The sequence below is a fragment of the Pleurodeles waltl genome, chromosome 1_1 (genome assembly GCF_031143425.1).
Source record: "Pleurodeles waltl isolate 20211129_DDA chromosome 1_1, aPleWal1.hap1.20221129, whole genome shotgun sequence".
Taxonomy (NCBI): domain Eukaryota; kingdom Metazoa; phylum Chordata; class Amphibia; order Caudata; family Salamandridae; genus Pleurodeles; species Pleurodeles waltl.
In genome coordinates this window covers 862499955-862644133 of record NC_090436.1, presented here as the reverse complement: position 1 = coordinate 862644133, position 144179 = coordinate 862499955, and positions in this window count along the sequence as shown.

Genomic DNA, 144179 nt, shown 5'->3' with positions numbered 1-144179 from the left:
GCACACTTCACAGCAGTGGTAGTCATTAGTATTACTTGATATGGCCCCTTCCAACGTGGCTCCAGACACGACTTCCTCACATGTTTCTTGATGACAACCCAGTCACCAGCTTTCAGGTTGCGACCTGGATCACTTATCGGTGGCAGTGTGGTGGCTTCCACCTGGTGAGAGGAAGAGCGGACCACGTCAGCCAGATCTTTGCAGTAGTCCAACACCATATCATCCGTGATATTCACAAGAGCATTTGCAGGCACTGCGGGCAATCTCATAGCTCGGCCCATGAGAATTTCATGAGGAGACAATCGTGTTTCCTTGTTGGGCGTGTTTCTCATTGACATTAACACCAAAGGCAGTGCATCAGGCCATTTCAAATTTGTAGCTGCACACATTTTTGCCATTCTCGACTTCAGGGTACCATTCATCTGTTCCACTAATCCTGATGCTTCAGGGTGGTAACTACAATGCAACTTCTGCTCGATGTTTAATGCTGCACACAATAGCTTAACCACCTCGTTGTTGAAGTGACTTCCCCTATCTGATTCTAAAGAGATCGGAAACCCAAAACGTGGAATCAATTCCCTAAGCAGCAGTTTCGCTACTGTGAGACTGTCATTTCTGCGTGTACGGTAAGCTTCAATCCAGTGACTAAAGATGCGCACAATCACTAACACGTATCTCAGACCTCCACACACAGGCATCTCAATAAAGTCCAATTGCATTCTGCTAAATGGACCTCCTGCTCTCCCAATGTGGCTCAAATTCACCACTGTCCCTTTCCCCACATTAATCTGCTGACAGATGATACACCTGTGACAAATCACTTCTGCGACTTGTCTGAACTTTGGGTTAAGCTAATCAATTTTGAACAACCTGATCATGGCATCTCTCCCAATATGTGCTTGACCATGGTAAAACCTTGCGAACTTTGACAGAAGACTGTTTGGAAACACCATTTTCCCCTCGTCTGAAACCCACAAATCATCTGGTCTTTGTACACACTGCATCCTAACTCAAGAACGTTTCCCATCTCTGCTGACACGTCCCTGCAACAATTTCAATTCCTCCAACGTGTCAACTACCCTTAATGCGTAACCTGTGCATATCTCATTCTCTGTTTCAGGTAACAATTCCCACTGATCCTTGAACGATATACAGTTCACTGCGCAAAACCTTGCGACTTGATCTGCATATCCATTTCCCATGGAGACAAAGGGGGTCATTCTGACCCTGGCGGTCAGTGTTAAAGCGGCGGCCAACCCGCCAACAGGCTGGCGCCCAAAAAATATGAATTCTGACCCTGGAGGGAACCGCCAACACAGGCCGCCGCATTAACACTCCGACCGCCACGGCGGTACAAACAAACAGCGCGGCGGTCACCGCCAACAGGCAGGCGGCAGACAATGTACCGCCCACCCTATCACGACTCACCAATCCGCCACCTTTTCCGGGGCGGGAGCCCCGCCGATAAAAACACGGCGGAAACTGACATCTCCAATGGAAAACGCTTACCTCGACACACTCCACGCGGAATCGGAACAGCATGGAACCCGAACTCCACATCCTCCCAGCCATTGCCTTCCTGCTCTTCTTCCAGGATCACGAACCTCGCCGCAGACGACAACGGTGAGTACTGCACCTACGACACAGGGGAGGGGGGAGGAGGAAAGGTTACGGGCACACACATACGCCACACACACACCCCCACCCTCACCCCCACCGAAATACCTACACACCACACCTATGCAGATAAAAAAGTCAGAGTGACACCCCCAACGCCCCCCCCCAAAAAAAACAAAGACAAAAGGCAATGAATGTAAAAGTAGAACCATATTATTGCAACAATAAAGTATAGCGACCTTAGCAATATATGAAGAATGAATACACATCTAGAACTATATCCATACAAGTAGCAAAAGTCCGGCCCAGTCATTCAAAGTCCAAATGTCCGTGGGCCAATGTGCAGCAACACATGGGCAAAGCCCACACACGAGATCGAGTCCATTGGAGAGAACACTGCTGGGGCATCACTAAAATAAAAAGACAGGCACCTCAGGGGGAAGGGAAGGGGGGGCACCTCAGCCACATGAGTCCACGACGCCAGATCCACGAAGGGCCTCCATGCCCACTGTGCCATCCTGGGGAGTGCAAAGCCACAGTCTCACAAGTCTCTACAGTGGGTGGATTGCCCACTGTGCCATCCTGGGGAGTGCAAAGCCACAGTCTCACAAGTCTCTACAGTGGGTGGATTGCCCACTGTGCCATCCTGGGGAGTGCAAAGCCACAGTCTCACAAGTCTCTACAGTGGGTGGATTGCCCACTGTGCCATCCTGGGGAGTGCAAAGCCACAGTCTCACAAGTCTCTACAGTGGGTGGATTGCCCACTGTTACATCCTGGGGAGTGCAAAGCCACAGTCCATCAGGTGGATTACAGAGACCACTGGTCACGGAGGAGGCATGGTGGGCAGAGTGCGTCGTGAAGGCCTGCCCGACACAGAACCGTGACTGCCAATGGGCCAGCGGTGCTTGACAGGAAGGGCCCAGCGGAGCGGTGCTTGACAGGAAGGGCCCAGCACAGCGGTGCTTGAGATGAAGGGCCCAGCGGAGCGGTGCTTGAGATGAAGGGCCCAGTGCAGCGGTGCTTGAGACGGCGGTGCCCAGCGGAGCGGTGCTTGAGATGAAGGGCCCAGCGCAGCGGTGCTTGAGACGGTGGTGCCCAGCGGAGCGGTGCTTGAGATGAAGGGCCCAGCGCAGCGGTGCTTGACAGGAAGGGCCCAGCGGAGCGGCGCTTGACAGGAAGGGCCCAGCGGAGCGGTGCTTGACAGGAAGGGCCCAGCGGAGCCACAGGGCTTGGTCGGCCCACTCACTGCTGCCGCTCCTGCCTGCCTTTGCCGCCTCCTGCCTGCAGATTCCTTTGCTCGCTCGCTGCTCCTGGGATTCCCGCCGTTGCCTCCCTGCGGCCCCGCCCCCCTGTGATTCCATTCGCCGGACCGCTCCCGCCACCCAGCTGCTCCTCCCTCCCGGCTCCTTACTTAAGGGGACCGTAGGGGACCACAGAGTGTGACCGCTCAGCCCTCCACAGGGCTTGGTCGGCCCCCTCACTGCTGCCGCTCCTGCCTGCCTTTGCCGCCTCCTGCCTGCAGATTCCTTCGCTCGCTCGCTGCTCCTGGGATTCCCGCCGTTGCCTCCCTGCGGCCCGCCCCCCTGTGATTCCATTCGCCGGACCGCTCCCGCCACCCAGCTGCTCCTCCCTCCCGGCTCCTTACTTAAGGGGACCGTAGGGGACCACAGAGTGTGACCGCTCAGCCCTCCACAGGGCTTGGTCGGCCCACTCACTGCTGCCGCTCCTGCCTGCCTTTGCCGCCTCCTGCCTGCAGATTCCTTCGCTCGCTCGCTGCTCCTGGGATTCCCGCCGTTGCCTCCCTGCGGCCCCGCCCCCCTGTGATTCCATTCGCCGGACCGCTCCCGCCACCCAGCTGCTCCTCCCTCCCGGCTCCTTACTTATGACGCCCCCAGAGCGTCCGCGCAGCGGACGCGCGCAGCGGGAGCTCCGACTGAGCGCCGAAGGTGCGCCAAAGGTAAGCCCGTCTGCGCCCGTCCGCGCCTGGACCGCGCCCAGCGCCAGACCCCCTGGTCCTCGCCCTCGCCAGCACACCCTGCACAGCTACGATGCCAGAACCCTCCACGCACTCAACGCCGGCCGAAACACCGCCTGCTACCGAGCCACCCCGAGACGCACCCACGGACCCTTCACCTGCCTGACCTGCCGCTTCACCAGCCTACGACCCGACACTGCACCTACTAAACCGAGCCCCAGCAACAAACACCTGATGTGCATCCTGCTCAACACCCGCTCCGTTCACAGGCATGCCGTCGAACTCTGGAACCTCCTCGACTCGACAGCACCAGACATCGCCTTCCTGACAGAAACCTGGATGAACGCCTCCTCAGCACCCGACGTCGCCATCGCCGTCCCAGAAGGCTACAAAATCACCAGGAGGGACCGCGTCAACCAGACAGGAGGAGGCATCGCCATCATCCATAAGAACACCATCCGCATCACGACCAACTCTGATGACACCTTCACCTCCGCCGAACACCTCCACTTCCAGATACACACCAACCCCAAGACCACGCTCAGAGGCACCCTCATCTACAGACCACCGGGACCACGCACACAGTTCAGCGAAGACATCACAGACTTCGTCAGCCCCCACGCCATCAATTCCACCGACTACATCCTCCTGGGGGACCTCAACTTCCACCTGGAGGACGACAAGGACCGCAACACCACTGCTCTACTGGACAACCTGGCCAACCTCGGACTCAAGCAACTGGTAACCACCCCTACACACCACTCCGGCCACACGCTTGACCCAGTCTTCTCATCCAGCAAATATGTCACCTTCAGCCACTCCACCAATCTCCAGTGGACTGACCACAGCTGCGTCCACTTCAGCTTCAGTAAAACGACGACCCACCACCACCCTCAACAAACCCCCCGCAGGAGCTGGAACAAGATCACCGGCGACCAGCTCACCACCTTCCTCAGCCAGAACCCCCCCACCAGCTCAACGGACCCCAACGAAGCCGCCAACAACCTCACACAGTGGATCACCAACTGCGCAGACGCCCTCGCACCACTGAAGAAGAACCCCCCCAGCAGACGCAGCAGCAAAAAAGCCTCCTGGTTCACCGACGAGCTCATCACCTCCAAGAAGAACTGCCGCTCCCTGGAGAACACCTGGCGCACCAACCAGACCACAGACAACATGACGGCCCTCAAACACGCCACCCGCAAACACCACCAACTGATCCGCGCCACAAAGAAGACAGCCTTCAAGGAACGACTGGACAACAACACCCACAACAGCAAGGAACTCTTCAGCATCGTCAAAGAGCTCTCCAACCCCGACGCCGGAAACAATGACATCACTCCCTCGCAAGACCTCTGCGACTCCCTCGCAGCCTTCTTCCACGACAAGATCGCCAACATTCACAACAGCTTCGGCCCACCAACCACAAACCCCACCACCGAACCGATGCCCCCCACCGCCACCCTCCGCACCTGGACCCCAGTCAGCACCGAAGACACAACACGCACAATGAACACCATCCACTCCGGATCCCCTACGGACCCCTGCCCACACCACATCTTCAACACGGCTGACCACATCATCGCACCCCACCTCCGTGACATCGTCAACGCCTCCTTCAACACCGCCACCTTCCCGGAGTGCTGGAAACACGCCGAGATCAGTGCCCTGCTGAAGAAACCAACTGCAGACCCCTCCGACCTCAAGAACTACCGCCCCATCTCGCTCCTCCCGTTTCCTGCCAAAGTCATCGAGAAGACCGTCAACAGGCAGCTAGCTGCCTTCCTCGAGACCAACGGATCCCTCGACCACTCGCAATCCGGCTTCCGAGCCAACCACAGCACGGAGACCGCCCTCATCGCAGCCACAGACGACATCAGATCCCTAATGGACAATGGGGAAACTGCGGCCCTCATCCTCCTGGACCTCTCCGCAGCGTTCGACACTGTCTGCCACCGCACCCTGGTACAGCGCCTGAACAACACCGGCATCCAGGGGAAGGCCCTGGAGTGGATCGCCTCATTCCTCGCCGGAAGAACCCAGAGAGTCCGCCTCCCCCCGTTCCGGTCAGCGGCCACCGAAGTCATCTGCGGAGTTCCACAAGGGTCATCGCTCAGCCCCACCCTCTTCAACGTCTATATGAGCCCCCTCGCAACCATCGCACGTCAACACAACCTCAAGATCATCACCTACGCCGACGACACCCAGCTGATCCTCTCCCTCACCAGCGACCCGGACGCCGCCAGAGCAAGCCTACACGAAGGGATGAAAGACGTCGCCGAATGGATGAAGAACAGCCGCCTGAAACTGAACTCAGACAAGACGGAGGTCCTCATCCTGGGATCATCACCATCCGCCTGGGACGACTCCTGGTGGCCCCCCGCCCTGGGGGCCACCCCCAAGCCAACGGACCACGCTCGCAACCTAGGCTTCATCCTGGACTCCTCCCTCTCGATGACCAGACAAGTCAACGCCGTCTCATCTTCATGCTTCAACACCCTGCGCATGCTTCGAAAGATCTTCCGGTGGATCCCCACCGAGACCAGGAAGACGGTCACCCAGGCCCTCGACACCAGTCGGCTGGACTACGGGAACGCCCTCTACGCCGGCACCGCCGCCAAACTCCAGAAGAAACTCCAACGGATCCAGAACGCCTCAGCACGACTCATCCTGGACATCCCCCGACACAGCCACATCTCCGAACACCTGAGAGACCTGCACTGGCTCCCCGTCAACAAAAGAATCACGTTCCGACTCCTCACCCACGCACACAAGGCCCTCCACGACCTGGGCCCCAAGTTCCTCAACAGCCGCCTGACCTTCCACAAGCCCACCCGCCAGCTCCGCTCCGCCAGCCTCGCTCTCGCCACCGTCCCCCGCATCCGCAGAGCCACCGCCGGAGGAAGATCCTTCTCCTACCTGGCAGCCAAGACATGGAACTCCCTCCCCATCCACCTCCGGACAACGCAAGACCATCTCGCCTTCAGGAAGCAACTCAAGACCTGGCTGTTCGAGCAGTAGCGTTTCCCCCCCCCCCCAGCGCCTTGAGACCCTCCGGGTGAGCAGTGCGCTATACAAATGCCTTTGATTGATTGATTGATTGATTGGTGCTTGACAGGAAGGGCCCAGCGGAGCGGTGCTTGACAGGAAGGGCCCAGCGCAGCGGTGCTTGAGATGAAGGGCCCAGCGGAGCGGTGCTTGAGATGAAGGGCCCAGTGCAGCGGTGCTTGACAGGAAGGGCCCAGCGGAGCGGTGCTTGACAGGAAGGGCCCAGCGGAGCGGTGCTTGACAGGAAGGGCCCAGAGGAGCTGTGCTTGACAGGAAGGGCCCAGCGAAGCGGTGCTTGACAGGAAGGGCCCAGCGGAGCGGTGCTTGACAGGAAGGGCCCAGCACAGCGGTGCTTGAGATGAAGGGCCCAGCGGAGCGGTGCTTGAGATGAAGGGCCCAGTGCAGCGGTGCTTGAGACCGCGGTGCCCAGCGGAGCGGTGCTTGAGATGAAGGGCCCAGTGCAGCGGTGCTTGAGACGGCGGTGCCCAGCGGAGCGGTGCTTGAGATGAAGGGCCCAGCGCAGCGGTGCTTGAGATGGCGGTGGCCAGCGGAGCGGTGCTTGAGATGAAGGGCCCAGCGCAGTGGTGCTTCACAGGAAGGGCCCAGCGGAGCGGTGCTTGACAGGAAGGGCCCAGCGGAGCGGTGCCTGACAGGAAGGGCCCTGTTCAGCGGTGCTTCTCACGGCGGGGCCCTGTTCAGCGGTTCTGGTCACGGCGGGGCCCTGTTCAGCGGTGCTCCTCACGGCGGGGCCCTGTTCAGCGGTGCTTCTCACGGCGGGGCCCTGTTCAGCGGTTCTGGTCACGGCGGGCCCTGTTCAGCGGTGCTTCTCACGGCGGGGCCCTGTTCAGCAGTTCTGGTCACGGCGGGGCCCTGTCCAGCGGTGCTTCTCACGGCGGGGCCCTGTTCAGCGGTGCTTCTCATGGCGGGGCCCTGTTCAGTGGATCTGGTCACGGCGGGACCCTGTTCAGCGGTGCTCCTCACGGCGGGGCCCTGTTCAGCGGTGCTTCTCACGGCGGGGCCCTGTTCAGCAGTGCTTCTCACGGCGGGGCCCTGTTCAGCAGTGCTTCTCGCGGCGGGGCCCTGTTCAGCGGTGCTCCTCGCGGCGGGGCCCTGTTCAGCGGTGCTTGAGACAGCGGGGCCCTGTTCAGCGGTGCCTGTCTTGTGTTTCCAGTGAACCACACCTGGCCAATACTTGCAGCTCAGTCTGCATCGGACCTTTCCGTTGCGGGGCCCTCCTGTGATGGAGTCCTGGGGCCCTGGCTCTCCTCCGATAACCCCAGAATGGGGCTGATGCGGCCCTCATGGCCAGGTCGGCTGCTCCCTGCCTTTTGCTCCTTGCTGCCCTTGCCCTCCTTGGCAGACTGTCCGTGGCCCTTGGCTCCCTTACCCGATGTGGCAGGTGACGGTGCAAGGCTACCCTCCTTGGGGGCAGGCGTATCAGGCCTGTCGCGCCTGCCCTTCAGTTTTTTGCTCCTCTTCCCAGGGGGGGGGCTGGCTGTGCCTTTGCTGCTGGACGATGTCCCAGCCCAAGGAAAGGGCGGACTCCAAAAACCAGGCACGACGTTCTTGGGAGTTGCTGGGCTGGTGGTGGCTGAGGTGTTTGTGGAACTCTTACGGGATGGAGGGGATGGGTCAGGTGAGGAAAAGAGGTCCACTTTAGAGAGGAACATTTTCTTTGGAGCCATGGGAAGGGTAGTTGGAGTGGGTATGGGAGTGGAGGAAGAGGATGTGGTTGTAGGAGAGTCAAGTGTGCTGTCTTTGGGTGCAGGTGCATGGGCAGGAGGCTGACGTGAGGTGGATGGCTATTGTTTGGGTGCCTGCCTGCGTTTGTGTGTTTGGGAAGCGGGGGTGACAGACACACTGGGAGAGGACACAGGGGACGTGTACATGGCAGTGGGGGTGGTGACTGCACGTGTGCGGACTGGTCTGGAGGGTGTGCTGGTGATGGGTGCAATGGCTGATGGTGGTGTGCTTGCAGGTGTGTGTGGAGACGTCACAGGGAGGGAGGAGGGAGACGAGGAGGTGGGGGACACAGAGGAGGTAGTGACTGTTGGCATGTCTGCATCTGGATGTTGCTTGGGTGAATGCTTGTGTGTCCTGTGGTGCTTATGTCTGGATGAGCTGCCCTTGGGTGTTGAGGTGTGCAGGCTGGTCTGTAGGTGTGGATGGGATAGGCAGAGGAACAGGGGAGTGGGACTGGGTGGAGGGAGTCAGAAGAGGGAGGCTGGAGACAGGGACAATCGCTGCCGTCAGTGCTGAGGCCAGAGCGTTGAACGATCGTTGATCGTTGATGGGCAGCCTGACCCGAATGAAGGCCTTCCAGGTATGCATTGCTTTGATGCACATCCCTCTCCACACCCTTCAAAAGGGTAGACTGCCGAACAATGATGGTCCTCAGGAGGTCAATGACCTCCTCACTGAGGGCAGCAGGGGTGACTGGGGCAGGGCCTGAGGTGCCTGGGGCGAAGGAGATGGCCGGCTTCCTGGCCTTGCGGGCACGGGTTGAAGGCCGAGGGGCTGCTGGGAGGCCGGAGCTGGTGCGCTGGGTGGCGGCTGTACCTGTAGGATCGGTGGGCACGGATGTTGCCGCCACCGCAAGGGAGCTCCCTTCCGAGGACGTGTCGGTGTCGCTGAAGTCTCCACGGGTCCCCGTGGTGGAGCCCCCCTCGCCCTCCGTCTCACTGGTCATGTCGGAGTCCGTTGCATGGCCCTCCGGGGCCATGTGAGATGCAGCTCCCTCTTGCGCCGATGCCACTTCTCCTCCGCCTGATGATGCTAATGCACACATTCACAGAAAAACAAAGAAAATGGGGGGGTGGAAAACATAAAGACAAGTTGAGTGCATGCATTGGGGACACCGTTGGCGGAGAGGACAGACACAGAAGCCCCCTGCACTACGCTGCGCACTTGGGGTACACTACTCATTCACTGGGACATGCCCTACAAGCCTATGGGCGACAACTGCCCACACAGTATACACTGGTTCATGAATCGCGTTACTAGGCACCCTACAGAGGTGGAGGGCGGGGCACAGGACCATACCTCACGGACGGGCCTATCCTACAGAAATCGCCTTGGCCTAGGGATACCCACAGCCCTCCTCCCCCACCCAGGCACCTCCACTGCGCGCAAAATTGCTGAATGTGCTGGTACTCACCCCCTTGTGTCTGCTGTGATGTCCTCAAGCGCCCATCTAAATCGGGGTAGGCCACCGCCAGGATCCGGGACATCAGGGGGGTCAAGGTACGACTGGCACCCCTCCTAGGTTGGGAGGCCATCCCCAGCAGAGCCTCCGCGGTCTTCCTGCTCCCGCGGCGGATGTCCTCCCACCTCTTGCGGCAGTGGGTGCCCCTTCTGGTGTGGACCACCAGGGCCCGGACGTCCTTGGCGATGGCCCGCCAAATGTCAATCTTCTGATGGGCGCTGACCTATGTGACATGTACAGGGGGGAAGAGAAACATCATCACTTTTCTGCATGCTCGATGTGAGTGGCCCCCCCTCCCCAACCTTGCCATGTGGCACATGCTCTCATCTGTCGTGCCATGCATTTGTCATTCGCTGCCCTCCCCTCCATCGTACATCCTCCCCACTCAGCCCAGGCATTGGGCACTATGCATTGCCCCCCGTGTACTCACCTGTTGGTCTGGAGGCCCGTAGAGTAGCGCATACTGGGGGAGGACCCTGTCTACAAGCTTCTCCAACTCCTCGGAACTGAAGGCAGGGGCCCTTTCCCCAGTCGCAGCAGCCATTGTCACTTCCAGACCGAGGTCACAGCAGCACTTGCAGTATAGGTCCTCTCCTGTGGATGCTCAGGTCTCGTGTGATCAAGCAGAGAGAAAATGGCAGTTACGGCCGCGGCGGTGCGTACCGCGCCGGTGCGTACCGCGACCGCCGGCGCTCACCGCCATTGGCTCCTGAAACCCATAGGGTTCAATGTTGTCCAATGCGGCTTTGCGCCGCGGACTGCGACCGCCTACCGCCACGGTGTGCCACGCTTGCACAATGACCTCACTTCACATTGTCACACTTCACAGGTCAGGCAGCCGCCATTTCAAGGGCCCACATGGCTTCATTCCTACTGCGTCACACATGGCTAGGCCTTGCACCAACAATCATACTAGCCATTCAATCCCGAGAGATTTGTGTACTGTGCATGCTGTGGGCACTTACCTGTGGGTTGCTTGACTCTGTGCTCCATGTTGTCCTTCCTAGGCATCGTCCGCTGGGACTTGCGAGGAGACGGAGGAATCTTCCCGTGTACAGACCGCTGGTGGACCTGTCGACAATGGAAGAAAGACACGTCATACTCACCTACAGACTCAACCGTGCCACTATACATGAACTGTGTGCCCAGCTGGAGCCAGACCTGATGTCACCCATCCGCCAACCCACAAGGATTCCGCCTCTAGTGCAGGTGCTGTCAGTACTGCATTTTTTTGCCAGTGGATCATTTCAAACTACCGTGGCCATTTCATCTGGGATGTCTCAGCCTATGTTTTCAAAGGTGTTGTCCAGAGTGTTGTCTGCCCTGATGAAATACATGCGGAGCTACATCATTTTCCCTGAGGTGGGTGACTTGCCTACAGTGAAGGGTGATTTCTATGCCCTTGGACACATTCCCAATATCATTGGTGCCATTGATGGTACCCATGTGGCTTTGGTTCCCCCAAAAGACGATGAGCAGGTGTACAGGAACCGAAAAAATTATCATTCAATGAATGTCCAGGTGGTCTGTTTGGCTAACCAGTACATCTCCCATTTAAATGCCAAGTTCCCAGGGTCAGTGCATGACGCGTACATCATGCGAAATAGCAGCATCCCTTATGTGATGGAACTGCAACAGAGACACCGTGTGTGGCTAATTGGTGACTCTGGTTACCCAAACCTGCCTTGGCTATTGACCCCAGTGAGGAATCCCAGGACCAGGGCAGAGGAACGGTACAATGAGGCCCATGGGCGTACCAGGAGGGTGATTGAGCGGACCTTCGGCCTCCTGAAGGCCAGGTTTAGGTGCCTGCATATGACTGGTGGATCCCTAATGTACTCACAAGGAAGGTGTGTCATATCATCGTGGCCTGCTGCATGCTTCACAACCTGGCTTTGCGACGCCAGGTGCCTTTCCTGCAGGAGGATGGTCCAGATGGTGGTGTTGTGGCCGCTGTGAAGCCTGCGGAGAGTGAAGAGGAGGAAGACGAAGAGGACGACACAGACAACAGGGACAGAGTGATACTGCAGTATTTCCAGTGACACACAGGTAATAATCTACTCCTGCATTGTATTATATCTGTAACTGTAGTGGCTCTCTACTGTCTGACCTTTCATCCCAATGTATGGTAACTTAGTTGTGTATATCACTTCCTATTTCAGTGATCTGATCCCCACGGAGTGCCCTCTGTTTTTTTTCCCCATGGACTACCGCTGTGTGACACTGGTATGTTGTCATCACAATGTAACTAGAAATGTTTTGTTGGTTATATCGAATACATTTGGTTTAAATAAATAGATAGCAGAATCCAGTTGGTAATGTGCAATAATTGTGTTTATTGAAGTTTTCAAATAGGTGTATAGTTCAAAAAGGGTGATGGGTGATGGTGGAGGCATGTCCATGGCAGTGTCCAGACTGTCGTTCCTACAGGTCCATTGTCCATATGCCTGTGGAAGGTGGAGCAGGGGCAGTTCAAGGTTGGACAGGGTGAACAAGTGGGACAGTGGGATGACATCCGGGGGTTTCCGTGCATGGCGGGGGTCTTGACATCCTACTCTGTCTTCTTCCTCGATCTCAGGCCTTTCTTGCGGGGTGGTTCTTGTTCCTCAGGGGGTGGGGTCCGGGAGGGCCGTTGCTGTTGTGTCGGGGCCTCCTGACCACTAGCGCCGGCGGAGGTGGTGGGCTGTTCTTCCTCCATGCTAGTGGCAGGGGCCCTTTGGGGGGCCACATGGTCCCGCAATGTGGTGACAATCTGGTTGAGTGCCACCACGATTGTACCCATTGCGGAACTGATGCTGCGCAGTTCTTCCCGGAACCCCATGTACTGGCCCTCCTGCATGGCCTGGATCTCCTGGAACCTGGCCAGGACCGTCGCCATCGTCTCTTGGGAGTGGTGGTACGCTCCCATGATGGTGGTGAGGGCCTCTTGGACAGTGGGTTCCCTAGGCCTGTCCTCCCTCTGTCGCACAGCAGCCCTCCCAGTTCCTCTTTGTTCCTGGGCCTCTGTCCCCTGGACGGTGTGCCCACTACCAGTGCCCCCAGGTCCCTGTTGTTGTTGGGGTTGTGGGTTACCCTGGGTGCCCTGTACTGGTATACACACTGCTGCTTGACCTGTCCTGGAGACAGAAGCATGGGCCCGCTGGGTGGGTGCTGTGCTGGTGTTTCCTGAGGGGGGTAGGTCTGCTGTGGCCTGTGGCTGACTGAGGGTAACCGACTGTCCAGAGGTCCCCGATGGTCCGGGCTGGTCATCAGGTTCTAGGTCGACAGAGCTGCTGTCATCACTGGGGGCCTGTTCTGGGGGTGGGATGGACAAATCTGGACCCTCCTGGCCGGTGTGTTGGCGTTCGGGCCCTGCAGGGGTAAAAGAGTATGGTTATTGATTTTGTGTGTGCCATGGCGTGCGATTTGTGGGTGCCCTTGTCCCCCAGTGCTGGCAGTCCCATGTGGGAGGAGTTGTGAGGGTGGTTTGTGGGGGGGGATGGGTATGTGCAGTGGTCATGCTTAGGTGATGGGGGTCCATGGTTTGTGTTGGCATTCAGGGGTTGGGGTTGGGTTGGGTGGGTTGTGCTGGTGAGACATTAACAGAGAGTATGTGTGCTGGGGGGTTAGGGGTGAGGGTGGGGGTGTGGGTTGGCATGCTGGTGGTTGGGGGGGGTGAAGTAGTTGAGATTAGACTTACCAGAGTCCATTCCTTCGCCTACTCCAGTGAGGCCCTCAGGATGCAGGATGTTCAAGACCTCTTGCTCCCATGCTGTGAATTCGGGTGGAGTGGGTGGGGGTCCGCCGCCAGTCTTCTGCACAGCGATGTTGTATCTTGACACCATCGACCGCAACTTCCCCCGTAGGTCGTTCCAGCGCTTTCGGATGTCTTCCCGATTTCTGGGATGCTGTCCCACAGCGTTGACCCTGTCGACGATCCTTTGCCATAGCTCCACCTTCCTGGCTATTGTGGTGTGCTGCACCTGTGTGCCGAAGAGCTGGGGCTCTACCCTGATTATTTCCTCCACCATGACCCTGAGTTCTTGGTCCGAGAACCTGGGGTGTCTTTGGGGTGCCATGGGGTGGTGTGGATGAGGTGTGGGGTGGTGTTTGTGGTGATGAGTGTGGTGGTGTGTGGTGTTTTGTGCGTAGATGTGGTGTGGGTGATGATGTTGGGTTCCTGTGTGTGTTGTGCTTTGCGTTCCCTGTGCTCTCTCTCTGTGTATTGCGCCTTGTCTCTGAATTTCGATTTGTGGGGGTTTGTGGGTGATGTGGGTGTGTGTTTTATATGGTGATGGGTGTGTGGGTGTGGTGTGTGTATGTGTATCAGGTGTGTGTATTTCGAATTGACCAATGTGGCTGTGTTTTGTAAAGGTGTGTGTATTTTGAGCGCGGCGGTGTGTACCGCCAATGGAATACCGCGGATTCGTGGGTCGTAATGGCATGGGCGTGTTTGTGTTGGCGTGACGGTGGAGGTTTGGTCATCTCCAGTTTATCGCTGACCGCTGATGAGGCGGGCTTCAGTGGATGTCGGGTTTTTGGCGGTTTGGCAGTTGTGGGTCAGAATGACCATGGCGGTTTACCGCGGCCGCGGCGGTATGATGGCGGTCTTCTGACCGGCGGTAAGAGCCTTTTACCGCCAGGGTCAGAATGACCCCCAAAGTCTTGTGATTTCAAGTGAGCGCTGCATTTTACCACAGCAATTTCATGAGGTAACTGAATCGCATGCAACAACTCCTTAATTCTTTCACCATTTTTCACTGGAGAACCAGAAGAGGTCAGGAAACCCCTCTGTGACCATAGCTTGCCAAACTCATGGACAATTCCAAATCCGTATCTGCTATCGGTATAGATAGTTACTCTCAATTCGGCAGCGGCATGGCAAGCCCTAGTAAGAGCAACCAATTCAGCCACTTAAGCGGAATACACTCTCTGAAGCCAAGATGCTTCCAGGATACCAGTGATTGTAAATACAGTGTATCCGGCTCTCAGCACTCCTACTGAGTCTCTCAAGCATAAACTGTCAACAAAGATAATTTTGTCATTTTTATCCAATTGAGTATCTTTAATATCAGGCCTCGGTTTGGTGCACATTTCTGTTACCTCAAGACAATCATGTTCTACATCATCAGCATCCTCAACTTCTGTATTTTCATTTGGAAGCAAAATTGCCGGGTTCAGCACTGTACATCTTTTCAACGTTACATTTGGTGACCCCAATATAATCGTTTCATATTTCGTCAGTCTTGCATTTGTCATGTGTTGCGTTTTGGAACGGGTTAACAAGATCTCAACTGAGTGTGGGACCATAACTGTTAAAGTATGTCCCATCACTATGCCCTCACATTGTCCGAGGCTTTGACAAACTGCTGCTACTGCACTCAGACAACCTGGTAAGGCTGCTGCGACTGAGCCCAAAGTAGCTGAAAAATATGCTACCGGTCGGTTTACACCTCCATGGACCTGTGTCAGGACAGACAAAGAACATGCATCACGTTCATGACAAAACAGGACAAAAGGCTTTGTGTAATCAGGCATACCTAAAGCTGGAGCCCTACACATACACTCTCTCAACTCGATAAACGCCTTCATTTCTTTCTCTGTCAGTGTTAGGACATCCGGCCCATCCTTAACCGTCAGTCTCACCAATGGCTTGGAGATGACTGAGAAATTCGGGATCCACTGGCGACAGTAGTCCACCATTCCCAGAAACATTCTAATGTCTCTCCGTGTCGTTGGGGGATTCATCTGCAATACGGTGGTCACTCTCTCCCTGGATAACTTCCTCGACCCTTTCTCAATTATACGACCTAAGTATTTCACCTCTTTCTGACAATTCTGCAGCTTCTTGGGGTACACTTTATGCCCATTCTTTCCCGAGTGGTTTAGCAAGGCAATCGAATCGTACTTGCAATCGTCTCTCGTTTTGGATGCAATCCACAAGTCATCAATGTACTGTACAAGAGTCGATTGAAAAGGCAATTCCAATTACTCCAAATCTTTCTTCAGTATCTAATTGAAGATGGAAGGTGACTCTGAAAACCCTTGGGGAATTCGACACCAACTGTAGACTTTGTCCAAGAATTTGAAACTAAAAAGAAATTGGCTGTCCTCATGAAGAGGCACAGAAAAGAATGCTTGGGACAAATCAACTACTGTGAACCACTCTGCATCGCATGGAACCTGGAACATGATCACAGCTGGATTTGGCACTACTGGGCAACATTTCACCACTATGATGGTCATTACAACCCTGGCGGACGGTGTTAAACCTGCGGAAATACCGCAAACAGGCCGGCGGACAAAAAAACTGAATAATGACCCTGGCGGAAAACGCCAACAAAGACAGCCACTTTAACACTCCGACTGCCACGGCGGTAGAGACAAGCAGCGCGGCCGTTACCACCAACAGACAGGCGGGAGACAATGTACCACCCACACTATTACAACCCGCCAATCTGCCACCTTTTCCGGGGCAGATGTACCGCGGAAAAAAACACAGCAGAAACAGCTTTTGCTATGGGAAAACGCTCACCTCAACACATCCCACGAGGAAGGAGGACACCATGGAGCCCGAATTACAAATCCTACCTGCCCTTGTTTTTCTGCTCCTTTACGATCAACAGCTACGTAGGTGCAGAAGATACCAGTGAGTACTGCACCTACGACACGGGGGAGGGGGGAGGCAAAAGTTAGGGGGACACCCACCAAACACCCCCACCCTCGCATATCACAACATGCACACCAATGCAGTCACAAAAATCACAAGAACAACCCACAATCCCCCCGGAAGAATGCAAAGACAATGCGAAAATCGGGCAAACCTTGTAATGTGCCAATATACATGTCATACAAAAATATACAGATATACCTATCTCAAAATCACTCTTATTTACACATACAATCCGAGAAGTAGTGCAGATATGTACACAACAATGTCCGTGCACCAACAGTCCAAAAAAGCATGGGCGAGGCCCACAATAGATACCTGACCAAAATCGGAGAGAACACTGCCGGGGCATCAGATAGAAACACTACAGGCACCTCAGGGGGAAGGCAAGGGGGGGCACCTCAGACAGATGAATGCGAAGCCAGATCCACAACTGAGCTCCATGCCCATTGATGTATCCTGGGGAGTGCAAAGCCACAGTCTCTCAAGTCACTACAGTGGGTGGTTTGCCCACTGTGCCATCCTGGGGAGTGCAAAGCCACAGTCTCTCAAGTCACTACAGTGGGTGGTTTGCCCACTGTGCCATCCTGGGGAGTGCAAAGCCACAGACTCTCAAGTCACTACAGTGGGTGGTTTGCCCACTGTGCCATCCTGGGGAGTGCAAAGCCACAGTCTCTCAAGTCACTACAGTGGGTGGTTTGCCCACTGTGCCATCCTGGGGAGTGCAAAGCCACAGTCTCTCAAGTCACTACAGTGGGTGGTTTGCCCACTGTGCCATCCTGGGGAGTGCAAAGCCACAGTCTCTCAAGTAGATGCAGGCCTCCACTGGTTCTGGAGGGGGACTGGTGCCCAGACTGGATGAGTCTCCACGTGAAAGTACCTGTCCTGTCACTGTCCCAGCTGCACATGGGATAAGGATGCCTGATGTGGCGGTCCATTAATTCCGCCCTGTTCAGCGGTGCTTTGCCATGGCGGTCTTTGCCCTGTTCAGTGGTGCTTTGCCATGGCGGTCTTTGCCCTGTTCAGCAGTGCTTTGCCATGGCGGTCTATGCCCTGTTCAGCAGTGCTTTGCCATGGCGGTCTTTGCCCTGTTCAGCGGTGCTTTGCCATGGCGTTTCAGGACCGTTCAGCTGTGCTTTGCCATGGCGGTCTTTGCCCTGTTCAGCGGTGCTTTGCCATGGCAGTCTTTGTCCTGTTCAGTGGTGCTTTGCCATGGCGGTCTTTGCCCTGTTCAGCGGTGCTTTGCCATGGCGGTCTTTGCCCTGTTCAGCTGTGCTTTTCCATGGCGTTTCAGGACTGTTCAGCGGTGCTTTGCCATGGCGGTCTTTGCCCTGTTCAGCGGTGCTTTGCCATGGCGGTCTTTGCCCTGTTCAGCGGTGCTTTGCCATGGCGGTCTTTGCCCTGTTCAGCGGTGCTTTGCCATGGCGTTTCAGGACTGTTCAGCGGTGCTTTGCCATGGCGGTCTTTGCCCTGTTCAGCGGTGCTTTGCCATGGCGTTTCAGGACTGTTCAGCGGTGCTTTGCCATGGCGGTCTTTGCCCTGTTCAGCGATGCTTTGCCATGGCGGTCTTTGCCCTGTTCAGCAGTGCTTTGCCATGGCGGTCTTTGCCCTGTTCAGCGGTGCTTTGCCATGGCGGTCTTTGCCCTGTTCAGCGGTGCTTTGCCATGGCGGTTCTGATGCAGACATTGGTGTGTGGCATGACGTTCCATCATTGACCAGCGGGGCTGTGGCATCCTGGCCCCTCATGGGCTGTGACTCCGGCGGTGGTCTCCTGACCAGTGACGATACTTGTGCCCTCCTGGCCTGTGACTCTGGCGGTGGTCTCCTGACCAGTGACGATACTTGGGCCCTCCTGGCCTGTGACTCTGGCGGTGGTATCCGGACCAGTGAGGATACTTGGGCCCTCCTGGCCTGTGACTCTGGCGGTGGTCTCCTGACCAGTGACGATACTTGGGCCCCCCTGGCCTGTGACTCTGGCGGTGGTCTCTGGACCAGTGACGATACTTGGGCCCTCCTGGCCTGTGACTCTGGCGGTGGTCTCTGGACCAGTGACGATACTTGGGCCCTCCTGGCCTGTGACTCTGGCGGTGGTTTCTGGACCAGTGACGACGGTGCTGGCGGTTGTGTCTGGACCGCCGGATATGATGGCGCACTTCTCTGCCGTGACACTCACAACAGGCTGGGCAGACTTCCTCTGGACCTTCGCCACCTTTGTTGGAGTTACAGCTGACTCACCAATCGCCTTCGATCCCATGTCACTTGTTGTCCCACCAGGAGTCTTAAGACGTTTCCGTCGTCCACTCTCCATTTTCTGAGCCTTTACAGGGGGTGGGCTGCCACTGCCTTGGCTCCGGGTCCTACCGCCTAACCTGGTGGCCGGTGCACTCCAAAAACCTGGAACACGCACCAGTGGTACTGGAGGCTTTTTTGGCTGAGGCGCTACGACGGGACTGATGAATTGGAGGGGGGGCAAAAAGGCCAATTTGACAGAGGGACAGTTTTCTGACGAACACTGGGATGGGTAGCTGGAGGGGGTCTGGGAGTGGAGGAAGAGGAGGTGTCACTTTAGCTGTTTTGGGTGCAGGTGCAGGTACTGGAGGCTGTCGTGAGGTGGATGGATGTTGGGTGAGTGATTGGTGGCGTTTGGGTACTTTGGGAAGGGGCGTCACAGACACATTGGGAGAGGACACAAGGGACGTGTAAATGGCAGTGGAGGTGGTGAGTGCAGGTGAGCGGCTTGTGGTGCTGGGTGTCCTGGTGCGAGTCCTAGTGCCTGTAGATGTGGTGCATGCAGGTGTGTGTAGACGAGACTGGGAGGGAGGAGGGAGAAGAGGAGGAGGGGGACACAGTGGAGACAGTGGATGTTGCTGTGTCTGTAAGTGGGTGAGGCTTGCGTGAGTGCCTGTGGTGTGTGTGGTGCCTATGTTTGCTTGAGCGACTTGTGTGTGTTGACTTGTCTGCATGCTGGTCTGTAGGTGTGCTTGGGATGGGCTGGGGTACAGGAGATTGGGTCTGGGTGGAGGAAGTTGGAGGGGGGAGGCTAGATACAGGGACAATGGCTGCCATCAGTGCTGAGGCCAGAGATTGCAGGGTTTGCTGAAGGACAGCCTGACCAGAATGAATGCCCTCCAGGAATGCATTACCGTGTTGCAACTCCCTCTCTACACCCTGGATGGCATTCACAATGGTAGACTGCCCAACAGTGAGTGACCTGAGGAGGTCAATGGCCTCCTCACCGAGGGCAGCAGGGATGACAGGGGCAGGGCCTGAGGTGCCTGGGGCGAAGGTGATGCCCACCCTCCTGGGTGAGTGGGCACGGGGCGAAGGCTGAGGGGCTGCTGGGAGGGCGGTGCTGGTAGGGGGGGTGGCGGCTGTACCTGTAGAAGTGGGGCGCACAGGTGGTGCCGCCACCACAGGGGAGCTCCCATCGGCGGACGAGTCCGTGTCGCTGGTTGGTGATCCGGTGGCCGACGTGAAGCTCCCCTCGCCCTGTGTCCCACTGGTGCATTCAGAGTCTGTGGTGTGGCTCTCCATGGCCATGTGGGATGCAGCTCCCTCGTGCTCCGGTGCCACTGTACCTCCGCCTGATGATGCTGATGTACAAAAGGACAGGGAGAGCAGGAAAAGGGGGGGAGACAGAACAAAGAGAGTTTTAGTGCATGGCATGCCGCTACCGTTGGCGGACAAGACAGACGCAGCAGCCCCCTGCATTACGCCGTTCTCCTGACCTCTGCACATGCAATTTCTGGGACATGGCCTACATGGCAATGGTGGGAATCTGTGCACATGGATGCCACAGGGGCAACTATACCTCAACTTGGCACTCTGCTGAGGTGGGGTTGAGTGCCACATGGCCTACATAACGGAGGGGCCTTGCCTACCTAACTCGCCCTGGCCTAGGGACACCCACAGCCCACCTCCCCCACCCAGACCCCTCCACTGCACGCTAACTCCGCTGAATGAGGTTGTACTCACCCCCTTGTGTCTGCTGTGATGTCCTCAAGCGCCCATCTAAATCGGGGTTACCCCACAATCCCATTGTCCCAGTTGTGAGGTCAGGCAGCCGCCATTTCAGGGGCCCACATGCCTTCATTTACTACTGCTTCACGCATATCTAGGCCTATACTCAACACACATACAGGAAGGCTTTTTTGTCTGGTGTAGTCTTGTGTGTAACTGTGGGTACATACCTGGAGGAATATTGACAGGTTCTTCGCTGTTGTCCGTCTTAGGCACCGTCAGTTGGGACATATGAGAAGATGGCGGAATCCTCCGGTGTACCGACCGCTGGTGGACCTGTTGACAATGGAAGAAAGACATATCATCGTCACCTACCGGTTTGACCGTGCCACAATCCAGGAACTATGTACCCAGTTGGAGCCAGACCTGATATCACCAATCCGCCATCCAATTGGAATCCCCCCTGACGTGCAGTTGCTGTCAGTGCTCCATTTCCTTGCTAGTGGGTCATTTCAGACAACAGTGGCCATGGCATCAGGGATGTCCCAGCCTATGTTTTCCAACGTGCTGTCCAGAGTGTTGTCTGCCCTGCTGAAACACGTAAGGAGATACATAATTTTCCCTGAGGTTGAGGATTTGCCTACAGTGAAAGGTGACTTCTATGCCATTGGACATATCCCCAACATCATAGGTGCCATTGATGGGACCCATGTAGCTCTGGTCCCCCCCGCAGGAGTGAACAGGTGTACAGAAACCGGAAGAGTTTTCATTCCATGAATGTCCAGATGGTCTGTTTGGCAGACCAGTACATCTCCCAGGTAAATGCAATGTTCCCTGGCTCTGTGCATGATGCAAACATCCTGCGGAATAGCAGCATCCCTGATATGATGGGTCAACTCCAGAGGCACCGGGTATGGCTATTGGGGGACTCTGGTTACCCCAACCTTTCGTGGCTATTGACCCCAGTGAGGAATCCCAGGACCAGGGCAGAGGAACGGTACAATGATGCCCATGGGCGGACTAGGAGGGTAATCGAACGCACCTTCGGCCTTCTTAAGGCCAGGTTCAGGTGCCTCCATATGACAGGTGGATCCCTATACTACTCACCGAAGAAGGTGTGTGACATCATCATCGCCTGCTCCATGCTCCATAATTTGGCATTGCGACGCCAGGTGCCTTTTCTGCAGGAGGATGATCCAGATGACGGTGTTGTGGCAGCTGTGGAGCCTATGGATCCAGTGGACAGTGATGAGGATGAAGCTGAGGATGAAGGAAACGACAACAGGGAGTCAGTCATACAGCAATATTTCCAGTGACACACAGGTGAGAACATTTTCAGGTTTAACATTACATTGACTTTCACATGTCTACCTCGCTCCTGTATCTACATTTCACTCACTATTTGTTAATTGAGTTGTACCCTTCCATTTCAGTTTCACAAGTGTGGTAACCTACTTGTCAACTGCTTGCATCCATCAAGGGCTTGTGATGTGTGACATTGGTATGTTAGCCTTACAATGGGTAACCCATTATGACACTGTAATTGATAATACAAAGTTCCAAATCATAGACTGACTCAAGTTTTTTTGGCTTTCAAGGGTGTTTATTTAAGTGCTAAAAAAATCTAAGAAGGTTGTAAAATGGTGATGGGTGATAGTGTAGGAATGTCCATGGCAGACTCCAGTCTATTCGTCTCACAGATGCACTGCCCATCTGGGCATTGGAAGTGGAGCTGGGGCAGTTCCTATCTGGACAGGGTGACAAAGTGGGACAGTAGGGGGACAATCAGGGTGGTCTTATTTCCTGGCAGGGGTCTTGCCATCTTGCTCTGTCCTGTTCCTGGATCTCAGGGACCGCTTGCGTGGTGGTTGTCCGTCTGCAGGGGATGGCGTGCTGGTGTGTTGGTCCTGTGGCGGGGCATCCTGTCCACTAGCGCCGGCGGAGGTGGTGGGCAGTTCATCGTCCTGGCTAGTGTCAGGGGCCCCTTGGAGTGCCACGGTGTCCCTCAAGGTCTTTTGAATGTCCGTCAGCACCCCTACGATAGTGCCCAGGGCGGAGCTGATGGTCTTGAGCTCCTCCCTGAACCCCAAATACAGTTCGTCCTGCAGACGCAGGGTCTCCTGCAACTTGTCCAGGACCGTGGCCATCGTCTCCTGGGAGTGGTGGTATGCTCCCATGATGGAGGATAGGGCCTTGTGGAGAGTTGGTTCCCTTGGCCTGTCCTCCCTCTGTTGCACAGCAGCCCTCCCAGTTCCCCGGTGTTCCTGTGCCTCCGTCCCCTGGTCCGTGTGCCCACTACCACTGCCCCCAGGTCCCTGTTGTTGTTGGGGTGGTGGGTTTCCCTGGGTGCCCTGTAGTGGTGGACACACCGCTGATTGACCTGTCCTGGGTAGGGAGGTTTGGGCCCGCTGGGTGGGTGCTGTGCTGGTGTTACCAGAGGGTGGCAGCTCGGTGTTGGGCTGTGGCTGGGCAAGGGGAACCGACTGTCCTGAGGCCCACGATGGTCCGGGCTGGTCATCAGGATCCAGTGGGGCAGAGCTGCTGTCATCACTGTGGGCCTCTTCTGGCGGTGGAGTGGTGTTGTCTGGACCCTCTGGTGTGGTGATGTTCCTTCGGGTTCCTGCAGGAGTATAGGCACATGATTATTGCATCTGTGTGTGTAATGGTGTGCAATGGTTGGGTGTGCGTGATCCCCAGTGCAGGCATTCCTGTGTGGGGGCTTTTGTGGTGATGGTTGGGGGGGTGTTCTGGGTATGTGCAGTGGGCATGCTTTAGTGAGGGTTGCCCATGCTTAGTTGTGTCATGCAGGGCTTGGTGTTGGGATGGGTGCTCGGTGTCATGGGTAGATTGGAGAGGATTTGGGGTGATAGGGGAAGGTGTGAGGGTGGTGTGTGTGATAGCATGCAGGTAGGGTGGGGGATGTGATGGTTAAGATTTCACTTACCAGTGTCCCATCCTCCACCGACTCCTCCGAGGTCCTCAGGATGCAAGATGGTCAGGACTTGCTCTTCCCATGTTGTTAGTTGTGGGGGAGGAGGTGGTTGTCCAATGTGGTGGTGTTTTGGGGATGTGTGTGTATTTTGAGCGCGGCGGTGTGTACCGCCAATGGAATACCGCGGTTGAAAGACCGCCGCGTGGATTCGTGTGTCGTAATAGCATGGGCGTGTTTCTGTTGGCGTGGAGGTGGAGGATTTGTTACCGCCAGTTTATCGCTGACCTTTGGTTTGGCGGTGTTGTGTGGGTGTCTGAATTTCGGCGGATTCTGTGATGCGTGTCATAATAGCTGTGGCGGTCTACCGCGGTCGCGGCGGTGTATTGGCGGTCTTCTGCACGCCAGTAAGCGCCTTATACCGCCAATGTTGTAATGACCACCTATGTCATTAATTTTCCTCAAGTCTTGGACAACTCAAACTTTCCCACAAGGCTTTCTCAGTCCCATTATTGGTGAATTACATGGACTGCTCATCACTTCTTTCAAAACTCCTTGCTTCACAAAGTCCGCAATTATCTGTGTTACCTGTATAAGGACATCTTGCACCATGTGGTACTGCGGTACCTGAGGGAACACAGCATTTGGCTTCACACTGACTTTAACTGGTTCTACTCCTTTTATCAGTCCCACTTCCTTTCCTGTCAAGTCCCACACTTTCTCTCTGACTGTGCCCTGCAAGTCTGCTGGCAAATCAGTCACTGTGAACATTGGGAAGAAGTTAATCAGAGGATACTCCTTATCTGTCGTCTCCATTTCAGGATCTGATATTTGACCATCATCCCCTTCATCATCACTGTTTGTCTGCACTTCAATTTCCTCATTGGAACAGGTGATAGAACATCTTGTCTTGCACAGTAAGTCTCTTCCTAGTAGGGACACGGGATTCGAATCACAGACTACAAACCTGTGCAACCCCTGGAAAGTACCAATCCCTACCTGAACCGGATCTGTGATCGGGTTAGTCAAGAGTTGATTCGCCACTCCTACTACCTTGACTTTACGTCCCGAAAGAGGCAACTTCAGAACCTCTGCACTTCTAACTGTAGAGCGTGTAGCTCCTGTATCAACCAAGAATGAGACTTTGTGACCCATCACTCTCCCTTGCACGTAAGGTCCCCTCTGATCTACTTCTAGGGACACTGAAAGCCTACACTCCTCACTATCTGAACTCTCATCCGACCATTCATCGTTTATTCCATTCTCACCACGCAATGGGAACTGTTGTACTGCGTTATTTTGACTCATTCCTTGACTTGTGACCTGTTGAGGAAGCATCACCTGTTGCTGTCCCATTGGTGCTAAGGGCAACTGCATTTGCTGTCTAGGTACTACGGGAATCTGCTGTTGCACTTGCTACATCTGCACTGGTTGTACACGTGGCATCTGCACTTGTTGCATGGGTTGAAGACGCTGCATCTGAACCATGTTATTCTGGAAGTTCAGATTTGGACCCCTCATTCTTGGTCCTTTCACATTTTGGAATGCATTAACATCATTGCTTTGTTGAACAACACCTTCCTGCACCATCATCGGGCACCCCGCTTCCAGTGTCCAACGCCCCCGCAAGCATGATAAGGTAACACCTTCTTCATCCCCTGCACGTCATTTTGAACCACAACGGTATTCAGATCTGGACCACGGTTCACAAAACCTCCTCGACCTCTGCCTCTCACTTGCGCCTGAAACATCCTGTTTCCTTGCGGCTGTTGCACCATCTGATGTAAACCATTTCCCTGTATCCCTGCTTGGCCGCCTTAATTTGCATTACCATCACTTTCTCCTTTAACTTTCTCTGCTTCAACTCAATCTCATCACTACAGTATTTCGCATACTGCAACACCTCGTCAATCGGCTTCACTTGCCAACAGATCAAATGATTCTTAATCATCTGACTAATCTCGGGTCTCAACCCTTCAACAAATCTGAACACAAGGTGATTCATGTATTTCGCCTCTATGACCTCCATACCATTGTAGTGCTTGAACGCCTTCAACAACCTCTCATAGTAGGCATGTATCGACTCTTTGGCCTCTTGCGCCGTTCGATCAATCTTTTGCCAATCAATATTTTGCAGCAACACCTTCCGCTTCAAGAACTCAATCACCTTATAGTAGTACTTCATCACCTCAGGAGACGGTGCTCTTGTGGATCTGTCCCTTGCTGGCTCTGCTGTTGGCCAATCCACACTTCTCTTGCACTCAAGCCACAAGTCAGCTGGAACTAAAATCTCAAACAGGGTATTCAGGCCTTTCCATAGACACTTCGCAAGCTTCACAAACCTATCTGTCTGCTGGTACCACTCTATTGGTTTCTCCCTCAGCCTGGGAAAGTCATTTGTGAATGACAGACTGTCACCTCTCGACCATGGTACATGGACAAGAACACCTCCTGCCGTCTCTCTCATTGGTAACATCTTTATTGTACCGGTATCCGGTGCTGGTTTCGCCTGCTGCTGCTCCGAGCAGTCACATTTCCTTTTATCTCTTTTCTTTGCCCATCTGCCTTCCCACTTATCTAAGGCTCCCTAAACTTGTGCAGTCTGCAATATTTCTTTAAGGTGTGCCTTTATCCCAGTAGACCTCATGTGATCAAAATCCTTGTGATCAAAATCTAACCTGTAACTTCTCTTCAGATGTTTAGTATTGTCTAAGTCTATGCCGTATTTATCTGCCAGGTTTGCCAACTTCTGGTGTACCTTGCTCACTTCATTAGTTATCTTGGGGCACAGATATCTCAATTCTGCTTCAGAATATTATTCTAGCCTGTTCACTCCCATGCTCCCTTCTATTAGCTCAGCTGCTTCCATGCCCAGCCTCACAAAATTCAAGTATTCCTCTCTTTCCGACCGCTCTGCTGTCGCAGGAGTAGTCTGCAGTGAATTTAACTTGTCTAACCATTCATTCAGTTGTTGCGCTGTTAAGCCTTGCAATGAGATATTTCCAGCCTGCATTATCGGTGTTTGCGGTACATTCGTACTTGAGATCTGTGGAGCCAGCAGTCCCAAACCTGATTGTCTCATGGTATCTGGAGTGACCCGAATCGGACTGAAGTCTAACAGGGACCTAGATATCTCTATTGTCTGTTCCACTGGAGTCATTCCTTGAGGGCTCCCTATGAACCGTCCTCTTGTCACCTCTTGGGTCATTACTCCCTGATCGCATACACTAGGCTTCGCCTGTGCATATAATGGTACTGGTGGACCAACTGTAATAGGAAGGATATGGTGGCTGGCGACTGGCGACTGCCTGCTTCCCAAAACCTGTGGAGCATTAGCTCCCATATTCTGATTCATTATTGGTGCTGTGGCTAACTGAGGTCCCGTGACTGAGGTGTAATTCAGAATCATTTGTTGCTGTGTCTGAGGCAGTAAAAGTGGAGTTGGCTCAGTCTGTATCAGCTTTGGTCTCGTATATGCCAGATCTGACGGCACCATCAAATTCGTAGTGGTCTCTTATATTTGGACATCAGGGTAGAGCCTCTGAACCAATGGTGGCTGTAACTGTGTCTGCATCTCTGGTGCAGTAGACACACTGACACTGTTCTGCATCGGAACTGGTGTTGCGACTGTATTAACTTGTACCACACTTATTGTTCCCTGGTTCTGAGTCGAGTTTACAGGACCCGCACTTGTACTTGGTCTGTTATCATCTAGTGCATATGGCGGTGGTCGATCATGTAGTAACTGATTAAGGAACTCGTCATCTGAGTCATCTGCCTCTGCCCAGGACTTCTTAGTCTCCTTTTCTTTGCTAGAACCCTTATTCATCTGACAAGTGGCTTTCCCTCCTTGGGTTCCGCCTTCTTGAGTTATTGCTGGAAACATCCTGACTCCCTCTACTATTTCCCTTCTCCAAACCCTCTGTGCGCTCTCCCACCTAGCTTCTGCTAGTGTTTTCTCTGCTTTCCTCATTCTCCTCTCAAACTTTTGTTTCTGCTGTCGTATTGCCATCAGTTCCCAAATCGCTAACTCCTCAAACTGTGCTGGCCTCGGAGGTGGATTTTGCTCATTTAACACCCTCTGAAAATTTTCCCAAATCCTTATATTGAACTTTCCGTGCTCCGGAAACGCCAAACACCCTTCTTTCTCTGTCATTTTGCACCATTGCTTTAGCCAAAGACATGGCGCGACTCCCCACTCCTCCATTACGGCATAAGCCGGTCTATCCTCTGGCAGTGTAGGCTCCCCCACACTCGCAGTAATGTACACATCTCCCCTCAAAGCGCTCTTTAGAGCCTTGAAAAACTTCATTTTTGCATCTTTCATTTTCTAACAATCGAATCAGGAACTGACTTTAATTCCCAGAACTCTCTTCGCCTACCTTCTCAACCAATTGCCTCTCACGGACGGCTGCCAATCCATGCGCGACCCTTCTTACTAACTGACCTATCCCAGCGCGGCTCCAATGATGTCACAATCACACACACTGCGGCTGACTAAGTCTTGCGGCTTGTCTACCTCACTCTCAATTCACACAAAAACGAATGCAATATATTGCGAGCACTAACAAAACTCAAATTTGCCGGTTTACTACAGGAAGGGTAACACAATCGCTTCAGAACTTTACAGAGATTTTGCTTAGCCTCGGCCGCTACTCTCTCCTTCTCAGATCCTGCACTTGCAAGCAAAATTTGACCCGCAAATTTTACTCTCGACTTGTCAATGGGTTGTCCTAATGCACTTTAGAACTCACCAAATCTCCATCGAAGTTTTCATTCACTCACTATGACTCAAACTCGACTCATCAACCACGCCCGATTGACCTATTAAACCGCACAAATTACAACATAAACCAGCAGTATACTCCGGAGACTTAGACCACGCAGGGTCCGTACATCACCAACAACCACGTGGACAATTTTTGAGCACAAAGCACCACACTCACATGAAGTTCGCCGACTTCCATGCTCTCATACTGCGGAGTACGCACACTCCTATTAAAACATTACCTGGCCTGAAATTCTCACAAACTTCACAATTCACCTGCGGTATGCATAAGCTGTGCAAGCGCAAACCCTCCGTCACTCACATTATCACTAGAACGCCGAGAACATACCCTACTCACTTCAGCAAGCTCCGAGATTCCGGGAAACTCATCTGGGACTTAGGGGCACATCATCTCTCCAATTTGCATTATCTCAAAACAATTTTCAAACAATTGTCCCTTGTCCTAGGGCCCCAAAGGGCCGAAACCATCCTCTGCTACCAGAACTGATAACGCGTCCAAACCATGGTAATTTAACTTACAAGGGGACTCGTTTTAGGCCAATGAATCTTTTGACCACGTTTGGGGACTTCCCAGAACGAGATATCCATTTAGCATTTCAATCAATAGATCAATAACCTCATCAATATTCACAATAACTAATCAGTCAAGCTAATCAATAACATTTAATAAGAATCAAACATACCATGACTTTTCAGCCGTGAATAACCACACAAATCTAGTAAGATGTAGGATATTTATTCCCTATTAGTTACACTCTAGTATCATATTTATAGTCGCAATATCAATAAGCACATCAATACCACTATAACTTGGCAACTCGAGTAAGACTTTATCAAAGCATAGGTCATGAACATTAGAACAAAGCACAACGTTAACATGAGTCAACTTTAGCAGAATATCATTAGTACATTATCCAACAAAGCAAGAATTCAGTCATTTGTCTATTTGCACCCGATATTAGTGAACTCCTTAACTAACCTCGAATTAGCATCAGCATGTTGGGCCTCATGCAAAACAATTTAGCAACATGAATTTGAAAAATATCTAACTATGGCCTCTATCAAAAGAGCAGTTGGTACCTAGAAAGAAAAGGCAAAAAGACCATTACAATTTATCATCAGATAGTTACCCGTCCGAATGAGTCAGCATGCAGGATTAGTCTTTGTCCTCAGGACATCAGTCGATTCGCCATCAGCCAGGATAGAACAGGTAAGTCTCAGTAGGGCAGTGCAAGTAAAGACTCTTTCCTCATAAGGAGGAGAAGTGCATATCAGGCAAGGAATAAGGTGAGGATGGTTCAAGGTATAAGACAAAGACTCTCAGAAAAGGGATGATGAAGGATGATGAGGAATGGCTCGATAATGGCTGATTTTTCCTTGGGTCACGCCGTTATATCAAAGTTGACGAACAAGTCTCTTATTTCCCATTGGGCAATATTTGGTGCATCGTTATGTCTGTCCAATAATCCGTCACACACCTTACTAGAATTTTCACCTCAGACAGTTCTCATGCAGTTTATTGGCTCCTGTGATTGTCGTCTTCAACGGGTGGAATGTCAGGTAAGAAAAGTTACACTTGTCGCTCCAGTCAGTAGTTCCATTGTCTTCTCCTAGTCCAGGCGACCTTGCACCTGTTGCGAATTACACTGTTGCATTCGGCAAGAATGTCTCCTTGAGCAAGTGGGGTCCCATGAGTAAGAATTGACTACGGCTACACATATCTCAAGCTTCTGGAAAAGTACAGCTTTGTGTCCTTCAGGAAAGCAGCACATTGCACGTTAGAAAACACAGTTAATATGAGACCAGGCAGCTAGGCTCAGACCCTTGCTAACTAAGGCCTAGTGAGTAATTTAGCATAACCCTAATACATAACTCTTAATGCTAATACAAAATCATACATTAGTACACTGTTAATTCATAATTAATCAGTTTCATTAATCATCGTATACCTTGGTGGCCACTCCCCGTGGGCACATTTCAAACGCATGCATTCATTTTCTTCTAAGTTAGTACATCTTCTATGCGGCTTCATTACACATTATATTGCAAGCTTTTCATGTTAATATTGATTATAAAAGTCACACTCCAACACTGCCCTTGATTCTATTTTCTGAATCTGCCAAAGGCCCCGTGGGGTCATCCCTGACACCTTCAAATGTATGCAGAGGTGCCAAATACATAAAGGTAGCTAAAATAAATTATTAAAATCGAAAACAGGAGCAGTGACCACAAAGTACTGTATGATTTTTGCAAACTTAAAATAAGAATTTTATCCTTTTCAAAAAGTAGAAATAAATAAATAAGTAGCCTTGATGAGAACTTTGGATTTGTACTTGCTGCAAATCAACCCAGGGTACTGGAGTACCTTAAACTACCATACATAGTAAATAAGAGATGTGTTTGTCAGTAAACAGACCACCCCCAGGAAGAGGAACAAGAGTGGTTACCCATGAAATGTGTGCTATAATGTCTAAAAGCCTTTTTTTAACTGTTAGTAGGTAACACGTTTTAGCCGCTGATAAATAGAAAATGCCTCACGTTTTCAGTCTCTCATCAATCAGTGTAAGGTTCAAATGGTCTGTGATGTTCCTTCTCGTGATATCAGTTGGAGGTGAAAGAGCGGGTGATGTCACTTCCACTATCGCTTTCACTCCATTCCCACATACAATTTGATGTCACATTTTAATTACAGACCCACCTGCATTTAAACGCAATTCACAAGTCACTGAATACTTGATTAGAGTAATGTCAGGATAAATCTTTCATAACCAGCGGGTCATCACATTCAGAACTGCAGGTTCCAAAGCTGCCACCGGAAGCAAAAACACCTTCAGGGCCAGGTCAAGAGCTGCCTTCAGCCAAAAGTAGGCAGTTTCACGCCAGTTTGCGCAACAAAGCTTTCGAGTGCCAAGATCGCCTCAAAAGATTCAACTTGGCTGCTTTAAACAACATGCAGGCGGCTTGTGAAATTATTTCCAACTATTCAGCCAGCACAAAACAAGCTTATTAGCTCTTTACCACAAGCATGCAGACGGTGTCGGTCTCTTTAATCACTCAGCAGCTTGGCTCCTCTGTGATCCAAGCAGAGTGCATTTCCTCTTTGAGGAATGGCTTTCCCATAATTAAACGAGAAAGGGTTCGTTGCAGCCCCCTGCACAAATTACTACCCAGTAAATTCGGAATAATATATTACAAGTAGTACTTTATTCTATTTATTCTCCAGGTATTGATGCACACTGGATTCGTTCTATTTTCGAGGCAGTGCCATGGAAACTGGTCTCTTGACAAAGGCCCATGTCAGAGCAGGGTTTGAGTGAGCAGAATTTGAACTGCACAGGCTAGATCAAGGCTGCTGACAACAGTCACCCCTTCAGCACCCCGTAACACTCACATGGCAGCTTCAGAATACAAGCGCTTAAAAATCTCCAGCCTTCTCAGGTTCTTGGCTCAGGTCTATGTTGGGAACAGACAAAGAATGAAGATGGCGGACGGTAAATGACATTTCAAAAGCAAACAATCCCCGAATACTGCTCGGGACACACACATACAGTGACACTTTTAATAGTGCAAAAGGTCATTTATTTAGGACAGGATTTCAACATAAACAACATTGAACTTCAAATGTATACCCAAACATTAACTAAACCCCCAACTTCCAGTTTACCTTTGCTCATCTCTCTCTCTTCCAAACCTCTCTTCGCTTCTCCTCCCCTAGACACACCCCTATTCCTCCCATGCCCTATTTGCTTCGAGCATACACCCCTCACTCTGCTCCTTCACCTCCTTGTAATTCCCACAGGAAGGGTGGACAAGCCCGCATCTGGCTCTCCAACCTCCCCCATCTTCTGTCATACCTTCAAATATCACCTGCCCTAACTGACTCTCCCTCCCTATCCGTCGTCACCTCTTTATAATACCCTCCAATGTCCCCATACCTTCTTCTCTTCCTTGACTGCCGGGTGGGTGGGTGGTCAAATTCCGCTCCTTCCTAACAGCGGTCGGCGCGGAAAGAGGCCGACCCTGCCTCCCACCCCCCCTTTTAAGCCCTACACTAAAACCCACCCCCACTTACCTGCCACCAATCCGACTCCTCCACGCCACTTCCTGTCCTCTCCCGAACGTGCTCGCGGAGAGACTAGAGCAGGTCTCTCTCTCCGCGGGCCCCTCCAATCTGATTTCATTTCTTTTAACTGCTAGTGCTTGCATATTCACTGTTGACATGTCCTTCACCTTTCTCAGAGAAATGTTTGGACTGCTTTGGAGAAGATACCACCAGTGGGTACCACAGCGGAATTTGTTTGTGGACCGCTCACAGGGGCACACGTGTCACATACCTATTAGCAGATGAGGAAGGTAACATCGTATTAAGAAGACTGCATGGAAATTGTAGTGTATAGTAACTACAATTGTATAAGACATTTCTGTCAACAGCCTGGCATTGCTGCACTGTTTTAGGCATACCACATACAACATATTGCATCTAAAAAGGTGCAGGTAGAAAATGTCAAAATTAGCGCTTATGTTAGGAAAAAGGTGTGGTTGGCCATGGAGCGGGGTGGCGCTCATTATACTCTAGAGACATTCTTAGGTGCGTATTTATACCTTTTTTTGCACCGCACCTGCGTCATTTTTTGACGCAAAAGCGGCGCAAACTTACAAAATGTAGCTGTATTTTGTAAGTTTGCGCCACTTTTGCGTAAAAAATTACACAAATGCGGTGCAAAAAAAGTATAAATATGGGCCTTATTAAAGTGGGAAAGGTCGCCTTGACCCCTTCGCTGACAGGCCTTTTCCCCCTCAGGTGCCAGGTCTTTTTTTGGCTACTTGGGGCAGTTTGCCCTTAGGCCCTCATACCTTTTTGTTCACATAAGCTACCCACGTCAAATTTGCGTCCTTTTTTTCAAACATCCTAGGGATTCTAGAGGTACCCAGAGTTTGTGGGTTCCCCTGAAGGAGACCAAGAAATTAGGCAAAATACAGAAAAAAATATTTTTTTTCAAAAAAAGGGAAAAAAGGGCTGCAGAAGAAGGCTTGTGGTTTTTCCCCTGAAAATGGCATCAACAAAGAGTTTGTAGTGCTAAAATCACCATCTTCCCAGGCAGTCTTGAATGAGAAAACTAAATTTTTCAACACAATTTTCACATTTTACTGGGACATACCCCATTTTTACTATTTTGTGTGCTTTCAGCCTCCTTCCAGTTAGTGACAGAAATGGGTGTGAAACCAATACTGGATCCTGGAATGCTAAACATTTCTGAAAAGTAGATACAATTCTGAATACAGCAAAGGGTAATTTGTGTAGATCCTACAAGGTTTTCCTACAGACAATAACAGCTGAAATGAAAAAATATTGAAATTGAGGTGGAAAAAACAGCCATTTTTCTCCACATTTTACTCTGTAACTTTTTGCTGTGATGTCAGATTTTTTAAAGCAATATACCGTTACGTCTGAGGGACTCTTCTGGTTGCGGGGATATATAGGGCTTGTAGGTTCATCAAGAACTCTAGGTACCTAAAGCCAATAAATGAGCTGCACCTTGCAATAGTTTTTCATTCTATACCGGGTATACAGCAATTCATTTACAGAAATATAAAGAGTGAAAATAGATATCAAGAAAACCTTTTTATTTCCGAAATGGGCACAAGATAAGGTGTTGAGAAGCAGTGGTTATTTGCACATCTCTGAATTCCGGGGTGCCCAGAATCCTTTGTAAACCTCAAAATTTGGCCAAAAAACACTTTCTCTGACAGAAAGTTCTGGAATCGGAGAGGAGCCACAAATTTCCTTCCACCCAGCATTCCCCCAAGTCTCCCGATAAAAATGGTACCTCAATTGTGTGGGTAGACCTAGCACCCGTGACAGGAAATGCCCCAAAACACAACGTGGACACATCACATTTTCCCAAAGAAAACAGACCTGTTTTTTGCAAAGTGCCTAGCTGTGGATTTTGGCCTCAAGATCAGCGGGCACCTAGGGAAACCTACCAAACCTGTGCATTTTTCAAAACAAGACACCTAGGGAAATCCAAGATGGGGTGCCTTGTGGGGCTCTCACCAGGTTCTGTTACCCAGAATCCTTTGCAAACCTCAAAATTTGGCCAAAAAACACTTTCGCTGACAGAAAGTTCTGGAATCGGAGAGGAGCCACAATTTTCCTTCCACCCAGCATTCCCCCAAGTCTCCCGATAAAAATGGTACCTCAATTGTGTAGGTAGACCTAGCACCCGTGACAGGAAATGCCCCAAAACACAACGTGGACATATCACATTTTCCCAAAGAAAACAGAGCTGTTTTTTGCAAAGTGCCTAGCTGTGGATTTTGGCCTCTAGCTAAGCCTGCACCTAGTGAAACCTACCAAACCTGTGCATTTTTTAAAACTCGACACCTAGGGAAATCCAAGATGGGGTGACTTGTGGGGCTCTCACCAGGTTCTGTTACCCAGAATCCTTTGCAAACCTCAAAATGTGGCAAAAAAACACTTTTTCCTCTCATTTCAGTGACAGAAAGTTCTGGAATCTGAGAGGAGTTCACATTTCCTTCCACCCAGCGTTCCCCTAAGCCTCCTGATAAAAATGGTACCTCACTTGTGTGGGTAGGCCTAGTGCTCGCGACAGGAAATGACCCAAAACGCAACGTGGACGCATCACATTTTCCCCCAAAAAACAGAGCTGTTTTTTGCACAGTGCCTAGCTGAGGATTTTGTCCTCTAGCTCAGTCGGCACCTTTCGAAACCTAGCAAACCTCCGCATTTTTTAAAACAAGACACCTAGGGGAATCCAAGATGGGGTGACTTGTGGGGCTCTCGCCAGGTTCTGGTACCCAGAATCCTTTGCAAACCTCAAAATGTGGCAAAAAAACACTTTTTCCTCTCATTTCGGTGACAGAAAGTTGTGGAATCTGAGAGGAGCTGCAAATTTCCTTCCACCCAGCGTTCCCCCAAGTCTCCCGATAAAAATGGTACCTCACTTGTGTGGGTAGGCCTAGCACCCACGACAGGAAATGCCCCAAAACACATCAAAATTATCAAATACAAAACTACCTGTTTTTGCGGGGGCACCTGCGTTTTGGCCATCTATAGAAACCTACCAAGCCCAGGCATTTCTGAAAACTAGACACCCAAGGGAGTCCAGGGAGGTGTGACTTGCTTGGATCCCCCAATGTTTTCTTACCCAGAATCCTCAGCAAAGCTCAAATTTAGCTAAAAAATCAAATTTCTCCCACATTTCTGTGTGGGATCACCGCAGCGGGACAAATTTCCTACCACCCAACGTTTCTCTCAGTCTCCCGGTGAAAATGATACCTCACTTGTGTAGGTGGGCCGAGTGGCTGTGACAGGTAAGAGCCAACAACATGTTGAAATTGAGGGGGAGCCAAAGTGAGTCTAAAAGGGCAGTTTGAAAAAAAACATTTTTAGGCTTAAAGTGCAGCAGAATTTCTATCAGTATAGATGAGGCAATGTTGGGTTGTTGGAATTTTGTAGATTCCTGCAGATTCTGGAAGGTTCCATCACAAAAATGTGGGAAAAATGTGTGATTTCCAGCAGAGTTGGAGGTTTGCAGGGCATTGTGGGTAAGAAAATGGTTCGGGGTGCATGTGAAGCACACCACCCTAGAATCAACCAGATGTTTAGTTTTCAGATGTGTCTAGGTCTTGTGTATTTATCTACATGGCAGCGTCCCAAAGTAAAAAAAGTGTAGCCCTCACCATTCCAAGTGGGATGATTGTGAGAGTTACCAATCTCTCATGGCCCAAATGTAAAACCAAAACCCAAAATAATCAATTGTTCTCTTGCTTGCTGTGGGATAAGATGTTTTATTGTGCGGGGGAGACTGCTACCCTCTTCATTTGGGGTGGGGGCATAACCAGGCCCAAACTGGCTGGTAGCCACCACCCCACAATTTTTAGTTTTTTTTAATTCCCTGGCATCTAATAGACTTTCTGCCACCCCCCCCCCCCCCCAGGGGTGTGGATCGGGGTAATTGCCCAATCTGCCCGCTGGGCAGAACAACTTTGGCCCCATTTATTTTGAATAAAAACCTTCCCTGGTCTCTTGTGGGCTTTCTGCCCCACTTGGGGCAGATATGGGCCTTCCAAAAATAGGCCGATCTGCCCCCCAGAGGGGCAGATATGGCCAACAGTAATGTGCTGCCATGGGGAGCGACCCTTGCCCAAGGGGTTACCCCACAAAACAAAATACACACATATACACACACCAATCCCTGGTGTCTAGTGGTTTCTGCCCCTCTTGGGGGCAGATTGGCCTAACAAAAATAGGCCAAAAATGGCCTAAATACAATGTGCCCCCCATGAGAGAGACCCTTGCCTTAGGGGTCACTCCCCATACATAAAAACATAAAGTAAATAAAACAAAATTTATGTCCCTGGTGCCTAGAGGGTTTCTGCCCCCCCTGGGGGCAGATCGGCCTAATTAAATTAGGCCTATCTGCCCCCAGGAGGACAGAAAAGGCCTAAAAATATTTTGCCTCTCATGGGGAGCGGCCCTTGCCCAAGGGGCCGCTCTCCTTATGCGTAAGCATAAAAAAAAACAATTCCCTGGTGTCTACAGGTTTCTAAATGGGCTAAAAATATAGTGGCCCCCGGGGAGCGATCCTTGCCTAAGGGGTCGCTCCCCACATATTAAAAATAAAAATTACAAAAAATCCCTGGTGTCGAGGGGTTTTCTGCCTCCCCTGAGGGCAGATCAGCCTGATTATATTAGGCACATCTGCCCCCGGGGGGGGCAGAAATGGCCTAAAAATAATTTGGTCCCCTGGGGAGCGGCCCTTGCCCAAGGGTCCACTCCCCTTATACGTAAGTATGATTAAAAAAAAATCCCTGGTGTCTAGTGGTTTATGCCCCCCCAGGGGCATAATCAGTCTAATTAAATTAGGCATGATCTGCCCCCAGGGGGTCAGAAATGGGTTAAAAATAATTTTGATCCCCGGGGAGCGACCCTTGCCTGAGGGGTCGCTCCCCACATATAAAAAAAAATAAACAAAAAAAATTATCCCTGGTGATGAGGAGTTTTCTGCACCCAGGGGTGTCAGAAATGGCCTTAAAATAATTTTGCCCCCCCTGGGAGTGACCCTTGCCTAAGAGGTCACTCCCCACACATAAAAAAATTAAAAATGTATCCCTGGTGTTTAGGGGTTTTCGCCCCCCACACCCCTGGGGGCAGTAATGGCCTAAAAATCATTTGGTCCCCTGGGGAGCGGCCCTTGCCCAAGGGCCCACTTCCCTTATGAGTAAGTATTGATAAAAAAAAATCCCTGGTGTCTAGTGGTTTCTGCTCCCACTGGGGCAGAAATGACCTAAAAATAATTGGGCCCCCCGGGAGCGACCCTTGCCTACGGGGTAAAAAAATAAAAATAAACAAAAAAAATGTATCCCTAATGTCTAGGGGTTTTCTGCCCCGGGGGGGCAGAAATGGCCTAAACATGATTTGGCCCCCTGGGGAGTGGCCCTTGCCCAAGGGGTCGCTTCCCTTACTGAAATTCACACAAAAAAATCCTTGCAGTCTAGTGGGCACTGCTGCTGCCTGATCACATCTCAATCGGGGAGCAGAAATGCTTCGAGAGACATGAAAGGAAAGGAAAGGTCTTTCCTTTCCTTGTTTGTCTCTCCAGCCCCACCTCTCGGTCGGAAGAGAAATGCTTCTGCATTTCTCTTCTGGGATCACGCTGGAAGATAGGACGTCATCAGACGTCACAGGGGGTGGGGAGGATTGGTGGTGGAAGGGGAAGCGATTCCCCTTCCATCCCTGACTGGGGCGTGTCGGGGGGAGGCCCACGGGGGAGCACTAGGGGCCAGGTGCAGGACGAGCTGGTCTTGTCCCAGTGCACCCAAAGGGTTAATGAGGCAGGTGCAACTTTAACTAATAAGATCCTTGGCAACTAGCCATACATTCTATACAAACCCAGGCCTCACCAATACAATATATAACCTATCCATCCACCTACCTTTCCCCTAATAAATCATTTTAAACCCTCCCTTGCACTCACACTTCACAGTTCTCATCTGTTCACATCAGAACTTCACCAATGAAACTATTCCATGCCAATCAATGTTTGGCTTCCTATACTCTTTCAAATTGCCCCTCCTTCCCACTCACTCCTATTGCAACTCCAAAATGTATTAACCTGTCTAACTTCTGTACACTAATCATTCCAGAACTGTCCGAACTACCCGCCACATATATTCACCTGCTCATCAGCGACAAACCACATTCTCTGAGCACCTTGCCCAATAATGTTAATGCACAACCTGCCTCATAGAACATTCCACCAACCAGAAGGACATAACTTAACAGATTCCAGGGCGGGAGGGTGGGAAAAATCTTTTCCTACTCCTGCTGGGTGCTTTGACGGTGTCCTCACTGCCTGCTTTTACACCCTCTATCCCCTAATGCTCCACCCCCTCACTAAACCTACCAGTCCTGCCACACTCTATCACCTGGGGCACATGACCCGCCCAAACAAACTCCAAGGGTGTTGGCTTACACCAAAATACCCCCGAGATCCCATCAGACAGGACGGCGCTCAAGAATACTCTAAAGACATGCTTGATTTGTGAATGGTCGCTTTAATGAGCCATGTGCAACTTTAACTAATAATAACCTTCACAACTAGCTATATAATCTATACAAGTCCAGGTCTCACTAATAATATATAGAACCTATCTATCCACCTCCCACACTCCCCTAATAAATCATCTTAAACCCTCCCTTGTCACTCACACTTCACCATTCTCTGTTCACACCAGAACTTCACCAATTAAACTATACCATGTCAATCAATGCTTGTCTTCCTATAGCCTTTCAAATTACCCCTCTCCACATAACTCCACCTCCATTTTGGATCCGGTAACAAAGTGAACAATGTATCCAGCCTACGCAGCAATTTCTTCCATTTCATTCCTCCCTTCCCAAACCATTTCAAGTGAACTCTTGACTGATTGAGGCCCAAGTATTTGCCAAATTTTCCAGCTTTAGCCTGGCATGCCACGCATTTCACAAAGGAGTGCCCACAAATCCAAGCTTCAATGTACTCCCATTGTGGCCCTGCAATGTAACCTACAACAAACAAATGATTACATGAAAAATCTTCCAAGCAAGACCTGCCATCAAATATCGCTTATAACAGTCAGACTTCCACTCTCCCACATTTTGAATCTCTTGCCTCCCCCAGGCTTGCATTTCAGCCTCAGTCACCAAACATCCCTATTCTAAAAGAGTGCATGACATATTCATGCCCAGGCATCCCCATGCTGTGCAACACTTGTGAAACTCCTAAAACCTGTGACTGTAGAACTCTGTCCCCAGCCATGGCAAAAACAAAAGTTCTGAAGGAAACTCTTTTCTATAAGTGTGCCACCAATGTACGGGCCATACTGTTTGGTCAGATAACCTCTGAGCATCACACACTTACCCCTTCCACTTACCTCTTCCCTTTTGCTCTATCTTGGACTTGGGCATCCACACTTGTATTTTATCCTGTGAAACACTTACATTGTGCGTCTTGATACCAACAACGATTCTGGTCCCAACCAGTTCATCCACTCGAAAGGCACCAAAAAACAACTACACCATCACCACTGCAAACATCACATTCTCTTATACACTTCTGCATACTTGCAGCAGCACGGCAATCAAACACTTTAGCAGCTGAAGGGTTATTGGCCTCCTTACTCTCTGACCGGCCTTTTCTCTTGCCTAGCCTTCCAGCAACCTCTTTCCCAGTTCACCTGCAGATAGCTCATAGCCTCAGTCCAACTTTAAAAAAAATGCTAGTTTGCCTGCAGTCGTCACAGTCACCATGCTTTTTTCAATCATAATCATAATGAATTTTAACACATCTTCCCTGCACAAATGCTTTCCATCTTGTAAGTTCCATTTCCAAGAGCCTGACTCCCTGAACTCATTCCATGCTTGTTTGTATGCTCACCATGTGGACCCTAATAAAGAACTCTTGATTAGCTGAAGCAACCTTGCTCCCCGATGGTCCTTAGGTACCCTGGCATCGTCGTCATAAGTGCATCGGCCCCACGTGCTAGCTCACGGAATTTCTGCCACTGGGAACGAGAAAGAGCATCAGCAATGCTGTTGTCTACTTCGGTGATGTGCTTGGTCCTAAAGACCACATTCAAGTGCAAACATTGCAATACATAGAAGTCCCTTGTGGAGTGACGATTCACACTGTGCACTACTGACAAATCATCTACCTTAAAACCACTTTTTTGTTGAAGAACTCTCTTCCCCAAACACATACCACCACCACCAATGGGAAAAAACTTCAAAAATGCAATACTGTGAGCTCCATTCTTCCAGTGGTCAGACCATTCTTCTGCACACTATTTCCATTGCCATGACAATCAAAAACCTGCACCAACTGCCTCATCTGAAAACAGTTCCAAGGACCTACTACTTTTTTTCCCATACCTTGCATGGCTACTCCATTGAAATCCTGTAAAAATGTTTTCCATTCTGTTAAGTCATCTTTCACACCTGCTTCCAGTATGATTTTATCATGTGGAAGAGCAGTCCCAGAGAGAGCCAAGCCCAATCTTTGACAAAAGGTGAGCCCAGCTTTAACCGCCCTACGTGCAAAATTGAGATGCCCTAGCAGTACCTGTGTGTCTTTTACTTATGCTTTGTCTTTTGCTAACATTTCATTCAACAACCTCAACAAAGTCACTCTCTTTTCTTCAGGCAATCTCACTTCCATGTTCACCGCATTCAGCTCCACCCCCAAAAATGTCAGAACTTCAACTGGACCACATGTTTTTTTAGGAGTGATTTGGTCCCCTGTGATGTTTAAAAGATTTTAAAAACTGTCCAGCAGGTGTTTACACTCCACAGAATTTGGTGCACCAACTATGAAAAAAACATCCAGGTGATGTGTCATAGAGGATGTACTATTAACACACATAAATACTTGCTGTAATATGGCCCTGAATAATTCAAAAAGGGAGCAAGAGACAGAACAACCCATGGGCAGGATTTTTGTCCACAAATATACAACCAGTAAAATGAATTCCTAAGAGTTCTAAATCCACAGGGTGGACTGGCAACAGCTGAGAAGCTGACTGAATTCACCCTTTGCCATTCTTTCCCTCTGCAAGCCTTCTGTATTAAGGCTGTTGCCGCATCCACTGATGCATAATGCACCCTGCTTTTCTCCTCAGGAATAAAGTCATTTACTGACACATCTGACCAGGAAAGATGGTGAATCATCCTTGTTAGAAATGGGGTCTTTGGTTGGCAGTCAGGTTACCCCCTGTCCAAGCAAGGACCCTCACTCTAGTCAGGGTAAGTCACACACAATCCAAATTATCCTGTGCCCACCCCCTGGTAGCTTGGCACTGAGCAGTCAGGCTTAACTTAGAAGGCAATGTGTAAAGAATTTGTGCAACAAATCATGCAATAACACAGCATAACACCACAAAAATACACCACACAGTGTTCAGAAAATATATAATATTTATCTGGATAAATGCAGGTCAAAACTATCAAGAATCAATAAGTATGCATTGAAATATCACTGTAAAAATGATATAAAGTGTCTTTAGTCTTTAAAAAGCAACAAGTGTTTCTTGCAAGCACAAAGTACCTGGTTTGCATTCAAATTCTCCGCAAGAGACCTCAGAGGAGGAGATGCATGGAAAACGGGGAGGTGTGTGTCGATTTTTCTGGCGCACACAGACGATGCATCAGGGAGTTTTCACGCAGGGCAGGCTTTTCGTCAATTTCGGGCGCATAGACTGGGATCCTCTTCGGGTTGCGGGGTTTTTGGATGCCCCGGGTATGCAGCGTTGAAATCCTAGGCATGCAAGATGAAGTCAAAGGGGCTGCGTTGATCCGGAGGGCAATGCGTGGAAATTTCTACTTCGCAGCAGGCGCTGCGTCGATACCTTTTCGGAACTCGGGCTGTGTCGTTCTGGCTCGGCTTTGCGTCGATCCAGTGAGCCATGCGTCGAAGTTCCAGTTGCAATGCTGGCGCTGCGTCGATTTTCTCTTGTGAAGTCGGGCTGCATTGATCGGGTTTGGCGTGCACAGATTTTCTCACTGTGATGCAGGCTGTGCGTCGTTTCTTGCAGGGTGTGTCGAATTTTTGACGCACAAGGAGTTCTTTTGCAGGATGAAGTCTTTTTGGTCCTGAGACTTTAAAGAACAGGAGCAAGCTCCATCCAAGCCCTTGGAGAGCACTTCTCAGCAGAGCCAGGGGGCAACAAGGCAGCAGGGTAACAGCAGGGCAGCAGTCCTTTGCAGGAAAGCAGTCAGGTGAGTCCTTTGGGCAGCCAGGCAGTTCTTCTTCACAGGTTGCAGGTTCATGTCCAGAAGTGTCTGAGTTGGAAGGGTCAGAGACCATGCTTAAATACCCAAATGTGCCTTTGAAGTGGGGGAGACTTCAAAGAGTGGCTTAAAAGTGCACAAGGTCCCCTTTCAGTTCCACCCTGTCTGCCAGGGTCCTAGTGGGGGGTGGGGCAGTCCTTTGTGTGAGGGCAGGCTGCTGTCCTTTGACATGTAAGTGTCAGGCCCTCCACCCTCCCAGCCCAGAAAGACCCATTCATTATGCAGATGTGTGCAAGTGTGACTGAGCATCCTGTGTTTGGGGTTTGTCTGAGTGGAATGCACAAGGGAGCTGTCAAGTAACCCAGCCAGACCTGGATTGTAAGGCACAGAAGGATTTAAGTGCAGAGAAATGCTCACATTCTAACAGTGGCATTTCTAAAATAGTAATACTAAATCCAACTTCACCAGTCAGCAGGATTTTGTATTACCATTCTGGCCATACTAAATATGACCTTGTTACTCCTTTCAGATCAGAATCTACCACTCAAACAGTATATGATGGTAGCCCTGATGTTAGCCTATGAAAGGAGCAGGCCTCACAGCAGTGTAAAAACAAATGTAGGAGTTTTACACTACAAGGACATATAAACTGTGCAGGTACATGTCCTGCCTTTTATCTACAGAGCACCCTGCCCTATGGGTTAGCTAGGGCCTACCTAAGGGGTTACTTTTATGTAGAAAAAGGGGGGTTTAAGGCTTGGCAAGTACTTTTAAATGCCAAGTCAAAGTAGCAGTGAAACTGCACGCACAGGGCTTGCAATGGCAGGCCTGAGGCATGGTTAAGAGGCTACTCATGTGGGTGGCACAAAAAGTGGCAGAGGCCCACAAGTAGCGTTTAATCTACAGGCCCTGGGCACATGTATTGCACTTTACTGGGGTCTTACAAGTAGATTAAATAAGGCAATTGGGTATGAACTAATGTCACCATGTTTTAAGGGAGAGAGCATATGCACTTTAGCATTGGATAGCAGTGGTAAAGTGTGCAGAGTCCTAAAACCTGAACTCACCTGGTTCTTTTCTTGAAACTACTCCTATAGGGGATACAATTAAATTTGGCAACGGCCAATCCAAAAAAGGGTCGGGATAGGTCCTTCATCTACTTCCTTCATCAATTTCTTCCACACAAGCACTCCTTGCCCCTGGATAGAATGCAAATTCTCAGCCCAGCGATGACCTTAGGGACCTTCATAGCTCAACTTAAAACCAAATTCAAAACCTGTTTGCATTTGCTCACCTGCCTCCATAAGGGCACAATGTTCCAACCGTTACTTCAACCTGTCAAGCATAACTGGTGTATGCGCCTTTCCTATGTGTTGTCCACCACTCTCTTTGCCTTTATCACCTCCAGACTGCCTCTGCCCCCTCCATTATTCTTCCTCCTAACCCCTTGTTATGTCCCCTGAGCAGTGTCTTTCTGAGAGCCTCTTTGCAACACTGTGTGCCTCCACCCGCATTGAGAAAATTTGTGTCTAAAACAGCAATATTCTCTGTTGCAGATTCCTTTGTTAAATGCCCAACACATGTTAGATGAGTTCTCCTGTCCTCTCCCAGTCATCCCCACCTCCTCCTCCACGGGGGCACTTTGTAAAGGGCTTATAAAACACTGGACAACCACTGGCTGTTTTTGTCATTGGTGCCGACACCAATCATCGTTTGTAAGAAAAGTTTATTGTCTAATTGTCCCCACAGACCGTTTGCATCATCCTTCACTTTCGCCCTAAATTCTTTATCATATCTTACTAATGGCCAACCTAAGAATGTAATCTGTGCTTTGCGCACTACATTCAAATACTTAAAAAGAGCCACACACCACTTGGGGAATTTTTCGCAACATACACTTGCATAAATCAAAAATGCCGCTGTCCAGTTTTCAATATTCACCAGCACTTTTAGACACTTAGAGCCCTTCTCTAGCCCTCACTTCTCTTTGTAAAAGCTTGAATATTTCAATATATTCGCCCTTCCAAATTCTCTCCTTCTTGCTCATTGTAAGATCTGTCCCCAATGGCTTCATACTGCTCATGTATGGAAGCTTTTCATGCTTCACTTCATGACTTTACTTCTCCTGATCCTCTTTAACTGCACCCTTATCCCCGGCATCTGTCCCCACCCTTTTTACCTCCTCACCAACTTGCATAGTCTTACCATTCTCACCTGTACCCTGGTCCTGTATATACTTTTCTTTCACCAACCTGATCCCAGTCTCTCCCCCACTGTCCTCTGCTCCCCCACTCCTTGATTGGCATCCTACATCATTACACGCTTTGTTGTTCTTACCTGCTTTCAGTGTCGGGCACTGCCCTACCATGTCTGGTTTGCGCTCCAACTTCCTTCAATGTTTCATTTTCAGGCCTGAAAGACACTAGATGGTGCAACATCAACCAACTCCCAATGCCCATGATGTGACACACTTTGCACCAACCACCAGGCTGCCCATCACTCTTGGCAGGTATCTGCTCTTCATCAACCACCTCCTCGTCAATAGAAACCTTTGATAATCCTGCTTGCCACTCCTGTCGCTGTAGGAAGGCCAATAAAAGCCTATTCCTCATGTCCTCATCACAGTCCCTCGACATCCCAGAGCCGATCACATAGGCACGTACTCTGACTAAGCTTTTCCTGCTATCCTCTTGCTGCCGACAGCAAAGCATCAATGTCTGCCACTGTCCTCCCCCAATCAGGAGCTGCTACTGCTGTCCCTACTCTGTCCTGTGCACTATCCCCTGATGCTGGAATCCAGAGTCATCTGCCCCAAGACGCTGTCCCCATTCTAGACGGGGGCACTCTCTCTGTCACTGTGCCTGTAAAAACATCTTGCTCAATCCCCAAGAAACTTGGGCCTTCGTTTCCCCTACTGTGGCTGTCTCCTCCTGACCATGCCCTTGCACACCTTGCAAATTGCTGAACCCAACTTCATCAGCTTTGCCCCGAGATGTCTTTCCCCAAAAACCCACTGGTACAAGCCTGGGATTACTGCCTCATCTGAGTGTAGGCAGCCATGGCAGACGCTCCCCAGAAGCAGCAGGAGAATGCCCAGATATCCTGCCTCCCAACCAGGGGATTCCCAGACTGTCCTATCTGTATTTAAATTGCCCTGTAAGCAATCAGCCTACATTTAAAGGGGCCTAACACCCCTGTCCTTAAAGGACTGCACTGCATTCTCCCCCGAGGCCCAGAATGCCAAACTATCCTTAATAAAATTCATTTTTTGTGTGGACCTGCCAGTCCTTTATGGATAAATCCAATGGCAGGCCCATTTCACTGCAAGCCCCGCCACTGACCTGAACATGCGTCAACTTCTCTTTTGGAGGCAAATCATGGCACATCATGGCCACTGTCACCCCTTTGGCTGCCCTCCCCTGTGGTTGCTGCCTGCGTGGAACCCAGGGCTGATCCAGCACACCTGGTTGTAACAGGTCTGCTCTGCCCTCTGTTTATAATGTAGAAAAGGCTTCAATGACACTTTTGTCTGGGTGCTCATCTCAGAACATGCTTTCCCCACCCAGAAAGAAAAAAAATGCCTTACTCCTGCTGGGTGCTTAGATAGTGCCCTCAATAACTGCTCTTGCACTCTCTAACCCCTATCTCTTCTTTCCCTCACTAAACCAACCAATCCTACTTCACTCTATCTCCCAGGATGCACCATCCATCCGAAAACCCCAGAGGTGTAGCCCTATGCCAAAACACCTTCAAGACCCTAATGGTTTGCTCTGAAGCCCACAGTTGGCACACCTGAATGTCAGAATCAAATCCAAACCCACTTACCTAATAATTAGGCATTTATAAGCAACAGGGAAGGTTGATTTCTGCATTGATTAAAGGCAATGTCGTCAGTAAGAGGAGTTGTGGTTCCTATGTCCAAAGAACAGAAATGGAAAATGGCGGTGGTGTAGGAGCTGGAGGTACTGGGGAAGAGGTGCTGGGGACAGGGTGTCCATGCTGGAGGACAACATCACTACCCAAGGGATTGAGCACAGACATCTGCAGCAAGAGGTCCTCTGCCTTCAGGAGGAGCAGGCTGCTGTCCATTGTGCAAAAACAACATCTGCATCAGAGGTGCTTCCACAGGGGCTGAAGGCATGGACATAACAGTCTTTGTGCAAGTGTTGTTTCACCAGATCCTGGGGGTGGATTCCAAGGCCTCTATAAAACTCAATCACACGCATACTGTCAGCCACAATACCAGAGAAGGCAAGCCCCCTACGGACATTTTAACATTCATCCATGACTTCCAGCTAATGGAACAAATCCTACGCCTGGTACGTGATGTGCACCCTGTTTAGTTCAGGAGGCACAAGCTGGCACTCCCAGGACATCTCTGCGCTAATGCTTCAGAAGCACAGGAGTTTTTCGATAAGTCACAGAATTTCTCAGAAGCAAAAGCATGCCATAAAGTTGAGGCCACCAACTTCACATTATTTTCCACTGGGACAACACATTCCATCAAGATCGGACACTCGAAGAGGCTTTCCTGAACCGTCCCGATGACACCCCCAACATGGAGGCCAGGAAAGCCTGTGGTGCTGTTGGTGGATGAGAAAAGCGATGGTACAGCACCCATAACACTCAACAAAGCCTCCACCAAGACTCCACAATCGGGGCCCTGGGGCGGCAAGCAGTCAGCAGTCATCATCAGCCTTATGGGGGGGGGGGGGTAGGATTGCGTTGAGGCAGACTGACCTGGCCCAGACTTGTTGATGGGCCTTGCTTCTTTCTTCTAGCCGTTCCCGACCTGTCAATGCTCGGGCAGGGGCGGGGGAGAAGAAGATCTTAGGTGCCACTTCTGATGTGGATGGACCCGCCCACAACCCCAGACCTTGCACTGGACATATTCCCAGGACATTTGTTCTTCTTTCTCCTGTTTACTGGTTTTCCAGGCTTTTCTAGGTTTATGTTTTACTTAAAGGGTAGGATATCCACTGAGCCATGCAGACCCCCTAACACAGTACAGATTTCACAAAATAGGTCCCCACAGCCCTAAGGGATGGCCAGCTGCCTCCCATTACCTCATCCCACCAGGACTCATTGACACATGCATCTTCGTCCGTATATGCACATGACCATTAAAATGTCAATCTCAGTCTCCGAACACTTAATAATACTGCTAAACAGAAGGCAGTGCTCCCTTTGCTGCAGCAGACTGGAGGGAGCATCTGCCTCCATGAAGAAACCCACTTAATGCGACAAGACTGGCACAGGATGCAATCCCAATACTTCCCACAACAATAATTCTCCAGCCCAGGCAAGAAGGGAGGGTGGCCATTCAGAAGTACGATCTCAACCAAAGTGGCTGGAACTCGGGGTAGCCTATTGACCCTCCGTGTCCAAGTGGGTGAGTTCCTGTTCTCAGGAGCCACCACATGCATACTAAACAATAAACAGGAGTGATTTATTAAGCAGGCAACCCAAAGTGCCCTAGAGTCACCCAACAAAGCTATCCTCACAGAAGAAGACTTTAACTTAGTCATGAATAGTGACCTAGTTAATTCAGGACAGAGCTTCGGCCACACAGGGTCATTTCGAAGGAAGGAAGAGGTTGGCTGCAAGAATAGGGCTAGGTGACTTCTGGAGACAGGCACACCCAAATGCCCGAGACTACACATACTACTCTTCTGCCCTAAAAACCTGCACTCACATTGATTTTTTTGTCTTGGTTCTCTGACAATACAATTTATAATCCAAGTAATTTCAATTGAACCCATAGTGCTATCTATGCTGGTCTCTCTCCATATTAAGGTTGCCCCACTGGCATGTGAAGACTAGGGGACACTCTCCTCCAGCGCCCTGATACAGTTCAAAATCTGATGCGCTCCATGACGGACTTCATGGCCACCAAAGATACAAGGGGGTTTCCGTGGATACCCAATGGGAGGCATTGAAAGTAATGATAAGGGGGAACTCATTGCAACCTCTGGGGTCGACAATAAAACCCACAAGGCAAAGTAAATAGACCAACAAAGATGGATGAAAGAATTAGAAACTATTTAGCACAGGACTGTGGCACCACGTGTCTGGAGACAGTAACAGGCCGTGTGGGAGCAACTGCATCACTTTCATGGACAGAGCTGAATATGCTCCTTTATGACTCCAACACAATCTTTACACAAAGAGAGACAGATGCAGCAGACTTCTCACCCACAGGATGAAAGCTAAACAACTGGCAGATAGCAACAAGGCCCTTTGTAGGCTGGACGGCACAGAGGTAAAGGGTGGCTGTGACATAGAGGCCTGCGTTGGGGGATTTGTTTACAAAAATCTCTACAGTGCCCAGAACCTCAGTGAGGCCTTGTTAGACGTGACAGCCTTAGGGTGGTCATTCCCAACTTTTTGCCTGCCTCCCTCCACTTTTTGACACTGTTCTTGCTAGTTTTAGGACTGTGCGTACTTTACCACTGCTAACCAGTGCTGAAGTGCATATGCTCTCTCCCTTAAAACAGGGTGACATTGGCTCCTACCCAATTGACATATATAATTTACTAGTAAATCCCTAGTAAAGTGCACTGCATGTGCCCAGGGCCTGTAAATTAAATGCTACTAGTGGGCCTGCAGCACTGATTGTGCCACCCACATAAGTAGCCCCTTAACCATCTCTCAGGCCTGCCAATGCAAGGTCTGTGTGTGCGGTTTCACTGCCACTTTGACTTGGCATTTAAAAGCATTTGCCAAGCCTTAAACTCCCCTTTTTCTACACATAAGTCACCCTAAGCTAAGGTAGGCCCTAGATAACCCATAGGGCAGAGTGCTATGTAGATAAAAGGCAGGACATATACTTGAGTGTTATATATGTCCTTGTAGTGGAAAACTCCTAAATTTGTTTTCCACTGCTGTGGGGCCTGCTCCTTTCATAGGCTAACATTAGGGCTACCCTCATATACTGTTTGAGTGGTAGATTCTGATCAGAAAGGAGTAGACAGGTCATATTTAGTATGGCCAGAATGATATTACAAAATCCTGCTGACTGGTGAGGTTGGATTTTATATAACTATTTTAGAAATGCCACTGTTAGAAAGTGAGCATTTATCTGCACTTAAAATCCTTCTGTGCCTTACAGCCTGTCTCCAGTCCACGTTTGGGATAGGCTGGTTTACAGCTCCCTGGTGCATTTCACCCAGACAACCACAAACACAGGATGCTCAGTCTCACCTGCACACATCTGCATAGTGAATGGGTCTACCTGGACAAGAAGGGTGGTGGGCCTGACACTTACAATTCTAGGACAGTGGACTGCCAAACCCCTTACTGGGACCCTGGCAGACAGGATTATTGTGAAAGGGGATCTTGTGCACTTCAAAACCACTCTTTGAAGTCTCCCGCACTTCAACGGCACTTGTGGGTATATAAACTGGGTCCCTGACCCTACCAACTAACACACTTCTTGGGAAAGACTCTACACCAGAACCTGCAACCTGCCAAGAGAAGCTGCCTGGCTGCCCAAAGGACTCACCTGGACTGCTTTGCTGTAAAGGACTGCTGCCTTGCTGTTGCCCAGCTGCCTTGCTGGTCTCCGGCTCTGCTGAGAAGTGCTCTCCAAGGGCTTGGATTGAGCTTGCCTTCTGTTTCCTGAAGTCTCAGGGCCAAAAAGACTTAATCTCTGCAAAGAAACTCCTTGTGTGGTGAAAATCGATGCACAGCCTGCCAGAATCAACGCACAGCCTGTCCAGCGATGAGAAAATCACTGCAACACCAAACAGGAACAACACAGCCCGGCTCCCTGAGTGGAGATCGATGCAGAGCCAATGTTGCAACCGGAACTTCAACGCACAGCCCACTGGATCATCCCATCGGCAAGCCGGAACGACGCAGCCTGACTTCCTGCAAGAGGAATCGACGCATCGCCAGCCGTGCAGCAAAAATTCTGCTGCATCACCCCCGGATCGAGGCAACCACTGTGACTTTCCCCACACGCCCAGGATTTCCACGCATCGTCCCTGGGCATCAAAGGACCCCGCACCGCAAAGAGGGTTCAAGCCTGCACTCCGGAAATCAATGCAAAGCCCTTGCAGCATGGAAACGAATAGACGCATTGTCTGTGTGCACCCAGAAAACTAATGCACACCTACCTTTTTCCACGCATCTCCTCCCCTGTGGTCCTTGTGCGTGTAATTTTGATGCAGACCAGGTACTTTGTGCTTGCAATAGACAATTGTTGCTTTTAAGAACTCAAGACTCTAATTACAAAAGTGATATTTCAACTTGTGATTATCAAATCTTGATCATTCTGACTTGAATTTAATCAGATGAATATCTTCTATTTTTCTAAACCTGTGTGGTGTATTTTTGTGGTGTTCTCACTGTATTATTGCATGACTTATTGCACAAATGCATTTCACATTGCTTCGAAGTTAAGCCTGACTGCTCCATGCCAAACTACCAGAGGGTGGGCACAGGATAATTTGGATTGTGTGTCACTTACCCTGACTAGGATTGTGGTCCCAATTTGGACACGGGTGTATAATAGAGACCCCATTTCTAACAACCTACAGTCCCACATACCTCCTGCTGAATCTTTAAACAAGCTAACATGCATTGAGGAGGTCACATTGCACATTGGCCATCGCTCGTCTTAAACCTCTCAAATTCACCTAGCCCAGATGGCTTCTCTGCCTTATTCTATAAAACCTTCTATCTAGTTTTAGCCCCACTACTTACCAAACTGTTCAATTCCTTTGAAGACACTGAAACGCTCCTGTGCTCCATGCTTGAGGTGTCCATAGCAATGCCAGGGAAAGATGGGTTACAGTGAGACTCTCATCAGCACATTTCATTGATAAATGTTGACGCCAAACTCTTTCATGGCATTCTAGTGGCTCGCCTCAGTCCCCCTTATGCTGTTCTAGTGGACCCGGACCAAGTGGGATTTATTCCCTATAGGCATTACGGGGACAACATCATGAAAATCCTGCATTGGGCTGGCAAGTTTAGATTGGTAGATCATGCTACTGGTGGTCGACATAAGAAGGTGTTTGATAGGATGAACTTTACTGTTACTCTCTGGCTCTTTGGCTTTGGGAGTTGGTTCTTCAGTTGGATTTGCAGTGTCTCTAGCATACCCCAGGTGGTGGTGAGGGTTATGGCACTCCAGTCGGACTCCTTCCCCATTAGCAGGGGGATGCGACAGGTGTCATTAATCTGTCATTACTCAATTAGCACCAGTCTGCATTTGCAGGTGAGCTGCTGATGGATTAACTAAAGAAATCTCTTAATGTCCAATCTAACACAGGGTAAGCAGGCAAAATAATGTTACTCAGACTATCTGACATCCTAAAGACCAGAGGTCATCTACAAGGCACAGTCAAACACTGGCAACAAGCCAATGGCTTAAGAGTGCTGGTTCATTGCCCAATTGTATGTATGTTGTTCTGAAAGGCTGAACTAATATGTGTAACTTAAGTGCGCTTCACTAAAGCTCATTTTCTCTAAGCAGGATAAAATATTATTTTTGAGCAAATGACCTTTCATTTGGTCAGACACACAGAAATAGATTGAGCACAAAGAGCAGAAGTGCAGAGGGTCCTTGATTTACACACAAACGTCATGAAGCACTAATCAAGAGCATCACAATCTTCCCTAAAAGATATGAAAAAAAGGGTGTTGCAGGACCAGTGCAAGTTTCCGTTAAAGATATGAGACAAGGGTGGTACTGCAGTGGCAACCAGTGCAAGCTTCCTTCAGAGTTGTGGAACAAGTATAGAAGAAGTGTGCTACTTCAGGACTAGTCAGCGCAAACATCTCCAAAGACATGGAACAGATGTGGCACTGCAGAGTCGGTGCAAGCTTCATTCAAAGACACGGAAGAAGTGTTGCACTGCAGGGCTGGTGCAAGCTTCCTTCAAAGACATGGGACAAGTGTGGTATTGTAGGGCTGCTGACAACATCCTTTAAAGACATGACAAATGTATGCCACTGGGCAGCATCATTTAAGGTCTCCTATGGATACAAGGAAGAAGCAGCATTTCAGATTTTGTACAAGTGTAGGGAACGGCACTAAGGATTATGAGTGAAAGCTTTACTCACACACATAGCAAGATTTCCACACACAAAACAGGCACAGCACTAGGAAGCAGCACACATTTCCCTCACACCCGTAGAATACATAATGATCTGGTTGTCAAAAATGGAAGATTAACACACATACACAAAACATAGACAACCTCATGAACACACAGGGCCTGATTCACAAAGGTGAACTTACACGCATGTGTACGGTTAAACTTGCTGAAGTAACTTTACTACTTTTTCGAATCTACAAACAATGGGCCTGATTTGCAAAGGTAAACTTACACCTTTGTGTAAGTTTACACTTCTTGTAATGTTTACTACTTTTTGGTAATCACAAACAATGAATAAGTTAAACTTATGCCTTTATGTAAGTTTTAGGGGTGTGCTAATCACAAAGGTATTTTACTAGTAGTATTTTTACAACTGCAGAGTTTCCACACATAAAAAGATAGGACTGTACGTTTAACTTTGTGAATCATGCCCTCTGAGTGTAATTATACTATTAGTAATACTACTAGTAGTAAACTTACACTTGTAGTTTCTGAATATCCAAACAGTAGTAAACTTACTACAAAGTGTAAGTTTACATTTGTGAATCAGGCCCTGCAGGCCTCATTCAGAAGGCCTGATTCACAAAGGTAAACTCACACTTTTTTGTATGTTTCTGCTTGTTTGCTAAGGACTGTCCTATATTTTTATGTGTGGAGACTCCACAGGTGTAAAATACTACTACTAAAATACCCTTGTGAATAACAAACAAGCAAATAAGCTGAAACATACACGTAAGTGTATGTTTACCTCTGTGAATCAGGCCCACATGTGAATACCAAAATGTAGTAAATGTTCTACAGAAAGTGTAAACTTACACAAAAGTGTAAGTTTAGTTTTGTGAATAAGGACCCATATGTGCAAAGTTTGGCAACATTGTAAGCTCCCTTCACACACAGCACACGTACAAGTTGGCCATCAACAGTACAAGCTAAGATCACACACAATACAGGTATCACACTGTCAGTAGCAGCATCTAAGCTTATTCCAGGCACAGAATATCCAGTGTAAAACATAGAAGTGGCTAAACCACTGAATGCTCAAGCCAGGTGCTAGGCTCTGGTTCAGCTTAAGGTCCTCTTGTGCCCTCGAGCCTAAATTGGGTTTAGCTTTCTTGTGGCTTCTGCCTGCAACCCACACTATAACCTAATGTACCTAGGATGAAAGACAAAGTCAACGCCAGAGAATGGTGCTTCAGGCAGTCAAAGATCCTTGCCATTCCATGGATAAGGAAATGCAGTCTTATGACAGCAAGACCTAAAGTGGGGCCTCAGGAGGGGGTTAAGCATAGGAGTCTGAAGGGTCAAAGAATAGCTGGACTTGGGGGCAAAAGGGTAGTTTCTGTACTTGTTTTTCTACTCATTGCAAATATTGCGAAATGCCTTTTCATGGGCTCAGCTAGTCACTCCTTTGCTACTGTAGTCGCTCTCTTTCATATGTGTTTGGTATGTCAGCTTTGTATAAAATCAATACAATATTGTCATGAAAAAAACAATAAAAGACAAAGCAGTAAATTTTGACATCAAACAGGAGTGAGAAAGGCATACCAGTCTAGTGGCTGAATCACACACTGTGAAACCAGAAAGACTTGGATCAATCCAGGCTTTTTCCACATGACCAAATTGTGTGATCCTTCCTAATTATTTCATTGTGCCTCCTATTTTTTCATTATGGAATAGGACAAAAATTTGACATATGTGAAGATATGTGCTGTAGAAAAATCTCTCTTGTGTTTGACTTAATGGACTATAATGCTGCACTGTGTAAAATAGGAATGTAGCCCACAAACAAGATGAACATGACAACTAATTTGAATTGCCTCTGAGCTCTCTAATGGTAGCATAATTGAAGTGGGGATATGAATAATTAAAAATGATCTCTTGAATTTGAATTCTGAAAAAAGAATAACAAATTTTTGCATAGTATTTTTTGCATGCATTCGATGCCAATTGTTCCCATGGCTCGGCTCATGCCTAGGCTCTTAGAGCCAATATGGGCTCTTAAGGTCAAGAAAGACTCTTAACTTGTCTCTCTCTGTTAAAGTGTTGGCTCACTCACGCTTACTACAGTACTGTGTATAAGAGTTATTTGCATCTCACCTCTCTCAGTATCGTGCTTTGGAGGACACCATCTTGTTTCTGAGATTCTGTCCAGTTTCCACAGGTCTCAGAAAGATAACTATTCCTATCTCTGGTTTTAATACTGAAGCATTGTTTAATAGGGACTCCAAGAAGTTGTTTAAAAGTACCTGTGCATTTTTTAATGTTTCTTTTAGCATAAGATAATAAAACAACACTCAAATCATTCATTTTTCTGGCTCCAGCACTCTGTCCTAAGCAAGTCTATGTTCTTTTACTAACTACCATAATCTGCTCTCTACCCATCAGGTTTAATGCAGTGATTACTGTGACTGTTTTGTCTTCAGAAGCCACTCAGCAGCATGGGCATAACTTCTTAGATCTCTGCGGGTGCCAGGCAGCCAGGTACTGCTCTGCATTTACAAAATTGAGAATGAGCACTGCTTACCCATTCTGTGAGCTCGCAAGTGAGTGCCTGCATAGGTGCTTCAGTAGATTATGCTTCTTGGAGTCTAAATCCTGAAGCTGAAGGAAATGGATGGACCTAACTTCAATCTCACAGTACTTTAGATCTTGTGTGGCCCTAAGAGGCAGTGATGCTGGAACAATTTTCAGACCAGTCATGCTCACATTAATGTTACATCACCAAACTCACAGGGATTCTGAAAAATCTAAGCATCACACAAAGAACATGTGTGGCAAATGAACCACACTCACTTAGTTGGAGAGCGGTAAGGGTGTAATATGTAGCTGGTGTTGTATTATGGAGCACACTGTCACAAATATATTAATAAACCATGGTGCGATAGCCACTGATATTTACAGACAGCACATTTTCCATTGAAATGACCGCTAAATTTGCACAGACATGCAATTTTACTGCTAAAACTATATAGCACACAAATGATAATTTGTGTCAGAGAATATTTGTCATTAGTGCAATACCAGGTAAAGTGTCTTGATTGTTTTAACCCTATTAAAAATCTATTTTTCATTCTAATTAAGAATTAGGGAAAAGGGCTTAATTTGAGCTTTCCTTTTTATTTACCTAAAAACAGCTGTACAGTTCATTTATAGAATTTAAAGTTTATAGTGTGTAAAAAGAAAACATCATCCATTTCACATCAGCAAAGGTTTTACATAATTCACTTTACAAAATCAGCATGCTTCTGAGTAATGTGAAAGAAAAGTAAATACCACTCTCCATTTTAAGACAATAAGTAGCAATTTGTCAGAAAACTAGAGTGACATTTGACCTCTGTCTTTGAATATGCAGCAAATATTACAAGACAAAAACAAAATTTAAAGTCACGTTTAATGCTCCTTCAACTTCCGAACTCTAGCATGGTTATTTAGGTGCCTTAACACATACACGTACTGGCTCACATACAGAACAGATAGCACAAACCTACCAATACAGGAATGAAAAACAAACAGGACTCTTAGTGCCCACTGCCCCTTCCAGCTGCAGCCTTGGCCTAGGAGACTCAAGGTGGAAACAATTGTATCACAAGTACAGAAGGATAACCTACATGTAGCAGTTCACTTCCTAGATACCCATAAATAAGGTCTATGAAAAAATCAGTAGAGCTATTTTATCAGGTGGTAATATTTCACCCAATTCTTCTCTGCATTCCTGTGTTCTGCTTGTGCCAGGTTTGGAGTGGCAGCTGGCTACAATGGATACTTCACCTGGAAGCATTGTGTTGGGGTGACCTTCTGTCTCATTCATTTCCCACTTGCCTTCCCTCTTCATGTTTGTTATTTTCTCTTATTCCCTCAAATTTCACTTTTGTGTTTTCCATATAGCTGATTTCCTGCTGTGTAGTTTACTGTATATTCCTGCTTAAGTCCTCTCTCCTTCATTATCCTTGCTCCTCCTAGACAACCCTTGGCTTCATGCTTCACAAAACCAGAAGGTTGGTAAGTTCATATTCACAACTGTACATCATATATTCAGTGTTAATTCAATCTAATATCTGGTCAGATAAGCTTTGTGCTCAGTTTACAGAGTCATTCTGTATTGGGGTGATGTTTTATTTTCATCTTTACCTGTTTCATCAAGGGCTGACTAGTTGGCTTCCATTACTTATTTGAGAGCGAAGTGTTTAAGACATCAGAGATACATCAGGATTGACTGCTCAGGTCTGCTCTGCATACTCCAAGCATGACATACTGACATTGTTGGAATATGAGAGCCACTGCTGAGGTGAGGAGACAGTTAGATGGAGTTAAAAGTAGGAATCTGATATATTCGGAGGCAGGCAGAAAGCCAAGAAAGGGCACAAAGGAGAGGAGCCTCAGCCTGAACACAGATAAATGGGGTGATTACGAGTTTGGCGGATGGAAACATCCGTCTGCCAAACTCTCGACGAGGAGGTCACCGCGGTGCTGGTGACCTCCCGGCCAGCCCCATTACAACTTTCCCACTAGGCTGACCAGAGGATCAGCCCCATGGGAAAAGTGAAGCAGCACAGCAGCAGCTCATAATGGAGCCGGTGGCAAGGCTGCTGCATGCAGGGGGCAACAGCACCCTTGAAATGGGCACTGTCTGCACAGCGGACAGTGTGTATTTCAAGGGTGCTGGGCACGGTGACCCCTACACTGCCCATACCATGGTCATTGGCAGTGAAGGCCCCTGCCCTTGTTCTCTGCCAGCCTTTTCAGGGCAATGAACCGTCATGAAAAGGCTGGCGGAGAACAAGGTTGTAATCAGCAGTGCCGCCCTGGCTGATTAAAACCTGCACCGCCATCAGCCCGTCAGGATCCAGGATCCTGGTGGGGATGGCGGTAAGTTGGCGGGTTTGCACATCAACCTCGTAATGTGGCCATCGGATGGCCACAGCCGTGGTGGTCTTACGCCTAGAGCACGTCTGGCGGTCCTAGGACTGCCAGACTTGTAATCAGCCCCAAACTGTTGGAAGCTTCAGCACAGGTAGACCTTAGAGGAACTCATATTTTGAGGGTTACCTGGAACCTCTCGCAGGCTTAGCCTGAGAAGGGTCCCAAGCTTCTAACACTACAAATGTGTTTCAGTAAAGCAATCTCTCTGCCTCTCTCTGAAGCGAATAATATTTCTGGTGAAATGCTATGATTCCACAGGTAAAGCACATTTGGTTACTAATTGTGTTTTGCATGACTTGACCATGAAACACTTCCGGGGCAACCAATAATGATAAATTTATGTACAACTAGACTATTTGCTATTCATGAGTTAAAGAGGTGAATCATTTAGCTCACAATAATTGTTGTGTTAAGTGCACGTCACAAATTGCACAGAGATAGAGTTAACAATCCAGCACAGAGTGCACACCTAATTCTAGAATACAATGCCCTATTACAGAATTACATTTTTTACCTGTATCCACAGATACCGACCTGGAAATACTCGTGCATATGTATGCAAGAATGAATGTATGCAATGGGTGATAAAGTGATACAGCCACAAATATGTTTAGAATTAAAAAAGAACTCAACAGAGATTTCATTTAGTCTTGACGAAAGCCGGGTAACCCCTACAGCCAGAAAAAAGGCTGAAACATGTAGACTAACAGATGTGAGAGCACTAAGATGCTGCAGTAGCACTCTCCCTTGTTTTCAATCTTGTCAAAGGACCTAAGAGTTAAAGTATCAAAAATAGGATATTTCTAAATGCAGTTGTAACTATAGATTGTATGGATCCTTCTCTAGAACAATATATGAAGAGTCCTCTAAAATGAGGAATCAGGTTGAACCCTTCTGGATTTATTTGTGCTCTGGATGGAACTCAATGATGAAGCATGCCACAATGATGATGTGGGTGAGAGTCATTTAAAAACAAAAAAAGACTACTTGCTTTGTGAACAGGTGTCATTGCTAAGGTATATCTCTGATGATTAGCTAGTAATGTGATGCACTAACCCATATCTTCTCCATCCTCTTTTAGACTTAAGTAAAATATTAGAGGATAGTCACATGAGACTCAGGGCCTGATTTAGATCTTGCTGGTGTTGCCGCCAAGCCGCATCGGCAGTGGTCCGAGATCACTGTCAAGTCGATGGTGTTCTGCCCGCTGTATTTAGATGTTGCAGCTCTGCAAGCAGTGAACTGGCGATGGATTGCTGATGGAGGGAAATGGCGGCGGGACCCAATGGACTTACATTCAATGGCATTGGCGTCAGAACAGAGGTAAGTGATGCACACACACACTACACCTTAGCCATATGTGTCCCCCTGCACTAAACACTACACAACACACCACATACACGCCATTATCCATTACAAGTCCAAAGCAACACAACACATACATGCTGAAAATGCACATTGATATACATCCATGACACATCACACGCACACAACATAGACACTGCGCCTGTTGTGCAGCCATTTTAGTTATAGTTTTATACACGTTATTTTAGCATACTAGGCCTGCCACTGTGCACTTTAACCTAGATATATTTTATTCAGCTTTGTTCTTATTAGTTTAATATTAGCCACATTTGCGGTCTTGTTTTATTTTCTCTATCTAGCTGTTTTTTGCCCTAGGTCAGCACTACGTTCTTAAACAGGACGTTTCTTTCACTCTGTGCTTTTCTCAAGGCTGCAGTACAATAGGTTGCCGGCAAAAGTGGTACGCTTTGTCTCCAATGTTCACAGAAACATACACAGTCTTACATGGGGATCCTTTCTTGGAACATCAGCTATTTTATTATAAAAACACTACTTTGACCCATGTACTTTAAAGGGAGATTCCAACCAGATGACCACAACTGTATGCTGATTGCTGATTGCTTCGCTACAGCTGCTTATGTAGACTATCTTGCCCAGGTGTGAGGGATGAAGTCTTCTCAGGGGGAACCTGAAGGGCAGAATTAGAGCTTAACATGCTGTGCTCTAACATAGCCTAAGTAGGAACTATCTTTACAAACTCTAGTGACAATATGGTAGCGTTATTCTTGTGTTTTACTCTCCTTGTCACAACTTTAATCTTATTGTGCTTCATCGTCTTAGTTATTGCAATACATGTTTTATTATCTAAGATGCAGTTACTTCAATAAAACCTTATTGAACTTTACTCTGCCTCTGATTGTCCTTGCATATGTGAGACTAATGTAACTGAGAGAAACGGATGAGATCTGAGTGACTACGATTCCACTGATTAGTCATTTATGTCATGCACCCGGTTGCTTAATCATCCCTGCTCTTGAGTGGAGATCAAGGCACTGTTAGTTAGCCGGAATAAACCCAGATTAGGCTGACAGGTATCACATGGTGCGGGGTTAGACTCAGTCCCCGCAGTACAGGAGATTCTCCCACCCGAATCCAGTAGTCTCATTAGAATAATGAGAACCTACACATGTCGTTATCAATGTTTGGTCAGGCACTAATTGTCGGGTCCTATTAAGTATCTCTTTCTCACCACATGCAAAGACACCTCAGTACTATTTACGGAGACGTTCGTGGTATTGAGGATTTTTCCTCCTCAGCTAAGTAGGGAGTACCTAACTAATGCTGTAGGTTGTTCAAGCTTGAACTCTAAAAGGATAATCCCCATTTGATGCGCTTATCTCTGAACTAAATTTACCATTCACCATGGTGAACCCGCAACCGGTAGCAATTGCAGTCAATATGCGACCACCCCTTACTGCACATTTATTGACACATGGCCTAACGGCCCAGGGGGGTCCAGTTACATTTGTTGTTGAAGCTCATGAATCATACAGAACAGAAATGTTCTATTCTTGTGTCACATTTCCCACCAGTTGATGGGAACACAAACACATGTCACCACTATACACCTGCAAACATACCTGCAAAACATAGAGCTTATGCATATTTAGAAGTACCACTAGCTTATCAAGACCATAATAACTGGCTTGATGGCACTCTAGCACCTACAGTCCTACATGTTAGGTTAGGTCCTCTAAGTAATGATGGTCCTACCTGGTCTTTATTGGCCACATATATACCGCAGTCTGATACAGCAACCATGACGGTAGCTGAGGTGCGCCGCTTATATGCTGAACTTACGGCAATATACAGACTATTAGTACAGTTTGTAATGCAAACATTAAATACAAACCCAGCATGTGCTGCCCCGGCACAACAACATGTAGCAACGCCAGGTATTAATCTTTCAATTGTACATTCAATTATGGGTAAGGTACCCGCCAAACAGGAAGAGATTCCGTTTTGGTTAGCTCAAAATGTAAATGCAGTGGAAGCAGTATTTCCCTATTTCGGACCTCAGAATAGGCATAGAACATTAACTATGTGCTTGCCATTTGGGATTGTTCCCACAGTGAATAACTGCAATACTTAAGGGCACGGTATTTGCCACGCTCTATACTCCGCACACGGTACACCAACACTTGCCAATCTTCCGGAAGTGTTAAAACAAATTCAAGATAAATACGGGGCTGCCCCGGCCCTAGACTTGGGGATGCAACTCATGGGCAATTTTGCCACTGTATCTTCAATTCTATTAAGTAACCTTAAAGGGAAAGCAGTTGCACTAGCTCCGGGACGTTCCTCCACAGGATCAAGAACTTGAGCTGCCAAAGATTATCGTGGAGACCTATTCTAGTATTGGTTGAGATAGTCTGGGGGCCAGACCCACAAAACTACAGTTCCAGGGTAAACCTAATAAAGATTCTACCAAGCAAGCACCTGAGGGTTCTTAAAAACGCTGGGACAAAAAATACAAAAAACACCTAAAAAAGAAAGGGTAGAATCTCAGCACTCAGAGACCCCTCACAATAGATATAATCTAAGAAATAGAGATAATATTATAACGCCTGACAGATATCAATATACTGATACACGCCAATCTCGGTCCTTTCAGGACTCATGTGAAATAAATTTATGAGTCTCTTCTTGTAAGATGCTGAATTTTTACAAGATAGAACACAAGGATTCGGATTATGCTTCAAGATTGCATTTTATTGGCTGCAGCGATCACCTCCAAAGAGTATCAAAATGGAACTTTTTGGCCAAAGCAACTGACCTCTCCCTTACCCTTTGATGTCTTTTTTTGCGAACCCCCCCTCCACTTTACCACACTATACATGTGTCACAATTTCCAGACGCCTTCAAGCAAACATTTCCTGTAGCACCTTCAAACCACAAGAACATTTCTAGAACATAGGGCGGTTTAACACATCCACAAAGTTTCACACCTGCAACAAATTAAATTAAACAGGTGATGAAGGCATACAATTATGTTTGTGGTATAGAACAAATGGACAAAATTGAGCCCCCGCGCCAAGTTAAGAAATCCATTTTTCACACTCACCAGAAAAACGCAGTGACAGAAGTGGGCAGTCAGAGTGGAGAACTGAGTATGTGAAACCAAGACAGGAATCACAACACTCAACAGACGTTTCTGTTAAAAAAGAAGAGAATCTTCACCAACCCAAACCCCAATTTAAAAAGAAAAAAGTAGCAGCAGTTGCAATTCGTCATGCCACTGAAGAAGAGGGCTCTATTGAAGAACAAGACGTGGGCACTAGCTCTGCTAGACAGCGCAACCGAGGTCATAATAGTTTGCCAGAATCTTCAAGAGCATCTGAAGGTGAAAGCAACATATGACTTCTTACAAGTTGAAACTGCGAGCATGTGTGTCTCCGTGCCTGATAGGGTGTACAAAGTAACGATACAGTTAGACGGAGACATTGAATGTACAATTGACGCAATCTTTTGGGACCGCGTTGTTAACATTTATGATATTTTTCTGGCCAAAAAGGATTGGCCATCTGAATTTGTACATACTTGCCCATATGAGGAAGTGGTTATCAAACCTTCTTTCTTGCCTCTTGTTCCAGATGAGCTTGCAGAATCCTACGCCATTGTTTGGGCATTGGCGCAGGCACCCGCGTTATACCACAACCACGGTGGGTGGGACAAAGATTACCCCTATCATGTAATTCCAATTAAAAATCAACCTCAACCCCAATACCCAATAAAACATGATGCTAAAGCACCTGTGAGGGAAATCCTCACACAACTAGAGTACGAGGGCGTCATCGAACCCTGTGTCTCACCAATGAATAATCCTCTATTCCTGTAGCTAAACCGGACCATTCATACAGAACAGTCTTAGACTATAGTCTTAGACTACAGACACTTAAATAGTCATACACTTTGCTATACAAATCTCCCATAGCACGGCACTTTTACATAACATAGTGCACAAAAAATACAAAACAATATTGGATATTTCCAATGTCTTCTTCTGTCAAAATATAGTGCCGGAGAGTAGAGACCTAACAAGTTTCAGTGCACTAGGCTCCCACAAAAATTCTGTCATTTACCACAGGGGTACAAGAACAGTCCAGGACTGTTTATGGCCTGTGTAACTTCAATATTGCACTACATTGACCCTGAAGCATTGTCCTATGTAGATGATATCTACCTTATGGGCGATAAATTACTGCAACATCTAAGAGGAGTAGCCTGCATTGTTGTAGGATTTGCCGAATTCGGCTGTAAATTAAACTTCAAAAAACAAATATAGCCTTCCTTAATGTCCTGTTTCTGGGATAAGAATTATTAAGTGAATAATGTGCACAGTTGCAACGTCCAAATACCATTAAAAAACTCCAATCACTATTGGGTTTTCTAAATTTTGGCGGAACATCCATTCCAGAATATGCATCACGCATCAAACCCTTATATGACTTCATACGTCCTGACTTTTCCAGTAAATTCTGGATACTCAAACACACACACATCCTCAGAGCATTGCAACAAGACATGCTTGCAGCACAACACCTACACACAAGGGACAATTAAAAAAACATCTAGTCATCAGAGTAATTGCTGGTGCCATTGGTTTCACCTATGTAACATTCAATGAGGGTAAGACAGTCCTGATTGCATACAAATCACATTTGTATTCAACAGCAGAACAACGTTTTGCTCCCACTGAGAAAATTCACACTGGTGTTCAGATGGCTGTCATTAAAGAAAGACCACTAGCCCATGGGAAATGCATTATTGTTGTATCTCCAATCTCAGTCCTTGAGGCTGTTACCAAAGCCAGCGTTTCAAACGCAAAAGCATCACATCCACGTTGGATTCAATGGGCAACGTCTCTGACAGCCACTTATGTCGACTATATTTTTGACCCAAAGTTACAAACTCAAGAATTTTTGCAGTCTGAAGTATAATACCCAGTTCTGGCAAATGCATTGCCTATTGATCAATACAGAGTCATGTACACCGATGGCTCAGCACAACCTGCACAAAGCATCAATACTCCGCTGCTTGCGCAGTCGTAAGCGGCTATGTGGAGGGTAATACATTCTATCCACAAGATACCTTTACACAAACCCTAGGGGATTGCACTGCACAACTAGCAAAGCTAAAAGCTCTGGTGATGGCACTGTAACATACGGATCCTGACCAGTTAACACTGATTGTCTGTTATTCGTACTATTGTGTCCTTGTCCTTCTATGAATATCTGCATTACTGGCGCCAGAATGAGTTCAGAAATTCCATGGTAACACCATCAAACACAGACTTCTGTGGAGGAAAGTAGCGGATCTGAAGGAAACGCTACCAAATGTCCATGTTGTACATGCACTTGGACACCAGTGTGTTGGACTACACATTGCTGGAAATACATTGGCTGATGAAGCAGCCAAATCAGCAGTAGCTACGGCTTCTGTTGCTGCAGTAACTAGTTCTAGAATGAAGCAGGACGATGAAATACTGGCTGCTGTGAAAACCTCGGCTGACGGCACTCCCTTACCTAAAGGATATCTTATTAAATATTCCTACTGGATGGGAGGCTCCCTTGATGCAGAAGTTAAAATACCAGGTGTGGGAGTTTGAGTAATTCCCAATAAAGACCTAAGACCAGAGTTGATCAAAGCAGCGCATGAGGGAGTTGCCTCTGTCCATGCTGGTGTGACGGCTACAATATCATTATTGCAGGCTGTAGGAAGTTGGCTCTGTATGCACTATTTCAAAGTAAGGAATAGTATGCACAGAGTCCAAGGGTTCCCCTTAGAGGTAAGATAGTGGCAAAAATAGATAATACTAATCCTCTATTTTGTGGTAGTGTGGTCGAGCAGTAGGCTTATCAAAGGAGTAGTGATAAGCATTTGTTGTACATACACACAGGCAATAAATGAGGAACACACACTCAGAGACAATTCCAGGCCAATAAGTTTTGTTATAGAAAAATATCTTTTCTTAGTTTATTTTAAGAACCACAGGTTCAAATTCTACATGTAATATCTCATTTGAAAGGTATTGCAGGTAAGTACTTTAGGAACTTTGAATAATCACAATAGCGTATATACTTTTTACACAAAACACATATAGCTATTTCAAAAGTGGACACTTTGAGCAATTTTCAACATTCCTGGGGGAGGTAAAGTAATGTTAGTTCTTGCAGGTAAGTAAACCACCTACGGGGTTCAAATTGGGGTCCAAGGTAGCCCACCGTTGGGGGTTCAGAGCAACCCCAAAGTCACCACACCAGCAGCTCAGGGCCGGTCAGGTGCAGAGTTCAAAGTGGTGCCCAAAACGCATAGGCTTCAATAGAGAAGGGGGTGCCCCGGTTCCAGTCTGCCAGCAGGTAAGTACCCGCGTCTTCGGAGGGCAGACCAGGGGGGTTTTGTAGGGCACCGGGGGGGACACAAGTCCACACAGAAAGTGCACCCTCAGCGGCACTGGGGCGGCCGGGTTCAGTGTGCAAACACACGTCGGGTTTTCAATAGGTTTCAATGGGAGACCAAGGGGTCTCTCTAGCGATGCAGGCAGGCAAGGGGGGGGCTCCTCGGGGTAGCCACCACCTGGGCAAGGGAGAGGGCCTCCTGGGGGTCACTCCTGCACTGGAGTTCCGATCCTTCAGGTCCTGGGGGCTGCGGGTGCAGGGTCCTTTCCAGGCGTCAGGATTTCAGAGTCAGGCAGTCGCGGTCAGGGGGAGCCTCAGGATTCCCTCTGCAGGCGTCGCTGTGGGGGCTCAGGGGGGGCAACTTTGGTTACTCACAGTCTCGAACTCGCCGGAGGGTCCTCCCTGAGGTGTTGTTTCTTCACCAGTCGAGTCGGGGTCGCCGGGTGCAGTGTTGCAAGTCTCACGCTTCTTGCGGGGATTGCAAGGGTCTTTAAATCTGCTCCTCTGGATACAAAGTTGCAGTCTTTGTTGAACAGGGCCGCTGTTCTCTGGAGTTTCTTGGTCTTATGGAAGCAGGGCAGTCCTCTGAGGATTCAGAGGTCGCTGGTCCCGGGGAAAGCGTCGCTGGAGCAGTTTTCTTCTGAAGGAGGGAGACAGGCCGGTAGGGCTGGGGCCAAAGCAGTTGGTGTCTTCTTCTTCTCTGCAGGGTTTTTCAGCTCAGTAGTCCTCTTCTTCTTTAAGTTGCAGGAATCTAAATTCTTAGGTTCAGGGGAGCCCTTAAATACTAAATTTAAGGGCGTGTTTAGGTCTGGGGGGTTAGTAGCCAATGGCTACTAGCCCTGAGGGTGGGTACACCCTCTTTGTGCCTCCTCCCAAGGGGAGGGGGTCACATTCCTATCCCTATTGGGGGAATCCTCCATCTGAAAGATGGAGGATTTCTAAAAGTTAGAGTCAATTCAGCTCAGGGCACCTTAGGGGCTGTCCTGGCTGGCCAGTGACTCCTCCTTGTTTTTCTCATTAATTCCTCCGGCCTTGCCGCCAAAAGTGGGGCCGTGGCCGGAGGGGGCGGGCAACTCCACTAGCTGGAGTGCCCTGTGGTGCTGGAACAAAGGGGGTGAGACTTTGAGGCTCCCCGCCAGGTGTTACAGCTCCTGCCTGGGGGAGGTGATAGCATCTCCACCCAGTGCAGGCTTTGTTACTGGCCACAGAGTGACAAAGGCACTCTCCCCATGTGGCCAGCAACATGTCTCGAGTGTGGCAGGCTGCTAAAACCAGTCAGCCTACACGGCTAGTTGGTTAAGGTTTCAGGGGGAACCTCTAAGGTGCCCTCTGGGGTGTATTTCACAATAAAATGTACACTGGCATCAGTGTGCATTTATTGTGCTGAGAAGTTTGATACCAAACTTCCCAGTTTTCAGTGCAGCCATTATGGTGCTGTGGGGTTCGTGTTTGACAGACTCCCAGACCATATACTCTTATGGCTACCCTGCACTTACAATGTCTAAGGTTTTGCTTAGACACTGTAGGGGCACAGTGCTCATGCACTGGTGCCCTCACCTATGGTATAGTACACCCTGCCTTAGGGCTGTAAGGCCTGCTAGAGGGGTGACTTATCTATACTGCATAGGCAGTGTGAGGTTGGCATGGCACCCTGAGGGGAGTGCCATGTCAACTTACTCGTTTTGTCCTCACCAGCACACACAAGCTGGCAAGCAGTGTGTCTGTGCTGAGTGAGGGCTCCTCAGGGTGGCATAAGATATGCTGCAGCCCTTAGAGACCTTCCCTGGCATCAGGGCCCTTGGTACCAGGGGTACCAGTCACAAGGGACTTACCTGGATGCCAGGGTGTGCCAATTGTGTAAAACAAAAGTACAGGTTAGGGAAAGAACACTGGTGCTGGGGTCTGGTTAGCAGGCCTCAGCACACTTTCAATTCAAAACATAGCATCAGCAAAGGCAAAAAGTCAGGGGGTAACCATGCCAAGGAGGCATTTCCTTACACAACCCCCCCCCCCTCAAATGAAAGAGGATGAGACTAACCTTTCCCAAGAGAGTCTTCATTTTCTAAGTGGAAGAACCTGGAAAGGCCATCTGCATTGGCATGGGCAGTCCCAGGTCTGTGTTCCACTATAAAGTCCATTCCCTGTAGGGAGATGGACCACCTCAACAGTTTTGGATTTTCACCTTTCATTTACATCAGCCATCTGAGAGGTCTGTGGTCAGTTTGAACTACAAAGTGAGTACCAAAGAGGTATGGTCTCAGCTTCCTCAGGGACCAAATCACAGCAAAGGCCTCCCTCTCATTGGCACTCCAACGCTGCTCCCTGGGGAGTAACCTCCTGCTAATGAAAGCAACAGGCTGGTCAAGGCCTTCATCATTTGTTTGGGACAAAACTGCCCCTATCCCATGTTCAGAGGCATCTGTCTGCACAATGAACTGCTTGGAGTAATCTGGAGCTTTTAGAACTGGTGCTGTGCACATTGCTTGTTTCAGGGTGTCAAAGGCCTGTTGGCATTCTACAGTCCAGTTTACCTTCTTGGGCTTTTTTTTGGAGGTGAGTTCTGTGAGGGCTGTCACTATGGATCCATATCCCTTCACAAACCTCCTATAGTACCCAGTCAAGCCAAGGAATGCCCTGACTTGAGTCTGGGTTTTTGGAGCTGCCCAGTCCAGAATAGTCTGGATCTTAGGCTGGAGTGGCTGAACTTGGCCTCCACCTACAAGGTGTCCCAAGTAAACCACAGTTCCCTGCCCTATCTGGCATTTGGATGCCTTGATAGAGAGGCCTGCTGATTGCAGAGCCTTCAAAACCTTCTTCAGGTGGACCAGGTGATCCTGCCAGCTGGAGCTAAAGACAGCAATATTATCAAGATAAGCTGCACTAAAGGACTCCAAACCAGCAAGGACTTGATTCACCAACCTTTGGAAGGTGGCAGGGGCATTCTTTAAACCAAAGGGCATAACAGTAAACTGATAATGCCCATCAGGTGTAGAGAATGCTGTCTTTTCTTTTGCTCCAGGTGCCATTTTGATTTGCCAGTACCCTGCTGTTAAGTCAAAGGTACTTAAGAATTTGGCAGCACCTAATTTGTCTATCAGTTCATCAGCTCTAGGAATGGGATGGGCATCTGTCTTGGTGACAGAATTAAGTCCTCTGTAGTCCACACAAAACCTCATCTCTCTCTTTCCATCTTTGGTGTGAGGTTTGGGGACTAAGACCACTGGGCTAGCCCAGGGGCTGTCAGAGTGCTCAATTACTCCCAACTCCAGCATCTTGTGGACTTCCACCTTGATGCTTTCCTTAACTTGGTCAGACTGTCTGAAAATTTTGTTTTTGACAGGCATGCTGTCTCCTGTGTCCACATCATGGGTACACAGGTGAGTCTGACCAGGGGTTAGGGAAAGGAGCTCAGCAAACTGTTGCAGGACCTTCCTACAATCAGATTACTGTTGGTCAGAGAGGGTGTCTGAATAGATCACTCCATCCACTGAGCCATCCTTAGGGTCTGATGAGAGAAGATCAGGGAGAGGTTCACTCTCAGCTTCCTGATCCTCATCTGTTACCATCAACAGATTCACATCAGCCCTGTCATGGAAGAGCTTAAGGCGGTTCACATGGATCACCCTCTTGGGGCTCCTGCTAGTGCCCAGGTCCACCAGGTAGGTGACCTGACTCTTCTTCTCTAGCACTGGGTAAGGGCCACTCCATCTGTCCTGGAGTGCCCTGGGAGCCACAGGCTCCAGAACCCAGACTTTCTGCCCTGGCTGAAATTCAACCAGTGCAGCCTTTTGGTCATACCAAAACTTCTGGAGCTGTTGGCTGGCCTCAAGGTTTTTACTTGCCTTTTCCATGTACTCTGCCATTCTTGAGCGAAGGCCAAGTACATAGTCCACTATGTCTTGTTTAGGCTCATGAACAGGTCTCTCCCAGCCTTCTTTCACAAGAGCTATCGGTCCCCTTACAGGGTGGCCAAACAGAAGTTCAAAGGGGGAGAACCCTACTCCCTTCTGAGGCACCTCTCTGTAAGCGAAAAGCAGACACGGCAAGAGGACATCCCATCTCCTTTTGAGTTTTTCTGGGAGCCCCATGATCATGCCCTTTAATGTTTTGTTGAATCTCTCAACAAGGCCATTAGTTTGTGGATGATAGGGTGTAGTGAATTTATAAGTCACTCCACACTCATTCCACATGTGTTTCCGTTATGCTGACATGAAGTTGGTACCTCTGTCAGACACCACCTCCTTAGGGAAGCCCACTCTGGTAAAGATACCAATGAGGGCCTTGGCTACTGCAGGGGCAGTAGGCGACCTAAGGGGAATAGCTTCAGGATACCTAGTAGCATTATCCACTACTACTAGTATGTACATATTTCCTGAGGCTGTGGGAGGTTCAAGTGGACCCACTATGTCCACACCCACTCTTTCAAAGGGGACCCCCACCACTGGAAGTGGAATGAGGGGGGCCTTTGGATGTCCACCTGTCTTACCACTGGCTTGACAGGTGGTACAGGAGACACAAAACTCCTTAACTTTCTGGGACATGTTGGGCCAGTAGAAGTGGTTGACTAGTCTCTCCCACGTCTTGGTTTGTCCCAAATGCCCAGCAAGGGGAATATCATGGGCTAAGGTCAGTATGAACTCTCTGAACGCCTGAGGCACTACCACTCTCCTAGTGGCACCAGGTTTGGGATCTCTTGCCTCAGTGTACAGGAGCCCATCTTCCCAATAGACCCTATGTGTTCCAGTTTTCTTGCCATTGGACTCTTCAGCAGCTTGCTGCCTAAGGCCTTCAAGAGAGGGACAGGTTTGCTCCCTTGAGGGTCCCCCTGGGCCTAAGAGCTCAACCTGATAAGGTTCTAACTCCATAGGCTCAGTTCCCTCAGAGGGCAGAACTTCTTCCTGAGAAGAGAGGTTCTCTTTTTGTTGTTGTGTTGCAGCTGGTTTCCCAGCTGGCTTTCCTTTTCTCTTGGTAGGCTGGGCCCTTTTTCCAGACTCCAGCTCTACTTTTCCACCCTGAGCCTTGCACTGTGCCCTTGTCTTGACACACACCAGTTCAGGGATATCCAGCATGGCTGCATGGGTTTTCAGTTCTACCTCAGCCCATGCTGAGGACTCCAGGTCATTTCCAAGCAAACAGTCTACTGGGATATTTGAGGAGACCACCACCTGTTTCAGGCCATTGACCCCTCCCCACTCTAAAGTTACCATAGCCATGGGATGTACTTTAGTCTGATTGTCAGCGTTGGTGACTGGATACGTTTGTCCAGCCAGGTATTGACCAGGGGAAACCAGTTTCTCTGTCACCATGGTGACACTGGCACCTGTATCCCTCAGGCCTTCTACACTTGTCCCATTAATTAATTAATTAAGAGCTGCTGCCTGTATTTTTGCATATTAGGAGGCCAGGCAGCCAGTGTGGCTAAATCCACCCCACCCTCAGAGACTAATGTAGCTTCAGTGTGACACCTGATTTGCTCTGGGCACACTGTTGATCCCACTTGGAGACTAGCCATTCCAGTGTTAGCTGGGGTGGAGTTAGAAGTGGTAGTTTTCTTGGGACAGGCCTTGTCTCCAGTTTGGTGTCCAGGCTGATTACAGCTACGACACCAGGCCTTTTTGGGATCAAAGTTTTTACCCTTGTACCCAAAATTGTTTTGTGAAGAGGCTCTGGGCCCACCCTCCTGTGCAGGTTTTTGGGGGCCTGAAGAAGACTCTTTACTCTTTTTGTTTTTGGATGTCTCAACACTCTTCCCCTGGGGAGGCTTTGTGACCCCTTTCTTTTGGTCACCCCCTGTGGAAGTCTTGGTCACCCTAGTCTTGACCCAATGGTCCACCTTCTTTCCCAATTCTTGGGGAGAAATTGGTCCTAGGTCTACCAGATGCTGATGCAGTTTATCATTTGAACAATTACTTAACAGGTGTTCTTTCACAAATAAATTGTACAGCCCATCATAATTATTAACACCACTGCCTTGAATCCAACCATCCAGTGTTTTCACTGAGTAGTCCACAAAATCAACCCAGGTCTGGCTCGAGGTTTTTTGAGCCCCCCTGAATCTAATTCTATACTCCTCAGTGGAGAATCCAAAGCCCTCAATCAGGGTACCCTTCATGAGGTCATAAGATTCTGCATCTTTTCCAGAGAGTGTGAGGAGTCTATCCCTACACTTTCCAGTGAACATTTCCCAAAGGAGAGCACCCCAGTGAGATTTGTTCACTTTTCTGGTTACACAAGCCCTCTCAAAAGCTGTGAACCATTTGGTGATGTCATCACCATCTTCATATTTAGTTACAATCCCTTTAGGGATTTTCAACATGTCAGGAGAATCTCTGACCCTAGTTATGTTGCTGCCACCATCGATGGGTCCTAGGCCCATCTCTTGTCTTTCCCTTTCTATGGCTAGGATCTGTCTTTCCAAAGCCAATCTTTTGGCCATCCTGGCTAGCTGGATGTCCTCTTCACTGGAGTTATCCTCAGTGATTTCAGAGATGTTGGTCCCTCCTGTGAGGGAAGCAGCATCTCTGACTACTATATTTGGAGACAGGGCTGGAGTGGCCCTGTTCTCCCTAGTTAGGACTGGTAGGTGAGAATTTTCCTCCAAGTCACTATCTTCATCCTCTGTGTTGCCATCCTCAGAGGGGTTGGCCTTTTCAAACTCTGCCAAAAGCTCCTGGAGCTGTAGTTTGGAAGGTCTGGGGCCCATTGTTATTTTCTTTATTTTGCAGAGTGACCTTAGCTCCCTCATCTTAAGATGGAGGTAAGGTGTGAGGTCGAGTTCCTCCACATTCATCTCTGCACTAGACATTATGGCCCTCATTCCAACCCTTGCGGTCATAGACCGCCAGGGTGGCTGTCCACGCAAGCACCGCCAACAGGCTGGCGGTGCTTCATGTGGTATTACGACTGCTGCTGTAAAGCAGCGGTCGCCCAGCCGGGTCCGGCGGTTTCCTGCCGGATTAGCCCCGGCTGGGAGAATCCTCCATGGCGGCGCTGCAAGCAGCGCCGCCATGGGGATTCCGACCCCCTTCCCGCCAGCCTGTTTCTGGCGGTTTTCACCGCCAGAAACAGGATGGCGGGAACGGGTGTCCTGGGGCCCCTGGGGGCCCCTGCACTGCCCATGCCACTGGGATGGGCAGTGCAGGGGCCCCCTAACAGGGCCCCAGCATGATTTTCACTCGCAGTTGCACCCGTTACACCCCTGCAACACCGCCGGCTCCATTCGGAGCCGGCTTCTGTGTTGCAGGGCCTTTCCCACTGGGCCGGCGGGCGCTCTCTTGGCGGGCGCCCGCCGGCCCAGCGGGAAAGTCTGAATGGCCCCCGCGGGAATGACCCCCTATGTTTCTAAAAGTTGGAATACTTTTTAAGAATCTAAAACTAGTTCTAGGTTCTAATTCAAACTTTCACAAAACTTTTAAACTCTAAAAGGAAATGCTAAACAGGGATTAACACAAGGCCCTAGCAGGACTTTTAAGAATTTAGAAAAATAGTTCAAATTGCAAAAATCAATTTCTAATGACAATTTTTGGAATTTGTCGTGTGATCAGGTATTGGCTGAGTAGTCCAGCAAATGCAAAGTCTTGTACCCCACTGCTGATCCACCAATGTAGGAAGTTGGCTCTGTATGCACTATTTCAAAGTAAGGAATAGTATGCACAGAGTCCAAGGGTTCCCCTTAGAGGTAAGATAGTGGCAAAAAGAGATAATACTAATGCTCTATTTTGTGGTAGTGTGGTTGAGCAGTAGGCTTATCAAAGGAGTAGTGTTAAGCATTTGTTGTACATACACACAGGCAATAAATGAGGAACACACACTCAGAGACAATTCCAGGCCAATAGGTTTTGTTATAGAAAAGATTATTTTCTTAGTTTATTTTAAGAACCACAGGTTCAAATTCTACATGTAATATCTCATTTGAAAGGTATTGCAGCTAAGTACTTTAGGAACTTTGAATAATCACAATAGCATATATACTTTTTACACAAAACACATATAGCTATTTCAAAAGTGGACACAGTGCAATTTTCAACAGTTCCTGGGGGAGGTAAAGTAATGTTAGTTCTTTCAGGTAAGTAAACCACCTACGGGGATCAAATTGGGGTCCAAGGTAGCCCACCTTTGAGGGTTCAGAGCAACCCCAAAGTCACCACACCAGCAGCTCAGGGCCGGTCAGGTGCAGAGTTCAAAGTGGTGCCCAAAACGCATAGGCTTCAATGGAGAAGGGGGTGCCCCGGTTCCAGTCTGCCAGCAGGTAAGTACCCGCGTCTTCGGAGGGCAGACCAGTGGGGTTTTGTAGGGCACCGGGGGGGACACAAGTCCACACAGAAAGTGCACTCTCAGTGGCACTGGGGCGGCCGGGTGCAGTGTGCAAACACGCGTCGGGTTTTCAATAGGTTTCAATGGGAGACCAAGGGGTCTCTCTAGCGATGCAGGCAGGCAAGGGGGGGGCTCCTCGGGGTAGCCACCACCTGGGCAAGGGAGAGGGGCTCCTGGGGGTCACTCCTGCACTGGAGTTCCGATCCTTCAGGTCCTGGGGGCTGCGGGTGCAGGGTCTTTTCCAGGCGTCGGGATTTCAGAGTCAGGCAGTCGCGGTCAGGGGGAGCCTCGGGATTCCCTCTGCAGGCGTCGCTGTGGGGGCTCAGGGGGGGCAACTTTGGTTACTCACAGTCTCGGAGTCGCTGGAGGGTCCTCCCTGAGGTGTTGTTTCTTCACCAGTCGAGTCGGGGTCGCCGGGTGCAGTGTTGCAAGTCTCACGCTTCTTGCGGGGATTGCAGGGGTCTTTAAATCTGCTCCTCTGGATACAAAGTTGCAGTCTTTGTTGAACAGGGCCGCTGTTCTCGGGAGTTTCTTGGTCTTTTGGAAGCAGGGCAGTCCTCTGAGGATTCAGAGGTCGCTGGTCCCGGGGAAAGCGTAGCTGGAGCAGTTTTCTTCTGAAGGAGGGAGACAGGCCGGTAGGGCTGGGGCCAAAGCAGTTGGTGTCTTCTTCTTCTCTGCAGGGTTTTTCAGTTCAGCAGTCCTCTTCTTCTTTAAGTTGCAGGAATCTAAATTCTTAGGTTCAGGGGAGCCCTTAAATACTAAATTTAAGGGCGTGTTTAGGTCTGGGGGGTTAGTAGCCAATGGCTACTAGCCCTGAGGGTGGGTACACCCTTTTTGTGCCTCCTCCCAAGGGGAGAGGGTCACATTCCTATCCCTATTGGGGGAATTCTCCATCTGCAAGATGGAGGATTTCTAAAAGTTAGAGTCACTTCAGCTCAGGGCACCTTAGGGGCTGTCCTGACTGGGCAGTGACTCCTCCTTGTTTTTCTCGTTAATTCCTCCGGCCTTGCCGCCAAAAGTGGGGCCGTGGCCGGAGGGGGCGGGCAACTCCACTAGCTGGAGTGCCCTGTGGTGCTGGAATAAAGGGGGTGAGCCTTTGAGGCTCACCCCCAGGTGTTACAGCTCCTGCCTGGGGGAGGTGATAGCATCTCCACCCAGTGCAGGCTTTGTTACTGGCCACAGAGTGACAAAGGCACTCTCCACATGTGGCCAGCAACATGTCTCGAGTGTGGCAGGCTGCTAAAACCAGTCAGCCTACACAGGTAGTTGGTTAAGGTTTCAGGGGGCATCTCTAAGATGCCCTCTGGGGTGTATTTCACAATAAAATGTACACTGGCATCAGTGTGCATTTATTGTGCTGAGAAGTTTGATACCAAACTTCCCAGTTTTCAGTGTAGCCATTATGGTGCTGTGGAGTTCGTGTTTGACAGACTCCCAGACCATATACTCTTATGGCTACCCTGCACTTACAATGTCTAAGGTTTTGCTTAGACACTGTAGGGGCACAGTGCTCATGCACTGGTGCCCTCACCTATGGTATAGTGCACCCTGCCTTAGGGCTGTAAGGCCTGCTAGAGGGGTGACTTATCTATACTGCATAGGCAGTGTGAGGTTGGCATGGCCCCCTGAGGGGAGTGCCATGTCGACTTACTCGTTTTGTCCTCACCAGCACACACAAGCTGGCAAGCAGTGTGTCTGTGCTGAGTGAGGGGTCCCCAGGGAGGCATAAGATATGCTGCAGCCCTTAGAGACCTTCCCTGGCATCAGGGCCCTTGGTACCAGGGGTACCAGTTACAAGGGACTTACCTGGATTCCAGGGTGTGCCAATTGTGTATAACAAAACTACAGGTTAGGGAAAGAACACTGGTGCTGGGGCCTGGTTAGCAGGCCTCAGCACACTTTCAATTCAAAACATAGCATCAGCAAAGGCAAAAAGTCAGGGGATAACCATGCCAAGGAGGCATTTCCTTACACAGGCTTGTTATTGGTGGCCAGGTCTATACAAACAGACCAAGCAGTATGTACTTTGTTGTGATATCTGCCAACAAATTAAGGGATCCACCATCAAACGCCCACCACAGACACCCCTCATAATTTCTAACAGACCATTATTACGTGTGTACTTGGACCATTGGGGTCCCCTGACAGTGCATACAAATACATCTTAGACGCTGTTGACTCCTGCTCCAGATTTCTACGGGTGTGGCCACAACGCTCGGCTGACGCTCGGACTTTTAGTAAAGATTTGCAGGTTTTTATCGGCACATATGCAGTTGTGGCTTTCCATTAAGACCAGGGGCCTGTTTTCGTCTCAAGGGCATTCAGGGACGCCATGGCTTCATTAGGGGTCCAACTCCATTACTCGTCTCCATTTCATCCTAAGGTAAATAGTGTCATGGAGTGACAAAACCGAGATTTAAAGCAATCCTTAACAGCCAGAGTATTATATACGGGTTGTAGTTGGCTTAATCACCTGTATGGAGTCCAGAGAGCACTTAATAATCTGCCTAGAAGGTCCTTGAGGGTCGTACTTCATACAAGTGCCTGTTTGGAACTCAAATGTATGTTCCAGATCTTGATGGTCCTGGCGTGGAGGTGGCAGAAACACCTTTTGACACAAATGAACGTGTCACTGTCTTGCAGGAAGTACAACAGTTCTATGATGACAACGCTTCTGCCAGTGCTGCCTTCCTAGGAATTAAGGATGTACCAATAACATCTACCGGCTGGATTCCAAAGGTTGGGAATCTAGTACGTGAAAAGTTGCTGTGAAAAAGGAGTTCGGTCCTTTCTATCGTGCACCGGTTCCAGTCCTGGGAATACACGGTACCAGAACTGTTATTCTACCAAAAAACACTTTCTCTCCATCGACAATGTCAAGTTACACCATGTGGCCGATCCCGCACAGCAGACCAAGAGGAACAACCAGTAGTACCCGAATCCCTCTCACTACTGGTCAAGATGTCCCTCTACAGGTTTTGAGCAGCAATGACGACACCTCTCTGAGCTTGGGGAAGGTGGAAAATGATCTTGCATTAGTTCTACTAACATCTATTGCAACAGGCAACACAGAAATTGCTGATCGATTTGACTCAACTTCTACACAAACGGATGCCGTCAATTATTATGAACAACCGTGGGAGATTTCTACCAGTTCTTCTCCTTTAAATACGGCTCTAGTTTTTGCATGAACTGCTTTTGGGTACTTTGCTGACATCACAGATATTTTCTAAGATTCATCTGCCTCTTCTGCATCTGAACTGTCAAAAACACGTAAACTGATAATTTGGCTCAAAACAAATTACTTTATTTTCCCATGGAACTATCTGTGGCTTTCCTAGACTGTATTATGTTTCCTGCTTTGCACTGGCTTTGTTATTACTTTCTTTCTACTATACATGGTCATTACCTTCCTGAAAGATCTACAGTTGAATTGGTGGATGAGGTCCTAAAACCCAATTTTTCTTCTAACAAGGTAGACAGAGACTTGTCTTTTGTGAACATTTCTGCTATACCAATTTCTGATTGGATTATTTGGGATAAGGTCACATTTGATATATACGGCCCGAAGGAGGTCATTCAAATACCATATGTGTTTAAACTTTTTATGAATGACATAATAATACCCGGAGTTGTTTCTGATGACTGGGATGTGAAAACTGTTGATTCCATGATGACTGAGTTGCAGTATTTTACTGTATTTGAAAGTGAGGATGTTTATCAATCCAAAGAGAATTATGGTGACATGTTCTGCTATAATTATTATGGACACCATTTAATTCATAGAGCAAGTACTCCAAAGACTATTTCTAATTACACACAATGGGAACATTGTCCAGCTCCACCACAAGGGAGTTCTAAAACATATTCTGAAAAATGTACATATTTTTCTGGGCACAATGTAAAAAATGCTGAGTCATATTATTTCGCATTGCCATTTATGGAAAATGTACATATATTTTTGAATGATACAAAATTAATTTATTTGGATTCCTTTGTTTCCCGGTTGGCTATAGAATGCTATGAATATTGGCTGAAGTCGATTGGCGTAAAAAGTGTGCAGGGAACAAAAAAATTGCAAATAAGGGGAAAGAAAGCTTTGTTAAGAGCATGCCTGATACCTGTTCAAATGATATTTTTGAATGAAACTGTACAACAGACAATTTGTTTAGGCTTAGCAAAAATTAAGGATTTGCACCCAGTATTCCTGTCCCTGCAAAATTTTACAAACGGCAAAAAGTTTATCAATGCTACAGAAGATCAGCTCGATGAATGGGTCCAAAACGGCACATTTAATGCTTTACTTTCACATCCTGGTGGGTGGGTATTGTGGCCGATAGATACCAATGGTTGTCACAAACGTTTACTCCACAGGGTTTTAGGACAAGTAGGCCTGACCCTCGCTATGTGTCATCTGAACACGCAGGTTTAGTGACAATATACAGTGTAGGGAAACTATGCAAGCAATGGTTGAAGAGTTCCTCACTAGATGCTGTTAAAGAACACCTCAGACTCCTGTGTAATAATACTGACTTACAGGATTTCCTGTTAGGTCCCAGAAAACAAAGCAGAAAGCACTTCTTATATGCAGTTTATAATGAAATTTTTGAAACTTTCTCAACAAGAGGCTGAAGGCAAATAGATGAAGAAAATTTACAAAAGGCATTAGCTGTTGTAGATAATGGGATGATTAACCTGTCCGACCGGATATATTAAACAACATTGTTTCCTCTGCAATAGACATAGTACAGAGCGACATGTCCTTCTTGCACCATGGACAAAGTCAGCTAAGATCCATTATGCAGTTAGGTTGGACACTACAAACTCTGAAGGTGGTTTGTGTTCCCTGGCAACACATTAGTGGCAGGGACATATTTACCATGTTTAATTTAACGCAACAACAACAACTAATGGCTAAGAAAGAAGCAGCTTATGTCATGTTAAATATTGACAGAGTAGAAAAGTTGCCTTTTACTGTGGATGAAATACCATCTGCTGAGTGGTTAATACATGGGGTCATCAATCTGCCTATTTCAACACATCAATTCACATCCTGTTTAAAACACGTTCCAGTGGGCAGATATGAAAAGCTAAGAGACAGTTACATACACGAGGTGTGGGAGCTACCCTTCTCATACAAATGTCTCAGTTGTATGAAAGAGGTCTTTCTTAACGGTAGTGAATGAGAGACTTCTGTCAGCCATTCGATGGTTTGTAAACAGTTGGCCTTCTATGGAGTGTGCAAAGCTTCGGCAGCTAACTTGGCATGTTATCTGAAGGGAGTCCCAGTCCCCTTGAGTAGACCTGCATTCTCGGTACTCTCAAATGGCAGCTCTGTGCTCCTTTATAGTGAGAGCTGTTGTGGGATGCGAGCCGGAATAGTTTACGTTGTTTTGGTCTCCAAAATTGTTACATGCTGCAGGAATGTACTTTTTCCTCCTACACGACAGAGGTAAGTAGCTGAGATTTGGCCCCATTTCTCTACTTCAAATGTGAATTTTTACAAGATAAGCAGACTCAAGGCTTTATTGTTTCAAAAACATGTTTGCGCTTACATCTGCACGTGAGACCTATGCGCTTCAGGTTGCGAGGTCATCCGCAGAGATACAGTCCCTTTTAAGTACTAACTTTCCGAGACACTTTGGTGAGCTCATGGGACGGATATTTAATGCGTCCAGTACTACTGGAATCACAAATTTCTTTAAAGCTGTTGGTTCTGGCTTCATTCACACCTTCTCCTCCATATTTGGCTTAATACCTTCAGCCATCCACTGAATATTCTCCAGTATTTTTGGGGGGTTTCCGATAACTTTGGCTATAATAGGTGGCGTCTTGCTATTGCTCCTTTTTATGTGCAATGGCTGTCCCATTACAACAAGGAGGACTGAAAGTGCTTCCAGCAGCGCAGCTGTGTTGTGAACACATGATGCAGTACTTTGGAGCACCACCCCTGGAGCAATTGGAGTGTGACTGCTCTCTGTCATTCAAACTGGTTTTTCATTGTGTGCAGCCTGTGTTTCGGTGCCTTTGGTGCCCTTTTGAATGCAAACTGAAAGTTTGTCTTTCTATGCAGCGCTTGCTTTCATTGGACGCTGATTTGTTGATGTTCTCGCAGAGGGCTCATTACCAGACATGCGCACTGAGGGTGCGTTTGTTACGGTAAGCTGTTTATGAGTTGCCCTTTGTGGATCAAGAAGCTCTATTTCACTGTTGGGCACACCACAGAATGCTGCTGCCTTGGCTGCAGCTCAGGCTTCGGAACACAAATGCTCCTTGGTTTTCCTTGGCGATGAACTTCCTACTTTACTACCTGCCGAAGTGGAAGATTTCCTGTCTTCAATTATCCTGGATTCAATTGGCAATTTAAAAAATGACTCTGACTTTTGAAATTTGGCTTTTCTTGACGCCACCATTAACATTTTGAACTGTCCTTTTAATACATGCTCATGTGTCTTTTTAACTTATCATTATTGACATTCCCATTTATATGCCTTAGGATGCATTTTAGTAGCTTTTACCTATATAATTAGGTTTTGAACTACCTTTGAACCGGCAAGGGGAGGGTGTTGTGTAGCCATTTTAGCTATATTTTTATACACATTATTGTAGCATACAAGGCCTGCCGCTGTGCACTTTAACCTAGATATATTTTCTTCAGCTTTGTTTTTATTATTTTAACATTAGCCACATTTGGGGTCTTGTTGTATTTCTCTATCTAGCTGTCCTTCGCCTAGGTCAGCACTCTTTCACTCTGTTCTTTTCTCAAGGTTGCAGTACGATAGGTTGCCGGCAAAAGTGGTATGCTTTGTCTGCAATGTTCACAGAAACATACACACTGTTACCTGGGGATCCTTTCTTGGAACATCAGCTGTTTTATTATAAAAACACTACTTGGACCCATGTCCCATGTACGTTAGAGGGAGATTCCAACCAGATGACCACAACTGTATGATGATTGCTGATTGCTTCGCTACAGCTGCTATTGTAGACTAAAGGCCTCTTGCTCAGGTATGAGGGATGATGTCTTCCCAGGGAGAACCTGAAGGGCAGAATTAGAACTTAACGTGCTGTGCTCTAACATAGCCTAGGTAGGAATTATCTTTACAAACTCTAGTGACAATATGATTGTGTTATTCTTGTGTTTTACTCTCCTCGTCACAATTTCCATCTTATTGTGCTTCATCATCCTAGTTATTGCAATACATGCTTTATTATCTAAGATGCAGTTACATCAATAAAAGCTTATTGAACTTTACTCTGCCTCTGATTGTCCTTGCATATGTGAGACTAATGTAACTGAGAGAAATTGATGAGATCTGAGTGACCTCGATTCCCCTGAGGAGTCATTTATGCCATGCACCCGGTTGCCCTAAACATCCCTGCTCTTGAGTGGAGATGAGGCACTGCTAGTTAGCCAGAATAAACCCAGATTAGGCCGACAGGTGTCACATGGTGCGGGGTCAGACTCAGTCCCCCGCAGTACAGGTGATTCTGCCACCCGAATCCTGTAGACTCATTAGAATAATGAGAACCTATGTGACACACCCACACACAATACAGCCACAACAACCAACAAAACCACACATTCAGCTACACAAACAAACTCACACATAAGAACAACTACACACATCATGACAACGTCCGCCACACAACAACAACACTCACCTGAATGTGTCACACAGCAATCCAACATAAACAAGAACATCGATCTCACATGCAAGTGAGACACATACAGACACAACCACATCACCCACTCCAGCTCCCTCCACCTCAACAAGCCAATCCACACACATGCACGTACTGACTCACATACAGAACAGATAGCACAAACCTCCCCGTACAGATCCCCTTGCAGTGCTCACATATGGGCACCATTGACAAGTGTGATTGTCTCGTCATTGTGGTGCCAGCGTTCATTTGGCAATGGATAATGACACCACAATGACGTGTGTATGTGTGCAATTTGAATGTTCTGCCAGTGTGTCCCCAGCCATGTGTAACACAATTGTCTCTCCAATTATGTAAAATGCATGCATGTCACAGTGATTTAAAAAAATTACTCTGGCACGTATATGCCTACAGAGGTCTTGACCTCCCATGCAGTGCCCACCTAATGTCCCCTGGAAATGCTGCTTCCCTACGTTTAAGTCCGGCGATGGATTGGTTGTGTTTTCTCCTTGGGTCGGTGACAGCAGTGACAGCATGTGTTATCCAGTTGTGTCCTGTCAAAAACAGAGGTGGAATTGGGACAAAGGATGAGTTTTCACCCCTTTTCCCCCAATCCGCTACATCAGGAGTGAAGGCCAGACTGTCACTTTTTGCTTGGCTGCAAGGCAAATCCAAATCTGCATTTATCTTTTCATGTAAGTTTTGTCTTATTTTAGATGTAGTTATCGGAAGGTGAAACACCAAAAAACGTTACAGAATATTTTGTTTGTTTTAGCCACGCTTTTGACTTGGCCCCCACTCTCACTCACCCCAATCCCTTTACGCACTGCATCCCAGTTCCCGTAATTTTTTAATGCACTTTAACCACTGTTAAAAAGTGGTATGTGAATTCCCAATATCATTGACATTAGAAACATGCCCAACAATTTACTGTTCTGACAGTGAAACGTTAAGAAGAGGCAAATGATGCCTAGACCCTTATTATACATAGGTGGGACACATGAGAAACCAATAACCATCAAGTCTAGCAGAGATAGTGACATTTAAATTTCAGTTGCCAGTAAAAACATTTCGCATGCATAGGAATTTTTGACCCACAGAAAATGGTGGAGACCAGAGACGTTTTAAGGCATAGTGAAAGTGGGCAATTGCCCAGGGCCCCCACCTTCCAAGGAGCGTCCTTGAGCCTCTCTCTCTTTGTCCAGTGGCATCGAAAGGATTTTTTGGGAGACTGTAAAGACATATTTTAACTATTTATGTGTGACCCTAGTTTTAAAAGGTTTGTTTGGCATCATACAGGCTTCAGTTATCAGAAAATGAGCAGAAAAATTGCGAATGATATCGTGCTTGGGGCCTCAAAAATCCTTAAGACAACACTGGTGTAGACTATTGCTTATTATGTGGATGCAGTGCACTGTGCGCCTTATGGTCAACTACAATACACAGAATGCACAAGAGAAGTGGGTCCGGGGGGGGATTGCCGAAGTCATGAGGTCCCCCCCGGGAATTTTGTGGAAGGTGGTGCAGCAGCGTGTGCCGTTTTGGGCACCCTTTGGGTGTTTTTTCGGCAGGAGGGCCTGTAATATATATATGCGGGCCATTTTGTACGGGTCATCATTTTATGTAGGTGACACGGTGGCTGGTGAAGCAGTCGTTTTTTTTGTAGCGGAGAGGAATAGTATAATTGTGGGCCTTTAGTTTGAGCGTGTTGGCTGTGAGTCATAGCTTTAATTGGTGGACTTGGCAGCGTGTGCTATTCCTACAGTGGTATTTCACTTACTTTAGATTAGGCAGGGGAGGCACGGAGGTGTGGTGCGAGGGGCGATGGATGAACGGGTTTCCAAGGCGCTCCAGTTACTCCGTGAGGCCGGGCGCCTTGACTTGCTGGCGGAGGGTGTGGTCGGGAGCTCCCGCCCAGCACGAAGGGCTGCGGGTGGGGTGGCGGCGGCCATGGCGACCTGCTCGCCTCTGCGTAGTGCCCAGACAGTGGATCGGCAGGTGAGGTTGGGTGCGAGGGGGAGGGGGAAGCCTGCGGGCGTTGCTGGGGACTCCCAGAGGAGGAGTGCTGGCACATCGGCCCATCCATCCTGCTTGGCGGAGCGGCCGCACACTCAGGGAGTCTTGTTGCGGGAGGGGTGGAATCGGAACGTGGGACCTCTAGGATTGGGAAACTACGGCAAGTGGGGAAGAGAGGTGGGGGAGGGTCAGGGGAAGCCAGGTGTAGGTTGGGGGATGGGGAGAAGCATTGGGAGAGCCAGAAGGGAAGGGCAGGAGGCATGGGAGCAGGGAGCTTGAGAGAGGAGGGGAGAAGGGGCTGAGACAGGAGGGGTAATAAACATAGAGAAGGGGAGAGTGTTCAATCAGGTAGACAGTAGCTGGGAAGGAGGGAGAGAGCAGGAGGTTTTTGAGTCGGGGGAGTGGGTTTGCAGTTGAGGGAACAGCGTTTACACAGTCTGAGGGGGCGCAGGGGTTAGGGGCCATTTGAGAATGGAGCGAGGATGAGGAAGAGGAACAGGAGGTTGACGAGGATGGAATAACATTGAAACTGCACCCCTGCGCCGCACGTATGGAAAGCGGTGGGTGCTCAGAATTCATGGGTGACGTGGAGGGAGGACATGTCAGCGGAAGGGTGGGGGGATCTGGGGGATGAGGAAGGTGAGGAGGCACAACAGCAGGAGAGTGGTCGGGTTTTCGGTCCATGGCTCACTGGCACATCAGGCCTTCTTTGGCAGGATCAGACACACAGGAGGCAAGGTGACTCAGCGCGTTTGATGTGGCCTGGGAACCCTGGGATAAAGTGAAGGTGGGTCCAGCACGGCTGGCTGGATAGCATCAACGCGGGCGGAGGAACAGGAGAAGGTGGTGGGCAAGGTTTGTATGAAGGGGCAGCATGGCGGAAAGGGTTTTGCACCCTCCGGTGACGTGGCACCTGACAGTCAGCGGCCTGGCCCTACAGAACGGCTAGGAAGGTTGCGGACGGCCTCCAGGCGGCCGGCGCTTCAAGCAGCAGGAACGGAGACAGGTATGAAGAAGGCAAGGTTTTTGAGTGCGCCTTGCTCAGTGACTGTGGTGGGAGTGTCAGCAATGAGTTGCTGGATTATGATGAGGATAGCGTGGAGGAGGGGAAGTTACGAGAGGATCAGGAAGAGGAACGGTGGAGTAGGAAGGGGGGTGTCTAATGCTGTCCATAAGTCATTACAGGTATTGGACAAGTTAGCGGAACCTGAAAGAGCAGCAAGACAGACGGTTCAGGAGCAGCCCCTGCCATTGCAAAAAGGTAAAGGAATGGGGGTGATGCACCCAGGTGTGGTGTCGGTAGCGATTTAGGCGAATGCAGACAGTTTGGGGGAGTGCTTACATGAAGGGATCTATGTACTAGATGTTGGGGTGGGTCCGGATAAGGGAAGAGAGTGAGTGCGGGAATGGGGGAGAAGTCAGGTAAGTCCAGCGACGTTCAAAGCGAGGAGAAGGTAAGTGGGAAGCCGAAGCGCCTGCCCTATATAGGTACGGCCAAGCCCCTTGGGGCCCAACTTATGGCTGCCACCAAAGAAAAGATATGGAAAGGGGAGTATGTGGAAATGCTAAAGTTGTTGCACAGGGAAGTAAGGTCGAAGGAAGGTTAGAAGGAGGAAGAATATGAATTGGCTAAATGCCCCAAGGTCCCAGTAACCATTGAAAATTGTGAGAATTTTCCTGACAGGTCCGTAGCGCTTTTTAAGTATATGGACGTTATTAGGAAGGCATACCTCAATTATGGAGGATATGCTTGGGTACAATATGATGAGGAGTTTTGTGCCCGTATGGTGGCAGATTCAGAGGTACAATGGGGGGAAATTGATGCAGACTTGTGGCAGCATACGATGGGCCCTTAAAAATTTGGCAAAACCATTTTTACAGCAAGTGGTTTGCCCATTACGTACCGGCCCTTTTGAGGGTGCCCCACCTAGGGTGGGGCCAATACAGTTGCAAAGGTAGGGCCAGGAGCGCCAGGAAGCGGAATGCAAAAGACAGGAGCTTGTTGCGACTTCAACAAGGGACTTTGCACTCTGGAATATTGTAAATTCAAGCATGAGTGCTCAAAATGCACAGGTAGACATGCCCTTATCAACTGCTACGGGGCAGGCAGCGCGGGGAACCAGGCTACGGGACAGCGAGGAAGTGCCCAAGGGGGTCAGGGTCCGGCCCGGACAAGAGGGGGACAGGGTACTCTGGGAAAAAGCTATTACTCCAGTGAAGGCTGACAAGCTACATTTCTAGGTGGAGCGCTACAACAATAGACAAGCAGGACAATTATTGTTACGGGGATTTCTTCATGGTTTTGAGTTGGGATACAAGGGGCCTAGGCAGCGGCATTGTGACAATAATTTGCAGTCGATCCAGAGAAAAGAGGAGCTGGTGCGGCTCAAATTGGCAAAAGAGGTGGCGGAAGGGCGCATGGAAGGTCCTTTTTCAGACTGGCCCCAGCAGAATCTCAAAGTTTTCCCCATTGGAGTTGTTCCTAAGAAAGAACCGGGGCAATATCGCTTGATACACCACTTATCCTGGCCGGAGGCTTCCTCTGCTAATGATTTCATTCAGGAAGAATTCACTAAAGTGTTGTATGCGTCTGTTGATATGGCCATGGCGATGGTGGAGTCGTTGGGCTCTGGCCCATTAATGGCAAGGACAGATATAAAATCAGCTTTCAGGTTACTGCCGGTGAATCCCTGGGAATTTGAGTTGTTGGGTATTCAATTTCAGGGCCGTTGGTATGTGGATAAAGCGCTCCCTATGGGTGCTCAATTTCTTGTTCTCTCTTCGAGCGCTTTAGCACATTTTTGCAGTGGATCTTTGAGACGGTGACTGGCCACAAGGAAGTGACTCATTACTTAGATTACTTATTCTTTGCGGGGCCTCAGGGTTCTGACTGCTGTGCGGTGGTACTTCGCCAATTTCAAGAAATCATGGGGGACTTGGGTGTACCCCTGGCCCCCGAGAAAACGGTGGGGCCCTGCACGGCCTTCTTAGGTATTGAATTGGATACAGGCGCCATGGTGGCTCGGTTGCTCGCAGACAAACAGACAGCCATGATTGAGACGGTACAGGCTATGGTCCATCGTAAGAAGGTGACGGTCAAGGACATTCAAGTACTCCTGGGGCACCTCAATTTTGCCTGCAGGGTAGTTAGAGCAGGATGGACATTTTGCAGGATTTTAGGTATGGCTCTATCAGGGTACAGTTTACCACATCACCATGTGCAACTTAGCGCTGGGGTAAAGGAGGACTTGAGGATGTGGTGTGTATTCTTGGAATCATTCAATGATATTCCAATTCAGACATGCCCGGTGTGTGAATGGGACGTCCAAATTTTTTCAGATGCGTTGGGGGCTTCGGGGTTTGGCCTGTACTGGCAGGGGAGATTTTGTGCGGAGGAATGGCCGACGGCGTGGTGTGCTGGCGGGCGCATCATTGCGTTCCTGGAGTTCTTTCCTTCGGTGGTAGCGGTGCGTGTTAGGGGTCACCTCCTGATGCATCAAAGAGTGTTGTTCCAGGTGGATAACTTAGCAGTTGTTCAGGTGGTCAATCGGATGTACAGGTTTTGCAGCTGTTGTGCATCTTTGTTTTAGAGTGCTTGCGCCACGACATATCTTTCAGGGCGCGACATGTACCGGGTGTTAACAATGACATTGCGGATGTGTCATCGCGTTCACAGTGGGAGAGGTTCCATGGGTTGGTTGCGGATGAGACCCTGAGCAGGACGACTATGCCGACAGCTCTGTGGACCATAGGAAATGGAGGATGCTGCAGCTGCTGGTGAATTCATGGGCACCCTCCACAAACTTTTTTGGGGTTACATGCCGTTGGTGGGTGACTTGGTGCAGAGAATACTTGAAGGTTGGGCCAGGGAGGAGAGCTCAGTGGGAAGGGTAAGGCAGCCTATAACACTGAGACTTTTTAAAGAGGTTATGCAGGCGCTGAGGGTGGTGTGCTTTGATGAGGTAGAATGCTTATTGTTTCGCACTCTCATGTCTTGGATGTTTTTTGGGGCATTTCGGAATTGTTGGAGTCCAGAACAACACCGGGTATTCAGTGGCGCGATGTTTGCTTCAGGGCACAAGGCGTAGTGCTGTGCTAACAGATATCAAAGACGGATCAGAGGGGAGAGGCACGCATGTGGTTCTCATGGCTTATCCAGTTTCGGATATTTGCCCTGTTACTCTATACCTTGGGCTAAGGGCCATTGCAAAAGAGGATAAGGGAGGAGTTTTTTGTCATCTAGATGGTAAAGGCAGTATCAGCATATCAGCTGTTAAGGGTGTTGAGGGCAGCATTGAAGGTAGTGGGGCAAGACGCTTCACTATTTGGGACTCATTATTTTCGGATAGGTATGGCGACAGAGGCAGGGTTTATAGGATGGAAGACAGCAGCATTGTTGGAACTGGGAAGGTGGAAGTTGAATGCTTATAAGAAATATGTGAGAAAAGGGGTTATCGCGATGGGATGGTAATTTATTTTTTCTCCTGCTGCAGGTTCAGTGCCTGGACCAGCGGTGCGGTTCATGTCCATCTGGGTTGTAGGCCATTCATTTGTCAAGTGGGCCTGGAGACAAGCGCGGACTACGGCTATTGGGGACAATTTGGGTTTGGACAGGGAAAGGTACCACGTACAATGGGAAGGTAAAGGGGGATGTGTTGGCAAGAATTATTAGGGACATTACAGCGGGTTAGGGGAAGAGGTTTTTGTCCAGATGTGTTGCTTTTACATTTGGGCGAAAACTAGTTGGTAAAAAGGACAGGTTTGGATATCATGAGGCATATGAAAAAGGACTTGCATGAGATTCAACGACAATGGCACGGTTGTCATGTGATGTGGACAGCCTTAATCCCTCGTGGGATATGGCGAGGGGCGAGGAAACCGGGTGCAATCGAAAGGGCGCAGAGGAAAATTAATAAAGCGATGCATTTGCTTTTCAGGGAAAATTGACTTACTTATTTGGAGCACAGGGATTTACGTTTCGAGGACAAGAAGTTTTTTCGGAGCAATGGAGTACACCTGTCCTTTATGGGCATGGAGTTGAACCTGCTCCAGCTAAAAGAAGCTTTGAAAGGATTGTTTAGGGAACCATAATTACGTTTTATGCCTATCAGCTTGCAGCTGTCTTGATAGATAAGTGGACTAGGGGGAGGGGGCCAAAAAAAGGAGGGGTTTCCCCCCTGTTTTCTGGTGGCGGAGACAGAGACTGTTCACATGACAACGATAACGGATGGACAGAAAATCTGCCAAGACACTTTCAGATTGGAAGGGGGTGGACAGCAGCAGGGCAGCAAAGACAAGAAATTGGGCATTAGGGGTTGGAGACTTGCAGGTTCAATGGGTAGGCGGCAGCATTTGACTATTAAGGTAATAAACCGATTCAACAAAGAAAGCGTTGCAAAAGGATGACTGGATTAACGAACTGCAATTTTAAGGGGAAGGGAGGGGTGATGGAAGGGGGGAGTGTTTTGGGTAGGTGAATTTGATGTATAGTGATGTATAGTGAGGCATTTAGTTTTGTGAGGGTTGAGGACAGGCTATTGTTATGGTGAGTGCACCTGTTTTTACACACAAAAAGGGTGTAGAGGTGCTGTTTTGCCTCTTCCACAAGGAATATATGTATATGAATCAAGCTAGTGAAAGTGAATGTACTCTCTAATTAGATGTTTGAAGTTTATTAAATAAAGAAGAGACAATATTATCTTGTACATCTGGAACCTATGTAATGAATAAGATGTGCTACTTTATTAAGTGGTATAGTGTGCTCTTTGAGCTCTGTATCAAACATAAAGTAGCAGGTAAAACATTAATAGTTTCTAATACTATTGCTCTTCACTCCGGAGCCCGTGACTATATTGTGCACCGCTCACACTACCTGTGTGCCTTAGGACTCTACCGTATCTCACTCGGACAGGCTCTCTTTCAGTGGGGATCAATGTCTATTGCTGATCTGAACTGCATTTGGGTTACATCCTGCAATATGTGCTCAGCAGACCTCAACTGTGTCATAACACTCTAGCTAGAGTAAAATTAGCCCTCGCCAAGTTGGCCTGTGTTGCAGTTGGTGGCTGTAACTGGGTGCTTCTGAGGACAAATCATGTCCATTTATTCTTTACATGCTCTCATTTGAAACTCTTAGGTCTATTTGAACATACAGAGTCAGGATTTCACATCAGCCAATCACGGTGCAGCTTTTATCTATGCGTCAAAAACCCAATACAAAGCTGGGATTAAAATCTCATCAATTCAAAACACATCCAAAAATGATAGTTTCCATGGCTATAACTTGTTTTTTACCTCTCTCGTTTGCATATCATGACTTTTTGAGGTACTCACTGCTTTTGGTGCAGTGCATATAAATTCACGCTGGATCAAAGTGCTGGGGTGCTCTAAGGCATTGCCTCCACAAAGCCAGGTAAAGGCACATCGAAATAAACATTCAAAATAGGTCCAGTGTGAAATTTTCATGGTGTTGAAATGTTACACGTAGATGTGGCTGGGAATTTCGTTACATGAATTAATATTAACTTCCAGAAACCCCAATGTAATATACCATGAAATAAATCCTGCTTCATCCATGCTAAAAAAAGTTATATTTAAAACTAGCAATTATCACATTGCCCATCTTTTAAACAGTCATTATTCCTCATATTCTGAAATATGGGTCTGAGTGAGAAGTTCTGCTAGAACGTTTCCACGGCAAAATTGAGAAGTGTGGTATTTTTATTAGTGGCCCAATTCATAACACATACGCTATAACAAAGTTGAACCTAATTGCACAGAAAGTGTCACCTACATTAGAAAATGCCCAATCCTTGTTCACTGAAACAGAATCTGTAGACATTGACACCAAAAGATGAAATTTATTAATGAATACAATTTGCCTGTCTGGTTGTTCCTCCACTGTCTTCAGTTAGGTTCCAGGTGATGTATGTTGCAAAGGGATGGGAGTGGTGGGAGCGATAATTGGAAAGGTTGACAATGTCACAACTGGGTCAGTAGTCAAAAAACGTACCAAAGGCATGTCAAAAGAAATACTTACGGCAAAAAAATAATGGAGCAAGTGTGCAAAATGGGTTTGAAAAATAAATCCACATGGTAACATTTTCAGTTGTAGGTTTTCAGTGTAGCCTTTGATTAGCATTTATTCATGCAGAATTTCCACCAGATTAAGGGCCTCTTTACGACTTTGACATTCAGAAAAGCTGACCGCCACAGGACCAGCAGAAACTGACACAGGATTAGCCTTGAGGCCAAAGCCGTGACACAAGAGCACCCTCGGAATATGCACTGTCTACAGGTGGCCCACAGCACTGGCGTTCTGCCAGCCTTTTTTATGGTGGGGACCCCGCCATAAAAAGACTGTTAAAAGAGGACTCATGATCAACACAGCAGTGCTGAACTCAGTGCTGCCGTGGTTGACCATGACTCCAACCACCGCCACCCCATTGGGATCCTGGCAGTGACAGTGGTCTCCCGGCGGTCCAATCTCCAGAGTCATAATCAGGTGGTCAGACCGCCTGGAGTGCAGTGGTTTCACTGCCTCCACAGGTTTGGTGGTCGTTAGACTGCCAAACTTATCATTTCGCCCAAATAGTCTGCATACGGAAATGTTATCCAAATTTGTATTTCCACATTTTAAGATTCATTTTGGTTCTCCTAGGGAAAATATGTTTTCCTTTAGAGGAAGTCCTTCACTTACACCCCATATAACATCACTTGCTAATAACAAGAGTAAGGGCCAAATTACAAGTTTGGCAGTCCGAGGACTGCCAAACCAGGATGGCAGTTGGATCACTGCAGTCCTGGTGGACGGACAACCAGATTATGACCATGGCAGTCAGACCTCCAGGTGACCGCTGCCACTACCGCCAGGATCATGGATCCCGATAGGGTGGCAGTGGTCTGGGTCGTGTCAGCCATGCTGAGTTCAGTGCCGGTGTGCTGATCACGAGTCCTCTTTTCGCCAGTATTTTTATGGCGGGGTTCCCGCCATGAAAAGGCTGGCAGAAAGCCAGTGGTGGTGGTTGCAGGGGGACCGCTGCACTGCCCATGCCATGGCCCGTGCAGGGGCCCTCTCTACCAGCACCCTTGGAATGCGCATTGTCTGCTCTGCGCATTCTGATGGTGATGTTGTGCCAGTGCATTGGCCTCAGCTCCCTTAACTGAGCCGGGGGTTGCCTGAATGACGGCAGCCTCCTCCCCACAGCTTTGGCAGTCAGCTCATACGACCGCCAAAATCATAATGAAGCCCTAAATCTACGTTCCAATCCATAATGGAAAACTCCCTGCAAATAGTTGGGAAATCACCCACAAAGCATGAGCATTCTCAAACCTTTACAGGTTAGCCTTCTCATGAATGTCCATAAATACCCCATCGATGTTAAATCTTCAAAGGTAGAAATGTCACCGGATTTGAGTTAATCCCAGCTGTGCAAATGCACGTAACTTCAACCGACTGGAACAATTTGTGGCTTTGTGCATGGAAAATTTAGCCAATCAAGATTTTATGAAGCAAGAGTAAGAATAAATGTGCAAAAAGTGCTGGCTTTGCACACTTACATTGAGCTAGATCACCCAAATGCTTTGTGTATTCGGCTGTAAGATAGCACGTATTTATCTCCTGCCTCCTCTGCTGGAAACTGAAAAAACCCGAACGAGTAGATGAGAAGACAGACTACACGCATTAGTACCGAATTACACGGTCTAATTCTAAATTGTAGAATATTAACCCCTGCTGTTGTGCATGTTGAATAGTCCCTAATACTGTACATTAGAGGTTTAACAACGACTTGCCAAGTCCAGAAATGCTACAATTTTGAAGCACTCTCATCCTAAATTATTTTAAATGCTACCCAGGGAGCAATTCTCTTCCTGTCTACTGATGTCCTGGTGGCTCCAACAGCCGGAATCATATTATGCTTTTGACTATAAAATCCTCTCAAAGCTTACCCCTCCCAGCAAAGGCCAGTTAAACTTTAGTGGTAATTAAATTTAAATGAAAGGAGACCGCTAATTCCTAACAAGCTTGATGAGAGCTTCTCTTTATTGCCATGCCAAGAGAAACCAAACCTCTTATTTAGATTGCTATGCCCCAACAAAAGAGCCTGGAAATACCGAAGAGCAAACGCAGTTTATTGTGACCCGGTGCCCATTTCTTCCCTCAAACCTGTTCTCACAAAAGTCAGTTTGAAGTGCATCATTCTCAAGATACGCAATGTTATCGCTTCTCGTGTCGAGGTAACCCATTACAAGAGGTCAAATTGTTATATTTCCCATAAATTGAAACGCACCGTATTTTGGTTTATAAAGCCATTGCACTGGATTTGACTTCTCGCCACGAAGTCTGTTTCTCGATACGTTTTCCTGCCTCTTCACATGAGTTTCTTTTTAATAGGCTGTGTCTCTGAGATATTAAAAATACATTTGTGGTGTTGGTATTTGGATGCAAGACACACAACACTTGTTCTCATTAAACAATTAATCAACCTGTGAGGTGTGAAATGCACGTTTAAACCACTCAATCAAACATTTAAGACTTTGAATCAAAGTTCTCACATGGGAAATTATTTTATGACTTTTAAAATTCAAAAACTCTGGACCAAATTACCATTGGTGGGCAGTGGCTATTGGCAAGTGGCTAACGCCATAAAGTAGGTCCTTTCCCTTACAAACGTACATTGAAATATACAAAAAAGTGATGGATGAAATGCTTGAATTAACCCCAGCCTCTGGTAATTACTAGAGGCTCGTGGTCCATTGTTATTTTGCACATCAAGCTACTTCAGTTTGGACCTAGCCATTTGCAAGTCAGTCTTGACCCTCCTCCGATATAAACAGTCCAGCCTGAACTGCCAGTGTCTAATAAGAGCGAAACATGTCTTGAGTTGCTTGTGTTCCGGTTCAGGCAGTTCGTGCTGGACTGTCCCTATGGGAGCAGGTTCAAGACTGATTTAGTCATTGCTGAGTCCAAAGCGAAGGGACATGGTATACAAAATAACATTGGATTGGGATGCGGCCTGAGTAATTATCAGTGGCTGAGATTAATTAATGCATTCCATCCATCACTTTTTTGTATTCTTCAGTGTGAGGCTGCCGGGTGGGATGAGAATGTTCAGACATAGGTCGTGTGCCCACTGTGCCCCTGCCACGAACGAATCCCACCACACCTCAAATCCCTTCACTGGCTCCCCATAGACAAGAGAATCACATTCAAGATCCTCATCCACGCACACAAATCCCTCCACAACACCGGCCCAACCTACCTCAAAAAAAGAGTTAACTTCCACACTCCCACACGCAACCTCCGATCAGCCGATCTCGCCCTAGCCACAGTCCCCCGCATCCAACGCACCACCACAGGAGGCAGGTCTTTCTCCTACCTCGACCCCAAAACCTGGAACTCCCTCCCCACCGACCTTCGCAAAACCAAAGACCTCCTGGTCTTCAGAAAGAACCTCAAGACATGGTTGTTCGAATCAGTGACCCTCCCTGCTCCCCCTCACCTGACTTCACCTCCCCAGCGCCTTGAGACCCTCACGGGTGAGTAGCGCGCTCTACAAATTTTTTGATTGATTGATTGATTGATTAAAACCAAGCTACACCCAACTTATGAGCACTAATAAGGGTGAAGCCAGCCTTGAGTTGCTTTTGTTCCTGTTCAGGGAGGACCTAACAGTTCTGTCTTCACTGTTCCTTTTGGAGCAGAGTCAACACTGAGTTGCAGATGGCTAGGTCCAAATTGAGATGGCATGGTGTGCAAAGAAATAATGGACTACGATGCGACCTGAGTAATTACAAGTGGCTGAGATTAATTCAAGCATTCCATCCATCATGTTTTTGTATATTTCAGTGTGATGCCCTAGATGTGACAGGCATGCCCAGATGTGGGTGTGTACCATCTGGGCCACTGAAACTAAGCTATTCTCGACTTATGAGCCCTAATAAGGGTAAAATCTCTCTAAGGTTGCATGCGTTCTTCTTCAGGGAGGACCTAGCCTAACAGTTTGGGCTGCACTTTTCCTATGACAGCAGGGTGAAGTCTGATTTGCATATGACAGAGATCAAACTGAGATGGCATGGTGCCCAAAATAAATATGGACTGGGATGAAGCTCTGAATAATTACCAGTTGCTAAATTCAAGCACTCAGTCCTTCACTTGTTTGTATACTTCGGTGGGATGGGTATGCCCAGAAGTGGGTCGTGTGCACATTTTGCCACTGGAACCAAGCTATACCTGACTGATGAGCCCTAATTAGTGCAAAGGCCTTATGTTTCTTTTGTTCCATTTCAGGGAGGACCTGGCCTGGCAGTTTGAGCAGGACTGTTCCTACTGGAGCATGGTCACGATTGATTTGCATTCGGCTGGGTCCAAACTGAGGTGGCCAGGTGTGCAAAATAACGATGGACTGGGTTACATCCCAAGTAATTATCAGTGGCTGAGATAAATTCAAGCATTTCAGTTATCACTTTTTTGTATACTTCAGTGTGACACCCTAGATGTAATGCATATGCCCAGACAAGGGTCCTGGGCACACTTTAGTATATCACCCTAAGTGGGGCGAGGATGTCTAGACATGGGTCCTGTGCACACTGTGTCACTGGAACTGAACTGTACCTGGCTGATGGCAACATAGCAAGGGCTAAAGCTGTTTATGGGTTGCATGTGTTTTTTTAAATCTATACCCAATTGATGAGGTCCAATACGGATGAAACAGGTCTTGAGTTACTTGTGTTCCAGTTCAGAGAGGACCTGCCCAAGCAGTTTGTGCTGGACTGTTCCTATTACAGAAAAGTCAAGATAGATTTGCATATATCCGCTTCCAAATTGAGGTGCCATGGTGTGCAAAAAAACAATGACCTGGGATGAAGTCCGATTTCTTACCAGTGTCTGAGATTAATTCAAGAATTCCACCCATCACATGTTGGTTTACTTAAAAATATTGTGAAGTCAAAAATATAGTGGGACAAAATTTGAAGATAAGAATATCTTTTGTTTAGGTATATAATTTTTAAAAAAATATAATTCTTTACAAAATCCTTTATTTTAATATCATTGTATTAAATATTGTTTTTAATTAATTGACTCTATGATACTCATTATATTATATTTAGGTACCAGTATTATTATACTAATTGTTTTGTATGCATTTTATTATAGTTTGGAGGTTTTAATGTGTAATTGCTTATTTCGTGCATTTAATTAGTATTGTTTAACTTAGTAGCAAGTTGTTTGGCTTGTATGGCATTTATGATGGGACGATATTTGAATAATAAATTATTGTTTTTTTAGTTCATTTTTTATATTAAGTGAAAAATATTTGGTAATTAATTCTGTAAATCGTTTAATCGACTGTTTTTTTTTTTTAGTAGAGTTTGGAATTTCAAAAGTTTAATTTAAACTTTAAAAAAGAATTAGTAATAGCAGGGTGGTAGGTTTGTTGGGGATTAGGGAGTAGTTGTTTTAATTATAAACAATTGTTGTATTTTTAATATTTTTAGGTTAAGTAGTTAATTGGTAAATAATTATTTTAATTATTTATTTAGTTATTTGTTTTGATTATTCAAGCATATTTCATGATTTTTGAGTGTCATATTAATGTGGTCTACAGTTTAATTAATAGTTTATAATCTAGCACTGGGTTAATTGGGTCTGTTGGGTATGACGGTGGGAACTTAATGAAAATATAAATGAGTAATGAGTTGTATAGTTTAAGTAAAAATGAGTTGGTTTTGTGAGAATTATTTAACCAATAAATTGTTATGTATTTTAACTAACTGTTAATTTGTTGATAAGCGTATTTAATAATTAAATTTTTAAAATCAGTTATTTTATTACTGGTTTAATGTTATTAATGGTTTATTTGTAATTTATTTTTAAAATATATTGTGTTTGTAGGAGATTTTTAAGGCACTAGGGAAAGATGTGTATTTCTTTAAAATGTATTTATTTTGTTTCATATTCGTTAGATTATTGTTTAATTATTTATTGTTAGTATCTTCTTTTACATTTTATTGTATTTATTGGTGATGCATTTTATTTTAAATACGTTGTAATATTTCTATGTTGTCAGATATTTAAATGTTCAACATTACCCTGCTTTTTCTTACATTGGCATGTGGATTGTAAGTCAAACCCAAACAAATTCCAAAACATTTTCTGCTTTTACTTATGTTTGAAGTGGAATAGGAAATCCAACCTCACAAATCCCCAAACTTTCCCTACTGTTGCTTACTTTGGAATGGGTACATTAAATCTAACCACTTCAAAGTCCAACACTTTCCCTGGGTTTGCTTACATTGGAATGGAAATAGTAAATTGGACCACTTTAAAATCTAGCACTGTAAGTTGATTTTTATGTTAGATTTTTGTTATTATCTCATTATTATTTAATGTTAACTTATATAAAAATGTGCTTTTTAAATTTGATGTTATATTACTTAAAATATCTATTCATGTTAACTATAGGCTTTTGTTATATGTGTTTGCTTTAATTTTTAAGTTTTTGTTTATATTTTAAAGCAATTTATTGTTAAAAATATATAAATATTGTGATTTCATTTTTAAATCATACATATAGCTATATATGTATTTATATTTATTTTTACATTAATAGCAAAAACCTTTTATTGCTACAAGTATTTTTTCAATTAAAATATGCTTAAAGTACATTAGATATATGTTTTTATATAAATGTTAATTAAGTTTTATTTGTTGATGGACTGTTACAATGTTATTTTCTTTAAAAGATGTTACATAAATTACATATAATGATGTGTATATATATATATATATATATATATATATATATATATATATACACATATATACACATATATATATATGTGTGTGTGTATATATATATATATATATATATATATATATATATATATATGAATATATATATATTTTTTTCAATACGTTTACCTTTTTGGACAATACTCTGTTTCATCATATTTTTGACACTCTAAGAAAAAACTTTCCATTACTGCACTTGATTTCTGTTTCAATTGATGATAACATTCAGGAAACTTTTACGACTCAACTCAACCTTTTACACAAATAGAAATATTAAACAGACTGTTGTCACATAATATTGATTTTTATCCAGCATCACTATTAAAATAGTTATAAACTCTTAATTAGGATTGTAGGAAAAAACATTTATGTAGTCTTAATTGGTGGAATGTATAAAAACTGCATTTGTTAAATAAGAATGGTGACTGATTAAACAATGTATACTGTATGACTTTTTCACTTGGCTAATGTTTGGTTTTCTATTACTGACAAATATATTAATTTACTTCTTTAATTATATGTCTTCTTTTGCAGAGCGTCATGCAGCTGGAACTCAAACGTAATCAACTGCAGTGTTAGACACCTGCTAAAGTGCATAGACAAAGCATTAGGGGTGTTATTATGCACAAGTATTATTTGAACTTGTAGATACTGTTAATTTGAGTAAGCAAACTACATGTTTATTATTGGACATATGCACTGTGATCAGGTACATGCAATTTTCTTCAAAGTTCACATGATTGGTATTTGGTGTGAAATTACAATGCTTTGCTCCTGTGGAAAAATCAGAGGCTTAATTATTACCATTCTTTCTTGAAAAAGTTCTAGCAGCAAAGACAGTAAACAAGAATTTAAACATGGAGAAAGTTCCACTTTAAATGCATTATAGTGGTTCCATAACTAAGTTATGCACAGTTCACCAATCGTGTAGCAGATTGCAATAAACTTAGGAAGAGAAAAGAATGAGGAGAAAGGTATTTCTCTTCATTGCACCTCTATTGGAAAGACGTATGATTTTGAGGCATTCCCAGGTTTACCAGTCTTGGTAGACCTAAGAATGCATCAAAAAGCATGGGTGTATTCATGAGAACACCCACCCTCCACCCATTTAACAACTTTCCAGCTCAGAATTCAGGACTAAAGAATTGCATTGTCATTGCGCCACCTTACGTGACGAAAGGGCAACGCAATCATTTGATAAATCTGGCACTTAGCTGCGGCTGCAATTACATACTTTATTATTTGTGTCAGAACAATTGTTAAAGGCCTGATTATGAGTTTGGCGGTCTGTGTACCGCCATCAGCTTCGATGTCGGAGCACGTATTATGATGCTGGTGGAGGCCTATAGAGGAAAGACCGCAGCGGTACAACCAGCACCATCAGGCGGTGCAGACAGCCACAGTGGCAAGGCAGGACAAACAGGCCAGTGGAGGCAGTGTCTCCATCGGACACATTATGATGTTGCACACCTCCAACGTGACCATGGCTGTCAAACCACCATATCCCAGCTGGTGGAAACAGAGAGCATAAAGGAAACACCCAACCTGCAGGCAGCGTTGCATGTCCTGTGCCGCCATGGAGCCCATCACACTGGACTTGTTGCTGCTGCTGCTCATCGATGAAGCTCAAAATCCACGCTGCCATGGCCGCAACTTATGGTAAGTACTCACACTTACCTGTGCAATTAATCTCAACAACAGATCGTCGCGCCATCATCCATATGATATCCACCAATAACACGTTATTGTGTCCCATGTTGGAGTCATTCACAATGAATGACATATTCACAGTTATCTAGCGCCTCCTTTGGGCAGGTCACTGACATTGCACCGCCACACTCCACAATCACACACATCTGCCCGCCTCAGGCACAGGGACAGTGAAGTGTACAGAACATTGTGTCACATAACAGTAACACAACAGCAACATCACATGATCCAATTCAACTGACTCCCTCACATTCCTGACATGCTTTGGATGATTGTCAGATTGAAAACACATATTTATGGATGTGACATAGAACACAAATACACCTTCCATGAAACATCCCTGGAATAGACCCAAACATCACCCACATTGCAACACAAAGGAAGGCCAGTGAGATGCACAATAGTTTGAGAGACAAATATCCAAAGCTCACAATTCAAACAAGACCTGCACAACAGGGATGGCAGTATCATGAGCACTCATGGAAGGATACTGCACTGGGCCACAGCTTACTTTGCACATGCCCCTAAAACAAAATTTGCACAAGAACTAGCCCTTCATGTATCTTAGGGACATACAATAGTAGAGCCAAGTGACATGCCTAACTGCATAATGTGTAAGTGCAAGTCAAGAAGCCACATACAACAGCAACAGCATGTCCATAGATCTAGATGAAGTAGCTGCAAGGTACACACATCAACATGGACACATGCTCAGTCAAATGCAAAGGAAGCTAGCACAATTGAACACCATCCGTGTGTGGGAACAAAACTTACACTTCCACACCTGACCATGCACAATCCATATCAGGGGGACAAATCTAACACGATACATGCTGACATTGGACAACATAAGATGAAATACTTACCATAGCAAACAGAACACAATGCAATGACACCTCAATTGCAATAACAAAAAATATCCATAAAGTGAACGTCTACCCTTGCCCTTGGTGACATCAGCACTGCCCGCAAAGTCAGAGTTTGCAAAAAACAGCAAATAGATCAGCAATCAGGGTGAAACACACACAGCTGTAGGCATACAACACAAATTACACAAGAACAACATGAAGATAGAAAAGTATTTGCAGGATAAATGTGTATCCACAAAAACAACAATTTGCTTAATACCAAAGGCCATTGGTCATTCCCTTTATGTCCATGCACATTACTGTGCCCAAACTTGATTCCAATCACTGCCAGGGAACCTCCGCAGGAAGGGGCATCCATCGGGCAGGCAGGCACCTTAGTGATCATTCTTGGGTGGGGGGATTTGGGATGGGTGGGTTTGGGTTTGGGAGGGGGGTCTTTTTCTTTGGAGGGATGGGCTTCTTATTGGGGGATGCGTATGGGTGCTTGCAGGGAGGCAGATAGGACAGGGGAGGAAGGGATGGGTTGGGATGTGGGCATGGGCCTTCGGTTTTGGGAGAGGGTTTGGAGGTGACAGGGGAAAGGGGAAAGGGCAAGTTCGAAAGGGAAACCTTCTTTGGAGAAACGGGGATGGTCATCAGAGCGGTTTGGGGATTTGGAGGGTGAGGGAGTGGTCATCTTGTGTGTGAGTATAGATGCCTTGGGTGTGTGCATGTGTGAGGTATGCTTCTGTTTGGGTGGTGTCTGTTGCATGTGTGAGTGTAGATGTTTGCGTGTCTTGGGGCAGGGAGGTGGAGGTGTTGGGTGATGTGGGAGTGGTGGATGTGTGGGAGTCTGTTGGGGTGGTGTCTGTGGGTATGCTGGATGTGATGGATCTGTCTATGTGCATTTGAGCTGGTGTCTGTGGGTATGGTGGATGTGCCTGTGTGTGTTGAGGTGGTGGAGGAGGGTATGGTTGATGTGGTGGATGTGTCTGTGAGTGTTGTGCTGGTGTCTGGGGATATGGTGTCTTAGGTGTGTGGGTTCATGGGTTTTGAGCTGTTGTTTGGGTGTATGGTGGGTGTGGAGATGGGGTCACTGGGTATTGTCCTGGTGGCTGTAGGTATGCTGGATGTGGTGTGTGGGTCAGTGGAGGTTGTAGGGGTGTTTTTGATGTGGCAGCTGATGTGGGTCTGTGGTTGAATGTTGAGTGCGTGCATGCCGGTCTGTCTTGTGGTGTTTGTGTCAATGTGTGCTTATTGTGTGTGGAGGTGGGTGCGTTCGGATGTGTCTCTGTGCTTGGAACAGGTAGGGGAATAGGGGATTGGGAAGAGGGAGATGGAGTGGGGGGGATTTAGGTGGTGGCTGGCTGCCACCAGTGAGGAGGCCAGAGCCTGAAAAGGTCTCTATAGGCCGTGCATGTCACTATGAATGCCTTCCAGGTGAGCATTGGTCTGCTGAAGTTGGCTTGCCAACCCCTGGATGAAACTCACAATGGCAGTCTGCCCTACAGAGATGCTTTTCAGGAGCTCAATAGTCTCCTCACTCAGTGCAGCAGGAGTAACAGGGGCTGGAGCTGAGGTACCTGGGGCAAAGGAGACACCCTACCTCTTGGGTTAGCGGGCACGGCCAACTGGGTGGAGAGCAACGGGGAAGTCGGCAATAGAACCTGGGGTGGTGGACAAGAATGGTACAGGAACAGGTCCTGATGGGTCCACCACCACTAAGGAGTGGCCACTGGAGGTAGAATCCAATGATAACTAGGTTGATCCTGTCTCCTCTGTACCACTTCCCTCACCCTCCAGGCCACAGGGTCCCTCCGTGTCAGTCATGCCATGACTGGAGGTACAATGGCCAGATGCTTCCTCACTTAGTTGTGCCCTGTCTCCTTTGCTTGCCTCGGCTGATGCTGTAAATTCAAAGAGGAAAAGGGTCACTACATGTTTCTGATCACACCTGAGCAACAGCTGTGATTAGCAAACATTACCATGATATCAAGTAGGCCCCAGCAACAACCTACATCAAAGTTGCTCCTACATGCACCTAACCATATGCATGCATGTCACATTAACTGTCAACAGTTGCCCACAAGAAAATCAGGATCTCTGACAACTACAATTACATTGGTAAAGATGTACAATTATAGAAACAATTGAACAATTAGGAGACCACATCACCTTCAATGCTTTGCCTCATGGAGTATACCTCAGTTACCTGTTGTCATACAACAGTTGGTCAGTGCCAATTTCATTCCCACAGATTCCACACAAGGTCATGCAGACATCTATTGGTCGCATAGTCAATAACATAACAATAAGAAATGAAGGTCCAGATTCTGCCACATTGCTGACAGCAGTACAGTAGCCTGAAGGAGGTCAAATGGAAATACTCATGTCACACTGGAAACATATCAACAGTGCACACTTCACCATGTGTAATTTGTCCTAATGGCGTCATGGAGGTAGTACTATTATTGCTCAGAAATACTACACATTTGACATGGAAATGTACACTGCTGAAAAAATGTGCAAAATGTCAGGGAGCTATGTCTCTAAACTTCACAACACAATGAATCATCAAGTCCCATGGAAATCGCCACTCCTCTCTGGCACCCCTTACAATGACATACTCTTATTGCATCAGTAAGAACCATCAGTCCTTTTCATGTTGGAGAGGCCCAGAGATTTTCAAGTACTTGAAAAGGCCCTCAACATGTTGCCCAATCGGAAGCTGCATTACTGTCTCCATTTTGGGCCAGCAAACCCAGATGTCTGTGGATGGATGGTTGCACCCAACCACATGTGATTCCAACATAACTGCAAGTCACTCCATGATGCATGCCAACAGTCAGGTAATGAACCTTCCCCATCACACATGTGCACTTCATACTTCCACATGATGCCACACCAATGGCATGGAAATGCACATTTTGTGCAAAAACTCTAGTCCTACCTGTCTTGTCCTTCATTGCTACTGCTGTTGTACATGCCAAGTGACATGCAATGATGGGTGAGGCTATGTGTGAGCCAACCATCAATGGTGACACATTCCTGTCTGTGGCACCACATGAAACGTAGCCCCATTGCACATGTCCAATTCCAAACACAGGTTGGCATGCACATATCTGTGAGGGAATACAGAAATTATCCCATGAACGCAGGTAGACCATGCATGAAACAGCAATGTACACATTTTGTCAAAAGAGAAAAAGACACATGCTTCCATGTATGCACGAGGAATGCTGGCAACAGTGATGCATGTAAATCATGTCAATGGACATTCCCCACTTCCCAAAGGAGAATTTTGGTCTGTGGCTGCACCCAAAGAAAAATGTATGCTCTGTCACATGTATGATGGCCACCTTCACATCGCAGACAATAATAAGGCACCAGCACTCATCACACACTGAAGACAAGTGGCCTCTGAGAGCACATGCTAGTCTACTCACTTGACCAGACACATGGCTGAGGACAGTGAATGATCACTTCTTTTTCTTTGGCCTGTAACACTGAGGAGTAGTAGTCTGTAGCATCGAATTAACACCCACAACAAGAAACATTACTTGATTGAACAATGTACACAGTCATGTGTTGTCCCTGGAGAGCAATTTGTTTGTGGATTGTACCCGGTTGTGTCCTATGTCCCTGGGCCACTAGGCAATACACATCACAATGCACCATATGACGTATCTACACAAACAATTACTCATCTACTGTGTCACACATGGCTCATAGTACAGACTTCACCCTTACACTTGAGTGACAATGAAGGGGCTGGCATGGTGGATACAGAAGGAGTCTTCCCTGTGCATGTGTGTGTACCTGTGGCCTACTAAATGAGGATTCATGAAAGTTTGGGGTGGGGGATTCTGTGTTTGGTATGTACCTGTACCACAGAACACTCCTTTGTACAGATGGCATCCAACATACAAAGGCATTCATTGTACAATTTCTGCTACGCTACCAAGCCATTGACTTACATGTCATGACCTCCCAGGAATCAACACACTGCCTGCACTGTGGGACCGTCATTAATGCAGGACAAATATGACTTATGTGAAGGTGACAACAGAGCTGTGTGAGTAAGGGATATGACATTAGTCAAAAATACACATTGAGAATGATGCAAAGTACACATATAGACTACTTCTGTGATGTACCTCAGTACCCATTCCTAATATAGCCAATGGACTGAGGCATTCAGAGCAGGTTTTGTCACTAGAGCATCAAATTGTCCACATGATAGGATCTGCTGGTATACAGGGAGTGGGCACAGTGCCACAGTGCCACAGTTGTAAAGCCACAGTGACTCTTCCGCAGCCTGAACGAGGTCCCATGATGGGGAGATACATGTGACAGGCCCTGGTCTCTACAGGATGAGCATATAGAACCCCCATGTCATTCACATTTCCACCACCTCCATGCATGACCGTACATCATGTGGCCATCAGCAATTTGGCATGTGGTTTGTGTGCAATCTAAAGGGCAGAGTGAGTCAAGATATGGCTTCTAGACAATAGTTCTGCAAGGCCAGATATGGGTTGAAAATTCTGTGGTACTATACACATTGCTTACAAGATCCTCAAATGACTCATACAAGATGCATACACAGCTCATGTTGTCATGCACATACATGTTGTCAATAATTTACAACCATCAGGAAGAAAGAGATGCCATTGGGTGGCAGTAAAATAGCTTTGCCTAATTATGTGCATCCAGCAGAAGGAGGATCTAGGACCACAAAAGACCTCACACAACACAATGTGAATGAAATAAACATATAGTACCGGCCAACAATACCTGCACAATGCACATCCCATTGATGCCACCCAGACTGCAACAACAGGCACACAAGAAGTCTAACTGGCACACAGGGTCACATTGTAGCCTGTGAAGAGGGAAAGGATGGTGTTGAACAGAGTCAATTGTGCCAGTGAGGTACTTACCTGGTCCTCTGGTGAGGTATAGAGCTGTTCATATAGGGGAAGGAACTCATTAACAAACCTCTCCAGCTCCTCTGGAGAGAAGGCAGGGGGCCTGTCACCTGCTCGACGTGGCATGATTGCTCCCAGAGGTGGTACACAGCATCTTAAGTACTGGACATGTTGCTGGCAGTAGTGTCAGGAATCAAGTGAGTGAATTTGCACAACATGGCCGCCACGTCTGCCACCTGTGCAGTCATCACCACCGACAGACACACCCATTGGTCCGTGACCGCCACAGGCAACAACGTTAGCCTATGGCTGTGTCCGCCATGTTTTTTAAAGCCCCAGATGGTTTCCCCCAGCGGCCACGGGCGGTTCCTAATGTCCAGTAGAGTAGGTCAGGCATCTGCCATTTCGGTGTCCTGAAATACTGTATTTGGCGTTCTAAACTGTATCACACCTACAATATATGTGTTGTAGCATCACAAACATCATTTTCCTGTATTGCCATGTAGGTCCTTTCACACAACCACCAGTGTAGTGTGTTGCAGGGCACAGATGACATTTGATGGCGATGCATGGTCCACCACTGCCAACGGTCTTTTTGGCAATCAGAAAATACAGTCACAATTCAGGGGCAATTTTGTAGCAGATAGTTGAGTCTTGTCCAAATCCATGTTGTGGACACATGTGTGGACAACCATGGGGGTCACATGTGACCCTTGTGTAGTTGAAAGCTGTGATGTGTACTGGGTGTCATGTCTATCCAGTCAGAAATGCTTTGTCACATGATATTATTGGCATGCATCATGTATGTTGCTGTGGACCCAGTGACTAATGTTACAAATCATGTCTTGTAATACAATGGTACCCTAGGAGAGGAAGGATGCGACAACCTCCTGTCTACCATCCACTGCCAGACCTTCAGACCATGGAGCAACAGCATATAATTCAGTTACACTGCCTGGATATGCTAACAATACTGGACTTATGCCATCAGTTGGAGCCAGATCTGATGCCAGCTATTAGTAATCACCCATTTTACAAGTCATATCAGTGTTGCACTTCTTGGCCACAGGGTCCTTCCATCATATAGTGGCCCTATCTGGTGGTATGTCCCAATCTATGCTCAGTCTGGTGTTAAAGGATTTCCTCTCAGCAGAGGTGAAACACATGAACAGCTTTATCAGGTTCCTCCCGACATGAGGATTTAGCTAGTGTGAAGGCTTACTTTTACGGTTTTGCCCGCTTCCCTCCATGTGGTGGGGGTCATTGACGGCATACATGTTGGCTTTTTGTCACAGCAGGCCACTAAACAAGTCTATCGTAAGAGAAAAAACTTCCATTCCATCAATGTGCAAGTTGTGGGTTTGCCGGCTCTCTACATCTCACGTGTGTGCCCGTTATACAAGATCAGCACATGATTCCTTCATATTGCGGAACAGTACCATACCCCACCTGATGTCACAACTGCGTCCAGAGAGGGCTTGTCTGGTTGGTAAGTCACGTCTGTCCTGATTGTGTGTGAGCAATGTCAGGTGCCACAATCATGAAGTGAGGGACTCTTTAGTTCACTTATGTCACATTCCTTAACAACAGACTAAGCAAATCCAAACTGTCCTTGGCTGTTGACGCTGTTGAGGAATCCAACTGCGCCAGGGGAAGTCCGCTTCAATGAGGCCTATGGAAGAACACGGAGGCCAGTTTAGCAGTCTTTTGTGCTCCTGAAGGCCATATTTAGGTGTCTGGACAGGATCGGTGGAGCCTTCCTCTACTCACCCGGGAAAGTGTGTCAGATCATTGTGGCATGCTGCATGCTCCTCAACATCGCCGTGTGGAGGAATATCCGTACATCCCAGAGGAGGGGGAGCCTGCAGTGCCACCGGGTGAGAATCCTGAAATGCCAAGTGAGGATGACAGCAATGATGAGCTTATTTGCCAAAAGATCTAATCCACAGCTACTTCTCATGAGTGTAAGTATGTCTTGTGATGTCATGACTGTGACTGTGTGAAGAACTGTATATGTGAGAATGTTTTGAGTTGAGTATTTTGTAATACAGCTAGGTAGCTAATACTCTGCAATGATCAGTCAAGGGCTGCTTGATAAGATAGCTTTTGACACATCCCTACCTTGATGATGTTGCTTTGTTTGTGTCAGTTTTCTTGCAATGTACTTTGTTTACTAGATTGTTTACATGTGAGTCATATGTCTGGCTTCAAGCCTATACTCCTTGTTTTGCTAATTGTAAGATACCTTCACCATGACATCTTCATGTATGACTTTCAGAGTTGTGACATTGGCAGGTATGTGAGGCTATTCTGACATGCTAAGTGAACATGGATTGTTCCAGGTAGTGTAGGCCACAGAATTTGGGGGTATGAGACCTCTGCCAGGACAGCTTTCCCAGTGTTTGGGTGAAAGGTAGGAGGTGCCCGTTGGAGTTGTTTTGTATGCTGTGGTGGTTCGTTTGCATCATGTGTGTATCATGTGGGTATGAAATATGCAGTCCTAGATTACAACCAAGTCATTTTCCTTCACATTGCCTAAACACTATTTGTGCCTGACCTGTATCTAGTTGTAGATGTGTTTCATCATTGTAGGCCACAGTGCCTGTGCCACAACACTGATGTATAGGCATTTGATTATGATGATCCTGGAAAAGAGACTGTTGTACTGCCATCTGTCCCTATATTGGGTTATGTCATGCTGGATTACTTTGGTGTGGTATGTGATAAGGGTGAAGCTACTGTCATAAACCACACCAATGATTGTCTATTCACCAGGACAATGTCAGACAAATCCCTTGGTCTGGAGGTCCTTATCTGTTAACATGTTCATTTACTCAGTATGAGTCAATCATTTTTGATTTCCATTATTCCTGACACATTGACAGCCTACGTGCTGCATACTGTAATGATTTTTTTAGTTTGAGCAGACACTTTTATGTATGTGATTGTGTGGGATGGCTTTAATCCTGAGCTGGACAGTGTGAACATGCAATATATCCCATCTTTGACAAGTAGCTTGGATCATCGTTGTATGGTTCACATGGTCTGGCATATCTACATGGCTAAATATGAAATCAAAATAAGCAGACAAAGAATTAGTGAGGGATGATTTTATTGTGAAGCTGCGAATAACAGATAATATACGTGTCATGAATCAACCTAAAAAAATATGATAAGGTATCAGTCATGGTGAATAAACTCATTTTAGTAGATGCCATACCACTGGAAGTCCAAAGTACGGAGTATTTCTCCCATTGGGCATGGAATGTGGTTCAGGATCAGTCCACAGAAAGAATGTGTGGCACATAAAGGAGGCCATTAGTCAGTGAAGGGTGATTTTATTGTGCAGCCGTGACTAACAGAAAATATGTGACATCAATCAATAAAATGTAATTGTGAAAGGATCAGTCATGGTGAATGAAATCATTGGAGTCGATTCCACACCATAGGGAGTCCTATGTCCAGGGTACTCCTCCCATTGGAAATGATAGGTGGTTCAGTATCAGTTCAGAGTGAATGTGTAGCACAAAAAGGATGTCCTTAAGGAAGAGGGTTATTACTGGCAGTGGTGGATGTCTTGCCATCCGCACCTCTTGGATTCTTTGCTGGATGTCCCTGTTTGCGTGTTTGTGTGTGGGGGGGGGTGTCTGCTGCTGCAGAGACAGGGGTGTCTGGGCTTTGTTGTTTCCCTGGCAGTGATGTTGCTGGGCCAGCTGTTGTTTGTCCAAAGGAAGGGGTAGACTGGTGTTAAAAAGCCCTGCTCAGGAAGGTATGTATGTCCATCAACACCCCTGTTAGGGAAGCCATTGTTGTTATTGTGGGCCTTCATCTGTTCCCTCATGTCCTGATGCATGTCCCTCTACAGCTGCCTGGTTTCCAGGAGATAGGTCAACACCTGGCTCATCACGCCTTGGGACTCCTGATAGACACCCAAGACGTGACTGATTGTGTCCTGGACAAGAGCAGCCCCAGTGGTCTCACATTGCTGACCCACAGCATCCCTTCCTTGCACCCTACTCCCACAGAACTGTGCCCTTGCCCCATATTACCCCCTCAAACTTGTTCCTGGACCCTCATTGTCCGAAGTGTTCGGCTGCACATCAGGATACAGGACTGGGAGGCACAAGATGATAAATACTGTGATTGGGACACAGACTGGGGGCAAATGGTTGCCTGCGATGTAGAAGCAACAGGGCGGGGAGTTGATTTTGTGGGCACAGTGAGACTAACTGCTGCTGTCTGACCAGGTTGCCCAGATGGGCCAGAACCATCCTCAACGTCCAAATGTCCAGGAGTGTCGTCATCACTGAAGGCTTCCTCCAGGGGGTAGTGTCAGTCTGTTTCATGACGTCTTTGTTCCCAGTGGCAGATCCACCTGCTGATGTAAAACGTACATTGTTAATGGCTGTTGTATGACATCTGCCATCAATGGTTTTGAGTTTCAGTAAGCAGAGATCTTTTACAAAGTTAAGTTGTAGTTAAACCAATTGTGCCAAGTAACCATGGTATTGGGTGATTTGACATGACATGTGTGAAGCATGGCAACTCATTTAGACTCAAGCAGCTTCTCAGATGTGTGGAACAGTTACATTTGGTAGGATGGCCTGAAAATGACATCTTTCCACCAGTGAAGACAACACAGTGTAGAGGCAACATATGCCTTTGACCATTTGAAGGCCTAGTCGAGTAGGATGCAGGCAGACCCAGGACTTGGTTGCATATGTGACTTGAGTCATCATGTGCACAGTGCTGGGTCAATGTGTCTGCAGCTGCTGCCAATCTGGTGATGCATCTTGAGACTTTAGGAATACTTCTTGCACACACATGTTAGGCTCTCCTTCCTGTCCTCAGTAGTTTCATCTTGGGTTAGCAAACCAAGATGAAGCTAGGTAAACAGACACATTTCTGATTTGAGCATGATCCGTGCTTGATCACCCCCAGATGAGTACACTTCATTTGTAATTTGTCAAACAGGGGTCTTTGGACCAGAGAATACTGTGCTGGTGGTTGGATTGGCGGAAGCAGTGACTCCTGGGAGTTCCAGTCAGGTCACACTCCCTGTACTACACACACTAGATCAATGTTATCTCCCCAGGTGAGTACACTTAATTTGAGAATTGACAAACAGATGTATTGGGGCCCAAGTGAACACTGCGCTGGTGGTAGCAGTAACAACAGGGACTGATGGGAGTTGCAGTAGGGCCACTCCCTGTACTACACACACTAGACAAATGTTATCCCCCCAGGTGAGTACAATTAATTTGAGAGTTGACAAACAGATGTATTGGGGCAATTGAACACTGTGCTGGTGGTTGGAGCAGCCGAAACAGGGCCTCCTGGGAGGTGCAGTCAGGTCATTCCCTGTACTACACTCACTAGACCAATATTACACCCCCAGCTGAGTATACTTCATTTTAGAGTTGACAAACAGATGTATTGGGGCATGTGAGCACTGTGCTGGTGGTTGGAGTAACAGAGATATGGCCTGCTGGGAGTTGCAATCAGATAACTCCCTGTAATACACACACTAGACCAATGTTATCCCCACCGGTGAGTACAATTAATTTGAAAGTTGACAAACAGATGTATTGGATCATGTTATCACTGTGCTGGTGGTTAGAGTAACAGTAACATGGCCTGCTGGGAGTTGAAGTCCTGTACCACACACACTAGATGAATACAATCCCCTTAAGTGAGTGCACTTCACTTGGGAGTTGACAAGCAGGTGTATTGAGGCATGTGACCACTGTGCTGGTGGTTGGGGTAACAGAAACAGGGCCTGCTGAGAATTGCAGTCAGGTCACTCCCTGTGCTACACACACTTGACAAATGGCAAAGGTGAGTACACTTCAGTTGTGAGTTCAGACACAGGGGGATTTGAACAATTGAACAGTGGGCTGGTGGTTGGAGTTACAAACACAGACAGGAGTTGCAGTCAGGTCACTCTCTCCACTACACACACTATACAAATGGTATCCTCCCAGGTGTGTACACTTTAATTGTGAGTTAACAAACAAGGGTAATTGTGCCAGTGAACACTGTGCTGGTGGTTGGCGTTACAGAAACAGAGTCTGCTGAGCTTTTCAGTCAGGTCAATCCCTCTACGTCCCAGCACTTGACAAATGGTATCCTCCCAGGTGAGCAAACTTCATTTCAGAGCTAACAAACAGGGCTCTATGGACAAGTGAATACTGGGCTGGTGGTTAGAGTCACAGAAACAAGACCTTGTGGGAGTTACAGTCAGGTCAGTCCCTTTACTTCCCAACACTTGACAAATGGTATCTTCCCAGGGGAGTAAACCTAATTTGAGAGTTAATAAACAGGAGTGTATGGGCAACTGAACACTGGACTGGTGGTCGGAGTCACAGAAACAAGGTCTCCTGTGAGTTGTTGTCATGTCAATCTCTCTATTACACACACTATACAAATGTTATCCCCCCCAGGTGAGTGAAGTTCATTTGTGAGTTGACAAACAAGAGTCACAGGACAAGAGAACACTGGATTGGTGGTTGGATTTGCTGAAACAGTGCTTCCTGGGAGCTGCAGTCAGGTCACTACCTGTACTACACACACTTGAACAATGTTAACACCGCAGGTGAGTACATGTAGTTTGAGAGTTGACAAACATGGGTCTTTGGACAAGAGAACACTGGGCTGGTGGTTGCTGAAACAGAGTCTGCTGGGTCCTTTGTGCGCAGGATGGTGCCTACTGCATTCACTCTGTCGACTATCCTGTCCTACAATTCCATTTTCCTACTTAGAGGAGTGTGCTGGGCTTGTGCTCCAAACAACTGTGACTTTACTCTTATGATTTCGTCCACCATGATTCAACTCATCTTTGAAAAAACTGAGATTTCTTTAACTTGACATGGTGGAAAAAACACTAATGAGGGTGACAGGGACTTACTTAACAGGGGAAGTGCAATAGGGTGTGAATGGGCAAAAGTGTGTGCAGGGTGTTCAATAGGATGGTGAAAAAAGGGGTGCCTAATCCATCTACTTGACAGATTTTAGTTTTTCTGGCTTCTTTGTCTTGCTCAGTAAGTGCAAAGGATTGTAGTCTGTGAAGAGATGTGTTTTATAGTGTGCTTCGCAGGTGTGTCCACTTGGCCAATCTGTGTCAGCTGTGTTGTATTTGAATTCATCCACTGTGCAGTTGTGTGTTGCCTTGCTGACTGCAAACTGCAGTGGTCCTGACTGCCATAGGCTGGCTACCACAAAGGGACTGTCACAGCAACTGTGTGCTTGTAATATGTTTGGTGATTGGCCGCGATGCGACTGCACTGGGGTTTGGCCCGCCTATATCCAGGCCACTGCACCACTGATGGTCTGCTTTTTTTGCTTGGCAGTTGGCGGTCCTGTCTGTATGACTAGTAAAAAGGGCAGTCATTGTGGTCTTTTCAGGACAGTCAACATGGTGGTCTGGCAGTCCAACCACCAAATTCATAATAAGACCCAGAGTCTCTTCCTCTCTTCTAGAATTCTGCAAGGAGTTGAAGACCTGGCTTTTTGATTAACCCCGACCCTAGGTTTGGCTAGAAACACACACCTGCTTAGCACCAGGATACCCTTACAGGTGATGGCCATTCTACAATTACATATAACATAACAAAACATTTTGTAAATCTATAAAATGCTATTCACAAGCCTATAAGTATACATTTCCAGCTCCACCTGTCCTATCTTTTCTATGGGGACATTCTCATATATGTGAATTTATTACTTAGTAGTAAATGTGGGAGGGACAGGGAGTGATAAAAATTGAAAAAATGGGGTGCACTTATAAATATATGATAAAATAGGTAAGGTTTGAGGAGGACTAAGCAGGGTCAGATAATGAGGAAGTTTAGGGAGGGTCAGACACCAAACACAAATGGGTAAGCTCATTCCAATTCACAAACTGCACTTTTAAGTTAAAACTGTTGAAAAAGGTCCAAACCAATAGTAAATGCACTGCAGCTCAGAGCTGGAAAGAGTCCAGCACTGCCCATGGCAAACTGGTACTGCAACTTCCTCTCATAAGAAATATTGGAAGTAGGGACTTACAATAGAGACCTATAGGAAATAATGTTAACTTAAATTAAATTGTTTAAAATAATTACACATATACATACATTAATTTAATGCTTAAAAAATTATCTACAAATAATAATACTTTATGTTATGTTGACATACTTTAATAACCTTTAAATATAAAAATGAATGCAACCTTTTCAATAAAATATAATCAAATTACTTTTACTTAATTCTATACTCCACTTTTAATAATTATTATAATATAATAAAGCAATATTATTTGTGTACCTTTTAAAAGAAACTTCAGAAAGATATTTTTTATTTAATGTTAAAATATGAATAATAATTAGATTTTAAATTGGAATTATGTTATTAATGCTGTGACATTTAACTTTTGGTCTGTATTTAAGGTAAATGGAAGAAAATTGCATCAAGATTAAAGAAAAAATATTTTTATTATTTTGTTTTTAAGTTTCATAACATTTGTACATTTCCCTACACTTTACCATTGGGAGATATCTGTCACTGGGTTGGAGATTTCTCTATGGCAAAATATGTGAACCTTTGAAAAGGTTGACTAAACTTCGAAAAAAAGTAGAAATATTTTTACGGTAAATCGCAATATAAATTAATTTTATATAATTTTTCTATATTTGTTTTAAATTGTTCTGGGCTTACTAATGTTCCTTTTTGCCTGTAATAAATGAACCTTGTGGATTGGTTCCACTCCCTTTATGGGGTGGAGACATGCAATTCTACACTGAGTAAGTTTAGACTGGTAAATAAGTTACTCAAAAGTGTAAGAGTAAACATAAACATGTAGGTTTATTTATATGTAAGTTTAATTTACACCTTTTTAAGGATGCTGGGTCTCACTCACCCAAAGTTGGCATGCTCCATGATAAAGCCTGCTCCTCTTTTATGTGGAAATGCATCATCGCAAGCAGGATAACCTTTATCATTTGGTGCTCTTGCACCTTGGGTGAATTGTGGAATAGCAACACTACCTTAAGGTGTTTTGATCTCCTGAGGTAGATGAAAAGCAAATAGAAGAGAATCAACTAAAATTGCATTCTAGCTAACTTGAACACTTTAATCTAGTCACTAGTTGGCAAAGCTAAAATTTAAGAGGGAAGTAGTATAACGCTGAAAGAAGTTTGACATTTTTCATCCAATATAAATACACCTATATAAGTGTGAGGGGCTTGTACAGACCTAGAAAGCTCTACATATGAACTTTCCCTACTGACTATAATTGAACAGGTGTCCCTGAGGTACGTGTGTGTGAATGTGAGATGTGTAAAATGAGAAAATAATACAGAATACTTTATACTCTACCAGGTTTTCTGGTTTGAAGTAGTGGGCAAGTGTACCACTACAAAAGGTAATGTGAACAAAATAAGACCTAAAGAAAAACCTGAGAAATCGAATCATCCAAATAAATGCTAATATCAGCATTATATCATGAGCGAGTGTAACACTGCAGGGTTCAAAGATAACAGTGCTTTATATAACGCTATATTAAATTATTTATTAATTATTTATTAGGACTGCTAACATTGGGCTACCATGAGCAAATCACTGTATACAAATTAATGAGAAAGAGTTTAAAAAAGTAGATTAAAAAACACTTGCAAAACATGTTGCAATGCTAGTTCATCCTAATGAATCTCATTTTCACATTCCATTTGATATAGATAGATCTTGGGGAGGGGGCAGGGACTGCAAAGCTCAAATAAGTTTATTGGAAGGAGAAATTAAAGGAAAATAATTACTGTACCTCAGTCTGTCAAACTTAGTAGAGATAGCTTAAAATGTGTGTTGCCTCCCCTCTATGACTACTGGCCATTACTACTGCTCCAGAACATCATGGGCATGCAGTCTGCATCTTTGGTGCCACAAATGGGAAAGACGCTGTTGGGCCTGGCCCTCTCTGCAGGTTCCCCCCCAAATGTTTTGCCGTCACCCCTCCTGCATTCTGAACCTATTTATTTTGGCTTTTAAGACTCTGCACACTTTTCCACTGATAGCCAGTTCTAAAGTGCTTGAGATTGCTTCTTTAAACATGCAAAACTGGATGATACACAACAGGCACATTTAATTTATTTAGACATCTCTAGTAAAGTAGCACTATGTGTATCCAGGGTCTGTAAATGGTAGTGGGCTTTCTGGACCTATTGGGCCACCCACTCGAGTAGCCTTTTTAAACATGTCTCAGGCCTGCCATTACAGCCTACAGGCATAGTTTTAAACTGCCATTTTGACCTGGCAAACACAATATCTTTGCAATACTTTAAAGGGCCTTTATTATCATGATGGTGACCATAGGTTATCATAAATGGAATCACTGTTAGCATGATGGAATTTGAGGGTACAGTAAGTAAGCCATCAATACTGTGGTGGTATGAGTCTCATCACAGGAAAAGGAGTAAAATCAGGTGCATGGTGTAGAAGAGCATGAGCATGATTATGAGAGTTACCGTCCCCTTACTCATGTATGGAATACTCTTCATTGTTTCGAAATCTCCTCATTTTGATAACAGATTGTTCTTTATTTTGATGTCAGACCCATGAGGTGTCAGTTAAAAATAAATATTTTTCTTGTGAAATTAAACAGAGATGTGATATTGTTTTCCTATATTTGTGTATGGATAGAGGAGTGAAAGTCTGCAAGTGTAGATCACAGGGAAGCTTTTATTACCGGGAACCTAAAGAAGCCAAAGAGACCTTTGATGTAAACCATTTGGTTGTATCTTCAACTTGTAGACCCAAAGCTGTTTGGTAAAAAATACCATCATGTGAACTTCGTTCTGCCGTATAGATTGAAATAATTTCTTAATAATGACACACTTAATGCTGTCCTTAATATGTACCAGTTCTAGGAACTTAGATGTCATTCTTGTGGTTGTGTGCCTGCACTGAATATTTCTGTAGTGTTTGATAATATGAGTTCAACTTTATTACTGCATATTCCTACATACCCCTTTTGGGGTGTCCCACTTAAATATTGACTCACAAATATAGCGTGAACATAACATCATGATCAAAATATTGTGATTACAAAAATATCGAAGGCAAGTGTATCTTTTTTTTAACTTTGTTGAAGTGTAAACCATAGTTCACAAAATTGCTTTTTTATGTTATGTTTTTAATTTTATGTTTTTATTTCTTTATTTATGTGATTATGAAATGTATATTTAATAAGGTTTAAGTAAGATAGTAATGCATCATTTTTATTTGGTTTGTTGCATTTATTGAGGAATGAGTGTGTAGTTTTTTCCACATTGTAACTTATTTTCTAATTGTTTGATATTTTGTATTGTTTTTTTATTTGTTTACAACTTTATAAAAGCTTTAAATTATTTATTAAGTGATAATTTTAGGTTGTGTGGTTTATTGAGGGTTTTGATGGGTAGTGTTTCTTTAAGTCTTTAATAATTAATGTTATTGATTTATTATGTGGCTTGTTTAGTTGTTACTAATTTGTTTATATATTTAAAAAAGATATAGATTATTCAATACATTTGCTTGTATGAGGTTTATTGGGGGTTGGATGGGAAGTATTTAAATAAAATTTACATTGATGATAATTGATTATTATTTTAATTATGCAAATATTTTATTTAAAAAACATTTTTTTATATGTTTAATTATTTTTAATTTGTAAAGATATTGACTTAGGTGTTTAATCAGTTATTGTATGTATTTATATATTTATTGTGGGGTGTGTATTTTTATATGGATTCCGGGGTGTGGGTGAGCATTGTTGTTTCTAAAGTGTGCGTTATTTTATTGTTAATTGATTAATATATTAAATGTTTTTTTTTTTATTTACATTTAAACATGATTAATTGCTTTCACATTTTTGTGGGTGATGGTGAAGTATTTTGAGGAATACATCAACAGGATTTTTTTTAAATCATTAAATGTAATTAAAGAAAAAACTACAAAATACCATTGAAGGATGCTGCTTATTTTAAATATGATTCATTTAAACATTTGAAAAAATTCACGATTCTGATATATTTGGTTATTTTGTAATATCATTTTAGTGTTATTTCAATTTATTAGATATTTAGGATTTTTGAAGTTGGTATTTATTTGTGTGAAATCATTTTTTATATTTATATTATTTGAGTGTTTTGTTTCTGAACCTCTAAATGTATGTACTTTCCCCCATTTTTCGTTCTACTGAAGTTAGAGTACCAAATTTTAACCTGCATCCCAATGTATGCACCTTTCCTAAGGTGTGTTAAACTTAAGGTAGAACTGTAAATCTTACGCCTCAATTATGCACTTTCTTTACCGTTTGCTATACTAGATTTAGATAAATTTGACCCCCCACCCCCAGTTTATGCTCTTTCATCAGTGTTACTGGTGATGCAATAGTAAATCTGACTATGCCCAGTGTTTGCATTTTTAGCAGTGTCTGTTAGGCTGGAGCTAGTATACAGAATCGGACATGCTAATTACTGTATGGACTTTGTTCAGAGTTTGTTTGTAAGGAGTTATATTAGGAAATTAGACTCCTCCACTTCCATAATTAAATAATGTTTGTAGGATTGTGGTTAGAATAGTGTTTTCAAAATTCAAAATCTAATGTATTCAAAATGTGTTTTGTTTGTTTTGCCTATTTGATAATTTTGGATTTAAATTAGGTTTCTACATGTTACTTTATCATGAATGTTTTCCAATCTACTTTGAGTATATTTAATTAGAAATTATGGATCTCTAAAGGTACTTTATTATTCAGTTAGGATTTTTTCAGAAGTTTTGTTTATTATGATTTCAAATATGGTTTATAGTTGTTGAATACATTTAAAATAAGTTTGTGTATATGTATTAAATAAATAATTACATTCATATGTTGTTTTTTCTTTAATATAAATTACTAACATATTCTTATTTAAGATCTTCCTTTTATTTAAATGTTGTAGTCATTTATAATTAAATATTTAAAGTTAAGACATTGATCTTTGTTTTTTATGCTATATGTGTATTTTTATTATAGAACTTCCTTAAAAAAATATCTTTTCATTTAAATTATAATAATGTTAATTACAATTCAATACATACTTACCATTCTAATCCAGATATTTTGGATGCAATATCTTGAACCACAATACTTATGTATTTGTTTATTTCATTATATATTTATTTTTGTGATCAATGTTCTGAGCACAATATTTGTGTACCCCAGTATATTCTTGGTGGGTATTTTCTCATATAGCCTATTTGGGCTAGGACATTCAGGACTTATATAGTGCATCACTTGCTCAGTTTTACAATTCCTGTATTTACTTATTTTCCAAAGTGTTTGTAATCTGAGGTCTAGTTCTGTTTTTCTTTCTGTAAAATACCAGACACCGCAGTTACCGTGGGGAAAGTTCCTTTTACTGGTGGTAGGTTTGAAAGCATCCTTTTAATGGTCTTATTCTGTCAACGTACTAGTATGTGGCCCAAATGGGAAACCAAGGCTGCATTATCCGCTCTGATCTGTTCTCATTGCTGCGCTACTTGCCACAAAGGAGTTAATAAGGATTTTCCTAGCTTTTCCAACTAACAGTAGCAACGTGTCAGAGCAGTCCCTCTTAGCCACCTCTTTTGATTGATGAACTGAACAAAGATTCAAATAAAGAAGAGTCAAAATCTTGAGCTCAAGCATCCATGTCGAAATACTTTATATGAATCCACCTTAAACTGAAGAAATCTCAATGAGTCAACCAAAGTAAGACTGCAACTTGAAAGAGAATTCTTGCAATATCAATTTGAACAACAAGCTAGTGACCAGATCAGACAGAGGTCACTTGAGCCAGGACCTTCAGGCTATAGGAAGAGAGAAGAAACTCAGAATGAAAGAAGGAACAAAAAACTTTATAGAAGTACAAAATCAACAAAACGTGACACACTCATACCTAAATAAAAATCAGTAGCGGAGTAAACACGATTCAACAGTGAAATTGCTGAAGGCATGCAAACCAGAACGATCAAACCATAGCTGTCTGGGTTCCCATAGGGGACTTTCTTATAGATTGGATGTAGAATTCCTCCTTTCTAGGAATCAGGGATTTAGTTTTCTGTGACACGGGCTGTAAACATGCTGCTAAGCTTGTTAGACCAAAATTCTGGATCATGCTTTAAGACCCCCACAGATAGGTCGTTCGGACCATGCCCCGTTAGTTCTACGGTGTCTAAGGTGTCCTTCAATCTTTTGTGCTTTTAAGGATAGGGGATTCTGCTGATTATGTGAGCTAGAGTTGCGTTCTGCCGCTTCCTGACAGCCGTATAGTTTGGAGACATACCCGATCCACATTAGCTTTGGCACGGTGTTGCTTAAGGTCCCTGCAGCCCCGCACTCCTGTTGACTGACAATGGACCTCCTGGGGCGGCTGTTCTTTTGTTTGCACGCCTCAATGACTTTGATCCATTCCTGGTCACGGTGTGCCTACTTAGCTTCCCAGACTGCTTTCTTGTATTTCTTTCTTAATTTGTGGAAGGCCCCAAGTTGGCTGGTGTCCATGTGTTGTTTCTTTAAAGCTCTTGCTGCTTTGTTGAGCAGTTGCCTTTGTTGCTTTAGGGATTGTGTGAACCATTGATTTTTGTTCGTGAAGCGCCAACCCTGTACCTTTGTATGGGAGCTAGCTAGTTCCTTAGTGATGTTGAAGTTGATCCCCATTTGGTGATTGTGTCCAGCTGGGCCCCTAAATTGGGTAATGAGCTAGTCTTCCTTGCCTCATATTTCCCCATACACAAGTTTGACCATCTTATGCAGTGTAGATGGGCTCCAGGATCCTGTGCCCCTATATTGTGCACCTGTGCCATATAATGGATGTTGTTCGTGATTTTCATAACTTGCGGATAATGATCACTTTTGCATCTAACTTCTATGTTAAAGACATGAATGAACTTGAAGAATGCCATAGACACGAATGTGTAATCTAGAGTGCTTGCTGATTTCTTTGATTTGTGTGTTGGATTCATTGGGCTGTCTGTGGGGAATTGACCGTTCAAGGCCCTCAGTCCAAATGCCTCTAAGGCTCTCATCAAAGAATGATCACATTTGTCTATGTCCCTGAAGTGTGATACTTGCTGCGGAATGCCCAGGCACTGATTCAAGGCTCCTTCTCTGGTGCTTCTTTTCCCATAGTTGGCCACGTTTAAGTTGAAGTCGCCTGTGATGAGCAAGGAGGCGTTCCCATATGCGGCTATTAGAGATAGAAATTCATTTTTCTGTGGTTTCTAATAGGTGCAGTTTATGAGTCGCATCTGGGTTAAATGTTTAATATTATGACTGATGTCGATGCCCGTTCCAATAGCCAGTTTTCAATTATGACCGCTAACATGTGGACTGGAATCTAGTCAATGCTTTTTGCCTTTAAAGGTTTACCTGTGGGTATGAAGGTGGAAAGACTTCCCTTGGGGTGCCCTTTGGACTTTGGTTTAGCAGCTGGGCTAAATACTGTTTGGAAACCCTGTTGATGGATTTTCAGCCACTCTCCAAGTTTTTTTTTGACAGATGATATCAAAAGTTCTCAAAAAGCATTCCAGATTTGAGTCATGAGCGATTTTGGTATGTTCCAAGATATTACTTTTGCATTGCCCAGCACACATTTGGGCAGAATTCTAGAGTTTGAGATTTGTTGGTATTGCTGGGATCTTGCTTCTACCTTGGGGTGCAGGGGTGTGTCAGGATCAATGAGAGAATTGGTTCCAACTGGTTCCATCTTTGTGCAGGTCCACTTCCTGGCCTGGTCTTGTCACTGGATGTTCCTGTGCGATGGAGATTATGAAATCTCTTGACCCAGTGATGAAGGTGGAGGATGCCCCCTTGACGTGACCGCCTGGGAGTTTGCTGTCCATGTTCTGTCGTATTTTCCCACGGCTCCTTAAGGGATGAGGAATGTCGGATACTTTGCTTCGTTCACTTCTTTAAGCTCTATACCCAGACTTCGAATACATCTAACTTTTAACAATATCAGCTGCAATTTTGCCACGCTGGTAAAACAGATTTCCATGCACTTGTTTGAGACACCCTTACTTGGTGATAGAAACGTTACGTATGCAAGATCTTTTCTGTTTAATTGTTCCAGCCCTGGGGTAGCGTTGAAGATTCTCATGATGTTGCCTCTGTTTACGATGTCCCAGGGGCCCTGAGATTTATATGCTGGATGAAAAATGAGAGCATGAGTGTCCCTATCCTTTGAATGCGGCAGATTATAGGGTGCTGTCATGTGCCTCTTTGTGAAGTGCAGAGCTGATTTGATTTCGGCATCTGCACTTTTTCTTTGTTCTACCACAGTGGGTGCTTGATATGTGGGATTTGTACTGATCAAGCAGACAGCTGTCTTTGTGATGGACCTGTGTGGTCTTAGCACCCAGGATGAAAATCCCACTACAGAGTGATCGTTCGACTTTTCCCTTGTTTCCTCAAGGGTGACCCCAAGATAGGTGGCCTGGATTGAGGTCGCATATCTATTGATTTGAACATGGTTCTCGTCGGGCTCCGCCACTCTGGTTAATATGGGTTGTGCCCCGTGAGAGGTAGTGGATCCTGGTTTCCCCTCTGTATTGTCCCAGAAACCAGAAGTTGAGATCTGTAGGATTGTACCAGGAGGTGTCAGCTGTGGGTGGGTGTTTGATCTAGGGCTGTTTGGTTGTAGTTCTTTGGGCCTGTCAGTTGCCACTGTATTACCAAGGACCCCCTGGTTCATACTTCCTGCTGAGACAGTTTCTTCCTCTTTCTGCTCCCCTTGAGAATTGTTACCTCCTTGTCAGAGGACTCCTCTGACCTCCTGGTCAGTGTCTGTTGCCCTCCACAGCTTCTCCTGCTGCTGCTGCTGTCTCTGCCTTTGGAATGAACTGAGACCCTGCCTGACTCTCAGTTCAAGGCCCTCCTCCACCCGCAGGTTCCTGCCTGCGCCTCATCCTTGGTGGCTTGGTGGCTATCTGCAAGTGTCTTCTGTCTCTTTTTTCTCCTGCATTTTACTTCTTCCTTTACTTCTGTTTTTACTTTGTTTTATTATTCTGTCTCTTTTTCTTTTTTACCCTCTTGTCTCTTCTCCCCCCTGTATTGTACCTGCACCACTGCTGCCCCTGCAGCCCCTACCCCCTAAAAAGCGCTTTTCATACCCTCCTGCCCTCCTGCCTCCAAACTGACTGGACCCCCGCCTTCCTCTGCTTCTTAATGGCAGCCGTGAGCAGTGGGCACGCCGCTGGCACGCCAAAGGCAAGCCCATCTACGTCCGTGCGCACCTGGAACATGCCCAGTGCCATGGACCCTGATTCTCACCCCGTTCGCCAGTTCAACGCCAGCACTCTATGCGCCCTCAACCCAGGAAGATCATCAGCCTGCCACCAAGCTAACCCCAGGAACACCCATGGACCTTTTTCTTGTGCACCTCCTCCAGCACCCTCCAAGAACCACCCCATGATCCTGCACCAAGCATGGGCAGCAACCTCAAGTGCATACTCCTCAACACATGCTTCCTCATCAAACATGAGGTAGAAGTCTGGGACCTCCTCGACTCGACAGCACCGGACGTCGCCTTCTTCACGGAGACTTGGATCACCTCCACTGCTTCCCCAGACATTGTCACAACCATCTCAGACAAATACAAAATCATCCACAAGGACAGAGCCAACCGGCCAGGAGGAGGCATTGCCATAATCTACAAGAACAACCTCTGCCTGACTATCACCGAGTCGCAGTCTCAGTCAATACACAAACACCTACATTTCCAGATCCAGACCAACCCTAACACCTCCCTACATGGCACCCTCATCTACAGGCCATGCAGACCCCAACCCCTGTTCTGCGAAGCCATCGCTGACCTCGTCGCCCCCCCAAGCAGTCACCTCCTCCGACTACATCCTACTCGATGACCACAATTTCTACCTTGATACTCTTGATTACTGCAACACCTCAAATTTCCTTGACAACCTCACAATTATCTGCCTCAAACAACTCGTCAGCGTCCCCACCCACTGAGCTGGACACATTCTCGACTCCGTCTTCTCAGCAGGGGACAACATCACCATCTCCCACACCTCCGAACACCATTGGACCGACCATAGGTGAATCCTCTTTACCTACACAAAGAATATCACCTGCCCCCACACCACTGTTCCCTGTCAGACACTGGGAAAAAGTCATAGAAGCACAACTCACCAACGTTCTCAGCCACTTCCCTCCCACCGGATGCAACGGACATTAATGAAGCAGCAAGCAACCTTAACCACTGGCTCTCAAACTGCACAGACAACGCAGCCCCCCTAAAGAAATCAGCAGGGAATCAACAGAGGAGCAAAACACCCAAGTGGTTTACGTCAGACCTACAGGAATCCAAGCGCGCCTGCAGATGATTGGAATGTAAATGGAGGCTCAGCAAATCTACCGAAGACCGCACAGCATACAAAATAGCAGTCACCACCAACCACCTGAACATCAGAGCTGCCAAAAAAGCCACATTTCAAGCATGCCTCAACACCAGCACTCACAACAGCAAAAAGCTCTTTGTCATTGTCAAAGAGTTCACGAACCACGGGGCAGACACCTCATCCATCCCTCCCTCCCAAGACCTCTGCAACGTCCTTGCCACCTTCTTTCAGCGTAAGATCCAGGTCATCTATGAAGGCTTCGGGAACCAAAGCCCGCCAGCACCACTCACCCCCATGGACCTTGCACCCCACCAGATACTGAACTCCTGGACCCCCATCACCATAGAGGACCACCAAAGACTGATGAACTCCATCCAATTGGGAGCACCCTCAGATCCATGCCCTCATCACATCCTCAACTTGGCCAGCACCTTCATAGCACCGTAGCTCTGCTCAACCTACCCTTCAAAACCGCCACATTCGCATCAGACTAGAAACACACCAAAATCAGCCTGCTACTCAAGAAACCCACCGCCGACCCTAGGGAGCTGAAGAACTACAGACCCATCTCTCTGCTCTCTTTCCCAGCCAAGGTAACGGAAAAAGCCGTCAACTAGCAACTCATTGAGTTCCTCGAGACACACTGTATCCTAGACCCTTTCTAGGCATATCTAGCTTCAACAGACAAAAAATGGAAAGGACTGGAAATATCAAAACCTAACTTCTGCCATGGGGATTCAGGCCACTGAACAGGACGTAAAGGTGCAGGTACAGTCTTCAACATCTTTTCTGCATTAACACACACACAGCACTCTCTGACAGTTCTTTCCGCCATCTTATCCATTCCTGGCCACCAAAAACACATCAGTATCAGTCTTTTCATTGATGACATGCCAGGAAGACCTTCATGTGCTAACTTTAAAATAATATTTTGCATACCTTTCGGTGGAACACAGTTACCCCTTTTGAACACCAAAACACTTTCAATTTCCAATTCATCTTTCACTTTAAAGAAAGGTGCAATTTCTTCTAGAATTTCTTTTTTTTCTGGCCAGCCCATCATCATGTACTGCTTGACCTCCTGTAGTACTGAATCTTTGTGATCACACTCAAGCCATTGTTTTTCCTCTATAGCCCTAATCTCATCAGAAACAAACTCTGACACAACAGACACAGCATCCAAATCTAACATACCACATGCATCCGATGCGCCTGCTTCACTCTGAGGGAGACGTTACAAACAATCAGCTATTGATTGTTCTTTCCCGGAACATACTCAACTTGGAATGAATATTCCTGCAATCTCAAAACCAACCTCGCAATACGGGCAGTAGCATTCCATCCACCTCCTTGACAAAATGCCATCTAAAGGCTTGTGATCAGTTTGAAGTACAAAACGGGAGCCCCAAATATAATTTCTAAAATGCTCAATCGCCCAAACACATGCCAATAATTCCTTTTCAATGACCGCATTTCTTCTCTCAGTATCAGACAAAGTACGTGATGCAAATGTAACATTCAATACATCCTTGCCACACCTTTGAGACAACTCACTACCAATACCATACATGCTTCCATCCACAGTTACAATGCACTGCGCTTTAACACTGAACGGTTTGAGAGTAGGCGCACCAGCAATTTCCTGTTTGATAGTCTCAAATGCATTCTTTTCCCTATCGGACCATACATACTCTACATCCTTTCTAGTCAATTCCCTCAGTGGCTCCATTTTGGTAGCAAATCTTTCTATAAATTTTCTGTAATATTCACACAACCCTGCAAAGGATAATAGTTTTCTTGATTGTCAGGAGCTGGAGCATTGATGATGGCCTCAACCAGTGAATAATTAGGTAACACTCCATCTCCTGAAACCGTATGTCCTAAATAATCTACAGATTTAGCAAAGAAATTACATTTCTTAAATTTTAAGGTCAATCCATTCTTGCTAAGTACCTCATACACCTTTGACATGTGCTTATAGTGTTCCTTTTCATCTTTTGAATAAACCAAAACATCATCCTGGAAACATTTCACAAATGTATCCATATCTTTAAATAACATGAACATAGCCCTTTGGAATACTGGCGCTGCAGACGCCAGTCCAAATGGCATACGCTTGAATTGAAACAACCCCTGTGGAGATATGAAGGCAGTGAGAGATCTGGAATCTTCCGTAAGCTCAATTTGATGGTACGCAGAACTCAAATCCAAAGTGGAAAAGATCTTGGCACCATCTAACATATTGACAACCCCATTAATATTTGATAAAGGATGACAATTATCTATAATAGTTGCATTTAATGCCCTCAAATCCACACACAATCTCAAAGAATTATCAGATTTCCGGGCCAACACTATGGGAGACACCCATTCAGACGATTCAATCTCTTCAATTACATCATCTTTGATCAATTCCGCCAGAATGTTCTTCAACTCTTCCCGTACACCTATGGGAACATTTCTCAACTTTGCATTTTCTTTTAGTCTAATCTTATGACTGTAATTCCGCAATTTACCCAACCCAACCGTGAATACCTGTGGACATTTTGACACAATCTAATCTCTTCCTCCACCATCTTCAATCACCAACACAGGTTCACCAGACTGGGGGTTCAATATAATACCTAATTTCGCTTGGTCTCTCCAACCAAGTACATTGACCCCTTTTTCAGCAACATACAATTTTATCTCAGCTAACCTGCCCTTAAAACCTATAGTAGTATCTATATACACCTTTATATCAATTGCTGTTCCATCAAAGCTTTCTGCAACAATATCAGAACAGATCAAATCAGCCATACTCCAAACATCTTTGAATTTTTCTACAAAATAATTGCATGTGATAATGGTCCATGGCGACCCAGAATCTGCCATTACTTCGAGTTCCTGACCCTCAATGAATGCTTTGCATTTGGGTTGTTTCACTACACCCCAACCATTATTGTCACTATCATTCTTGATAGATAACACAACACCACTTTCTCTCTCCTCACTCACATATGAAACGTTACCCTTACTGTTACTAATACCTTTCCTGATTTCCTTACAAACCCTGGTAAAATATCCTATTCTCCCACATTTTTTACATTCTTTACCAGTTGCAGGACACTTGGGTGAATTGGCAAAATGACCCAAAACCCCACAACGATAACATGACAAACATTCACATGTCCCAGCTTTGTCTTCTTTCTTATTCCAAGTAGTGTTTCTGGTAGGAGTATAGCTGTTCGATCCACACCCACCTACTGCTCCAACAACATCAAAATCCGAAGTTTTATTTTTTTCAACTTCTTGTAGGGAGTTTATCCACCTTTCCGATTGTGCCAATGCTTTTGAGGTATTAATTACGTCCTGTAACTTCGGATCACCCATAACCCACAAATGTGCTTGAATTCTCTGACTCTTAACATGGACAATGATTTGATCTCTGATCATCTCATCAGCAATGGGAACAAAATTACAATGCATGGACAATCCTCCTAGAGCCGTGAGAAACTCATCAAAAGTCCCTTTCACTTGTTGGACTCTAGTATAAAATTTAAATCTGTTTAAGGCTACAGTTGTAGTGGGCTTGAACCTATTGTCCAGTGTAATTAATGCATCTTTGAACACGTCAATCTCTTCATCTTGAATAGTTCCTTGCGATAAAGTTCTAAACACCAGTTGACCTTCAGACCCAAGACAATGTAGTAAGATATTCTTTTTCCTTTCCTGTGACATTCCCTCCTCATCAATTGCCTTTAGATATGTCAAGAATATGGGCGGGTCTCCTTTGGCTAGTAGAAACTTTGCTGCAGGCTCAAACTGCATTTTCCAATGCTTATTTTAATCCCTTTAATTATTTATATATTTTCTTCACTTGTTTTAAAAAGAAAATAGAAAATACACAATAAAATCTACTAAAACTGCAAATGAAATGAAAGAAAGACAAACAGTCTTTCTTCACTTTAAAGAGGAAGTGGGTTGGCACAGGAAGTAGCCTTGAACAGATCCAGACATGTCTATTGCAGGTATTGAAGGTCGATGAAACATGGAATGAAGGCAAGAAATCACTGTAAGTCCAATTCCATTAAAATAGTTTGAGAAGAACACACGTGGTAGCACAAGTGCAACGCATTCTTTAAACCACACACAGTAGCACGAGTGCAACGCGTTCTTTAAACCACATGTGCTGTCTAGCAACCACTCGCAGGATGCGAGGAATGCGTTATTCGAAACGCGTCGTCTGTTAAAATAAGTCAGGCAAAGTGTTAAAATATATCCATAAAGAGTTATAAAACAAGGTGCAATACTACCAGCGTGTCTCTGTAGGTCATTAGCTCCGTAGCTCAGTAGCACCGAAAGGTCGCCGAAAGATTTTCAGTCCGTGGAATCTTGCACATGGAAGTAACACCACACATGTGCTGCCGTGTTATACGTGGATAATGTACTTCCACACAGCTCGTCGCCAATTTTGTTAGAATTTAATCGAAACTAATGCAGTTTGAGAAAAATGTTTTATTACTCGAAGCACAGCACAGCACGACTTCTTCCTCGGTTGCCATCTAACGAAATCCACCAACATTCCTCTCCGTACACTCCCCTCAAGTTCCACATTCCACTCCCCCTGGTTCCATAAAGGAAACACACACAACAAGCAATATCATAAGAAACAGTAGGATACAACAAAAGAATATAGTTTCTCCGTCATTTTGTTTAATAAAATGTAGATTTCCTCTCTATGAACTAGGCAAATCCTTTAAAGGCAAGGAGGCCTTGGCAATGACAAAATGTGTATAAAAGTATGAATTAAAAGCTACATGCATGTTTGAATAAATAAAAAAGATATTTTTATATATAAATCAGATAAAGTGCTTTGGATATTTACACAAATTATTGCAGACTATTGAGCTTGTTAAGAAAGTGTGCTGGGGCGAAAGTTTGTTTCTTGTTTAATTATCGAGTCCTTTCCCTGTTCCACACCCTATATTTACATTGCGGGCCCTCCCTTTTTAAAATTTGACATGCACTTCAATGGATCTTCTCCTTCCTGATGGGGTAGTTGCTTTTCTTGGGCCAGAGACTTCAGACAGCACTATCCTTTGCGGCAGGAGCCGCGCTCACAGCTGTAGCACATTGGTAGCGCTTACAGTACCGGTTCCCAGTCCCGCAGCATGGGGAGTTGCTTTTGTTTGGCCAGAGACTTCAAAAACCACTATCCTTCACGGAAGGAGCCACACTCACAGCTGTAGGGGGCAAAAATGGGCCCATCTGTACCCATCCGCGGCCAGGCGAGGCTGGGTCACCTCTCTGACATTGTTCTTTTGGCACAAGCCTCATTGGAATAGGGCTTGGTTTTGGTGAGGAACTTTATCTGTGGGGTGTAATATAGTAAGTGGGGGCAACATTACTCCACGTAAGACTACCAGTATATATACTATGTTAGAGAGGGTAATTGGGAGGTGTCTAATGAGATTGACCTAGTGGAGCCGAGGCTGTCACTGGGAGATCCAGGCAATCCGGGAGATGGAGCAGTATTTTTGGTACAACTTCAATTGATGCCAGAGGTAGTATTGTTAACCTGGCAGAGGAGCCCCTTTGAGGGAAGAAGGGATTCCATTAGATTCCAATGACTTATCAGTGACTGGAAGGCCTCAGTCATTCAGCCTATTCCCTACATTTCGGATGCCTGCGACCTCATCCCTGGAGTTTCACAAGCATCCTCCCTGAACTCGACTCTCTTCAATGCATACATCATCCTTCTAGCCAGCATCATCCACTCTCACAATATCAACGTCCGCTCCTACACCAATGACAAGCAACTCATTCTCTTCATCACAGACAAGACGACCAGTGCCCGGGTCAAGTTCAAGGTCTGTATGACTGAAATTGCCCTCTGGATTAAGACACACTGTTTAAAGCTAAACACCAACAAGACCAAAATGTGATCTTCACATCAGGATCTTCATCACCATCAAACAAGACTGCCCAAGTCACTAATGTCACCACCTCATGCTTCCATACCCTGAAGATGCTGAGAAAGATTTTCAAATGACTCCCAATCAGCACCAAGAAAACTGTTACGCCCATCCTTGTCACAAGCAAGCTGGACTACAGGAACATCCTCTGTGCCAGGATCAACAAAAAACTCACCAGAAAGCTGCAGAGCATTCAGAACTCAGTGTTCGGAATCACTTGGAACACCCCACGCTCCACTCACATCACATCACACTTGAAGTAGCTCTACTGTGCTCACAAACACAATATAAACTCCTCATCCTCACTTCCAAGGTACTACATAACCCTGACACAGCAACCTCAACAAGTAAATCTTCTTTCACAAACCTTCCAGACACCTCAACTCGTCCAGACTTCTGCCTGCATAATTCCTACACATGTGGAAAATCAGATCCAGAAGTCGAGCCTTCCTCTATATTACTCCAAAAGTGTGTATGACCTGCCAATACACATAAGAGCCTCAACTTCACTTCTTGAATTCCGCAAGAAGTTGAAGACCTGGATTTCCAGTACTCCCAGAAGGCCATAAGTATGCCTAGACTCACACTTGCTCAGGCCAGTATAGTCTCCAGAGTGATGGTGTGCTCTACAAATCTACATAACGTAACATAACATTACCCTGATCGCAACTTGGAGTGAGACTCTTTGAGCCGAAGCAAAACCAAGGGCATAGCTAGTAATTAAGCAGCAGGTGCAGCAGCACCAGAGCTTATGGACCTGGGAAGAGCCACTCTACCCCTTCATTATGGGTTCTATGAAAACAACAGGTAGGGTCACAGATCACTTGCTTGCTCTAGCGCTTGTTATGCAGCTTGCCCGAAACGGAAATTACATCTCCCTTGCCAATATCCTTTGTGTTGCGAAACATTGAAAAAACACATTATTTTACAAAACAGATGTTCTTTCTTAGTTAGTATTGTTTTCCTCTCTCCAAAAGCTCTGCTTTAATGTTTACTGCGGATGCAATACCCTACAAATGTAATGTTCCTTCACATACAAAAGTTCTACTGCATTCAGTGCTGTTTTCCTAATGCTTTCCAATGATTCGTGTAAAATAATCCACATCTGTCTCCGTCAAAATGCTTGGTCCTCAGATTACTGCACTGAAAGCCAAAGAGTAGCATTGGTGCATATCTGGATCAATCCATCTTAAACATGATAAAAAGAGAACACAATCTCGGCCATGCTTCTTTGTGCTGAGAGGGCTATTATTTCACTTATTAAAATTTCATATCGCTAGACTTGGCTTGCTTTATATTTACAGGCGCAGATAATATTTCAGTGTTTATAAAACCCTGCTCATACTTACAGGAAAGCGATCTCCCAAATGCTTGCTTTGTCTGGAGCAAGACTCTCAACTTGAACTTTTTGTGACCTGTAGTAAATTGGGACTATTCTAGTGAGAGGACGAATGCAATTAAAAGAAATAATGTACGACTGTAATTTTAGTGCTACACTTGTAATGCGTGTGGAAACTGTCTTCCCACTTGACTGCTTAGTAGAGTTGTTTACTGTTGGATGCACTAGCACTAATTGCAAAATATTTTAAGGAAAGAGCATTTAGGGAAGTATAGATGTACTCTTCCTAATTCGCATCTACAAATGTACCGGATAAGGACATTTATCTGGAGTTAGGTACAGAAAATCTTGATTAACTTACCTGATGATATATTATTTTCGATATTCTGTCCTTGATATTCTGCCCCAACAATACTGTTGATTCGATGTTCAGGACCACACCATGGCACTGGCGGAAAAGGTGTCTCTGTCATATGTTTGTACCTGGTATGTACATATATGGGGAATTAGGTGTAGAAAATCTTGACTTACTTACCTATTGACACTTTATTTTCGTTTTTCTGTCTTGGATATTCTGCCCCGTCGGTACTGTTGATTTGATATTCAGGGGCACACTCTGACACCGGGGGAAAGTGCCTCAGCCATGCCTTCTTGGTGTGTGTACCGCAAGGCCAGGCGAGAGCCCTCAGTACCTTTCTGTGAATAGAGCACTTCCATTGGCTTTTGTTTGCATGAAAGGCGTGAATTAAGTGCATTCCACTGCCCTAAAAAGAGAGGAGTCTGCAGCGAAGCATGAGCCAGTTATAATACTAGGCAGAAGGTGATATGAGGAAAAGCCTCATATCGAGTGAACACCGCGATATGAGCACGAGTGAATAACCAGCTGAAATCATCCACTGACAACATAGGTCTGTTCCTCCCCCAAAACGAAGGAATATGAGGTGGGCGTGAAACAGGTGCTTACAGTTAAGCTATAAACAATACAACCTCATGACTACAAATCAACAGAGTTGAGTTTACATTTCCTTGATGTACACACATTGGGGCTCTTTGTTGAAATGTGGAGCAAATTCGTCTGCGTTATGGTCACTAAACAGGACAAATGAATTTTGGGTACAATACATTGGTCAATTACGAGACGTATACCGATAAAACGCTGAAGACTGATTTTCCTCCACTAGCTAGAACAAAAATTGTTTGTTGACTGGGGCATTTTTAAAGAGCGGACTTCCGCACAACCGCCTGGGTGGATGAATGCGAGAAAGTCTCAGCGAACATGGCTTACTCCAAGTGCACCATGGAAGCAGAGGCAAAGGATCAGTCTTACTTGATTTGTTGTGGCAAACCACCATTTAGTGTGCAAGGGATCGGGTGTTTCAGAGCGCCCTAACAAGTGTTGTAATAGCATTACTGCACCACAGTTGGTGGAATTACTCGTCACTACCAGTAGGGCAGACGTTCCTAATAATGATGGTGGTAGATAGTTTGTTATTGTAAGATGGTGACAGAAAGTTTGCTGCAAAAATGTATGTTATCAACTCTAGTGGTATTTTTGGTAATAATATTTAAGACAAGATATTTATTTAAGGTGATATTGTAACAACAATTGTATGGTGCCAAACTCAGAAGGCAATAGAGGACAAAGATGAGCCCCCATGCCTATCTTTATAGAAGACTGAGAAGGCTAAGTAACAAGGATCATAGAGGTACGGCAGAGACACACAAATGTTTGAACCATTTCTGACTTGAAAATCATAAGACATTAATAAAATAGGCTTGAGTATCATGACCACATACAGTGGAAAGACTTTTTAACCCATATCCAGTGTGAAGCCAAAACAGCTGAATGGCAGCAACAGAGGAATAAGGGAGCTAAAGGAAACCTAACTGTGCCAATCCTCGTATTAAAGGAATAGTGTGATGAAGATGGTAACCTTTCGACAGATGGAACAAAACAGATGCAGGAGGGTAAACACCACTCATACATATGTCACCAGTGAGAGCAATGGAGGGAATTAGATCACTATGGGACATTTATGGAGGTACAAAAACAACAGCCCCTTGTAGCTATGTCCAATATAATGCTTCAAGCATTCACCATAATAACTACACGTATACATACCACCAGTATCAGCAACCAGTGGGGGAAATATCCTTAATAACGCCTCCTTAACAACGCAGTTGTTTCCTTACGCAAGCGTAACCACGCTTGCTGGAACAACGCATGGCTTTTTCTGTACCTTAACCACGCATGTGCTAAACTACGTGTAGGAAAGTCCTCCTTTTTACCCTCATCACCCCAAACTTTTTGGACAGGTACTGGTGGTTACTGACTCTTGGCTGTGCCCTGGGTACTGCTTACCAATCCCAGGGCCAGTGCTCTGTGTAAAGTGGATATGCAAATTAGGCTAATTATAATTGGCAAAGTTAACCTACCTATAAGTCCCTAGTATATGGTAGGGCACAGAGGTTTAGGGACCCCAGCATAGGTAGTGCACCCATAGGTGCACTGCTGAGGTGCCCAGTGTCATTTTAAAGGCAGGCCTGCCTTGCTGACTGCTTTTAAATTAAAGTTACATGCAAATTCGACTTTGGAATTAAAAGTAGTTCCAAAGTCTTAAACTACCTTATTTTTACATATAAGTCACCCCTAAGGTGTGCCCTATGTGCCCCTAGGGCTAGGTGCCATGTAACTATAAGCAGGGACCTTATAAAAATAGTTTTATTAGCCCTGGTGAGGTCAAACAGCCAAATTCATTTTTCCCTCTTTGTAGTGAATGGCCTCCATAGGCTAGAATGGGGAGACTTTATTTTAATTTTAAAAGTCCCCTTAAGTAACAGATACCAGAAGTTTGGTGTCAAATTAATTTGTATAATAAATCCCACAACTTCCAGTTGTGGGATTTAATATAACTTGTTCAGGTAATGCGTTTTAAACTTTACCTGAAAAGTTGCCAGCTTCAGCCCTGCAGTGTTTTTGCTGCTGTGCTCTGATTGGCCAGCCTCTGGCAGCCTGGCCAGGCTGCTTGATGGGGTGTGAAGTGGCCTGGCTCCACACAAAGATATATGCCTGTGGGAGGAGATATCCCCTCAGCAGATGGTGAAGCAGGAAGGGGGAGGGCTGCCAAACTGGTCTTCAAAGGCAGAGAAGTACATTTGGAGCCACCTAGCAACACCCTCACATCCTGCAAACCCAGACAATTACGTGCTCCCTTGATTAGATTGGGAGAGGGGTGTGTTTAGGATTTTTAGCCACACCAGTGGGTGGGCTCAGCCAGATGTAACCTCCAAAAATCACTTTCAGCCATGATGGATTTTTGAGGAATGTTGCTCCCTGGGATTGATTTTTGCTACACTTCCCAGAAAGTGGTCATCACAGGGCGAAGGACCCGGCACCTGATTGGAGAACCAGGACCCTCCTGTTTTTCACCCAGGAGCAGGGTTAAAACTGGCAGACCTGCACCCACACCTCAGATCCCCATCAGATTCCAACAAGGAAGAGCTACAGGAGAAGAAGGACTGCCCTGCTGGACCCCTGGCCTGCACCTGGACCCTGCACTCTGAAGGACTGCACCAGCTGCACACTTGGGCTTCACCACAAGAAGGACTTTGCCTGGCTTCAACTGGTTCAAGGAGGGACTCTTTGTTTGCTACAGGTGAAAACTTGCTAACCAGAGTCCCCTGCACCAAATTCTGAAGAAACCAACCAGCTGACCACTGTCCAGTGGCCAAAAAGGAGTTTGCGCCAGGTGCATTTTGGGAGTTGTAGTCCACACCCCCAAGGAGCATCTCAGACCTTCTGGAACCTTGGGGTGAGCTGTGGACCCCAAAATAATCTTAAAAGAACATCTGGAAGAAGATCCAGAAGTTTGGAGAACTTTGGAGAACTTTTGGAAAAAAGCTCCATAGAGGGACCAACCCCCTGTAGCAACTCTAGTCGGCTTGCCTCAACCGTGACCCGGCCTGACTTGCAGGTTCGTCCCGGTGAAGAAAATCTCCAAAAAAGAGACTAAGGGCCTCATTCTGACCCTGGCGGCCCTAAACCGCCAGGGTCACGGGCAACGGAAGCACCGCCAACAGGCTGGTGGTGCTTCAGTGCCCATTCTGACCGCGGCGGTAAAGCCGCAGTCAGAAAAGGGGAACTGGCGGTTTCCCGCCGGTTTTCCCCTGGCCCAGGGAATCCTCCATGGCGGCGCTGCTTGCAGCGCCGCCATGGGGATTCCTACCCCCTTCCCGCCAGCCTGTTTCTGGCGGTTTTCACCGCCAGAAACAGGATGGCGGGAACGGGTGTCGTGGGGCCCCTGGGGGCCCCTGCACTGCCCATGCCACTGGCATGGGCAGTGCAGGGGCCCCCTAAAAGGGCCCCATAAAGATTTTCACTGTCTACTTTGCAGACAGTGAAAATCGCGACGGGTGCCACTGCACCCGTCGCACCCCTGCAACTCCGCCGGCTCCATTCGGAGCCGGCTTCCTCGTTGCAGGGCCTTTCCCGCTGGGCCGGCGGGCGCTCCTTTGGCGGGTGCCCGCCGGCCCAGCGGGAAAGCCAGAATGGCCTCCGCGGTCTTTTGACCACGGGGCAGCCATCTGGCAGTTCCAACCAGGCGGGCGGCGACCGCCGCCCGCCTCGGTTGGAATGAGGCCCTAAGTCCAAACGTCGGATGTTGACCAGGACCTCCCAGCCAGCGTATCCGAGGAGGGCTCCAAGGACGTCGGATCAAGATCCAGGTTTGCCCCGGTCGAAGGATTTTCACCTTGAAAAAACAACTAAGTCCAAAGGTAAAAATCTCCACCGAGGGCTCCCGTGACCCATATCCGGGGAAGAGTTCCAGGAGGTCGGATTGGACTGGCAGGTTCGTCCAGCTGAAGAAAATCTTCAGAAAAACGACTAAGCCCTAAGGTGAACTTTTGACCAAGGCCTCCCGCAGGCTGTAGCTCCAGCGGGGTCGGCCTTAAACTTTGACATTGCCCCGGTCGAGGTGCGACCAGATGACCAGATTGGCGCTTCTTGTTACTATGCGCTAGAAAGCAATAATTCTTTAAAAATTCATATCTCCAGTTTTCTTAATCCAATTTTATTCATTTTTGTGTCATTTTAAAGATAAATATATAATCTATTTTCGTAAATTGATTTTGGATTTTTAAACTGTTACCTGTGTTTTATTTAATTACTGTTTTGTGATATTTGAATGCTTTACACTCTGTCTCCTAAGTTAAGCCATGTCGCTCGTTGCCAAGCTACCACGGGTGAGCTGGGTTTAATTTACTGAGACCTAACTGGACCTAAGTGGAGGTTGGTGGCCTATTGCTAAGTGTAGGTACTTACCTGCCCTTACCAATAACCCATTTTCCAACACTATGCACATGCATAGTTGAGGCACTGAAAAAAACATCCATTGTTTGGCAGAGGATGAGGTGGACACGGTGAGATAAGTGAGGCTGGGGCAGGGTTAGTGGGTAGGTTTTAGCAGTGGGGGTGGATTTAGGGCTGTGGATGGGTGGCGGTGTTGGGGACTTTAGTTTTTAGGGGTAGGGTGGGATCGTTTTTTTAGGGCTCAGGGTGTGTGAGGGGTTGAGGTAGTTTAGTTTTTAGGGGCGGGGTGAGGGGTTGGGATAGGTTTTTTTAGGGTTTAGGGTGCGAGGTCAGGTAGTTTACTTATTAGGCAGAAAGGTTTTAGGGCTCAGGGCGGGTGGGAAGTGTCAGGGTAGTTTAGTTTTTAGTTGGGGTGGATGGGTTGGGGTAGTCATTTTTAGGGCTCAGGGTGGGTGGGTGGGTCGGCGTAGTTTAGTTTTTAGGGGCAGGGTAGAGGTTGGGATAGCTTTTTTTAAGGCTTAGTGCTGGTAGGGGTGCCGTCGTAGCTTAGTTTTATTGGCATGGGTGGGGGGTTGGGGTAGGTTTTTTTAGGGTTCAGGGTGGGTGGCAGGGTCGGGTACTTTAATCTTTAGGGGTGGGGGGTTGGCATAGTGTTCTTTGAGGGCTCACGGCCTGTGGGGGTTCGGGTAGTAGTTTAGGTATTAAGGGTGGGGGTAGTTTCGGGCCTCATGGCAGGTAAAGGGGGGTTGAATGACAGAACCATGCATGTCGTTTCTCATGCCTTTTCCACACATGCCTTTATTAGGCACGCTTTTACAACGAAATTGATTGTAAAGGCATGCCTGATAAAAGCATGCATGGAAATGACATGGTCATGGTTCCGCCCGCATTGTTAAAGCATGCGTTGTTCCGGCATGCGTGGCTCCATCATACAGTGCAGCAATGGCAAATGCAGTAACCCAATGTCAGAAATTCGACGTCAAGGGGACAAGTGGGTTGGAGGGCGAGGGGAGTACCACGGGGAAGGCAACTACCAATGGAGGTAGTGACTCCAATACCTCCTCCGATGGGGCCTCCCTGGCGGTGGCTGACCCTAGAGGGCACACCCCTACAGTATCATCTTCCGCCACCCCCCATGCCATCACTGCCCTCCCTTTTTCTCCCCACCGAGTTTCCCGTGCCCGCTCACCCAGAAGGGTGGGCGTCTCCTTCGCCCAGGCACCTCCTCCCCTGCCCCAGTCAGCCCTGCTGCCCTCACAGAGGAGTCTATTGACCTCCTGAGAACCATCTCTGTAGGGCAGACAACCATCGTCAATGCCATCCAGTGGCTAGCATCAGAGATGCAGCAGATCAATGCCTATCTGGATGGCAGTCATGGTGCCGTGTCTGGCCTACAGAGATCTTTTCAGGGTCTGGCCTCCTCTTGGACTGCAGCCAGTTTCCCTGGTTATTCCGTCCCCCCTCCAACCTCCTCTACCCCTTCCAGCACCCCACTCCCTTCACCCGTCCAAAGCACACAATCTGACATGCAGTCAAGCACCTCAACACACAAAAAACACACTTCTAAACACAAGCACCACACCTCCCACCACAAGCATTCGCACAGCCAACATACACATGCACACACAGCAACATCCACTTCCCCTAGTGTGCCCACCTCTTCCGCCTCCCTGTCTGTCCCCTCTACATGCACACCCCCAAGCACTGCACCTTCAGTCACTGTTGCTGAGCCTCTTCCTGCACTCACCACAATAGCAGACATCTAGACATGCACCCCAGACACCACACCTGCACTCACCACAACTACTGTAGTTGACACACGCAGCACACTCACCAGACTTGCAGACACCCACACAACATACATCCACACTGGCAGCCTGTCTTCTCCCACTGTGTCCAGCCCCCCTCCAAAAATGCACCAAGACACCCACCCATCACACATCCATCACACCTCAGCATACTGTCCAGTCACCTGCACCCACAACACGCACCCCTACACCACTTACGTCCACACCCTCTGCCTCCACTCCCACGCCCTCATCAAGGTCCAACCCAATTGCACCCAAAAAACTTTTCCTCTCCCGTGCTGACCTCTTCCAACCCACTGGCCCACCCTGTCTTGTCTCTATGCGTGCGCACCTCCTTGCCCTTTCCACTCCACAGCCCGCCCCTGTCCGCCTTTCACATTCCCGTGCCCCTTCCCCAGAGAGGAAGAAGCCCCTCGAAGCACACACCCCCACCTTCCAAAGCCAAACCCAAACCCCCTCCACCTTCCGAGCGCTAGTCCAAACCCCACCCCCGTCGCAAATCTTCACCCCCTCCACCCCCTGCCCCTGTTCCCTGAGGTGCCGGATGCCCCATTGTTGAATTGTTGCCCCATTAGGTGGAGTACTGTGCACTTTTGGGAGTCAGGTTGGGGCCATTGTAGCCCACACACATCTGGCACTATGGACTGGCCATTGGCCTTGTTGTGAATAGTTAGCTCTTTGAGCTCAAATAAATATTTATGTGTGGCCTGTGTTTTGGCGACACACTCTTGAACCCCTGTCTTTTGTTTAATTGTTTGTGGGTGTGGGGCATTTGTATGTACTATGGTCAGGTTGTATTTGCCTTGTGTCGGGTAAGTACCTCTTGCTGTGGGGTGTATGGCTTGTGCTGCTTTGAATGGTTGGAGAGTGTCGCAGGGTGGGTGGAGTGGGTGGGTATGTAACTGTGCCCTTTCTTCCCTTGTTTCATAGGTTGCGGTACTTACTGTCGTCCTCTTCGTCGGCTGTCTGGGTCGTGGAGGTATATGGCAAGGAGCAGGGCTGGCATGATCTGCAGCTCTCTATCCATGTCTGCTTCGGCGCGTTGAGTGGGCCTCCAGTAAGTATTTCCTTATATTAGGTTCATTTCCGCCTGGCTTTGCGTGGCAGTGGTTCCCGCCCCTGAACTGATGGCGGTCTAGTGGTTCATTATTTGATGGGCAGGTTGGGCCTTTCCCTCGGCCTGTGGGTGGACTCTGCCGTCGTCGTTGGCACTCCTCTACTGGCGGTGGGTGGTTTTCAGGATGCCTGTGTTTCAGTTAGTTCATTATTTGGCAGTCCGGACCGCTCTTCTGTTGGCGGTTTTTACCACCACCGCCGACAGCGCGGTTTGGACCGCTGTGTTCATAATGAGGGCCTAAATGTGACTATCTACTACAAATATTGCATTGTTTGTGTGTGTGTTATCCAGCATTGAAAGTTTGCACTTTTCAGTCAAATACATTTTAGGGGCATGTTTACAAAGAATTGGCATAGGGCAGCGAAGAAAGCCTTTCTGCTGTGCTGCTCTAGGCCAATTCAAAATATTTACAAGATACAGTGCATTTCTCTGCTTTTCTCCTGTGCTGGCACACAAATTGCTGTCTAGCTCCAATTTAGACTCCCTTGCACCATGGTGCAAGGGTATCTGCATTTTTGGCAGGATTTTTTTTGTGCAGGAAGGTGTTCTTCCTGCACAAAAACAATCCTGGGAGGCATTTTCATCTTTTTATGTGTGCTGCATTTTGCAGCACACATTGAAAGAGGAAACAACGAGGAGAAATAAAGATATTTCTCCTTGTTGCGCCTGCCTTGGGGAAACGTACAGTTGTGAAACATTCCCAGGTTTTCCCAGATTTGCAGATTTTGGTAAATCTGGGAATGCGTCAAAACCAATGTGTTTTGTGTGGGAAAACCAACTGCAATGCCCATGGAACACCTCCCTTATGCAGTGTAAATCAAAGCAGCAACTTTATCTACATATCTACAAGGCCATGAAAAGTCACGTAACGTGACTTTGCTTGGCCTTCTAGATATGGGTCTGCACTATGCACTGCCTGTGTTTCACAAAAGGTGAAGCACCGGAAGTGCACAGGGCTTGTAACAATGCCCTTTAATTTGCAAAATAAGCTCCATCAACTGTATCCGAAATACAATTTTTTACCCCAGTTTTTTCATTTTTTTAAGAGATTGTCCATTTTTCCTAATTTTTGAGGTTTCAACCTATTTGCAGTTTGTGGTGGAAACAGGTGCAAAAACCATTGGTGATCCCAGAAAGCTGTACATTTTTGAAAAGTAGGCTAACTTCTGAACTCAGCGAGGGGTCATTTGTATACATTCATGAAGGTTTTTCCAAAGAAACTCAGGGGGCCATTATGATTTTGGTGGTCATTAACATCCAACCACCAAACTACTGATGAGGAGACTGCCACAGTGCTGATGGTCTCCCCACCAGCCCTATTACAACTTTCCTACTAGGATGACAGGCAGGAGCCAAAGTTCCTATCTGTTAGCCCAGTGGGAAAGGTGTGACAGCATTGTTCCATGCTCATAATTAAGCAGGCGGCAATGCTGCTGCATGCAGGTTGCACCAGCCATGGGCATGGGCAGTGCAGAGGCCTCCCTTATGTGGACTCCTGCACATGTTCTCCACCAGCCTTTTCATGGTGTTCAGATCGTCATCATAAGGCTGGTGGAGAACAAGGTTGTAATCACCAGGGTGGCGCTGAATTTGGGGTTACCCATACTGTCATGAAATTTAGATGCTATTTTGCAAAATGTTTTCTTTCTTGCACACTGGCTTACATTTGGAAGACACAAATGTAGAGAAATCCAATTGGTAAGTGTTCTACTATTGTGTGTTCCCACATGTCTTCTGATAAAACTGATTTCTCACCTGTGTGGCTAGGCCTAGTGCTTACAACACAAAATGCCACAAAACTCAACCTGGAGACAACATAATTTACCCAGCAAAATCCACACGTTTTTTTAAATGTGAGTAGCTGTGGATTTTGGGCCCTCACTCAGCCGCAATCCAGAAAAACCTACCAAACCTGTACATTTCTAAAATCCTAGACACCTGAGGAAGCCCAGGCTGGCATGTCTTGTGGTTTTGGCAATGTGTTCTTAACAAGAAGACCTTGCAAACCTCAAACTTTGGCTAAAAACACACATTTCCTCACCTGTCTGTGAGGGAAACTAATAGATTATGTGGGGAGCCACAAACCTCCTACCACCCAACTTTCCCCCAAGACACCCAATAAAAATGGTACTTCACTTGTGTGGATAGGCCTAGTGCTGGTGACAGGAAATGGCCCAAAACATATCATGGACAATTCACATTTTTCCACTGAAAGCCAACATTTCGGGGGGAATTTGGAAAGCTGTGGGATTTGGGATGTAGCTCAGCCAGTACCCAGGGAAACCTACCAAATTCACACATTTCTGAAAACTAGACACCTGGGGGAGTCCAGGGATGTATGAGTGGAGTGGATCTCATCAGGTTTCCTAACCCAGAAGGCCTTGCAATCATTAAAGGTTGGCTAAATATACACATTTTCCTCACATTTCAGTGAATAAAACATTGTGGGATCCTCACTAGGCACACCACCCTGAAGTATCTAGTTTTTAGAAATGTCTAGGTTTCATAGGTTTCCCTGGGAGGCCACTGAACTCAGGTCCACAAAACACAGCAACCCATTTTGTTGATGTCACCACATTGCATTTTGGATTGTTTGCTGTAGTGGACACTTGGCCCAATCACACCAGTGAGGTACCATTTTTATCAATGGACATTTGGGAAGGCTGGGTGGTGGGAAATTTGTGGCTCCCTGAAAATTCCAGTAGTATCACTTACATCAATGCTTGAGGTTCACAATGGATGTGGGATCCATGCAGGGCACACCTGTGAGAGAGAGCCTCTTTTTGATATGATTACCCCCCTCACTTTTTGCCTGATGTTGATGTGTCTTAGAAATTGCAGTGTCCTGGGCCACTGCTAACCAGGTTCCCTGGGTCAGAGTTCTTTTCCTAAATCTGTTGTGATGCATTGGCATAATAGGATACACTCTTAACTACCAATATATGTCCCTAGTAAGTGGGTATCTATTTGCCCAGGGCGTGGGGTACTAAAGGTAGGCCCCTGAGGCCAGCAGCACTGATTATGCCACACTCTAGGGCCATGCATCCAGGTGCACCCAATACTGCCATTGCAGGCTGAGTGCTCTGGTGCAAACCTAAAAAAACAAACTTGACATGGCACATTGCCTGTGTGCCATGTCCACCATACACTCCATTTATTATGGGTAAGACCCCACTCTGGCAGGCCCTACAGCCCTAAGGCAGGGTGCTCCATATTATATGTGAGGGCATAGCTGCATGAGCATTATACCCCCACATTGTCCTTGGCAAACCTGAGACATAGTGAGTGAACAGAGCACCAATTTTAATCCATGTGCTAGACACTGGTCAACACGAGTTCCCAGCTACAAGATGACCACCCTGAACCCTGAGTTGGTATCAAACAACTCATATGATACATCTAAACTGGTGCCAGTCTTGGATTTATCCCTAAATGTACCCAGGGGGCACCTTAGAGGTACCCCCTGCAAAAGCAAACTATCCTGGTATGGTTGCTGTCTAGTCCTATCCAGCTGTCACCTCCAGACAGCCAATATACAAACCTCGGTGGAGAGCCCTGCCTCTCCGGTTTGTAAGGCAATGCCCTTCCTGGTTGGAGGAGCTAACACCCTCATCCTCCCCTTACCATTCTTGAAACTTGACCCCCAGGTCTGCTGCTCGCAGGACCTGGCATCCCCCTTTGCAAACCCCTACATTTGGTGGGAGCAAAGGAGGGAAACCTAACAAAGGATAAGAGGATTTGCCTCACCTAGCATGCACCACCCCTAAGGTGTTGCCTGTGAGGTGGACCCTCTAGTTCATTTTTCGCCATCTTCAATGGAAGGAAAATAGCCAGTTAGGTTTAGGGCAGTGTCCCTTACCACAGGAAGTGGTCACTATAGTGGGTGTAGCTACCCACAGGTAAGTGTCCCATTGGACACTACCAGGTTCCCCGTAAAACATCCACTAAATTCAATACTCAGTGGGCATCCCTAGACCAAGAAATTAGACTCAAAAGGACAAAGAAGACTAGCCCAAAGAAGATCCAAAGAATGAAAACTGTGGACCTGCTGCACAAGAAAAAGGTGCCAAACCCTTCCTGAAGCACTCAGGACATGACAATCGCCACGGAGGAGTTGGACACTGGACTGACCTCAAGAAAGCAAGAGGACCTTCAGGCTTCACAAATCACCCACGATCTCCCTTCTTAGTGGAGGTACCACTCTGCAACCAGCAAAGAACAAACAAGCCAGTGAGGGTCACTTCACTGACTGGCCGATATCTCTCAAACTGGAAGTTAGAGTTGGACCTGGCAATACACTGATGACTGCCAGGACAAGTGAAACTGTACCAAGCTTGGTGGCACTGCACGCCCTGGTGGCCGTCCCATACCAATACCCTGATTACTGGTTAATGGGCATCAGACAATCAGAAAATCCGTCCCCCAGAGCTGAAAAAGGATCAGGAGGAATCCCCAGTCGAGGGACTTCAGGAACACCACGGACCTCCCACCAGAGTGCCCCTGTTGTCATGTGAGCAGCCCTCAAAGAGACCTACCTCCAGCTCCAAGGGACTCCATTGCGCACAGCTCCTGGATCAACAACTCGCCCTATACCTGGCCACCCAGCACCCTCCAACGAGGAACCAGCTGTGCCCCCAGGGTCCCACACCCCTTGAGACCTCGACACGACAAGGGGACCCCTAAGGCACCACCTTTAAATCTGCAAGAACCACCCTTTTCCAAGTGGTCCATCTGAGTGACCCTGTACCTGCTCCAAGAGACTGTTCGACGCTGCTCCTGCCAGAACCGGGAGCCACTGAGCCTCTCCAGCTGGCACAGTGTGCCCACCGACGACCTCAACCAACCAGCAAAAGTGGAACCTGGAAACATAAACGTGCGATTTCATATGCATTTTTAAAGTGACTGCCTATTGATTCCTATGATATGTAAGTACGCACATAAAGACTGCATTTATTAAAACTTAAACAATTCATAACTCAAAAAGTACTTAACCAATGTTGGTCTTAAAATGTATATAAAACTCTGGAGTATTTTTATAAATTGGTCTTGAGTTGATCCTTCAAATGTAAGAGATTAACACTGTGAGAACAACAAATGCATTGCACGTCTCCAAGATTAGCCTAGTTGCTCGACCAAGCTACCTCAAACATTAGAGCATTTGGTGATCTAGTTTTTGCCTCTAGAAACCAACGTGCGGTTGCCTGGACCTCCTGCACACTGTGCCTAGTTTTGCCCAACTCTTAAAGGGTCAGCCTCCTATAACACCACCCTGGAGTCCCCTGGTGTCTAGTTTACAAAAATATCTGGATTGGTAGGTTTTCCCTAGAGAAAGTGTACACCCTGGCAGTAAAAGTCAGAAAAGATAAATATTACTGCACACCCATCCACTATTCATGTACACACACCTAGGCCCTCATTATGACATTGGCGGTAAATTCCGCTTACCGCCACTGTGACGGCTGGCAGCATACCGCCGTGGTGACGAGTATCTGCCGCCGTGGTGACGAGTATCTATTCGCCATATTATGACACACACCAATCCAACAGAATACTGCCACATACACAAATCCGCCAGCCCAAAGGGGAGTGTTACAGTGTTGGTACGAATAGACATACCGTTACGCCAACAAAACAACACCCACTACATCATGACCCACGAATCACCATGGCAGACATTCAATGGCGATAAACCATTGGCGGTACACACCGCATGCTCAG